At 35.3% G+C, this 144,179-nt stretch overlaps 2 protein-coding genes and 1 pseudogene across 5 annotated transcripts in view; 1 reads left to right on the forward strand and 2 right to left on the reverse strand.

Annotated features, from left to right (window-relative positions):
* The first annotated feature begins 8,344 nt into the window (after nucleotides 1-8,344).
* ZC2HC1A (zinc finger C2HC-type containing 1A) lies at nucleotides 8,345-80,784 on the forward strand. 3 transcript variants are annotated; one of them, XM_077942846.1, is made up of 11 exons: nucleotides 8,345-8,348; nucleotides 27,545-27,569; nucleotides 37,219-37,295; nucleotides 40,010-40,126; nucleotides 47,603-47,744; nucleotides 49,879-50,027; nucleotides 56,417-56,516; nucleotides 57,454-57,553; nucleotides 71,036-71,152; nucleotides 74,269-74,376; nucleotides 78,402-80,784. In XM_077942846.1, exons 2-11 carry the CDS (start codon nucleotides 27,554-27,556, stop codon nucleotides 78,565-78,567), a joined length of 1,092 nt encoding a protein of 363 aa, XP_077798972.1. In that variant the 5' UTR covers nucleotides 8,345-8,348; nucleotides 27,545-27,553; the 3' UTR covers nucleotides 78,568-80,784. The 3 variants fall into 3 exon arrangements, with proteins under 3 accessions (XP_077798972.1, XP_015001092.1, XP_015001093.1); XM_015145606.3 differs by lacking the exon at nucleotides 8,345-8,348 and having other exon boundaries at nucleotides 27,494-27,569; XM_015145607.3 differs by lacking the exons at nucleotides 8,345-8,348; nucleotides 71,036-71,152 and having other exon boundaries at nucleotides 27,494-27,569.
* Nucleotides 80,785-84,498: 3,714 nt separating this feature from the next.
* Nucleotides 84,499-84,950, reverse strand: LOC698885 (renal cancer differentiation gene 1 protein pseudogene; annotated as a pseudogene).
* Nucleotides 84,951-93,668: 8,718 nt separating this feature from the next.
* The window catches only part of IL7 (interleukin 7), a 61,525-nt gene continuing 11,014 nt past the window's right edge, over nucleotides 93,669-144,179 (reverse strand). Inside the window, exons 3-6 of one of the 2 annotated variants that reach the window (NM_001032846.1) lie at nucleotides 101,162-101,242; nucleotides 99,702-99,833; nucleotides 97,688-97,741; nucleotides 94,645-94,764 (exon numbers count right to left, since the gene is read on the reverse strand). In NM_001032846.1, the coding sequence (NP_001028018.1) occupies nucleotides 94,645-94,764; nucleotides 97,688-97,741; nucleotides 99,702-99,833; nucleotides 101,162-101,242 (387 nt within the window). Of the gene's footprint in view, nucleotides 94,765-97,687; nucleotides 97,742-99,701; nucleotides 99,834-101,161; nucleotides 101,243-144,179 lie in introns of both variants that reach the window. The other variant, XM_077942251.1, reaches the window with a different exon arrangement.

Here is a 144,179-nt window from a genome sequence, read left to right on the forward strand (position 1 = left end):
TGAAGCTCTATTGTTTCTTACATAATCTAATTGATATCACTTCTTGGTAAACTGATGCTTTTAATCATTGTGTAAGGTCACTCTTAATCTCTCACAGTTTTCCTTGCTGTAAAGTCTGCTTTATTTCTTGTTGATACAGCACTCAAAGTTTCTTAAGATTAGTGTTTTCATGGTTTATATTTCTCTACCCTTTTGCTTTTAAACTACAAATCATCATATTTAAAGTGAATTTCTGGCTGGTTGCGGTGGCTCATGCCTGTAATCCCAGCACTTTGGGAGGCTGAGTCAAGTGGATCACTTGAAGTCAAGAGTTTGAGACCAACCTGACCAACATGGTGAAACCCCATCTCTACTAAAAATACAAAATCGGCTGGGTGTGGTGGCACACGCCTGTAAGCCCAGCTACTTGGAAGGCTGGGTCAGGAGAATCGCTTGAACCCAAGAGGCAGAGGTTGCAGTGAGCTGAGACCCTACCACTGCACTCCAGCCTGGGCAACAAGAGCAAAACTCTGTCTCAAAAAAAGAAAAAAAAAAAGTCACTTTCTTGTAAACAGCATATAGTTGCTTCTTTTTGTTATAATGATTTTACAGTCTGTCTTTTAAGTGATCTATTGAAACTATTTACATTTAATGTAATTTTTTATAGATTTGGAGACAAATCAAACATTTTACTATTTGTTTTATCTTGATATCTTTTGTGTTCTTGTTTCTTTGTTTCCTATTTCCTACTTTCTTTTGGATTGCTTGAATATTTTTAGTAGTCCATTTAAATTTATTTACTGAGTTTTAGCTTTAACTAGTTGTATAGTTATTTAGTTGTTTTGTTCTTTTTCTTCGATTTATATTGTGAATATTTTAGGCATTATAGGCCATGCAATCTCTGTTGTAAATACTCAGCTTTGCCATTGCAGTGCAAAAGCAGCCATCAATAAATTAATGTGGATGACAGTGTTCCAATAACACTTTATTTATTAAAACAGACAGCTGGTCTATGGACTGTAGTTTGCCAAACTCTGCTCTAGAGACCAAAGGCCTAGCCACTATTCCCTGCTTCTCCATGCAAATCACTTTTTTTCCTCATCCAGCCCTATGAAATTGACCTTGCCTTCCATTGTTATAAGTGATGAGAATCAGTTATGATTATATTATTTTATCAAAAATGCATGTACTTATTAGAATTAAAATATTTGTTTATTTAAATTGGCAAGTAAAAATTGTATGTATTTATAGTGTACAACATGATATTTTGAAATATGTATACATTGTAGAATGAGTAAATCAAGCTATTTAACATATACCTTACCTCCTATAACTATCATTTTTTTTTGCAGTGACAGCATTTAAAATCTACTGTTTTAGCAATTTTCAAATATACAATATATTATTATCATCTGTAGTCAGTATGATATACAACGGCTCTCTTGGATTTATTCATCCTAATTTAAATGTTGTCCTTTGACCAATATCTCCCTATTTCCCCCCTGTCCTTCAGCCTTTGGTGACCACGATTTTACTATTTCACTGAGTTCAACATGTTCACACTCCAAATATGTAAAATCATTAGGTATTTGTGTTTCTGTGCCTGGCTTATTTCACTTAACATAATGTCCTCCTGATTCATCCATGCTGTCATAAATGACAGAATTTCCTATTTTTTAAGGCTTAATCATATTCCATTGTGTATATATGCAACATTTTAAAAATTCATTCATCTGTTGTTGGACATTTCGGTTGTTTCCATTTCTTGGCTATTTTGAATATTGCTGCAATGAACATGGGGATGCAAATATCTCTTTGACATATCTATTTCATATCCTCTGGATTATATTGTAGTAGTAGTTCTATTTTTAATTTTTTGAAGAGTTGCCATACTATTTTTTATATGGCTGTACTAATTTACATTCCCACCAGCATTATACAAAGACTCCCTTTTCTCTACATCTTTACTTGCTTTCTTTTGTCTTTTTAATAATGCTGTAGAATGGACTTTAAAAAAAAAAAAAGGATCTTGCTTTGTAGCCCAGGCTAGAGTGCAGTGGTGCCATCATGGCTCACTGCAGCCTCAGCCTCCTAGGCTCAAGTGATCCTCCCACCTCAGCCAACTAGCTGGGACTACAGGTGTGTGCCACCATACCCAGTTATTTCTTTTTATTTCTGTAGAGGCAGGATCTCACTATGTTGCCCAGGCTAGTCTTGAACTCCTGGACTCAAGTGATCCTCTTGCCGTGGCCTCCCAAAGTTCTGGGACTACAGGTATAAGCCACTGTGTCTGGCTGAGAATGGGCTTTTTAAATTTGAGATTTCTGTCACTGTTTTTGTTTTTGCTGTTTATTTTTATTATATCAATTTCGTTTAATTTACTGAATATCCAACTAACCACCTTTGTTGTAAAACACAGCCAACCAGATAATATTTCCAGCAGTGGTTGCTGACTTTATTACCTTCTGAAATTTCAGACAATGCTTATTAATATCAGTACAAAGTAACACTGAAGGCTGATGTTAAGCAAACAGCCAATTCAAATTTTTGCCTTGAGAAATGGAGAAACGGTAAAGAGGATGAGGGATTGAGAAAAGGTAAAGACAAGTCAGATAAGAGAAAATAAAAGTGAATTCAACATTTCTTAAAGAAAGTAACATGAAACCTTATTAGACTCAACCTTTTTTATTGTTTTTCTAAAAATCAACTCAAGATGGATTAAAGATTGTAAAACCCAAAACTATAAAAACCCTAGAAGAAAACCTAGGCAATACCATTTAGGATATAGGCACTGGCAAAGATGTGATGATGAAGATACTAAAAGCAATTGTAACCAAAGCAAAAATTGACAAATGGGATCTAATCTGACAAAGGTCTAATACCCAGCTCTGTAAGAAAGTTAAACAAATTTACAAGAGAAAAACAAACAATCTCATTAAAAAGTGGGCAACAGACATGACCAGACACTTCTCAAAAGAAAAGACACTTCTCATACTTTTGGCCAAAAATCACATTAAAAAAGCCCAAAGTCACTGATTATTAGAGAAATGCAAATCAAAACCAAAATATGATACCATCTCACACTAATCAGAGTGGCTATTTGTGGGGGGTGTAGGACAACACATTCAAGCTTATATGCAAGGCATTTGAGGTTGAGGCATGGAAAAATGCTGAGGTACTGTGGGTATGTTATTTGTGCATGAGACTGTAACTCCTTGACTCTCAAAACAGGACAAGGAACAGGATGTGTGATAAGGAGTGCTGAACACAGCACCTAAGAAGGTGGTTTGAGTGTTTTTAGATGTAATAAACAAGGCCATTTGCTCCTCATGACCCGAGCACAAATAGTCACCTGGTGGATATTTCTTGTTTGCCTAAATTGTAGTTCAACAAATCTTCTCAATAAATACTTGGCAGAGGGATCTTTTATCCATCTTTATAGATGCTTTAGCTCAGGCTCAGGTGGATGGCCATCTATTTCCTCAATGCTCGCAGAACTCCCTTGGAGGAGCTGCTTCCCATCCCATTCAGCTGTAATTGTCTGAATAGAAGATTTACAGGGAAAGTAAACACAGGAACCAGAACAACAGGGAGGGGCTCCTCCCCCGACTTCATTCCCTTCAGTGGGGCATAAAGAAGAGACTTTTTCTAGTGATGATGAGGATGGACTGGAGCCTTTTCTTCCCCCAATAGAAAAGCCATTGCCCTCTTGGCCTCCACCCTTAAGAAGACCTTCATCCATTGACCCCTTCAGGCAACAGCATCTCCCACCTCCCTTGAGGAGACTGGAGGCCACCCAAGTGATGGTTCTTAGATAAGACCTCCAGTCAGTGAACATCTATATGACCGGGTGGCCGCAACCCCTCGACAAACTTCCCTACTAGAGGAGTGCCTCCAGGAGGGACTTAGGGAGATCCTGAGGCGCTTTTTGGTGCATTCCCTGTCATTGTTCAAAATAACAGGAGACAGCATGAGAACTTGCCTGTTGCTGTCTTTAAGGATTCAAAAAAAAAAAGTATCCGTGAAAATGGCATACATTCATCCTTTACTCGGGATGGTTGAGGCCCTGGGAAATGGTTATGAGATGATTCCCCATGATTGGAAAACTCTGGTAAAAGGTTTGGTCTCAGCTGCCGAATATACTGTGTGGTGGAGTGAGTATAGTGATCTAGCTATGCAGCAATCTTTGCAAAATTTGGATAATAATATACCAGTACAGCTTGATATACTATTGGGAACAGGGCCTTTTGCTTTAGCTCAGGCTCAGGTGAATGGCTGTCTATTTCCCCAGTGCTCACAGCTGGTGATACAGGCATGGAAGAGAATACCCATGGGACAATCCCATGGTTCCTCTGTGACGGTTAGACGGGGTCCCACAAAAACATACATTGAATTTATCAACCGATTGCTGGCTGCAATTGAAAGACAGGTACCCCATCCTGAAGCCATCAAACTTCTTATGTTGCAATTGGCTTTTGAAAATGCAAATAAGGATTGTCAGGCAGCAACAACCCCAGTCCAAGCCACTGCCGCTGAAATCGGTGTGTTTATTACAGTGTGCCAGGATGTAGGCACTACAACTCATCTGGCTCAGACTGCAGTGATGACCAGGGCCTCGTGTTGTAATTGTGGTTGAACCAGGCATATGGTCAAAGAATGCCGACAAAAGGGAGTCCCAAAGAAATCAAAGGCCCCTAAAATACCCTCTAAAGAATGCCCGTGATGTGGTAAATGTAAGCACTGGGCTAACAAACCAAAATTTGATAAGGATGGAAACCCATTATCGGGAAACGAGAAAAGGGGTGAGACCTTCAGCAGCCAGAAAAGTCCATGGGGGAACACCAATCTCCAAACTTGGGAATGGCTTTCCCTTCTGAGTCAGGACTGGAAATAGCATCCATGACCTCTCTTCCACCACCTCTGGCAGTGCAGGGCTGGACCTCACAGTCATAAGGGACATGGTGCTTAAAGAGCAAGATGGGGTCCAGATGGTTTCAATTGGGATCTATGGCCCGTTACCCAGAGGGACATTTGGATTGATTATTGGAAGGTCTTCTAGTACACTTAAAGGAATTCAAATTTTCCCTGGAGTTATAGATTCAGATTATTTAGGAGAAATAAAACTTATGGCACAGGAGTCAGGGGTCCATGCCATCTCTAAAGGAACTCACCTTGCTTGGATTATTCTTATTCCTGCTCTTCAAGGTAATGCTCAACTGACACCCGCGGGACTTCAGGATTTGGCCATTCAGGCATGAAAGTTTTTTGGAGTAGTTTAGTGTCATCTTACAGTCCATACTTGGAAGTAACAATTAATGGAGTTACTTTTATGAGAATTATTGACACAGGGCCAATCAAACTATTATAGCTAAAAAACAGTGGCCTTCAGATTGGTCTTCCTCTCCTGCCTTATGTTCTATCATGGGTGTTGGAGGGTGTCAACAGCAGTTTAAAAGTAGGCATATCCTTCCACTTTTGGGTCGGGAAGGCAAGGTCGCCCATCTTCAGCCTTTTATCTTGGAAATTCCTTTATATCTGTGAGTACAAGATGCCCTAGCAAAGTGGGACTTAAACCTCTCTGTTCCACCACCCTTTTGGTAGGGGCCCCTGCTCCTTTGAAAATTATCTGAATCAAGTGGAAAACTACCAGTCCCATATGGGTGGAACAATGGCCTATTAAGAAGGAAAAACTGGAGCATATTCAATGTCTAGTACAAGAACAACTAGATGCTGGCCACATTGAGCCTACTACCAGTCCCTGGAACACTCCTATTTTTACTATTCCAAAAAGGTCAGGAAAATGGAGGTTATTGTATGATCTCCATGCTATTAATGCTGTGATGTTTCCTATGGGACCTTTGCAACCAGGATTGCCTTCTCCGGTTATGATCCCCAAAGACTGGCCTCCTATTGTCATTGATATAAAGGATTTTTTTTTCACCATACCCTTGCATCCTGAGGATTGAGAAAAATTTGCTTTTACCATTCCCACTTATAATAATCAACAGCCAGTTCAATGCTATCAGTGGACAGTTCTACCCCAATGGATGATGAATAGCCCTACTATATGTCAGCTTTACGTACATGAAACTTTACTTCTTATGCGTCAATCCTTCCCCCAGGCAAAAATCTTCCACAATATGGATGATATTTTGATAGCTGCTCAGCAACAGTCATTACTGCATCAACTTTATGCAATGGTAGTACAGCATATGTCACAGTATGGTCTCGTTATTGCACAAGAAAAGATTCAGCTGATGACTCCATGGCTCTATTTAGGAAGTCTTATTTTGTCTACTACTCTGAGGCCGCAACTTACAAAAATAATTCTCCCACAGCACTTAAGCCTTAATACATTACAGCAAGTCCTAGGACGGATTAATTGGCTATAACCTTATTTAGGCATTCCCACAAATTCTTTGATTAATCTTTTGACACCTTGAAAGGTGGCCCTGCTTTAAATTCGCTGTGAGACCTCTCTCCGCTAGCACAGGCAGAGCTTAACACTGTGGAGCAAGCTTTGGCCCAACAGTGCATCTCACATTTAGATTCTGACAGACCTATAGATCTTTCTATCTTTAATACCCCTCATAGTCCTACAGGGATGCTTGGGCAAGTTGGAACAGATGTCTCTCCTTTGGAATGGTTTTACCTGTCTCATAACCCTTATAAACATATGCAAAAGACTACAGATTTAATAGCTTCTCTTCTCATAAAGGGACACCGAAGTTGTGTCCAATTATCATGATATGACCCTGTTACTCTTTTCCTACCTTTAAGCAAGGAACAAGTTCATACTCTCTTAGCTTGTGATCTTGATTGCCAAGTCGCAATGGCTGACTTTATTTGAAATATCAGTTTCCATTTACCAGCCTCTAAGCTCCTGAACTTTTTACAAACTGCGCCTGTTAAATTGTATTTATTGTTGTCTCTGAGCCCTGCTTCATGCTACTACTGTCTTCACAGCTGCTTCAGGAAAAATGGAAAAGGCAGCCATAGTATTGCAAGATGCCATGCAAACTGGCAGAAAAAAAAATCCACAGCTGGGATTTCACAGCTACACAACAGGCAGAGTTAGGTGCCCTAATATTGGTCTTACAAACTTTTCCTCACCAAGACATAAATATAGTGATTCCGCTTATGCAGTGTACAGTGTTATTCATTTAGATCTCACACATCTGAAAGGTATTACTAATGAACCCCTATTAACCCTATTTCTCAAAGTGTAGACGCTCCTCTTTGCCCATCATCACCCTTTTTACATCACACATATTTACTCTCATTCTGGGCTACCTAGTCCCTTAGCAGAAGAGAACGCTTGAGCTGATGCTCTGGCATGACCACAGATGTGGTTTGCAGACTCTTCTGCATTTTTGTGAGCTCAAGCTGATCGTTTCTTTTTTCATCAGAATGTACACAGTCTTAAACAACAGTTTCTTTGATACTTGCTCAAGCTTGCATGATTATTAAAACTTGTCCTGATTGCCAACAGCATTCTCTCTCCTCTTTTTCATTGGGACTTGGTGCCAACCCATGAGGTCTGGTACCTAATGCTATCTGGCAAACTGATATTACTCAGCATCCACCCTTTGGACACTTCAAATTTCTCCACGTTACCATGGACACTTATATGAGCCTGACACATGCTACTCCCCGAACTGGAGAAAAAACTAAAGATGCAATTGCTCATATTTTTGAACTATTATGACCTTAGGTCCTCCACAAACTATAAAAACTGATAATGGTCCTTGCTATCTTTGCACTCGATTTGGATATACATCGCAACTTTGGCACATACAACACAAAACTGGTATTCCTTATAACTCAACTGGTCAGACCATTGTTGAACGAGTTCATTGAACTTTTAAAGTATATCTTAGTAAACAAAAAAGGGGGAATATGGGGCTCTCTCCTCGAGAACAGATAGCAATGGTCTTATTTACTCTTAATTTTTTGAATATCGGACAAGATGCCTAGACAGCTATTGATCATATGAAGCCAGTTGACGTCACAAAAAGAAAGGTGTTAATTCGAGACATTTGTACAGGGAATTGGGAGAAACCTTATGAGGCGTTGCAATGGAGTCAAGGTGCAGTTTGTGTTTCAGAAACTACAGGAGTAGAGTGAATCCTCATAAAAGGAGTGAAACCATATTATCAGTTGGAGATCACCAAACAGCCCCCTCCTGATCATGAAGGAGCTGCCATTGGAGAATCGACCAAAAATGATCATGCTGAGTTGGAAGGCACCTGACATTACCTGGGGACAGCTAAAGAAATTGGATCAGCAGGCAACTATCCAGCTTGCAGCCACGGGAGCCCCTGCAACTGCAGAGAACCAGTTTCTTATGTATCTGGCAGTAATGGGGGAAGCTTCTGAGTGAGTCAGACAGACATGGCTGGTAATTCTTGTTCTTTGCCATGTGGGCTCAGCTCAAGAACATGCTTATTAGAGTCATGTTCTGAATCCCCCTGTTTTCAATGTTATTACATGGTGGGATGCTGACCCACCTTTGTCATCTAATGATACTTCTTGGGCGGGAGATCGATGGATGCCCCTGTCTTACCCCCTCACTGAAAATTTGGGATGGATCAAACTTAATGACTCTTTGACTTTATTGTCTAGCAATCCCCCTCTCTGTTTTTCCACAATGGCTCAAGATACGTGCATTACTCTCATTCTTCAGGAGTATCTTTACTAACAGCCTAAAAGGGATGCTAAGCCCACAAACTTGACTTTTATTTCTGCTGTTACTATTAATCTTACTGAGGTTTCTAATGAAACAATCTTCCTATATGCTGTCCAAGAAGGGACTGGCAATATGTTTGAGTCTCTCCAGTGGTCCCCGTGCAGACGACCTGCACCACATCAAGGACCTCTGTTTGATAATGGTACCTTACTTGATTGGGGTCCCCATGGGTATGTCATGTCTGCAAACCAGACTATTGGATTTGGGAATCCCTCTAATAGTTCCATTACCCTCCAATAGTTCCATTAGCTTCTCCCCACCCAGTTCAGCTGTAATTGTATGAATACTTATTTCTTGGTGTTCACTTCAGAGTAAACTGCAGCTATTATTAAAAAGTCAAAAAAACAATAAATGCAAGTGAGGTTGTGGAAGAAAAGGAAGACTTTTACACTGTTGATGGGAGTGTAAATTAGTTCAACCATCGTGGAAAGATAGAGTGGTGATTCCTCAAAGACTGAAAGGCAGAAATACCATTCAACCCAGCAATCCCATTACTGGGTATATACCCAAAGGAATATAAATCATCCTATTATAAAAACACATGCACATATATGCTCACTGCAGCACTATTAACAATAGCAAAGACATTGAATCAACCCAAATGCCCATCAATGATAGACTGGATAAAGAAAATGTGGTACATATACACCATGGAGTACTATGTGGCCATAAAAAAGAATGAGATCATATCCTTTGCAGGGACATGGATGGAACTGGAGGTCAATATTCTTAGCAAACTAATGCAGAAACAGAAAACCAAGTACCACATGTTCTTACTTATAAGTGAGAGGTAACTAAATTATGAGAACACATGGACACATAGAGGGGAACAATGCACACTGGGCATGAGAGGAGGGAGAGGATCAGGAAAATAAAAAATGGATACTAGGCTTAATACCTGGGTGATGAAAAAAACTCTATGCAACAAATCCCCTTGACATACATTTACCTATGTAACAAACCTGCACATCCTGGACATGTACCCTTGAACTTAAAATAAATGTTAAAACTTTTTTTTCTAAATCCTATTAATTTCAATATGATGTTCATATCTAACCAATTTATAGATTCCTAGTTTTCCAAAATTTACAACATGTATTAAACCACATTAGTCTGCATTCTATGTTTTAGTCTATTTCATCCTATGTTTACTCTCTGAGTTAGAAAACATGTAATATTAAATGTCATTCAATTTTATATATTACATTCCTACAAATCAGGATACAATGGCCTAGATGACTCTCAGCTGTGTAAGAGTGAACTATTGGACTAAGATGTGGAAAGTTCTGTGAATCACTTGAATATTGTAAATGATCTACATGAAAATATATGTAAAAAAACAAATGAGACATACTTTTTTCATTTTTATCCATATTTTTAAAAATTCAAAGATATGATTTAATTTAAAATATAACTTTCTAATGATAACAAATGCTATTGATTTCAGAGCTGGCTTTAGTTACATATTTTTAGTTTCACTGTGTAATGAGTTTGTTAAAAAACTTGTTACTTAAAATCAAGATTTAATAGTTGCTTTGTATCAAATTATGAAGGCTTCTACTAGAGTGTTCAACTATGTCTTTAACATTTTTAAGTATCATTATCCGAACTTACATTTTTGGTGTAGTATTCTTAAGATGCAGTTTTTACAAATCTACATACAGATGCTTATGGAAATAGTATTTAGGGAATATAACAAAAGAGTCTGACTCCCGCATTGAAATTACCATGAAGCATGGGGAAGAGACCAAGCATCAGAGGTTAAGTTGATATGTCAGCAGGACTGTGTCTTTGGAGTCAGATATGACAAGTTGAATATAAAATCTGTAAACTGCAAAAATATTGGACTTTCCACAGCAGTGTTTAATTTAAATAAAAACTCTCAAAGAACAGGTTGACCTCAGAAGGGTCAATTCTGTTCTAACATTGTATAAATGTTATGATGCAAGAAAGCTGCAACTTTCAGACAGACTTCACAGAATTAGCAAAGTGTTCAACATTGAGTTGGAGCACAAAAGTAATTTCTAATTTTTTTCTGGTGTTGTTTCTAAGGAAGAACTATAAAGTAGTTGTTATGAAGAGGCCTCACTGTGTATAAAGAAATAAATGAAAATTATAACAGAATTATAAGAATGTTCCTTACTATTTTTGCATTTCTAATATCTATTTGTAAGGGATATATCATTTAAGCCTTATTTTTAATTTGAAAATAAATTTTAACTTACTTTAAATTTCTTGGCTATATTAAACCTAGTAAGTATATCTCTGGACATAAAGATGGTAAAAATAGTATTTGAAAATCCTAATATTCAGACTTCAGATGTGTATCCTACATGCTCCGAACTAGATGCAGCTGTGTTTACTTCTTTATCATGTGGATATACAAAGTATAAACCATATATTGGTTCTTTTCAACCATGAATGCAAAAATATTTTGGATACCAAATTCTGCAAGCCTTAGTTAGAAATTTACTGACAAATCTTGAAAAAATGAGGAATTCTTGCCACAGTTGTTTTTGAACAGATCCTTTAGCTCAGCATTACACTACATATTGCACTACATACATAAGGAGAATTCTATTGGATATCTAGGTATGCCAGAAAAAAAATTAGGTTACATCTATTTTAATCTGTATTTTTATCATAAAATTTAATATTTACCTGTTTATTTGCTAAGAAAGTCAAAGTACTTTCATAGAACAGTGAAAATACTGTTTACAATGCCAAAGAATATTCACTTGTAACCTTAAATAATAACTCTTACATACTTTTATTTTGGAAACCAGTGTTTGTTCACTTAAAGTTGAATCTTATGTTATAAAAGGTCATTAACTTTGCCTACCAATCTTGTGATAAGTAAATCAGTGTCATTATCTGTGGGAAAGAGAGTTTCTGAGGTGCCAGTTGAGTTGGTCTCCCCTGTGTGAGACACCCATGGGAAGCCATGAGTGGCCTCTGAGGAGAAAAGTCTCCTTATTGCCTTCACGTCTTTATGCCCCAAGAGCATAACTGCTTAGTGGCATTCCACAGGTTGCTCAGGGAGATAACACTCCCTTGAAGCAGTGGGGTATAATCAAATATCTTGGCTCCTCCTGAAACCCACTCCCACCCTTTCAGTCCTGATAAGTTAAAGATCTTAAGTAGTTTAGTCACATGCCTTTGCTCAAGAAAATTCACAGAAACCACCACTGCTATACATCTTATCAAATGACTCACGAGTTCTCCTTCACTGATTAATCCTTTTCCTACTCCTTCCTCCCCATCCCATCTGCCCTAAGAACAAAGAGCTTGCAAACCAATAAAGTGGGTGGAGCTCGAGAGCTCTGGGCCTTCAGCAAGGCTCCAATGCTCTGGTGCCCTGGACCCACCTTTTAAATGCTTATTCTGTCTCTTTCTAATTCATTTGTGTCTGCCGGACTCAGGGTACTCGCTGGGTGGTGTGGGGCTGGTTTCCCAACTTGTGGCACCCAACGTGGGGCTCCCCACAATCTCTACAAATAATCCAGTGAAGAAACGCCAGAGCATGGAAAGTGGAGGACGACTGATGAAGGATGCCGGAGTACGTTTTCACTTCAGGCTCTATGGGTAAATAGAGCACTCGGAGAATTCCAGGTTAACCTCAGGAAAATATGGGTCAGGCTGAAAGTAAGTTTACTAATTACTTAAGCCTGGTGCATTATCACGCCGTAGGGGGTTAATTGTGAGTACACAAAATCTCACATCTTTGTTCAACCTCGTAGAAAAGTATTCTCCTTGGTTCCTGGAATATGGAACCATGAATGTAAAAGATTGGGACAAGGTTGAATCAGACTTAAAATGAGCACAAGAGGGCCATGATATTTCCTTCTCTGCTTGGTCTGTGTGGTCAGCAATTGAAACAGCACTGGGGCCCTTCCACACTGAGGAGTAGGAGGAGGAGTTTCAGAATGACATAGAAAAGTTTAATAATCAGGAGTCTGATGATCAGCAAAGTGAACCATCACAGTCTAGTTTAAAAAAGGGGGAGAAATAGGAAGGAATATATGCTAACCTCTAAAAACTTATGAAAGAAACAGTTCCACCTACTGCAGAAACAGTGCCACCTACTGCGCCTTTAGGGGAAGGTCTGGAATGGCTATCCGACTTCAGCCTCATGAATTTTTGGAACAGGAGCCTGAAACGTGGCTTGCCGTTCCCACTGTTGCATGCCCTGCCATTAACTATGGCGAAGGGAAGCTTCAGCTTTGCCCAACAGCCAGTTAAAGTGAGGGAATGATCCAGGCTTGTCCACCTGTTAATTATAGTAGAGGAATGTTGCGAGCTGGTCCAAATACAAATTATGGTGCAAGGACAATCTAGGCATCCATTCATCAGGCACAAGAAATGGGGGATGTGGAACTTGGCAGTTTCTGGTAATTGTTTCTCCAGCTGAGGAGCCCAGAGAACATGCTCAAGCACACTGGGAGCCATTTCCTTTTAAAATATTAAAAGACTTGAAGCAAGCAATTGGACAATATGGGCCAAATTCTCCTTATGTTCATTCCTTGTTACAATCTGTGGCTTAAAACTGGTGTTTAATACCTATGGATTGGGAGTCATTAGCCTGACCCACCCTGTTCCCCTCTCAGTTTCTCCAATTTAAAACCTGGTGGATGGATGAAGCAACAAATCAGGCATGCAGAAATGTTCAAGCCCAACCTCCCATTAATATCACATCTGATCAATTGCTTGGAATCGGACAGGCATGGGGTACTCTAAATCAACAGATGGTAATAGGTGATGAGGCTGTTGTTCAGCTCAGAACTATACGCCTAAGAGCCTGGGAAAAAATGCATGACCCTGGTACTACTTATCCTTCTTTTAATTCAGTTTGACAGGGTCCAAGGGAGCCTTATCCAGATTTTATCGCCCATTTGCAAGACATGGCTCAAAAGGCTATTTTGGATTCTCATGCCAGGAAAGTGACCATTCAGCTGCTTGCTTACGAAAATGCGAATACAGAATGTCAGGCAGCAGTTAGACCTATTAAGAGAGATGCAGATCAAAATTACACTTATTTGGCTTACATTTCATTCCCACCACTGATTAGGTCTGTTACATGGTTAGACCCCCAGGTGGAAGTTTATGTTAATGACAGTGTCTGGATGCCTAGACCAACAGATAACCGAGGTCCTACTCATCCAGAGGAGGAATGAATGTTAATGAATATTTCCATTGGTTATCGCTTTCCTCCCATCTGCCTGCGGCTGGTAGCAGGATGTTTAAATTATGATAAACAAAGTTGGATAGTTTATGTTCCTGCACATAATGGATCAAAAGCCTCTATTCATGCAATCACTGGAAGAACATTTCAATCTTTGGACACTATTAAATACCTTGAGCACCGCTATGTTATGACACATTGCCAGATTAATAAATTTAAACTGAATAAGAAGCCCTGCTCTAGGCAGGCCACAAAATGGTCTGGAAAGCCAGAGGTGCCAACCTGAGAAGATTGTATTGTAAACAGTGCTGCTGTACTGCAGAATAATTCCTATGGCATCATCATTGATTGGGCTCCTAGGGGATGCTTTGCAGTAAATTGTACTGGACAGTGCGAAGATTGTAGAGGGACTCCTTTTGCAAACGACTACACAAATAATGCACCAAAATTTTACAGAAGAATTGAAACAAATTACCCTATTAAGTAGGAGGAGAACGGTATGGATCCTCCAAGCCCAAAAATGATTGATCCAATTATAAGTCCAGAACATCCAGAATTGTGGAAATTAATGATGGCTCAAACATCAATTTGGATTTGGAAAGGAGAATATAAAACAGAGATCCATAGTAAAAAACTTCGATTTGTTGTAGTCATGACCCCTAATCAGACAGTCCCATTGTGGAGTTGTGTTAAACCTCCTCTTATGTTGGCAGTGGGAAAAATCAATATCCTACCTGACTCTCAAACCATATCAGGCATCAGCTGTCATCTTTTTACCTGCATTAATTCTGCCTTTAATAAAGATAATAACATTTTACTGGTTAAGGCCCGAAAAGGAGTTTGGATACCTGTTTCCCTCAATAGACGTTGGGAGGCCTCTCCCTCCATACATATTATCACTGAGGTACTAAAAGGAATACTTAATAGATCAAAGAGATTCATATTTACTTTAATAGCTGTGATCATGGCCCTTATAGCTGTCACAGCTACTGCTGCTGCTGCTGATGTTGCTTTGCACTCTTCTATTCAAACTGCGGGCTTTGTGGATAGTTGGCAGAAAAGTTCTAAGCTTTGGAATTCCCAAAGTCAAATAGATACAAATTTGGCAAATCAAATTAATGATCTCCATCAAACAGTAATTTGAATGGGAGATCGGATTGTGAGCTTGGAGCATAGTATTTGAATGCAATGTGATTGGAACACTTCTGATTTTTGTATTACTCCTAGGTCTTATAATGCCACTGAACACCATTGGGAGATGATTAGACATCACCTACAAGGAAAAGAAGATAATTTAACATTAGATATTGCTAAACTGATAAAACAAGTTTTTGAGGCATCTCAGGCTCATCTCACCCTGTTGCCTGGAGCTGATATTCTTGCTGTAGCTGCTGATGGCCTTTCTAATACCAATCCTTTAAAGTGGATTAAAACCATAGGTGGATCAACAATTGCAAATTTTATTTTGGTTTGTGTCTGTTTATGCTGTTTTTAGTCTACAGATGTGGACAGTGCCTTGGGAGAGAAGCCAGAGACTGTGAACGAGTCATGATAGCAATGGTCGTTATTAATCAAAAAAATATTAATAAAGACAAAAAAGGGGGATATGTGGGAAAGAGAGTTTCTGGGGTGCCAGTTGAGTTGGTCTCCCCTGTGTGAGACACCCATGGGAAGCCATGAGTGGCCTCTGAGGAGAAAAGTCTCCTTATTGCCTGCATGTCTTTGTGCCCCAAGAGCATAACCGCTCAGTGGCATTCCACAGGTTGCTCAGGGAGATAACACTCCCCTGAAGCAGTGGGGTATAATCAAACATCTTGGCTCCTCCTGAAACCTGCTCCTACCCATTTCAGTCCTGATAAGTTAAAGATCTTAAGTAGTTTAGACACACGCCTTTGCTCAAGGAAATTCACAGAAACCACCACTGCTATACATCTTACCGAATGACGCATGAGTTCTCCTTAACTGATTAATCCTTTTCCTCATCCCTTCCTCCCTCTCCCATCTGCCCTGAGAACAAAGAGCTTGTAAACCAATAAATTGGGCAGAGCCTGAGAGCTCTGGGCCGTGAGCAAGCCTCCGACGCTCCGGTCCTCTGGACCCACCTTTTAAATGCTTATTCTGTCTCTTTCTAACTCCTCTGTCTCTGCCGGACTCAGGGTACACGCTGGGTGGTGTGGGGCTGGTTTCCCCAACAATTATCTTTATTCTATAATTTCCCATATACAAGTGGTTAATTAATTAGTCAGAAAGCACCAAAACACTTAGTTCTTCATAATCTTGCTTGTGGAAATATCTGTTACAAAAAAGGACCTTAACAATTCATTTCTAAAAAAGTAACACAAATAAGTTTTTCTTTGTCAAATACATTTCATCTATTACTGAAAATACCATAAATAGTTGGCTTTATTTTTCATTTTGTAAGGTTTCTTATTCTTACACATTAACAAACATACATTGTTGTTTCAAACAAACTTCTTTGCCAATTTTGCTATTTCTCCTAGTATAATTGCCTTGCTTTTAATCATTCAAACTGGAAAATATGAAGTCATATTGCTTTTCTAATTTGTCTTCAATCCCAAGTCTCACCATAAAATGCTTTTTTATAAATAAGTTTTAGGGGAAAATTTCCTGAAGAATCAGAACACTTCCTAATCTGTGATAAACAGATCTTATAACTCATTAGTTCTTCTCAATCGAGACAATCTGAAATGCCAGAAAGTATGTAATCGCAAGATAACAATTTGGATTTCTCACATAAGTGCTCAGTACAAACTTGTGGAATTAGTTTTCCATTCTTAAAACACATTTTTATTATTTTCTGAAAGTAACATTACTATGCCTGCTTTTTTACCTTTGTTAAGCCTATGATCAGTCCTTTGCTCAAAATGCCTGTCATCATCCTATGTAACCTTCAAGAACAAAATACAAATTCCATCTCCTACAGGAAACTATCCTAATTCTAAGCCATGTGGACTATTTTGCATATAACTCTTCTGCCTCTTTTGACCTGAATTTTCATTCTGGCATTATATGTGTTGGTTGCATGAACATGTATTTTTAAATCACTTTTATATCTTATTACCTCATTTAGATTATAAACTACTGTAGGACTTCCATCTTCAGTGCCTGGTTTTACTCATTAATCCATCCCTGGTAAAGCAGCCCATAATAACCTCTTTAATTAGTATATTTAGTACTCATTTTCTGTAGTCTTCATTTGGCCCTTAATTATATTCAATATGCTATTTATTTATTATATATTTTTACCATATTCTTCACACATTCTTGCTCAATTAACTACATTTTAAGTTCCCTGGGAGGAAAAGATTTTATTCTTACAATTCCTGAACAGAACTTTGTAATAATTTGTATATAAAAATGCACAAAAATACAGCTTGAAGGGCTAAGGGTCAGAAGGTAGAAGATTTGAGTTCCAGTCCTTGGTTTAGCAAACCAACCAGTCATTGTTGAATAGTCTTTTAATAAACCTTTCTGAGTCTTTCCAGAGTAAATTTGTTGTAGGAGAAGATTGTTAAAATTTTTAAGTATTTATTGTTTTTTGGAAACTAAGCAATGAGTTTGTCTCTACCTGCAGGGTCCAAATTTTTATTATACTAAGAGATAAAGTAGCTACTTCTGAAAATAGGATGGGAACAAAGGAGACATTCAACTAGAAACAGCCAGTAGGGTATTTGAATAAGGACACAGGTCATATTAAGGTTGCACATTCTTTCAGAGAATATTCTTGTTTGTACTTTGTGGTTTCCAGGAATTGGTTGCCTACCTACCTTGATAAGCATTGCAAGCACAGGGTAAGCATTCAGAACTCTTCAGAGAAATGGAGCCAACAGGACAGGTATATATAGAAAGAAAGAATGGGAAATTTATTTTAAGGAATTGGTTGGCTCATATGACTGTGGAGGCTTGTCAAGTCCAAAATCTATAGGGTAACACATCAGGCTAGAGAACCAGGGAAGCATTGCAGTTTGAGCCTAAAGGCAATCTGCTGATAGAACTTCTTTGTGCCCAGACGGAGGTCAGTCTTTATTTTATTAAGGCCTTGAACTGATTGGATGAAGCCCATTTATATTATGGAGAGTAATCTGCTTTATTCAAAGTCTACCAATTTAAATGTCAATCTTATCCTAAAACACCTCCGCAGAAACATCCTGAATAATGTTTGACCAAATCTCTGGTTACATGACCATGCCATGTCAACAGATAAAATTATCCATCATGTATTGATTTTGTCATTGAGGGAAACAAAGTATAACTCAAATGCCTTGCTTTTACTTCAGTTTAAGGACAATTTATCAGCTATCATTTGAAACTCAAGAGAGCTTAAATCCACGGTCTTCCCTTTTGTCATTCTCCACAGACTCAGTGTCAACTAGAAAAAGCAGTTATGCTATGACAAATGGGATCTCAAGTCAGAATATTTATTTTCATTATCCAACCCTGCCACTTACTAACTGTAGCTTTGAAAAAGTCACTTGTTCTTAAGGTAAAACCAAGTAATCAATTATATTTGTAATTAGCATATATTTATAGGGTGAATTCTCATATGGTTTTTTCTATTAAAAGGCAGCTGCAGAAACCACAGGATCTGATTGATCTGATTGTTTTAAGAGCCATAAGGTTTTTAAAACCATGAAGAAGTGCCAAGATATTCATTTAAGTGATAATGAAGAGTTTTTCTTCTTCGTCTTTAGTATAAATCCTCTGATGTCATCGTTAATCTTACATAATATTTATTTGTAAATCTTAGTTTCTGCAACATAAAAATGGAAAGAATAACACTTACTTCACAAGTAGGTTATCACATGAGTCTATATGGGAAATGGTGTGCATAATAACATATTAACCATAACCCTTAGGAGCTAAATAAAACCTCTCTGCTTTCCTAAATTAACTGTTTTGAAGACCATACCGATTCACTCATATTTATCCAGTCATTTAGCAAATATTTATTGAATATCATTGACTGAAGTCTTAAAAACTAAGCTTTTAAAAACACTAATGTTTTATGAAAATGCAGAGATTTACTGTCAAAGGTACTGAATAGATAATTGATAATCTGTTTATTTACTATCAGTTCTTTGAAATCTCCAGGGGTAAAATGCAGTCTGTTTACATATCACCATCAGTATTTTACATTTTTGGTTTCAAGAATGTAATTCAGGAGATCAGTGAAAGTCAGGGCAAATTTTTTCATCTCAGATCAAAATTATAGCTGGGCATGGGATTAAACAGCATTTAATACTAGCAGTAGGCCATTAAATTGGCATTATTATCCATTTGTAAAGGAGTCTTAGGTCAGTTTCCTTAGAAGCTGAGGGGATTCTTGTGGAAGTTATTTATTGAAAAATAGCTCCCTTTGAATGAGGAAAGCAAGTTACGGCCTGAGGGCAGGAGAAGAAAGGTAAGCAAGAATGTAGTCTTACGTGAAGACCAACTTCAGGCTAGCCTGAATCAATGGAGCCTGCCTGTTAGTAATTGGCTGTGAGTTTTCCCTCAGAGAGGAGGGTCTTAACCTCTCAGATATGGCAGTACCCTTTATGAGAAGGGCAATTCTATGGAGAAGAAGTAGTTATAGATCATCAGCCAACATTCTCAATAGTAGGGGTGAACATCCCTTCCAGAACAGGAGAGTTTGGAAAGGCAACAACAACCTTCACTTCTGAATGGCCATTAATATTCATAATAACAACAAAGGCACTGCAAAGGTTTAAGAGCTCTCTCACTTTTAAAGAAATTTCAAAGAAGTTTCCAAGAAAAACTGACTGATAACCACTATCGTCTTTTATAACATTCAAATTGTTTGAAAATTAGTGTTCCTGTAAATTATATTTAAATTCATTTTATATAAATAAATTCATATAAACAATTTGCATATAACTTAAGGAATGCTAATGTTTTTAGATAATATTTTGTACCTAGAATTTATTTTCTTATGAAAGCATAAACTTCATTTTGTTTTGAAATCAGAGTCAGAGGAGATTCTTATTTCTGTTTTGTTGATTATCTATTGGCTGCCAAGAAACGTAAGTGTACATAGGCTTAAAAAGCTCTGCCTCTTAGAAACATCAAGCAGACAATTGTTAGATTCATGTGATAAAATTAGATAGACAACATGCCAGGTGCATACTTTTGATATACAATCTAAGTAAGAAATCAATACATAAATGAATAAAATGGTATATTTTCAATATAAAAAATGTATGCAAGCAACTTTTCTAGAATGTTATGTTTGCAAACATGGCATTTGTATAAATAGCTAATAACGCATAACTTTAATTACATGTGTATCTACCATAAAAACTTGAGCTTTTTCTTAAAGTAAAACCAAGTAACCAATTATATTATAAATTAGCATATGTTTATAGGGTGAATTATCATATCACTCTTTCCATTAAAAGGCAGCTGCAGAAACCAAAGAATCTGGTTGTTTTATCAATACGGTTCTTTAAGAAGAACCATAAGGATTTTAAAATCATGAATAAGTGTCAAAATATTTAGGTGATTGATAATAGGATAATTTTTCTTTGTCTTTAGTATAAATACCCTGACATCACCATCATTATATAATATTTGTAATATTTTATAGCATTTTTAAAGCAAGTTTTCAAGGCCCTAGGAAGCTGCTATGATTAATAATGAAGTAAGCGGGAAAGGACTTTTGATAGTTTTCTCTTTTTTTGTTGTTTATTTTCCTCCAAAAGGAAAGGTGCATCTGAAAACACTTGGCTGACCTGGAGACAACAGGCAAAATTGGACAAAGCTGAAGTGCACAATTTCTCACAACAGCTCTGGGTATTGATACCTATGCAAATTTTTAGAGTTACCCAGCAACATAAAAGAAACTAGGGAAAACAGTTTTTGTTGTCTTCTTACCTCTGTATCTAAATCTCTGTTTTATGAGGGTTAAGTTTGGCTATAAATGTAGAACAATCCCCCTTACCTTTTCTTTTCCCTCAAAAAAATTGCTTAAGATAAAATTATTTCTATTTCTTGTATAAATTTAGAGATTGATGGTCCAGATGCAAGAGATCCATGCTTCTTCAGTCTTTAACTTCTTCTATGAATGGACTCTATTCCCAAAGTCACCTTATGGTCCAAGATGGCTATTCCAGCCTCAGGTGTTGTGCCCAAACGCCAGAAAACAGAGGAGAACAAAAAGAAGGAGAATGGCTCATCTTCTCTTTTTTTTAAAGACGCTTAAAAATTATGCACATGGAAGTTATGAATTCTTTGTCACCTGGACTACTTAGCTGCAAGAAAGGCTGGGAACTATAGTTTTTATTCCACAGCCATATGCTCAGCTTTATATCAATAATAATATTCTGAGAACAACAGAACAGCTAGTGGCCTCTGCAGGTCCTCCCATCTCTATTCTGGGTTCACTAACATTCAGGCCTCCAATGGACTCATGCTGTGTTCCGGTCATGTAAATCAGAACCCTTCTCCCACATCAGTCTATCTGTATCCCTTTCTCCAGGCCTAATGCCAATCTTTTCCTGCAGTGTCAGACACACCACAAAGCTAGTTATAAGGTAAATGTGTTTCAAATTAAGATACGAATGCCCAAATATGTAGAATCATCCAAGAGGGAATTTCGTCTTTAAAACTAGAAATACATTTTTATCTTTTGTCTATCCATTCCCCACCCAAACTGGTTGTTTTTTTAGAGGGAGTACAATTAATAAAATAGCATTACTACAAATTATCTAGACATCAACCACATTTCCTTGTCAATACCAACCCTCTTTTTTCCACCATCATTAATCACATATACCTATCTTTGGTGGATTCAGCAATACAAAGAATAACAAAACTTGTCACTGGAATGTATCATAAATATTTCAAATGCAGAATTCATTGCTTGTCAGTGGTTCTTATTGATTAAACAGAAAATAGAAGAAAAAAGCTAAAATTTTAGATTTTTTTTCTGATATTAAACTATACTTTCATTCTTGGTATAGACCTTATTTAATAATAATTTGGTTGAATATGGTTTGCTAACATCTCTTTTATAACTTTTGTATGTATAATGTTAGAAGAGACAATCCTATAATTTTTCATATATTGCTTTTATATTGCTTGTAGTCAAAATTATGCCAATGTTAAATTAATTATAAGCTTTCCCTCTTTTTAAATTTTATTGAAAACCTGGACACAATAGAAATTATCTTTGTCTTAAAGTTTTAAAACTCACCTGTAAATCTTTCTCCACCTGGGGCATTAAAGTGAAGAGATGTCTTTACCATTTTGATTTATTAACAATTTTCATTCTACTCAAGTTTCTTGTCACAATTTTAAATTTTATCCAGAATGATATCCATTTCCTCTGAGTTTTTACATTTATAGAAACAAAGCTGCTCATAATATCCTTGTATTTGTAATTCTGTGATGTCTATATTCACTTTTTCTGTTTAGAGATAGTTTTGGAAAAATGGACTCATGTGATTCCTAACACATATAATATACAAAGGTGATTCCTGATGGGTTGAAAACCTAATTAAGAAAGATAAAAAGGATAACATTAATACAAAAACATGTGAGCAAATACCCTCAATAATCTACAAGTGAAGAAAACTTTAATAAAACAATGCACAATTCATAAAGAAATATATTGACAGATTTTATAGAATTAATGTTATTGGCTTCTGTTCAGGAAAAGGTATCATAGGCAAAATTATCAAGTATTTGGCAAACTGGAAAAAGATTTTTTAAATAATAGAAATTAGCAGGGGTCAACATCTAGCATACACAAGGAATTTACATATCCATAAGAAAAAGATGAGAATTTCAATGTACAAATGAATAAAAACAGGCAATTCATTGAAAGTCAAATCTGAATTAGCAAGTATATGAAGAAAAGGCCAACTCTTGATTCAACAATTAGAACTAAGACAGCTATTACTGAGCCATAGAAATATGGGCCCTGTACATTGCTGCTGGGAGTGTACACTGGTATAACTATTGTAGAGAGAAATCTAGGTGTACTTAGTGGAAGTGAATATGATCCAGTAATCTATTCCAGGGATGCATCCCAGAGAAACTTGAGCCCAGGTTCATAAGGGGACAAGCACAAAGATGTTCATTGTAGCAGCAGGTTAGAACCAGCTCAGTGCCCATCACTACAGAAATGAGTAAGTAAAATGTGGTGGCATATGCATACAGTAAAATATTATTATCTGACATCCAGAAGCAATAAACTTGTATTTCATAGAATGGCATGGGTGAATCTCTGAATGAATGATAAAAAACATTAAATTTAAAAATTAAATAAAATAATTAAAATTAAAATTTTAAAATGACAAACAGAATGAAAGCCATAGAATAATGCCATTTATGTAAATTAAAAACAGATGCATATATAAAACAGCACCATATGTGTTTCAAAGAATCACCCATATCCAAAGACATATGTATATAATGGAATTGTACCTATATTGAGGAGGCTAGTAAATTGAGTGAAAATGGGGGATGAATGACAAATTAATAAAAGGAAAATAAAAGATACCTTGGCATGGATAGTTGAAGTATGTGCTGTGTGTTAGCAAGTATCATTAACTCAACACCCTGCCCCTAAGATTAAAAAGATATAAATTATATAGCCATAATGCTTGTGTTCTATAAAGAGGAACAAATGTTACACATGCACCAAAATATATACAAATATTCTCCTTGATTCTTTAGATTGTCCCAAAACATTCCAGGCTTGCATCATTTTCTTAAGGAGGATTATGCCATTGTCCCCGCATCCTCAGTGATCTCTATGATACTCTTCGACACAATTTAAGTTCTACATCTATAGAACCTTTAAACTTGTTCCATTCATGTAAATGACTTGTGAAACCCATTGCTTTTATAAGCTGTACCACAACATCTAAAACGTAATACTCTTCACCACTCTATTGCCCTGTATTATGCCTTGCTCAGGGTTTCCTTTACTAGATGTTAACTTTCTAGAGATCAGAGAGATTTCTTTGAAGCTTTCTGTTGTGCCTAGAGCAGTGTTGGACTCAAGGTTGGAAGATCTCAATTTCTTATTGGTCAGAATGTTATTTTCAGTTAAAAAGATCACATGGCAGGTAAAAAAATATGTACAGACAAATACTTAAAAACCTAAGAGAAGAAGCTGGGCTTCATTAATTTTAGTAACTGGCTAGTGATACAATAGACTTGAAGCACAGAAGGTACTCAACAAATATTTGTTGAAAGAATGCATCAGAAAAATGGACTAGTCTAGAGAGGACCTCAATAAACATTTTGGTTAATAGATTTTTAGTTAAGATTTGAAATTGTGATGCAAAGGGATGGATAGGCAAGATCATAGCTGAAAGTTGAAAAAAACTGATCTTTTTGCAGCTGAAAATTAGTTTTGAAAGTAGAGAAGCATAGAGCTAGAATTGCTATCACACTATGAATGGAATAGCCTTTCAATCAATATAGTAGGTAAAGTTTGCTTTAAGTTCCTCAATTTTTTAAAGCCCCCCTTTCTTTTCTTGATGTTTCCTGTCTAGGACATTTTTCCTTCAATAAATCTTCACCTGTGACAGCCTACCTATATGCTTTCTGATTATTCCAGGCCATGAGAAACTATCACTATTTTCCCCCTGAACACTTAGAAAATTTTATTTTTACTTCAAATAAAACTAGCAAGAGCCAACTCAAGGAGTATGCTTCCTCAATCTAGAATACTTTTAAGGGAAACATTTTCTTATGTTTTTTTGACACAAATTATAATTTTCTTATTGTTACAAAATGTATGAATTATTTTTATAAGCTAAACTGTGGTAGATCATTCCTCTGCTGGTCATGGAAGGAAGAAATGTCCTACATAGTGGAGGTGATAAACTGAGTTCTCACTGAGACTCAGAATCTCATTTAGTTGTGCTCTGCAAATGATCTGAATGAGAACCAATGGCTTTCTCTGAAAGGGGACTTGAACTTCGTGTGGGATTCAAGAGATTGGAGCTTTGAAACAAGAAGCTACATGCAGCTTGCTCAGCTTTTTGGAACATACAGAATAGATGTGGATCTGCTCAAGGGAATGGTGGTTGAAGGCAATATAATGCAAAGTGGAAAGAATCAAGGATATGATGTAATAAAACACCGATATAATATCTATTTCAATTAAGTACTAGTTTTGTGATCTTGACCAAGTCAGAAACATCTCTGAAACTTTGTTTTCCTTTTTGTATGATAAAGAGGTTGGAAGATCTCAAATTCTTATTGATCTATGAATGTTATTTTCAGTTAACAAGATCACATGGCGGGTAAAAAAAAATTATGTACAGATAAGAGCTTAAAAACATGAGAAGAAGCTGAGTTTCATTCATTTTAGTAACTGGCTAGTGATAAAGTGGACTTGAAGCATAGAAGGTACTCAACAAACATTTGTTGAATGAATGCATCCTGAAAAATGGACTAGACTGCAGAAGTAATGTCATGATACAGTGCTAAGACAAAAGAGACCCTCAGGCTAGGTATGTAGGCGGCAGAGGAAAGAACTTACTGAAGGCAGATAGGAAGAAGTCCTCTTTACTCAGGGGTCAGAATCAGGGAAAAGCTGCAGGAGCCAGGGTAGCTGTAGCATAAAAGTTCTGAAGAGACCAATACCTGTAGGGAAGACTAGCAATCATATTTTAGAGAATTAAGGTTCGCTATAGAAATGCCTACTCAAATATATGTTAAACAACATGTCTGAACACTTGGGTTTACACTTGAGGCAGCTATAATAAAAGGCAAGGCAAGAAAGGGGAGTGAGGAGCCCAATTAAATCACCATAGGCTTTAGAATTTAACAGACAAGGGTGTAACCAAGCTCCACCACTCACTAATGATACAAATATTGACAAAATATTAATTGTTCTGAGACATCTAGAAAATGAAAATTTTAATTCTGACAAATGAAGATTGTAGTATCTACTTTGTAGATTTCTTTTGAAGATTCGTGAACATATGACAAGGGCCTAAAACATGCCTCAAGTGATTTATTCTTTATTGCTATTTTTATTATTTTTATTGTTACTATAGATTTTATGCCGAATAAGGTAACAGCCAACTCAATATTCGTCTTGCCTTCAGTGAAAGAACGTGTAATTTGTAACAATGGCTTCTTTTTGTATTTTCTTCTGTGTGCTTTTTTTCTCCTTAATGCTCTTTTAAAAGGCCTTTCCTCCCCACCAAAAATTCTACCTTTGCCTTAGTAGCACTGAGGAGGAAAAGGGACCTATGCGCAGCACTCAGTCTAGAGTAGCTTATTGCCTGCAAGGCTATGGGTTGGCCAAGTAGTCCCAGGATCTCAGAGGAACAGAAGAAGCGGGGGAACCGAGGAAGGGCAGACGGAGTCATTGAGGCATGGATGAAGTGGTCTTTACATGGCTCCACCCAAGAGATGGACTCTACCACATTCAAATGCACTTGGAGCACCTTCTCAGTAAGAGATGATGCCCCCTCAACTGTTTGTTTCCTTGTTTAAACAACACCTTCATGTGAGTGGAGAGTAGGAGGAATCCTGCTTCCTGAAGGTAACTGATTTCATAGTAGGTAAAGTTAGATATGAAGTTAAACTCTTCAATTAAACAGATTAACAATAAAATTAATCCGAGGTTTGTTATGGACAACACATTAATACTGGTAACTTGCCAGTAGATACGGTATAGTCAACAAACAATACAGCTTGTTTACGATTGCTAAATCTAATTTTCAAAGAAATGTCGTTCTGGTAATTGTAAGCAAAACAATTAAAATTGTCTCAGTTTTTAAGTTACTTTAATCTTCAGGAGGTTTTTGAACTCTGTTAGAGACGGGCGAGCCTCATTCTGTCAGGTTGTAACTTAATTCCTCAACTCAAACTTCCCAGATCAAACATTATCAGGCCAGGCGACTGTTTTGGTTCAAGGATGATAAAGTACAGGGACAGGGTAGGCCAAGAGTAGAAGACGGAGGGAGAACTGGGTTTCACTTCTAATTTTTGGACCAAGCTTTCGTGGTGAGGAAATTGTTTTCAAGGGCTTAGAACAATCGCAGTTCCACAATCGCCGATAGAAAAAGTATGATTTCTCTAGAAAAAAAAAGTGTCTTAACCTATGAAGCTGTGTGTGAAGATCAAGTCTAGGGGATACGCTGAAGTCAAGTCATGCGACCAAAGAGCAGAAAACAGAGAGTGCTGCATGCAAGCGTGCTAGGCGTTTGTTTGGTTTGCTTGCCTGCTTAAAGTATCTGCTGGGAGGGATGGCGGCTAGAAGTCAGAGGCATTGACTTGATTTGAGGAACTGGTGAAGCAGAGTCCAGGAGGTGCTGAGGTACTCTAAATAGGAGGATAAGGTATGAGGGAAAACAAGGCTGGAGTCAAACAAAGGCGCCGTTGCGTCGCAGAATGCAACCTGAAGCGGCTCGCGGCTCCCTGGAGGGTAACCGGGGGAGACACAGCCGGGTGGCAGCCAGGCGGAGACCGCAGGAGCCTAGCCTCCGCCGAGGCCCCGCCCCCACGGATCCCCGCCCCCGCAGCTGCGGAACCAATGGGAGCCCGGAATGTTAGCGGGTGGGAGGTGCGGCTGGGTTGCTACAGCCAGAACTGGGCGGTGGCGGGCGCTGCGGGAGGAGTCTCGCTGAGCTCGGGGCGGTGGCGCAATGGAGGGACTGGAAGGTGAGGCGATGAAGGGATGCGGGCAGGACGGCTAGAGCGGGCCTGGAACAGCTGGGGACCCTGGGCACCAGTAGCAGGAAGGCGAGGGCAGGTTCGGAGCGGCGGACCTCACCGCGTCGCCGCCGCGTCTCCGGGGGCCGGGGCCATAGGGAGCCGGACAGTCCCCGATGCGGTGGAGCGAACGCTCCCGGGCTGCCCCGCCTTAGACGGTCTTCAACTGGGCTTGCCAGCCCGGAGCCAGATCCTGCCTCTGGCAAGATGCCTGCACGTCTCTTCCTACTATTTTCTGATCTTGCTTGACTCCTGAGTGCCCTTTTAGTGATCCCAGTCTCTGGCCAGATTTTGTTTTCCTTGCACTGGCCTCTCTCCATTATTGTCCACGGCCTTAACACCACCAGGCCAGTTTGTGCTGGAGTCCCGGGGTGTGTCTCCAGCCTCGAGCTCCTGACATTCCTTGGCTAGTTTCCCTAGGTAACCGCTTTTTTACATTTCGACAGCATCTTCTGTCGGAGGGATGTCAGAGCATCTCCTAAGGAAGTGTCACTGGCCAGCTTTAGAGCCGGTACAATCGATTATCAGGAGGATTTGATGGCTTATTCACGGCCGCTGAGTGAGGAAGAGCCTGTAATTGATTCCTTATCTTTGGGTTTATCTTTGTACTGTAACCATGACTCCAGATTTTGCTTTGTTCCCAGTTCTTTCACTTTTTCTCTATTCTGTTTTTACTCATTTTATCCTGTGTAATGAAAGCATTCACCTAAAAACAAAGGAAGGAAAAAAACACGGTAACTAGCATTGGCAACAACAATTTCAAGATTTTTTTATTTGTTTTGATGAAGAACAAACCTTCAGAATTGAAAGATCCTCTTGTCTTGATTTAGCTCCTTTCCCCCTGTCTCCTAGTTTACACGGATTCAGCTGGAATTAAGAATTAGCAGAAGCTTTGAGTCTTGTGTATTGTTGCATGCTAGGGAGTAAAATATTGTACATTGTGTGATGAAGTTAAAAGTGGTAACCGGTAACTTTTTCAGTCACCTAAGTTCACCAAAAAACAGATGTAATAACGTGAGTAGCAGTTTATTTCGTGCTTTTGCTCTGATAAATAAATAATTCCGATAATTTTTCATTTGTGGGCAGCTGCAGTGTGCTATGGCCAAATGAAGGTCTTGTTTTTTGCTTAGGTGTTTTTGGAAGATAATTCAAGTGTCCATGAAATAAGGAATTGTAATGATAGTGCAGTATATTTTTTACTTTCAAGATACTTTTGTATCTTGGTGGGATTAAAGCACAGTGGGTAGGAGTATGGGTTCTGGAATTCTCATGAGATTATCATACACAATATGATAAGGTTTTATTACATATTATCTATAAAGTGTTTTTTAACAGTTTGCAGATTTTTATTATTTTATTCAACATTTGTTATTAAGGCAAAGATCATCATCTGATTTTTCACTTACGTATCCTAGGCACCTAAAACAATGCCTGACACAAAGTGGGTACTCAATAAATATTTGTTGTTAAATAAATGTCTATTACGGGCATCTTTTTAGGTTCTAGGATGCAGCAAAGAATAAAAATGATAAAGATTTACTCTCATCGAACCTACATTTTAGTGGACCTTACATTTTAACAGTGCTAAGATATTACTATTGAAACCTTACTATGAATGTTTTTAAAATGTAATGGAAACCTATTATGATACTCAGTTGGATAGGTGGACAAATGGGATTCTGTATTTATAGGCATGTTTTATGGACCCAGCTTATAATGTTAATAGTGCTTGCTCTTTACTGTTACATTTTTTTTTTAAGAAAATAAGATTCTATCATTAACTATAATGTGTTTAATTGTGATAAATCGGGTTGAAATATGTGAAGTTGCCCTAAATTATGTAGGGCAAAACAGTTGAATTCTGGTAATTTCAAGTGGTTCAATTTAATAAAGGTTCTGAGAATTTTCTGTTGAAGTTAGGATGGTGCCTTTCTCCTCTTTCTCCTTCTCCCCCTCCCTCCCCTAAGAGATCACACTTTGCAAATATCAAACTCTGAGTCTTAAGTTTACCGTTCATTAATTCATTCATCCATTCTTTCATTCTAGAAACATTGATACAGTGATAGATAAAGTAGTTTCTTTCCTCTATTGGAAGTTAAAGTCTAGTACTTTGAAGGTGTCTAATAAATATTACATTGCAGTATCCAGTAAGAAATATTCAAAAGTTTGCTTAATGTGTCAGAGTAATTGAGTAAGTATTGTACTCTGGCATTAGACATATGTTTCTAGTTGAAACCAGTTACCAGACATTGATCTTGGCTATAAAACCAGAAAATATGGACTCTTGAAAATTTCTATTAAAGATAATCTCACTCTTTCTTACAACTTTTACGTTATTTGCATGTAATCATATACCATTTGTTTTACTTTTGGTCTTCTGGGTCTTTATGCTTCTTGAATAGTCAATAGATGAGGTATTAGGCTCAAGCCCTATACTTTGAAACCAAATACAAGTTATCTATGTTTTTGTAGAATCAATATCTGAGCACTTCTACTTTCTGTGGGTAATTATAGCAAAGCCTTTTCATTCAATAAAATTTGTGCCCTACAAAATCTATCTAAGGATAATAGAAGTAGTTCTAGACTTGGGAGAGTTCTAATCTCTTACAAGCTTTTTTTTTTTTTTTTTTTTTTTTTTTTTTTTTTTTTGGTCGTCAAATGAAGAGATGGTAAAATCTAAGCAGATTTTATCCTTGTATACAGTATTGTCATTCCCTTCATATCCCTAATAAATGGTTATAAAAGTTGTGGCAGAGATCCAGGCTGTCCGTTCCTTTTGCAGATTGTTGAAATTATTAGATCTTAGTATTGCCCTCTAAAACTTGATTAGAAGACTGACTGCTCTTCAGTGTAGCCCTTGGTTTAAAGACAGTCATGTCTCATCAAAATTTCTGTTTTGTTTTATTTTTTCGTAGTATAAATGTATACTAGTTTACTGAATAATTTATCTTTATTCATTTATCTAGCGTTTATTGCTTTTTGGTACTGAGTTGGATGCCAGATATTTTAATAGACAGTGTATTGGAGAGGACTGTGTTTGAGTCCTTGCTTTGTTTCTTTTTAGCTCTATAATTTGGTCAGTTTACTTAATCTGAACCCTTATTTTCCCTGCTATGAAAAAAATGAAGTTATTAAATATGTAACTACCTAAATTATATTAAGTATTAAATAATGTAATATATGTAAAACATTTAGCTAAGTGCCTAGTGCATAGGAGTCCCTCTCAGTGTGTGTTTGTTAGATGGAGAAAATCACAAAAAGCATGTTAGCAGGTCCAGTATAGGTAAAACATAGCATGCTTGGGAGGAGAGAAGGAAATACTGAAGCCAAGAGAGAAAGGAATTTAAAGGTGAAAGGGATTCATCAGCAGTGGCTCAGACTATCGAAAGGCCCAGTAGGATGGGGATTCAAAAGAGGGCTTCAGATTTGACCATTAGTAAATTAATAGTAATCAGTTACCTTCCTTTTTAATGTCATTATTATCTCCTTATTAAACAAACTTTCCCTGATTATCCATACTTCTCCAAGACAGCGTTGTGACCCTCTTTTCTCCCCTTACTTCGTTCTTCCTTCATTGTGGTTATCACCATGTAACATTTTATATATGAGTTTTTATTTGTTTTTTCCCTATTAGATGAGTGAAAGCTCTATAAGATCAGAGTCTTTGTTTTTTTTTTTTTAAATCATCTTTATACCCCTACCTCCTAGAACAGTTTCTGCCTCATGCTAGGTGCTCAACAAATACTTATTGAATCAAGGAATGGATGTATTTCTTTCTTTGTATCTTTCTTTCATTCTTTTTTTTTTTTTGAGATGGAGTTTTGCTCTTGTTGCCCAGGCTGGAGTGCAATGGCACGATCTTGGCTCACCACAACCTCTGCCTCCCGGATTCAAGCGATTCTTCTGCCTCAGCCTCTGGAGTAGCTGGGATTACAGGCATGTGTCACCACACCCAGTTAATTTTGTATTTTTAGTAGAGACGGGGTTTCTCCATGTTGGTCAGGCTGGTTTCGAACTCCCGACCTCAGGTGATCCGCCCGCCTTGGCCTCCCAAAGGGCTGGGATTACAGGTGTGAGCCACCGTGCCTGGCACAATGGTTGTATTTCAATACAGTGCTTGGTCTGATAATGTCTCCCTGCAATTTAGACAGCAAGTGAATGAGAGGTAGGGAAAGACTAAGCAGAAAATGTAAGTTAGTGTTTCAAAAAATGTGCTCCTCAGGACACTGGTGGAGGACATTGGTCTTGGGAGTACAAAGGATTTCTGATAAAATAAATTTGGGGAAATAACAACATATTGTCTCTTTAAGACTAAGGGAGTTCTGCTCTAAGAGAACCCATTTAACTTAGTTTAATCTACCATTTTCCAAACATTTGGCCGTGAAGCAAGGGATTTGAGGATAATTCCTAGTATAAATCATGGGTCATGTTCAGACTGGGTAGGAAGGGACACGCAGCCAGGAATGAGCTTATTAAGAAAAGCAAGTCACTTTGAGATCAAGATAGTAACTTAGAGAAAGGTAGGAAGTAGAATTCTATGGTTAAAGAGGAAACTTGAGTGTTTTAAAGTCCAGAGTTGGTTGTTTAGGCAGTAGTTTTGCCAAACTAGAGTGCAGGTGACTAAAATGCTGTGAAGGATGAAGGTTGTGTGTTGAGTTGGGTAGGCATTGACTAGGTTAAGACAAAAACTCTTCTAGGATGAGCTGAAAAGGGTAAATCTTGTGAGACACTGGAGAATATTGATTTGAAAGTAATTCGATTTTAGAAAGGATACTGGGAAGAAAGTGGTATAACATATTTTGTGCTTCAAAGGAAAGGTTTGTTGAGCATTAAAGGAATCAAATGAACGATGATAAAATATAAGACTTACCAGCAGTAAGGAGATAGACATGCCACAAGGGAGGCCAGAAATGTTCTTAATTTCCAAAATTTCTTTGAAAATGTTCTCTCACAGTTCTTAAATGTATGCATTTTAAAATGTCACAACTATTTTAAATAAAATAATTATTTCTCATCACTTACAGTGTTAGATAAAGATACCATTTCAAGTCTTATCATCATGCAGGTTTTGAAGTTGCAAAATATAAGCAACTCATAGTTGCAAAATAGAAGCAACTCATAACGGAATCAACAGTGTGTGCCAAATAAATTTTGCATGGAGAGATTGGCTTTTTAAGAGTTCAGGAATATTAAAGTACTTTTTTGACTTGGTTCTATCCATCACCTTGAGTGCTTATTTCAACAGTATTTGCTCTCTGGTACAATATTCACCCCTCTGAATATCATCTTTCTCTTGTATTTTTGTAAGCTGCAAAATTTGCTAGTTTTTGCCACTTAGGAAAGGTTAGTGGAATTTGCCTGCATGTCTTGGAAAGTAGTAGTTTTTATTTCTGTAGGTTATGAAGCATTTTATATGTAATAGTTGATCCTCTGAAATTTTAAAGTAAATTGAGCAAATATTAGCCTCATTTAACAGTTGTTAAACTGAGTCTGCCTATATGATTAGTCATACATTTTCTTCTAATTCATGTCTTAAAGACTTTTCTAATAAGGAGTTCTTTGCTGTAAGTCTTTTCAGGTTCTCAGTTCTCTGTGTAGATAAGTGGAAATTATTTCCTCAACATGGTATATACTACCTGAAGCATTCATTCTACCATCTGCAATTGGTTTAATCATTCTTATATATAAACTTTATTTAAAAAATCAGTAAGAAAGATGTCTTCTATGTAATTTTCTTGCTAACGTGGTCTTAAGGTAGATTTTGTTAAATTACAGTATGTTACAAATAAAAGGGGACCATATATCATTTAACTTAAATTCCTTATTTTATATAAGAAAATCTAAATCTTAGAAAGCTTAAATATCTTGCCTGGGGACTCATAGTTCTCAGTGACAGAGCTGGGGACTTGAAGTCAGATAATATAAGACAAATTCCAGTGCTTTTTCAACTATAGTTGTCATGTCTTTTAATGAATTTAATTAGAGCAAAATGTGGCTTTTGACTCTGAGGCCTAAGGTATTTATCATAATCTGGGTAGAAGGTTCCATTAATATGTTTTTTAAAAATTATTTTAGTAATAAAATTTATATCCAGGCACGTGATGATTATTTTAATTTTAATTGAGTGAAAGGTGCAGCCACATTATTATTTAATTAGTTGCGTGTGTGAGGTCAGAATATTTTAACCCCTTGGTCCAATTAATCTTAATATAAGTATTACATGTATAAAATAACAATTCAAATAATACATACAGTTTGCATAACTAGGTAATCTTAACCTTATAGCAGTATACTTTCTATTATCTGGTGATAAAGAAAACATGATTTTTTTTTACCCTAGACTCTTCAGATCAACTCAGTATGCCACTTAACTGATCACCAGCAGTATTTCTTCATGCCTTGGAGATTAATAAGATAAAGTTTGTTTTTAAGGTTTAGTAATTTACCATAGAGATAACCTTTAAGGTAAAAGAACATGACAAATTGATTTGTTTAAAATAATTACCAGAAAACTACATATTTTCAACTAATCAGCTTGGTTATCCTTAAATTATGACTTTTCTGTGTTAATTCTGGTCTTTTTGCCCACTGATAACTCTTAAGCCCATTTTAATTGATAATTTTGCTTACTTCAAAATACAGTAAGAAGTATTTTTTACAACAACTGACAACTTACCAATGAAACTAAAGAAAACATGACAATGTGAAGTTTCACAATTTAAATTATAGAAATTATTTTAAATTTTTAAAAAAATTTTACTTTAAGTTCTGGGATACATGTGCAGAATGTGCAGGTTTGTTACATAGGTATACATGTGCCATGGTGGTTTGTTGCACCCATCAACCTGTCATCTAGGTTTTAAGCCCCACATGCATTAGATATTTGTCCTAATGCTCTCCCTCCTCTTGCCCCCTACGCCCTGACAGGCCCTGGTGTGTGATGTTCGCCTCCCTGTGTCCATGTGTTCTCATTGTTCACCTCCCACTTATGAATGAGAACATGTGGTGTTTGATTTTCTGTTCCTGTGTTAGTTTGCTGAGAATGATGGTTTCCAGCTTCATCCATGCCCCTGCAAAGGACATGAACTCATTCTTTTTTATGACTGCATAGTATTCCATGGTGGATATGTGCCACATTTTCTTCATCCAGTCTATCATTGATGGGCATTTGGGTTGGTTCTAAGTCTTTGCTATTGTAAATAGTGCTGCAGTAAGCATACGTGTGCATGTGTCTTTGTAGTAGAATGATTTATAATTCTTTGGGTATATATCCAGTAATGGGATTGCTGGGTCAAATGGTATTTCTGGTTCTAGATCCTTGAGGAATCACCACACTGACTTCCACAATGGTTGAATTAATTTACACTCCCACCAACAATGTAAAAGTGTTCCTATTTCTCCACATCTTCTCCAGCATCTGTTGTTTCCTGACTTTTTAATGATCGCCATTCTAACTGGCATAAAATGATATTCTGTTTTAGAGAATGAAAGTGTTGTCAAAATTGGAGAATTGTTACCTTCCTACTGGGTAGAAGTTCCCTCCATAGGTCTTGACATCAACACACATGCACATGTTGTATTTTGTCAATTACAGTGCTATGCTCTATGACCAGCTAATATTAGAAGACATTATAAATTTATATATATGTAATATATATATATATCTTTATTTTGGGTGAAGTAATTGCATTCTTTTCCAAAAAAGATTTCTTTGGGGTATAATTGCTTTTAAATTATCCCCAAATAGCATTATTTTAAAATGGGATTGTATGTGTTTATGCCTTATAGTGATAATAATTTTCTTTTTTAAAAAAATGTTTAAACATGTTTGATAGCTTGTGGAAATTAATGTCAAGAACTGGATTTTATTATATGGTAATATTCTGGTTGCTGTTATGTTTTAATTTTTTTGTATAAAAAATAAGAGATGATTTGGTTCTTAGATCTATTTAATAAGTAAGTAATAGAGATTATGTTAGCTTTATGAGAACAATAATTGTGTTATTCTGTCCTTGTGTTAATATTACTTAATGCATGCTTAGTATGTAGTTTTTCTATGTGCTGAATTTATTTTTCTCAATAGTTAATTTTTATAAGATTTTGCTTTGTCATCTATTTAACAAGTAGATAAGCAAATACACTTTTAAGTATAATATGTGGTGCTTTTTAATATTTTTTATTGATGAATTTTAAAATCATTCCTTATGTAAAAGAATACATGAAAACTATAAGCAAATTTAGTAGATTAGTTAGCATGTGATGTTACTTAGACCATCATTTTGAAGACATTCTTACCTAAATGAACCTAATGGTTTCCGTTTAGTAACTCTGGATTGTAGTGGACTTAAGTGATCCAGATAAATGAGATGCTCTCCCTAAATAGCTTAGCTCCTGGTGTTGGAGAAGGACAAATCAGGCAAATGTTAGCTTTGCTTTTGTGGTGTTGACTGCTTAACTGCCACCACACAACATTGCCTCCATCTGAGATGACAAGTAGTCACTATCCACCAGTCAAATAGGGCAGTGGAGTAACAGGAAAATGAGAAAACAAAACAATTCTTCTGTTACTGTATTTGAATGCAATCTTACTAATATCTATTTTGGTTTGCCTGTTTAGTTCTCCATGAACTCACTAAATGTCTTGGACCAGGTTATATGGAGTCATAATTGTACTTTTAAAAATTAGTTTGTTACTTCCAAAGGAAAATGTTTTTCTATTTGTCTTTCATATGATAAAAGAATTTCAGCATCTCTAAAATATTCAGCAGAAACTAAGGGGAAAATGTTACATGTTTAAGTATCATTTTTAGGAAATTACAGGTATGAAAACAAGTTTATGTTTGATATTTGGAAATAAAATAAAATGACAAAATGAATTATGTAGAGTCACAAAGAATGTAGGTTCTTTTTTTTTTTCTCTTTTTAGTAATAACATTTGTTGTATTCAGGTACATGATAGTTATATTAATTTTGTTAATAACTGAGTGAAAGTTGTAGCTACCTCTTTATTTAATTTTGTTTGTAAGGTCAGAATATCTCCATTTACTAGTCCACTGACTCTTTATAAGTTGTATATGTAAAAAATAATAATTCATATAATACATGTAATTGCATAACTAGGTGATAGCATTGCACTTTCTGTTTGGTGATAAACAGAATAAGATTCCTTTTATTCTATATACTTCAAATCATTGGAGGAAGTCGCTGAACTGATCACTAATGGTATTTCTTCATGCCTTGGAAATTAATAAGATAAATTTTGTTCTTAAAATGTAGTAATTTACCATAGAGATAGCCTGTAAGTTAAGAGAATATGACAAATTGATTTGCTTAAAATAATTACAAGAAAATTAGATATTCCCAACAGTATTAGTTTGGATATCTTTAAATCATGACTCTTGCATATTTATCTTGACCTTTTTCACCACTGATAACTAAGTATTATACTCCTTTTAATAGATAATTTTGCTTATTTCAAAATGCAGTAAAACATTTTTCACAAAAACTGATAATTTACCTATAAAACTAAAAGATTAAAATGTGAAGTTTCACAATTTTAAGTTATAGAAATTATTTATTAAATTCCTTCCTGTTTTAGAGAATGGAGGTGTTGTCCAAGTTGGAGAATTGTTACCTTGCAAGATTTGTGGAAGAACATTCTTTCCAGTAGCATTAGTGAGTAGACTGATTTTGTACCTTTATGGTTTTACAGATCTGTAATTGTTCAATAATTCTGGTCAATTCTCATGGGAAGAACTTATGTGGAACAGTTTTTCAAGAGTTAATGGGTAATATTCTTTGTTCAAGGGTCTTGATTTCAGCTATGCCATTCTTCCAGAATGCTTTCTTTCCTTCAGAATTTGGTCTTCAGAACTCTTCTATTAAAGTTTAAAGTTATTCCTAGTTTTATGAGACTCTTACCAAAAACAAACAAAATCACAACAAACGAAATCAGATACCTTAGAAATAAGTAATTATTTACAGATACAAAATAATATAATGTCTGGAATTTGCTTTATAGGACTTCAGGAAAAAATCAGGGATAGGTGAAACAAAATTGTTCAAATATTGGTAACTGTTGAAGCTGGGTGGTAAGTAGTAAAAGGGAATTAATTATCCTTTTTTGTCACCTCTTATGTTTGAAATGTTTCAAAGAAAAATATTTTTTCAATGTAAAAGTACACCTGAAATTTTTTATGCGTTCTTTAGATATGTTAGCTACTTAGTAAGTACAAATAAAAACGCTTTTAACTAATCTTAATAAAAATTACCTAATTAAATAGGGAATAATAAAAATTATGCCTATGTACCTTACATATTTTAATTTCAAACACAAATACACATTTATTAATACTTTGATGTAAGACAGGATTTTTCTGTGAATATGGATCTGCTGATTAAAGTTCTGCCCTATTCCGCTGTGCATCCTCTTACTTTTTCTAGTTTGTTTGTTTAAAGCAAAGTGAGGAATTAATGATCCAAAATGTCCTTCTGACTGTAAGAACCTTTTAAATAATGATGGCTTTTTTGTAATCTTTTAAAAACATCTTGCCCACACATTCAATGATTTTTTTTCTTATCAATTTATTATTTTTCAGAGTGTTCAGCTGAATTTCACAGCAAAAAAAAAAAAAAAAAAAAAAAGCCTTTTTCTGCTTTCTTTTATGTGGTATTTAACTTAATAATGTTATAACGACTAAAACTTGAGTTATGTTGGGAAACAAACACCACATACACTTGACATATATAACTTAATAAGGAACATATATACGTGGGTCCACTAGGTAGTCATCTGCTATCCTCATTTAAAAAAAAATACTTAAGAGCTGTAATTATAGTGCTTGTTTGTTGAAATGAAAACTGAAAATAAGTATGTAAAGCAGTTGATTGCTAATTGTGTACTGAAAGCCTAAGAGACTCCAAGACACCAAATAATCCAGTTTTGAGGTTTTGTTTTTCCCAGAGAAAGTTTGACAGTTCTACCTTCTTTAGTGTTTATGAAAATACAAAAGAAAAAAGTGTATTTAGTGTACCGATGTCATCAGTCATCGTGGTTAATATATTGGAGAGAAAATGTTTATCCAGTTGGTTTACTGGAGGTCATTTAAGACAGCTTCCATTCTAATGTCCCTAAACTGAATAACTGAATAAATGAATGAATGGACAACTCCATAAAAACAAACAAACAAACAAAAAACCTGTAGGAGTTTTAAACACTAGATAGCTCAAGAAAAATCCTAGGTGAAGAAAACTGCTAAGTTTGAGTTCCAGAAGGGAGGAAAAGAATTAGTATGAGGGAAGGACACAAATCAGACCACCTGTCCTATTAGTTTGTGTTAACTTTATATTAGCATACTACTGTTATGTTAACTTTAGTAATCCAAACTACTACTCTTACGTTAACTTTTGTAATCCTAAAACTAATGTATTCTTTGTATTTTCTTTTTCTAGTGTCTATGTTCAGGTATTTAATGGAGACTTTTTTTTTTTTTTTCCCAGTGTAGTAATTTTGACTTTGTTACTTTTTCTTAGTGTTACAGGACAGAGAAATATGTTACAGGAAAAGGGTCCCAATGGAGACCCTAAAAGAGAGTTTTTGGATTTTGCACACGAGTTGAGGGCGAGTTCGCAGTGCAAAGTGAAAGCAAGTTTTTTAAGAAAGTGATGAAAGAACTGGTACTCCATAGACAGAGCAGCCCTGAGGACTGCTGGTTGCCCATTTTAATGGTTATTTCTTGATGATATGCTAAACAAGGGGTGGATTATTCATGCCTCCTCTTTTTAAAACATATAGGGTAAGTTCCTGATGTAACCATGGCATTTGTAAACTGTCATGGCACTGGTGGGAGTGTAGCAGTGAGGCTGACCAGAGGTCACTCTCGTCACCATTGTGCTTTTGGTGGGTTTTGTCTGGTTCCTTTACTGCAACCTATTTTATTAGAAAGATCTTTATGACCTGTATTTTGTGCTGATCTCCTATTTTATCCTGTGACTTAGAATGCCGTAACCATCTGGGAATGCAGCCCAGTAGGTTTCAGCCTCATTTTACCCAGCTCCTGTTTAAGATGGAATTGCTCTGGTTCACACACTTCTGACATTAGTAATGTACAAACTAGGAGAAGAATATTAAATAACTTAATGAAATGTTAGAATAGTGTTTATAATTTTTTTTTTTTTTAACGAGAAAGATAACTTAGAGCATGCATTATACATACCTTTTACAACTTAACTTTTGGTTAAGGCAAGGTGTATCTTATTTATTTATTATTTTGTATTCAGATTTTTCATTTGGCCTCAGATTTTTAAACTGGTCTCAATGTAAATAAAGTTCTCTAGTCTTACCTTCTGTAGAAAAGATAATGATAGGCTACATTTCTTTTTCTTAACAGAAAAAACATGGACCCATTTGCCAGAAAACTGCTACTAAAAAACGGAAGACTTTTGATTCAAGCAGACAGAGAGCTGAAGGAACTGATATTCCAACAGTGAAACCTCTCAAACCAAGGGTAACTATATAACCTTTTGAACAGTATGAACCTTGGTGTTATGTATGTTGAAAAATATTATATTATCTGTTACATTAAGATTAAGAATAAGCACAATTATCTGCTACATTAAGATTAAAGAATAAATACAATTGTATGTTTAGAAATTATCAGAAGCTTATAAAACAAATTTTATTTTAAACAATAAGCTTTTAAACTTCAAAGGAGAGACCAAGGTGTGGTCTCAAACTCCATCAATTACAGTGAGATTTTTATAGCATTGGAGAGCCAATTGCTGTCCCACATTCTTTTCAAGTCATTATTAAAAGCTTTCAGTATAACTTAAGTTCTTATTTATTACATCTTCTACCATTATGATAATGTCTACATCCAGAAAGTTAAGCAATTATTTACAGACATTTTAGCATAACAGATACTGCTTATTTTGACATATTGATTGCCGGGATTTGTAATCTGTATAATGTTTCTAAGGAAAAGTTTTATCAGTTGTTCAGTGTCCAGATATAGTTATTGTCAGTTTATTTTCTTTCTTGAAACCAAAGCAATGAACCTATTGTGATAATCTCTCCTTACTATCTGTCATATATTATAGTAATCCCTTGGTATTTGTGGGAGATTGGTTCCAGGACCCGCCTCTGATATCAGTATCTGTGGATACTCAAACTCCTTATGGCATAATACTTATGCACATCCTCCCATATACTTTATGTCTAGATTACCTATAATTTAATGCAATGTAAATAGTTGTTGAATTGTGTCTTTAATGTTTGTTACTTTTTATTGTTACATGGTTGTTTACTTTTTTCCTGAATGTTTCTGATTCATGGTTGGTTGAATCCATGGATGCGCAAGCCATGAATGTGGAACCCATGAGTAGTAAGGGCCAACTACGTATTGCTAAGAGTAAATTACTTATGTACTTATTCAGCATAGTTGTGAAGCATCGTTTGAGTGAAATGGTCTAAGCTAAGTACCTGATTGAATAGGTTTTTGAAACAAAATCCTACTGTTAATGATAATAACTTCTTCCAGTGGTATAAGAACATTTTTCTATGGGGAAATTAATCTTACTAATAAAAAATCATTTGATGATAGAAAAATTAGATGTTCATTTTTATTTTTACTGTGAACATTTAAAGTAAGGATGGTAAGGTTTGAATAAACTACATAAATCAATATATGACGTTTTTCTTAGGTACCTGCTACCTATATTAGCCTTAACTTGCTTTGGTAGATAAAATTGCCAAATCTTTGGAGGCAGTACAATATAGTGCGTGCTAAATTGGTTCAAGAGTCATACTGTCTGAATTTAACCTTCACTTTGCTACATACCGTATTATTCTGAGCAAGTTATTGTAATTATGCTTCTGTTCTCTGTAAAATGGTGATAGTAGTAGTATTTATCTTGTGTGGTTATTGTAGGGATTACATAAGATTATCCATGGTGATTTCAATGAATATTAGTCATCCTGTTTCTTTTATAAGGAATTGGGGTTGTAAACTTAAAAACTGAATCATAGGAAAAAGCAAAGTGAAAACCATTGATTTGAATTAAGTGTTCATTGCCCTGTTACCTAAAACTGTGGCCCACAGAGCAGTAATAGCGGCAGTATTTGGGAACTTGTTAGACATGCAGAATCTCAGCCTCCTCCCAAACATACTGAATTAGAATCATTTTAAGAACATCCTTGGGTGAGTCATATGCATATTAAAGTTTGAGAAGCAGTGTCTTAGAAGCTTTGTATGTTGTAAGTGTAGTTCTTAATATATTTACCTGTATCAAGAAAATCCTACAAAATCATAAGCAGAGTGGGCAAAGCAAATACAAATTTCGTTTTTGGAAAAACAAAAGGTAGGCATAATTCATAGATTACCAAATATACGTAAGGACTGCCCCAAAGCAGTTGAAATCCAGGAGAAATTACCCATAAGAGGAGGTATAGGAAATTGCTTGGGGGCCTGTGGCTGGATTCTGGAAAGATTTCCAGAATCTACCTTAAAGGTGAGGGGTTTCCTCATCTTAAAAGTGATTCCTTAAAGGTGAGAGATCTTATCAGATAGTATCTTTATCTATTGTTTAGTACAACCAAGGCAGAAACTGGGAGGAGCTGAAGGAATTTGGATAGCTACCAGCTGGAATGAGCAGGGCTGAAATTGTATAAAAGCCAAGAGGGAGAGAATGGTGGGAGTGGGAATAGATTGTTGAGGAGGCCTAGTATCAGAGGCCCTTAGAAAACATTAGTGAAAATGCCTTTCCTGAAGATGAACGGCCTGACCTAAAAGGCTGTGACCTTTTTTTTTTTTTTTTTTGAAGTGGTTCTCATAGGATCTGAGGGAAGCAGGGTGTAATTACACAGACACCTTATTTGCAGGAACTAGTCTGAATCTGTTGCAATAGAGAGGAGAGCTGCTGGTTTGTATAGCTACCCTGGGCCTCTCCTCCCAAAAACTTCTTGCAAATAGCTGAACCAGGAAATCTATGCTGAATAGTAGAAATGAATAATAGAAGTGATGAATAATAGAAAGTAGATTAGCTCAGCATTGAAAAAAGATGCTATGAGATAAAAGGTAGAAAAAAACAGCAAAACTTGCCAGTAGATGAGTAATAATCATAGAGCAGATGAATGTTATGATCAGATATTTTGCTATAAAATAAGAAACTTTAAAAAGTCAGTAATCTCAAACATCTTTTTGCATTTATATTAATTAGAGAAGTAGATATGTAATTCTTCTTTTTGTCAGAGTTTTGCCGCTCTCAGAACAATATCTGGAAAGTTGTTTCGTTGTTTTCTATTCTCTGAATTATATGTCTACAAAAAGTAAAAATTAAAGGCAGCTGAGCCAGGAGGTTTCTTTGTGGGAAGGAAAATATTTTCTAAGATAAATATGACTATTTTGATTTTATATTTGTTCTGGTATCTGTTTTGTTGTGTTTTCCAAGGACATTGCCCATTTTGTCATAATTATCAAATTTATTGGCATACAGTTTCTTTATAGTATCTTCTTGTCTTTCTCATATTTGTGTATTATTTTTCATTCCTTAATAATTTGAGTTCTCTTTTTTCCTTTTTGTTTCTTTTTTTTTTTTTTTTTTTTTTTGAGACAGAGATCTTACTATGTTGACCAGGCTGGTGTTGAACTCTTGGCCTCAGGTGATTTCTCCCACTTTTACCTCACAAAATGTTGGGATTACAGGCATGAGACATCATACCCAGCCATCTTTTAAAGTACCATCTTTTGACTTTGTGGATTCAACACATAATTCTTGATTTTAAAAATATAGACATAATAGGAATAGTTGGATATCTCAATAATATTACAAAATAAATCTCTGTAGCATGTGAGCCAGCATCATGTTTAGTGGAGGACACTAGAGGCAGTTCCCATTAAATCAAGGAGAAGGTTAAACTGTAACCAGTAAGTGCCAGCTGATACAGTTAGATAAGAAGAAGAAATTAGACGCCTAGATGTATTAGTCCATTTTCCTACTGCTATTAAGAAATACTGGAGACTGGGTAATTTATAAAGAAAAAGAGGTTTAATGGACTCACAGTTCTATGTGGCTGGGGAGGCCTTACATCATGGTGGAAGGTGAAGAAGGAACAGTCATATCTTCCATGGCAGCAGACAAAAGCACGTGTGCAGGGAAACTTCCCTTTTTAATAAAACCATCAGATCTTGCAAGAATTATTCACTATCACAAGCACAACACAGGAAAAACCTGCCCCCGTGATTCAGTTACTTCCTAACGGGTTCCTCCCACAACCTGTGGGGGATTATGAGAACTACAATTCAAGATGAGATTTGTATGGGGACACCACCAAACCATATAATTCCGTCCCTGGCCACTCCCAAACTTCACGTCCTCACATTTCAAAACCAATCATGCCTTCCCAACAGTCCCCAAAGTTTGGCTTAACTCATTTCAGGATTAAGTCTAAAGTCCACAATTCAAAGTCTCATCTGAGACAAGGCAAGTTTCTTCTGCCTGTAGTCTCTAAAATCAAAAACAAGTTAGTTACTTCCTAGATACAACAGGGATACAGGCATTGGGTAAATACACCCATTCTAAATCAGAGAAACTGGCCAAAACAAAGGGGTCACAGGCTCCATGCAAGTCTGAAATCCATTAGGGCGGTCGTTAAACCTTAAAGCTCTGAAACTTTGACTCCGTGTCTCACATCCAGGTCATGCTGGTTCTAAAGGTGGGCTCCCATGGCCTTGGGCAGGGACTCCAATCTCATATTTCCCTTCTGCAGTGCCCTAGCAGAGGTTCTCCATGAGAGCCCTACCCCTGCAGCAAACTTCTTCCTGGACATCCAGGTGTTTCCATACATTCTCTGAAATCTAGGCAGAGGTTCCCAAACCTCAACTCTTGATTTCTATGCACCTGCAGACTCAACACCATGTGGAAGCTGCCAAAGCTTGTGGCTTGTACCTCTGGAAGCCATGGCTCTACTTGTACCTTTGTCCCTTTTAGCCATGCTTAGAGCAGCTGGGACGCAGGGCACCGAGTCCCTAGGCTGCACACAGTAGGAGGACCCTTGACCTGGCCTAGGAAATAATTTTTCCCTTCTAGGCCTCTGAACCTGTGATGGGAGGGGCTGCCATGAAGGTCTCTGATGTGCCCTGGAGACATTTTCCCCTTTGTCTTGGTGATTAATATTCCATTCCTTATTACTTATACAAATTTCTGCAGCAGGCATGAATCTCTCCCCAGAAAATGGTTTTCTTTTCTATTACATTGTTAGACTGTAAATTTTCCAAACTTGTATGTTCTGCTTCCTCTTGAATGCTTTGCTCCCCAGAAATTTCTCCCACCAGAAACCCTAAATTATCTTTCCCAAGTTTAAAGCCACAGATCTCTATGGCAAGAGCAAAACGCTGCCAGTCTCTTTGCTAAAGCATAACAGGAGTCACCTTTGCTCCATTTCCCAACAAGTTCTTCATCTCCATCTGTGATCACCTTAGCCTGGACTTTGTTGTCCATATCACTATTAGCATTTTGGTCAGATCCATTCAACAAGTTTCTAGGAAGTTCCAGACTTTCCCACATTTTTCTCTCTTCTTCTGATCCCTCCAAACTGTTTCAGCCTCTGCTTGTTACCCAGTTCCAAAGTTGCTTACACATTTTGGGTTATCTTAATAGCAGTACCCCACTCCACCAGTACCAACTTACTGTATTCGTCCATTTTCGTACTGCTATGAAGAAATGCCTGAGACTGGGCAATTTATAAAGAAAAAGAGGTTTAACGGACTCACAGTTTCACATGTCTGGGGAGGCCTCACAATCATGGTGGAAGGTGAAGAAGGATCAAAGGCACATCTTACATGATGGCAGGCAAGAGCATGTGTGCAGGGGATCTGCCCTTTGTAAAACCATCAGATCTCATGAGACTTATTCACTGTCATGAGAACGGCACAGGGAAAACATGCCCCCGTGATTCAATTACCTCCCACCGAGTACCCCCCATAACACGTGGGGATTATGAGAGCTACAATTCAAGATGAGATTTGGGTGGGGCACAGCCAAACTATATCAATAGATGTTTGAAAAGACTAGGTAAAACCATCATTATTGGAAGATATGATATACCTGGAAAACCCAAGATAATTAAGTGAGAAATTACTACAAACAATAGGAGTAAAGGGAAGTAATGTGGTAGGTTACTATGCAAAAATTACTAAGCTTCATATACTCAGCAAACAGTCTCTTGAGACATAACAATGAGGAAAGGACCCTCTGCAAAAGAACAACACAAGGTATGAAATACTTAGGAGTAAACTTTGTAATAAAAATACAAGACTTCCACAAAGAAAAAAAATACTACTGAAAGATAAAAATGAACTGTTTTTCAAATGGAAATATATCCCATATTCTTGTATCGGTAGGTTCAACCTAAAAAAGATTTTAAGTTTCTCAACTTGTTTATAAATGTGATTCTTTATTTTTAAAAATTATACAAGTTGATTCAAAAGTTTACCTGGAAAAATTTATATACATGAATAACTAGGAAAATATTTAAAAAGCTTAATAAAATATTACCCTATCAGATATTAAAATACATTGTCTCAATATTGAAGAAAATACTGGTGCTAACACAGGATAATCAGAACCGTGGAACAGAAGAGAAAGTTCAGAAATACACCCAAATTCAGAAAGGAATTTAGTGTATTATACAGGTGTTATTTCAATTCTGTTGGTAGAGGGAAGCAGGGAGGGGAGAGCCACTAAAGGACAGGAAAAGTTCATAGCCATGTTAAAAAAAAAAAAAAGCAAAATGTGATTCAATTTGTCACTCCACACACAGCAGGATAAATTCCACATGAATAAAAGATTTAAGAAATTTTATTTGATACTGGAAGTTGTAGACTTCCAGTAAAGATGGGAAAATTTTATTTTTTCTTGGTGTGAGGTTGCACCTGGCTAATGCAGATCCAGAGGCCATAAAAGATTAGTAAATTAAACTGTAATTAAAAAATAAGTATACATAGTAAAAAATGATCCATAGACAAGGTCAAAAGACCTTTTTAAATTGTTGATGGGAAGGAGGGAATAGTTTCCTATAAAAAATTACTTGAAATTATTACATTAAAGGCCAGTAACTCAATGAGTAAGTTGATGAGGAATATAAATAGTCCACAGTAAAGGCAATACATTAAATGATTCTTAACAATTTAAAAAGGTACCCAGTCTCAATCATTATAAGAGAAAATCCAATTAAATACAGAAAGTAAGGATTATTTTTCATATTTCTAATTGATTCAAAAGACAAATGATAGATAATATACTCTGTTAGAGGATCTATGGGAAAACAGGGAAATACACTGTCTTAGTCTCGTTTCTGTTGCTGTAATAGAATACCACAAACAGGGTAATTTGTAAAGAAAATAAGTGTATCTCTCACAGTTCTGGAGGTTAGGAAGTCCAGGAGCATAGTGCTGGCATCTGGCAAGGGCCTTCTTGCTGCATAATCCCATGATGGAAGGGCAGGTGTGCCTGTGAAACAGAGAAAATGGGGGCCAAACTCAATCTTTTATCAGGAACCCACACCCTCAATAACTAATCTGCTACTGGGGTAATGTCATTAATCCATCATGAGGGCAGAATCATAATGACTTAATCACCTTTCAGATGTCCCCACTTTGTAATACTGTTATAATATTAATTACATTTTAACATGAGTTTTGGAGGGAACATTCAACCACAGCAACAGTCTTAGTGGCAGGATAAATGGATGTAACACCTACAGAAGGCATTTTAGCAGTGTCTTTTGCAATGAGAACTGCATGAAGAAATTGAATATAAAATTGCAATGTAGTTGCATAAAGTTTCTCTTTAAAATTATAAATTTGAGAAGGATATCATTTAAGGACTCCTGATAAGAGAACATTTAAAATGATATGGCATTATCTGATATTTTATTTCAATATACTAAAAAGATACTGTTTGTTTATGTATTTATTTATTTATAGCCAGAACCACCAAAGAAACCATCTAATTGGAGAAGAAAACATGAAGAATTCATTGCTACCATAAGAGCAGCTAAAGGCCTTGATCAGGCCCTCAAAGAGGGTGGCAAACTTCCTCCTCCTCCTCCACCTTCTTATGATCCTGGTATATGGAATATTGTTGACAGAAATGTTCATGTGGGAAGAAAATAATGATAGAGTTTTTATGAATTTTAACTTGTTAAGCTTAACTTATAATCATGGAGTTTTATGAAGCATAATCTTTAAATGATTTGGTGTAAAACAGTGGTGGTAATCTAGTCATGTAGGCTTATAAAGACATTAATTTGGAACACGGAAGTGTATTATGTTTTTATTTTAATACTTTTATTTAAGCATAAGGCATTATAATATCATTTAAAAATTATTATGGTAACTATTACATGTGAGCATTACAGCAAATATTTTAACCGTGCTCACTGCGAATTGAAATGTAGTCATTCAGTAGGAGTCATATAATTTTGTTGCCTGGTTCCTTGGTATCTTCTCATCTGGGATTGATTAAAAAAAAATCGTAACTTTCCTAAAATGTGTAATTCATGTGGCTCGACTACATTTATGCCTTAAATTTGTATATTGTTAATTTTTTTCATTGAGCACGTAAAAGTTGCTTGATTCGTTGTTACTAAAAGCAAAGCAAGATTTTTGCAACCCTGTATGAGATACTGAGATACCAGAGCCCCCAGTGGCCTAATGGATAAGGCATTGGCCTCCTTAACGCTTGGGCTTTGAGATGCTGAGATACCGAAAGACTTAAAGTGACAAAGGTGACACTTTGACATTTGTTATTAGAGCAGCCTAAAGAGATTGTTAATGTGACAGGGTAGCCACATTAATATTATGTTAGTACTCTAGATTGGGATTTATTTTCTAACAAAGAGAAAGTTCTTTAGCAAATCTAGATATGATCGTTTTTGACATTTTACTATAGAGGAGAGATATAGTATATTTACAGATATAATAAATATCTTAGATTTTATATGCCATAGGTTTCTGTTGCAACAAATAAACTATAGACAAATATATAAATGAATGAGCATGGCTGTGTTTCTGTAAAACTTCATTTACAAAGACAGGCTCCAGGCAGGCAGGATTTGGCCTGTGGGCCATACTTTGTGAAACCCTGTTCTAGAGTATTAATAATTAACATATATGAATGAATGTTTCTGGTATGCTTCAACTGATCCTGGGTCTCTTTTAATACTACCTTTATTTTCTTCATGAACTTGAGTTTTCTCTGTGCTTTGAAGATATTTAGATATTGTGTCTTACTCTACATAGCTACATTTCTCATGTCTAATATAAGAGAGTGAGAGGGTACAAGTTCTTCAGGATCATTTGGGCTTTAGAAGTTTTTTTAATCTTTTGGGCCTGACAAAAACAACTTATTTCTTTGTTATGAGAGGTTTAAGACCTACTCCAGTAGTAAGCAGGACAAATTTTTGAGCTGCAGATGAATATAAATTGTAAAGGGCAAACTCTCTATCAAAAAGTAAACCTGTTAAAATAAATTATAAACCTGTTAAGATTCTTTTTTGATACTACTAAATTTTTACATTTATTCCCAGTGTCTCATTTAGTTATTTTACAATGCTACAAAATATGGTTCTGGAATAATTTCAAAAGAAGTCTGATTTACAGTATGTTTTGCATTTTGGGAAGATATTTTATCTTGGAAACATTTGCTGTTTCTTAAATTTGAATTATGTCAGTGAGATATATTTTAATCACTTCTTCCATCTGTTGAGACTTTTAAGAGAAAATAGCACTTTAAAGATAAGTAAACTATTTCTTAACAGTTTTCCATTAGATGAAATAAAAAATTTTAATAGATGAGCCTATATTTTAAAATGTATTTTAATGTCACACATTATTACTTCCTAACTAGTCTGCTGTATAAAATATATATCCATTATAAATGAAAACATAAAGGCAAAAAAGAAAGAATGTTTTTCCTCTGCTTACTCTTTTGTACTAAGGATTTATCTTTTGTTCTTTTTCCTTCACACATTTGATTCAAAGCTAGGAGAAAATTGGAATTCATGTACCAGCAGACTTTTTTTTTAAGTCTTTACTGAGTTTAGACAAGTCAAACTGGGTAGTTATAAGGATATGGGAGTTTTTCTTATCAGACATTATTACTTATATTTTTTGAATGACTCTGCATAGAAACTTAAGATTTTTTAATGTCCTTTTCAAGTACTATGCTATTAATCTGTTTCTGTTTTTATCTGTTATAGATTATATTCAGTGTCCATATTGTCAGAGGAGATTCAATGAAAATGCAGCTGATAGACATATAAATTTCTGTAAAGAACAGGCAGCACGTATTAGTAATAAAGGCAAATTTTCTACAGATACCAAAGGAAAACCAACTTCTCGGACACAGGTGATAAGTTCAGTTTTAATAATTGCTATAAATGAGAAAATAGCTCATTGACTTTCATAGATTATTGTTTATGCTTTTCATGACATTAGACTATATTTTTCTCACCTGCTTTTATATATATATAGTTATATATATAGTTTTATATATCTATAACAGTTGTATGCTTTTAGCTCTTATATCTGTAAATCATTTCAAGCTAATTGTGTATAGTGTGAAGTAAGGGGCAATTGTTCCTTTTTTTCTGTGTGGATATTCTATTGTCTTAGCACGTTTTATATATATATATATATAAAATATATAAAAAGCTATATATGTATACATGTTTTTAGATTGAGTGAAAGAGCTTATTATATATTCTTGGTCTTTTCTCAGATGTGTATTAAGAATATTTTCTCCCATCCTGTGACATGGCTTTTCATTTTCTTAAGGATGTCTTTTGAAGAGCAAAAATTTTAAAATGTGATTAAGTCCAATTTATTAATTCTTTACGATTTATGCTGCTTATGTTGTATCAAAGAAATCTTTGCCTATACTAGGGTTGCAAAGATTTTTCTCCCATGTCTTCTATAAGTTTTATGTTTTTAGCTCTTACATCTATAAATCATTTCAGGCTAGTATTTGTGTATAGTGTGAAGTAAGGGGCAGGTTTTCCTTTTGTTTTCTATGTGGATATTCTATTGTTTTAGCACAGTTTGTTTAAAGGACTTTCTTTTCCCTGATGAATTACCGAGACACCTTGGTTGGAAATCAGTTGAATATAAACGTATGGGTGTATTTCAGGACATGCTGTTCTGTTCCATTGATTTATATCCCTGTCCTTTAGTCAATACCACATTCTCACTATACCGAATAGTGAACCTTAATAAGTCTTAAAATCAAGTCATCTAAATTTTCCTACTTAAATTCCTTTTAAAGTTTTCTTTGGCAAGCCGGGTGCAGTGGCTCACGCCTGTAATCCCAGCACTTTGGGAGGCCGAGGTGGGCAGACCACGATATCAGGAGATCAAGACCATCCTGGCTAACATGGTGAAACCCCATCTCTAATGAAAATACAAAAAATTAGCCGGTCATGGTGGCGGGCACCTGTAGTCCCAGCTGAGGGAGGCTGAGGTGGGAGAATGGCGTGAACCCAGGAGGATGAGCTTGCAGTGAGCCTAGATTGCACCACTGCACTCCAGCCTGGACGACAGAGCAAGATTCTGTCTCAAAAAAAAAAAAAACATTATCTTTGGCTATTCTTGATTTATTCTTATATATACATTTATAATTGACTAGTCAACATCTACAAAAAATGACTTCTAGCATTTGACTGAGATTATATTAAATTCATAAATCAATTTGTGGAGAATTGGCATTTTAACAATATTGAATTGTTCAGTTCATGAACCTGTTATATTTTCTGATCATTTAGGTTTCATTTTAGCAGTGTATGTTATATAGGTCATACACATATTTTGTTAGATTTTTCCAAGTATATCATGTATATGGATGATCTTGTAAATAGAATTTTATTTTATTTCATTTTTAGTTGTTTTTTGCTTGTTTAGAAAAACTGGATTTTTGTATATTAATCTTATACCCTGCTATTTTGCTAAATTCATTTACTAATAATAGTCTTCTTGTAGATTTCTTAGGACTTTTCTGTATATACAGTCATGTCACCTGTAAATAAGGACAGTTTTATTTTCTTCCCTCCAACCTTTTGGCTTTTATTTCTTTTTTGTGATTTACTACATGGGCTAGACTAATGTTGAATAGAGGTGATGAGAGTGGACCTCCTTGCCTTGTTTTTCTATTCTTAGGTGAAAAGCATTGTTTTTCATCATTGTGTATGATGTTCCATCAATTACTGAGGGAAATATGTTAAAATTATGACGTTTTTTACATTTCTCTTTAGGTTTGCCTGCTTTTGATTCAAAATTTTGAATTTCTCTTATTGTTTGCATATGCACTTATAAATTGTGATGTCTTCCCCATTTATTGACCCTCTTATCATTATGAAGTGTTCCTTTTTGTCTGTGGCAATATTCATTGTGTTGCAGTATGTTTCATGTGATAAGAATATAGCCATTTTAGCATAATTATGCTCACTTCTTTTCTCTCTGTTCCTTAACTTATGTGTGTGTTTTTGCCTTGCTATAAATGGTTTTTATATTTCTTTTTTAAAAATCAAATCTAGTAACTTCATCTTTTTGGTCAAATTGCCTGTCATTTACATTTGATGCAATTATTGATTTGGTTATATTTAGGTCTGCCATCTGTTTTCTCTTTTTGTAATTTTTTTAAAAATTCATCATTTATTTTCCCTTTTGTATTCATAAGATTTCATTTTCTTTATTGGCTTTCTAGCTATAACTCTTTGCAGTGTTTAAAAGTGATTGCTCTAGGAATAAAAAATGCATCTTTGACTTACCCATATCTATGGATATTTTTATTTACCTCTGACCGGTTAGTGCTATTGTTTCACATATGTAACTCTAGACATTATAAGCCTATCAGTACTCTTGATTTGTATTGTTATACTTACTGCTTTATTATATATATTTATTGAAATTATAAATTTGCAGATTATAGTTGTATATATTATGGGGTACAAAGTGATATTATGATTCATGAATTCAATGTGGAATGATGAAATCAAGCTAATTAACATACTGTCACCTCAAGTACTTACCATTTTTTGTGGTAAGAACATTTGAAAATGTTTTCTCTTTGCAATTTTGAAAGGTATGATATATTATCATTTAGTGTATTCACCATGCTGTGCAGTATATCTCAAAATAAAGACCACAACAAAAACTTATGCCTTTGACCATCATCTTCTCCTTATTCTTTCCCCCTTTTCCCCCTCATTCTAGCCTCTGGTAACTACCATCAGTTCTTTGCTGCTTAGAGTTCCATTGTTTTAGATTCTACATGTAAGTGAGGACATGTGGTATTCATATGCCTGTGCCTGGCTTAATTTCTCCAATTCCAATCCCTGTAGTTCAGTCTTATTTATTATTATTATTATTTAATCCTTAACTACTAAGTCTGCCACCTGTGTTCATTTGCAGTTAGTTTCTGTTGACTTGACATTTTTGCTAATATGGATCATGTTTTCTGTTTCTTTGCTAGTAATGTTTGGTTGAAAACTAGACATGACATGATAGGTAATATATATCAATTTCTGTTTTGTTTTTTTGCAGTGTTTTTACTTTCTTTCCTTTTTTAGGCGGGGAGCAGTAAGGAGGTCTAAGTGTAGGTGGTTAAATCCAGGGTGTGCAGTGTAGGTTTTCCAGTGGTTTCCAGTCATCTGTTTTGTTGTAATTGCTATCTGTAGGATGGTTATATAGGCACTTCACTCCTCCAACATGGAGCTTGTAATTTGTTATTGTGTTTTTAATTTCTTGCAGTTGGCTGACTATTTTTCTAATTTCCTATTTTTTTATACTTTGTAATTTTCTATTAATATATTCATAGTTGTCTCCTATTTCTTTATATGTAGTACTCATAATTGTTGTAATGTATGTCTGATAATTATAGTAGTATCCGGTGACCTGTATGGATATGGTCCTTGTTTTTTTTTCTCATTCAGATTCCTTATATCCTTATTTCCCTGATTATTATTGACCTTTGCTGCTTGTTACAAGTAAAAAATTACTCGTGATTATTGTTCATGCCTTCCTCCAGAGAAGATGTGTGCTTATTCCTTTTAGGTATCTATGAGTATTATCAGTCTGGAAACATTTGAAAACAAATTATTGACTTAGTTTGCTTGACCAGCCTAATAAGGCAAATTTATACAGCAAATCCATGTGATGTTCAGGTAGTTATTACAATCCCACATGGTTTGGCCTGGAAATTTCTTCTTTTCCTCTCATTTGACATTCAGTGCTTTTACAATGATTTCTTATTCTTTCCTGAACATTTTTAGTTGTTAGTTGAAAGGTTGGTCTAAATAGTAAATTCTACCATTTTGTCAGAAATGGATGTCCTGCAGGTTCTTTAGACTATTTCCAATTTCATTAGTCATTAGTCTTTGTATAAATATTTTTGTAAGGAAATGTATGAGATTTGTGAGCAGCATAAAAACACAAATAATAATTACCAAATAATAATGAATGAAAGAAATATGTTTAATATAATTATATAAAATGATTTCATTCTCCTCATCATTAAAATAGATTTATATAAAATTATTGGTTGATAGAGTCATTTTGAAAGTCTTCATAATAACACACAAAACCGTTGATTGATAGAGTCATTCTGAAAGTCTTTATATACCAGTAGACTTTCAGCTTGATGTTGTAGAATAGACAGAATATAGCTCAGAAAGGAAGGAGTCAGATTATCTAGGTCAGGGAAACAGCAAGATACCGAGGGAGAGGTGAATAATGTTTTATACAAGTGGTATTCGGAAAGGAAACTAACCTGACTAGTTCTTGTTGAAAGTAATGGGAAATATTATAGGATATAGATAAGGTTGTTCTAGCTTCTGAGTATCTCAGAAAAGTCAACAATAAAATTTAGTAAAATAGTGGGAAGTCTTATATAGAGAGGAGAAAAGCAAAACATTTTTTGGAGACATGTTCTGCCTAAGTATTTGTAAGCCATTAAGTTGTTAATAATTTCTATTATAAACATAAACATCTTCAGTCTCCATTATGTAATGCTACCAGAAACCTTTCTGCCTGTGTCCTGCCTAAAGACTTGACCCGTCAATATGTAATAGGCCACATCAGCGCACTTTGTTTATGCTAATCATTTTGCTCTTTGTTGATTGTTTGCACAATTTGAGTGGGTCAACAGTACTGTTTCCTAATCTGATTTTATAAACTCTGTTTTTATAGACATACCTCTCATAGTTTGACAAATCTTTGTTAGATCTTTTTTTTTTCCCCTATTGCTATAATTTTAAGTTTTTTTCTAATGTGTCTTTCTCTCTCCCTATTTATATAGTGGCCCAGAAGCCCTTTTAAACTAGAAGCACCTTTAAGATTTTAAAAAATCAGTTATCATTATATGGTTCATCTCCCAAAGTCTCATAGACATTTGTTAATTTGAAAGACATTTACTGAAGGTTTCGGTTTTCTAGTTTTCAGATGCTAGCCTAGTAGTGCAAAATGTGCATGCTACTTTTTTTGTGTGATCCTTTATCAAGATGTAACTTTTTAAAAATTCACATGCAGAGTTAGAAGGATATAATGTTTGACTTCAAAATTGATTTTAGCTAGCTATTTTTGGTAGTAGTGCATCTTAAATTTTATATTGATTATTGGTTATAAAATATGATTTGATTTTTGAAAATGATGTTTGAAACCAATTTTTCACATGAAATCTTGAACCGTATTGGGCTAAATTCCAAGCACATATGCAAGTATGATTTTCACCTTATGGTTGAAGCATTGGGCTAGAACCAGCATGAGTGTAAATTCCTGCTCTGTTGTGAAGTTGGGGCATAACCCTGGGCAAGTTCATTTCTTGCTATTGAAGCAGGTGACCAGTAAAATACATTTATAGTCAGGTAACTGAGCAAAATTTGGCTCAAAAAGAGAAAGTAAAATAAAATTAATAAAGATATCTCTTTAGACAAGTAGAGAAATATAAAAATCCAAGATAAGCTGAAATATCGTATGTCAATCCATAGTCCATTAATTTAAGGTGGTCTGGTGAGGATAGTGACGCCAGAATTAGCTCTTTCTCTTCATATCGGGGAAATCCATAAGACAGCTGTTGTAAAACTTGTTCAGGTAATAGGTCATCTTATGATTTTTATCAGTAGGAAATATGGCTGAATTATATGTATGGAATATAAAACCACATCCAGGAACACGTAAAAATCTTAACGTTTAGAGCTGCACCACCAGGTGAGCATCACCAGCTGTTTCTAAGTTTTTCTACTGATGTTTGTTTGGTGATTACAATCTTAACTTTGAGGAAGTATTTTCCATTCGACCTTTTTTTCTTTTTCCTGTGAACTGGAAAAGTTGCTGTTAGTTTGTTTTAGCAGTGGAACATCTGAGAGGGAGTCTATTTTAGAAAACTTTCGAGGTGACATATTTTAATCTACACTTCCTCAGTTTGTATAATTCAGTAGCTAATAAAAAGACTGTTCATTTAAGGGAATGTGAGCTATTTCTTTCCAATTTTTTTTTTTTACTGTAGTATAATACATGTAGCAGAAACTTTAGCATCTTAATCATTTTTGAGAGTACAATTCAGTGTATACTTACAAGTGTATTAATACATTAATGATGTGCAACCATCATCACCATTCATCTCCATAACTCTTTCCATCTTATAAGACCGAAATCCTAAACCCAAAGAATGTTAAGTTTTGAACCACTAGTTTACAATCCATAATCAAAAAGTGATGTTGATTAAAAAATTTTTTTTCATTATTTTAGTATAAGCCACCCACACTTAAAAAGTCAAATTCTCCTGGAACTGCATCATCAGGATCTTCACGATTACCGCAGCCAAGTGGCACTGGCAAAACTGTTGTAGGTAATGATAGCCGTAAAGCAACTTGATTTGTTTTTAAAACCATGTTGGCAGAGCAGGAAATAAAGATAGTGGTCTATTCTGGAGTATTAAGATAGATTTATAATTAAGAAGAGATGTGGAGGATAAGTAATTATTTCTGAAAATAAAATAACTTTGAGTAGTTTCTACTTTTAACCTTTTTATTTATTTATTTATTTTTATTTTATTTTTTTTTTTTGAGACGGGGTCTTGCTCTGTCGCCCAGGCTGGAGTGCAGTGGTGCAATGTCGGCTCACTGCAACCTCCGCCACCCAGGTTCGAGTGATTCTCCTGCCTTAGCCTCCTGAGTAGCTAGGACTATAGGTGGATTCCACCATGCCCACCTAATTTTTTCTATTTTTAATAGAGATGGGGTTTCACCAAGTTAGCCAGGATAGTCTCAATCTCCTGAACTTGTGATCCCCCAACCTCAGCTTCCCAAAGTGCTGAGATTAGTGGCGTGAGCCACCGCGGTGCCTGGCCATTTATTTTGTTGTTTTTTCAGCTTAAATGTTTGCCCCAGATGTTGTTATTGATGTATCATCTGTTTAGAATAGTCAGCCTAGTACTTTCTTGATTCTTTGATCCAGAATTTTCCTCTCATTTTACACTAGCTCTTCATAGCTTTCTGAACTTGGCAATTGTTCTTAGTAGACAAATACTTAATAGTTAGAAGAAGATATGGACCACTGATATGTACCTTTATTTATATATAAATTATAAGAAAGAAATTTAGAAATTAGAATTGAAGGATGCTATATATTGTCCCCTGGAAATGCCATTTAAAAAATGTCTTGAATGAAAATTTGATTTATAGTTACAAAGATTATTACGAAATCATTGTTTTCTTTGTTAGATGCTCTGTTTTATGTACCTTTTTTTTAGAGTATTGTTAAAAATAATGCTTTTTTATTATAAGGTGTGCCTTCAGGCAAAGTGTCTTCAAGTAGCAGCTCTTTGGGAAACAAACTTCAGACCTTATCTCCCTCTCATAAAGGGATAGCAGCCCCTCATGCAGGGTAAGTCTACATTGGATATAATTATTAGTGGTATATAATTAAATGATACTAAAGTTTTATTATGTTTTGATAATTGCTTTTTCATTAATCTTCATTTTCTAAGTTCATTTGTCTTTTAACATTTTTCTGGTCAGGAGCACACTCACTGCTGTTGAGTATCTAAATTTGTATAACCATTTTAGAAAATAATCTGGTATTAAAAGCCTTAGAAATCATAACTTAAATTGAATAATTTTACTTCTGGGAATTTAGTCTAAGGAAATAAATTGAAATGTTGAAGATTTTTATACTAACTATAATTTACTAAGCACTATGTATCAGGCACTGTGCTAGACATTTTGCATATATTTTTGTTAAAACCACTTCATAATCAAGAGATAAGATCAGAGAAGCTCAGTTTGCTCAAAGCCACATAGCTGTTAAAGTTAGAAGCAATATATAAATTGGGATCTCTTTGACTGTAAACATTAGACTCTTTTCACATTTTTATTATAATGTTAAGAATAAATCACCAAAATGTCTAGCTTTGTTTGAATAGTAAATTATGAAAATCTATAAAGGGATATTTTGCAACTATAGTATGTATATACATTTTAATAAGGTGATTCTGTTAAGAGAAAAGTGTTAGCTACTAAACTCTATGTAGAGTGTGATAGAAACAGTGGGGTGATTCTCTTAATTTAATGCTTTTTTATATTTTTCTACAGTTATATTTACATGGCTTTTAATGAAGTATATAAACTTTCAATAGTTATGGGAAAAATTGTAACAGTGGAGATATTAATATAAGGCCATATATTTTTAGAAATTTACCTATTTTGTATTTTGATATATCAGAAAATTAAGGGATTGCTACTGGACCATTAGAATGAAGGTGTATGTCTATATCTTTACATATACTGGTACAGTTGATTAATGAAATACAGCGCACATTATTTTCTTTTTTTAATTTTAACTTTTAAGTTCAGGGATACAAGTGCAGGTTTGTTACATAGGTAAACTTGTGTCATAGGGGGTTTGTTGTATGGATTATTTCATCATCCAGGTATTAAGCCTAGTACCCATCAGTTATTTTTCCTGATCCTCTCTCTCCTCTTACCCTCCACCCTCCAAAAGGCTCCAGTATTTGTTGTTCCCCTCTATGTGTCCATGTAGTCTCATAATTTAGCTTCCCCTTATAAGTGAGAACATGCAGTATTTGGTTTTCTGTTCCTGTGTTAGTTTCCTAAGGAAAATGGCCTCCAGCTCCATTCATGTCCCTTCAAAGGACATGATCTAATTCCTTTTTGTGGCTTCATAGTATTCCATGGTGTTTATATACCACATTTTCTTTATCCAGTATATCATTGATGGACATTTAGGTTAATTCCCTGTCTTCAGTGTTATGAATAGTGCTGCAGTGAACATATGTGTGTGTCTTTATAATAGAATTATATATGTTCCTTTGGGCATATACTCAGTAATGGGATTGCTGGGGCAAATGGTAGTTCTGTCTTTAGGTCTTTGAGGAATTGCCACACTGTCTTTCACAGTGGCTGAAGTAATTTACATTCCCATCAACAATGTATAAGCATTCCTTTTTCTCCACAACCTCACCAGCATCTGTTATTTTTTGTCTTTTTAACAGCAGCCATTCTGACTAGTGTGAGATAATACCTCATTGTGGTTTTGATTTGCATTTCTCTAGTGATCAGTGATGTTGAGCTTTTTTCATATGACTGTTGACTGCATGTATGTCTTCTTTTGAAAAGTGTCTGTTCATGTCCGTTGTCCACTTTTTAATGGGATTGTTTTTTTTTTTCTTGTAAGTTTGCTTTTTTTCTTGTAAGTTTGTTTAACTTTGTAAGCTTGTTTGTTAAATTATAGATGCTGGATATTAGACCTTTGTTGGATGCATAATTTGCAAAAATTTTCTCCCATTCTGTAGGTTTTCTGTTTACTCTGTTGATAGTTTCTTTTGCTGTGCAAAAACTCTTTAATTAGAGCCCATTTGTCCATTTGTGTTTTATTGCAATTGCTTTTGGCATCTTCATTATAAAATCTTTGCTGCTGCCTATGCCCTGAATGGTATTGACTAGGTTGTCTTGCAGGGTTTTTATAGTTTTGGGTTTTACATTAGTCTTTAATCCATCTTGTGTTAATTTTTGTATATGGTGGAAGGAAGGGATCCAGTTTCAGTCTTCTGCATATTGCTAGCCAATTATCTCAGCACCTTTTATTAAATAGGGAATTCTTTTTCCATTGCTTATTTTTGTCAGATTTGTCAAATATCAGATAGTAGTAGGTGTGTGGTCTTACTTCTGGACTCACTATTCTGTTCCACTGGTCTGTGTTCCAGTACCATGCTGTTTTGGTTACTGTAGCCCTGTAGTATAGCTTGAAGTCAGGCAGCATGATGCCTCCAGCATTGTTCTTTTTGCTTAGAATTGCCTTGGTTAGTTTGACTCATTTTTTATTCTATATTAATGTTGAAATAGTTTTCTCTGGTTCTGTGAAGAATGTCACTGATAGTTTAATGGGAATAGCATTGAATCTAGAAATTGCTTTAGGCAGTATCGCCATTTTAATGATATTGATTCTCCCTGTCCATGAGCATGGAATATTTTTTCATTTCTTTGTGTCATCTTTAATTTCTTTGAGCATTGGCTTGTAGTCCTCCTTGTATAGATCTTTCACCTCCCCAGTTACCTGTATTCTTAGGTATTTTATTCTTTTTGTGGCAGTTGTGAATGGGAGATTGTTGCTGATTTGGCTTGCTGCTTAACTGTTGTTAGTGTATAGGAATGCTAGTGATTGTTGCACATTGATTTTGAATCCTGAGACTTTGCTAAAGTTGCTTATCAGGTTAAGAAGCTTTTGGGCTGATACAATGGGGTTTTCTAGATATAGGATCATGTCATCTGCCAGCAGGGATAGTTTGACTTCCTCTCTTCCTATTTAGAAGCCCCTTTATTTCTTTCTCTTGCCTGATTGCACTGGCCAGAATTTCCAATACTATGTTGAATAGGAGTGATGAGAGAGGGCATCTTTGTCTTGTGCAAGTTTTCGAGGGGGAATGCTTCCAGCTTTTGCCCATTCAGTATGATGTCGGCTGTGGGTTCATCATAAATGGCTCTTATTATTTTGAGGTATGTTCCTGTAATACCTAGTTTATTGAGAGTTTTTAACATGAAGGGATGTTGAATTTTATTGAAAACCTTTTCTTTATCTATTAAGATAATCATTTGGTTTTTGTCTTTAGTTCTGTGGTGATGAATAGCATTTATTGATTTGCATATGCAGAATCAGCTTTGCATCCCAGGGGTGAAGACTGCTTGATCCTGGTGGATAAGCTTTTTGATGTGCTGCTGGATTTGATTTGCTAGTATTTTGTTGAGGATTTTTGCATTGATGTTTATCAAGGTTATTGGCCTGAAGTTTCCTTTTTTTGTTGTATCTCTGCCAGTTTTGGTATCAGGGTGATGCTGGCCTCGTAGAATGAGCTAGAGTCGAGTCCCTCCTCAATTTTTTGGAATAGTATCAGTAGGAATTGTACCAGTTCTTTGTACATCTAGTAGAATTCAGCTGTGAATCCATCTGGTCCTGGGCGTTTTTTGGTTGGTAGGCTATTTATTACTGCCTCAATTTCAGAACTCATTATTTGTCTGTTCAGGGATTCAGTTTCTTCCTGGTTCAGTCTTGGGAGGGTATATGTGTCCAGGAATTTATCCATTTCTTCTAGATTTTCTAGTTTATGTATATTGAGCTGTTAATAATATTCTCTGATGACTTGTATTTCTATGGGGTCAAGTGGTAATATCCCTCTTGTCATTTCTGATTGTGTTTATTTGAATACTCTCTATTTTCTTCTTTTTAGTGTAACTAGCAGCCTATATTTTATGAATTTTTTAAAAAACAGCTCCTAGATTTGTTGATTTTTTGAATGGTTTTTCATGTATCTTCTTCAATTTAGCTCTGATTTTAACTGTTCCTTGTCTTCTGCTAGCTTTGGGATTTGTTTGTTTTTGGTTTTCTAGTACTTTTAGTTGTGATCTTAGGTTGTTAACTTGAGATCTTTCTAACTTTTGATGTGGACATTTAGTCCTATAAATTTCCCTCTTCACAGTGCCTTAGCTGTGTTCTAGAGATTCTGGTATGTTGTTTCTTTGTACTCTCTAGTTTCAAAGAACTTCCCGATTTCTGCCTTAATTTCATTATTTATCCAAAAATCATTCAGGAGGTTATTCAGTTTCTATGTAGTTGTATGGTTTTGAGTTAATTTCTTAATCTTGATTTCTAATTTAATTGTTCTGTGGTTTGAGAGAATATTTGTTATAATTTCAGCTCTTTTGCTTTTACTGAGGATGTTTTACATCCAATTATTTGATCACTTTTATTTTATTTTATTTTTGAGATGGAGTTTCACTATGTCACCCAGGCTATAGTGCCATGGCATGGTCTTGGCTCACTGCAACCTCTGTCTCCTGGGTTCAAGCTATTCTTCTGCCTCAGCCTCTTGACCAGCTGGGATTACAGGGATGTGCCATCACACCTGGCTAATTTTTGTATTTTTAGTAGAGATGAGGTTTCCCCATGTTGGCCAGGCCAGTCTTGAAGCCCTAACCTCAGGTTATCTGCCTGTATCGGCCTCCCAAAGTGTTAGGATTACTGGCGTGAGCCACTGCACCAGGCCCATGTGATCAATTTTAGAGTATGTGCCAGATGGTGATGAGAACACTGTATTCTGTTATTTTGGGGTATAGAGTTCTGTAAATATCTATCAGGTCCGTTTGATCCAGTGCTGAGTTCCCATCCTAAATATATATTTGTTAATTTTCTGTCTTGATAATCTATCTAATATTGTCAGTGAGGTGTTAAAGTCTCTCACTATCATTGTGTAAGAGTCTTAAGTCTCATTGAAGGTCTCTAAGAACTTGGTTTATGAATCTGAGTACTCCTGTGTTGGGTGTATTTGTATTTAGGATAGTTAACTTTGGTTGACAAATTGAACCCTTTACCATATGTACAATACCCTTCTTTTTGTTGGTGTAAAGTCTGTTGTGTCAGAAATTAGGATTACAACCCCTGCTTTTTTCTGTTTTCCATTTGCTTGGTAAATTTTTCTCCATCCCTTTATTTTGATCCCATGTGTGTCACTGCATGTGAGATGGGTCTCTTGAAGACAGCATACCAATGGGTCAGACTTGCCACTCTGTGTCTTTTAATTGTGTCATTTAGCCCATTTACATTTAAGATTAGTATTGATGTGCGTGGGATTTGATCCTGTCATAATGATGCTAGCTGGTTATTTTGCAGACTTGTTTATGTAATTAAGTTTTATAGTATTACTGGTCTGTGTACTTCGTTGTGTTTTTGTAGTGGCTTGTAATTGTCTTTTATTTCCATATTTAGTGCTTCTTTAAGGAGCTCTTGTAAGGCAGGTCTGATGGTAACAAATTCCCACAGCATTTGCTGGTCTGAAAAAGATTTTATTTCTCCTTCACTTATGAAGCTTAGAGTGGCCTGATATGAAATTTTGAGTTGGAACTTCTTTTCTTTAAGAATGTTAGCCGGGTGTGGTGGCTCATCCCTGTAATCCCAGCACTTTGGGAGACCGAGGTGAGCGGATCACCTGAGGTAAGGAGTTCGAGACCAGCCAGACCAATGTGGTGAAACCCTGTCTTTATTTAAAAAAAAAAAAAAAACAAAACTTAGCCAGGTGTGGTTTTGCATGCCTGTAGTCCCAGCTACTTGGGAGGCTGAGGCAAGAGAATTGCTCAAACCCAGGGGACAGAGGTTGTAGTGAGCTGAGATCGTGCCATTGCACTCCAGTCTGGGCGACAGAGTGAGACTCCATCACAAAAAAAAAAAAAAAAAAAAGGAATGTTAAATATTGGTTCCCAATATCTTCTGGCTTGTAGGGTTTCCACTGAGAGGTCTGCTGTTAGTCTGATGGGCTTTCCTGTGTAGGTGACCTGGCCTTTCTCTCTAGCTGCCTTTAACACTTCTTCTTTCATTTCAGTCTTGGAGAATCTGATGATTATGTGTCTTGTGGATGATCATCTCATGAGTATCTTACTGGGGTTCTCTACATTTCCTGAATTTGAATGTTGGCCTGTCTAGCTAGGTTAGGAAAGTTCTCATGGATGACATCCTGAAATATGTTTTTCAAATTGGTACCATTCTCCTCATCTCTTTCGGATGTATCAGTCAGTCATAGATTTGGTCTCTTTATATAATGTCATACTTCTTGGAGCTTTTGTTCATTCCTTTTCATTCTTTTTTTCTCTATTCTTGTCAGCGTGTCTTATTTCAGAAAGCCAGTCTTCAAGCTCTGAGATTCCTTCTTTGCTTGGTCTCTTCTGCTATTAATACTTGTGATTCCATTATGAAATTCTTGTAGTGTGTTTTTCATCTCTATCGGGTTTGTTATGTTCTTCTCTATATTGGCTGTTTCATCTGTCTACCCCTGCATTGTTTTATCATGATTTTTAGCTTCCTTTCATTGGATTACAATGTATTGCTTTAGCTCAATGAACTTCGTTCCTGTCCATATCCTGAATTCTGCTTGTTTCATTTCAGCTGTCTCAGCCTCAGCCTGATTCTGAACCCCTGTTGGAGATGTGGTCACTTGCAGGAAAAGAGGGCACTCTGGCTCTTTGAGTTTTCAGCATTCTTGTGCTGATTCTTTCTCATCTTTGTGAGCTTACCTAACTTGAGTCTTTGAGGTCGCTTACCTTCGGATGGGTTTGTTTTTTTTGAACAAGTCTGGCCACTTTTCCATAGGGCTGCTTGTATATACTAGATGTCCACTCCAGTCACTAGTCACCCTGGATTTTTCAGTAGCTGGAGGTATCACCAGTGAAAGCTGTAAATCAGCCAAGGTAGTGCCCTGCCCCTCCTCCTGGGAGCTTCGTTTTAGGGAGGCCTCAAACCTCTGTCAGCCATAGAACACCTGTGGGTGTGGTTGGAGACTCCAGTTGGGAGGCTCCACCTGGTGATGAGGAATGGGATTGGGAGCCTGCTTAAAAAAGCAGTCTGACCACATTTTCATGGGACCACTGTGGTGTGCTGGGGTACCACTTCCACCCATGGGTCAGCATGGGCTCTCCAAACTCCAAAGACTGGAACTGCTGAGTTGCCCAAACAGCAAAGATGGTGGCCTGCACACCCTATGGGAGTTCTATCCCAGGGACTCTGCAAATCTCTGTAGGCCAGAGAATACCAGCAGGGCTGCCGGAGGTCCCAGTTGGGAGGTTCTTTCCAGTGAGGAGGGGCAGTATTGGGGACCTACTTAAAGAAGCAGTGTGGCCACAATTTGCTAGAGCAGCTGTGCTGTGCAGGGGTACCACTTTCATCCTGGTTGACTTTGGCTCTCCAAAGCCTGCTGGTTGGAATGGCTAAGTCACCCAAACAGCAGTAGATGGCAGCCTACCCCTCCCTCTGGGAGCTCTGTCCCATGGAATTTTCAAATGTCTGTGGGCTGGAAAGTACCAGCAGGGATGGCTGGAGGTTGTGAGGTCCTGCCCAGTGAGGAGGAACGGATTGGGAGCTGGCTTAACCAGCAGTCTGACCACATTTTGGTAAAGCAGTTGTGCTGTGCTGGGGGATCCTCTGTTCCCCTAGTTGGTTTGTACTCTGCAAAGCCTGCAGAACAGCTGAGTTACCCAAACAGCAAAGATGGCAGCCCGTTCCGTCCCCTGGGAGTTCCATTCCAGGTAGACTCAAAACTGCTACTAGTGGCTGGCTGGAATTCCAAGCCAGTGGGTCTTATCCTGTGAGGTGTTATGAAAGTGAGACCTGCAGACCATCCCTACTTGGTCCCCTTGATTCAGCCTTTTTCTTAAGGATATGTACGGAGGTCTAACATCCTGCTTTGCTGGAGTTGCAGTTACTTTTGCTGGGAAGTTTGGAGTTCCTGGGTCTTCGCATGTGCCTGAGCAGCTGCTTTGCCAAGATTCCCCATATCTGTATGTCAGATTGAAGGCCCTAATGGAGTGACTTCACGGAAGTGTGGTTTCCCAGGATCACACATTCACTCACCGCTTCCTGGGCCAGGGAGGTTCCCCTTGCTCTGTGTCACTCCAAGGTGGGCTGTCATCCTGCCTGTCTTTTCTTTGTTCTCCATGGGTCAAGTTGTTTCCTTGATTAGTCCCAGTGCAAGTACATGGATGTTACAGATGAAGGTACTGTATTTACTCACCTCTTTTCATGTTATTTTCAAGTATAAGTTATATGTGGCTCACATTCATTTTGTTTTTTATGTGGGAAATATATACAAAGATATCTGTCAAATGACAGTAACTACCTTTTGCTTCTCAACTCAGACTACATAGAAAATGGAAGACCTAAAGGAATATAATGTAATTATCATTATAGAAAAGGAAAAATAAATAAATCAACAATGTCTTATGAGTTAAGTGATTTTTCTTACTGTTGTGCTTCCAAAAAGAAGAGACAGGCTATCCATAAGAAAGAGACAGATTATCAGTAAATCAGGTAGTTGAAAAGTAAAATATTTTTACCTTTTAATGGTAAGAAACTGATGTGATTTATTTTCTTCTCCAATGAGTTGACTCATTGGATGGTTAAGTGAAGTATAGACATAGCAGTATGTGCTTTAATTTTACAAAGTCATTTTACCGTATCACAGAGAATTGGCCTCCATGTTAGGTAATAATGTTTGTTCATAGTGTTGTTTATAGTTTCACTTACAGTTGATCATAGATTAAAAGCTGATATTTTTCAGTATTTCTATAGTACTGGCAATTTTGTCAATTGGCAATATTAAATTGTACTGACACAGTATTCCTAGATAGGGCGTGTAAAGCTGGCTGGTATAATGAAGAGAGGTGCTGACCTTGGAGTTAGAAGACTAGGTTTCTACATCATACTCTGCCACTAAATAGCTTTGGGCATGTATCTCTTTGTCATGCTGTGACATGTTGTCTGACTGTGACAACATCTGTGACTCTGCTTAGACCTTGACAATTGATCCAAGAAAATCTGACCAACATACCTGGTTACTAATGGAAAACACGCTTTTGCCAGCAAGCAGAGATTTTGAGTACAATAATTTTGTCAGTTATGCATTGCTAATAATGCCATGAAGAGTACATATTTTTTGGCTGTCCCACATCATATTTAACTGTCAATCATCTGTTCAAATTCTGATTGTCCATTCTGTATAAGATTCTTACAGATTAAAAGAAGATTTCCAACTACTGGAAAGAGAGTGGTGGAGCTGATTTCTACCAATATATTACTATATTAACTGGAACATTATAATGTTACTATATTAAATTAGAACCGTTCATAGCTGTCTATTTAGTGACAGAGTTCCTTTTTTTTTTTTTTTTTTTTAAGAATTAGTGAAGTAATGATTTGTTTCTCTTGCTAGATTGTAAGCTCCATGATGGCAAAGACTATGTCTGCCTTGCTTCCATTTGTAACTAAAATCTAGCAGAATGCCTAGGCTAACAAAAAAATTTTGGTTAATAAGTGAAAAAAGATAAATTAATTCCCTCATCTGTTAATCTATAGGCACGTCATAGAATTATCATCTGGTACAAGTGAAAGAATTACTTGAAGTTTGTATGACAACTGTTATTTTGATTTATACAGATGATTCAGATTGGATAAAGGTTGAATTAAGACATTTGGTCAGGTGTAATGCTCAATAAATTGAGCATTCACTGAGATTAGTAAATGCTGTTATTTCAGTGGATTGCAATTGTTTAAAGTCTGGTGTATGTAATCTTTATTGTGGTCCACTTTAATCAGGCATACCAGTGATCTGTAATAGAATCATGCCACAAAGAAATTTGTTTTTGTACTCGGAAAAATTCTCATATGTTTGGTTGTTTGCTTCTAGACAGTTTGTGGATTAGGCCAGGTGCATTGGCTCACACCTGTAATCCCAACACTTTGGGAGAGTGAGGTGGGAGAGTTGCTTGAGCCCAGGAGTTTGAGACTTGCCTGGGCAACATAGCAAGACCTCATATCCATTAAAAAAACAAAAACAAAAAACCTTTTTTTAATATAAAAAAGCAATCAAATCAATTTCTAGGTCAATTTTAACAGATTTGTTTAAAAAACAACAAAACACACCCAAGTGGAAAGTTTTTCCCTTCTTCTGAAAGATGATTATCTTTTTTTTTTGTTTGTTTGAGATGGAGTTTTGCTGTTGTTCCCAGGATGTAGTGCAATGAGTGATCTTGACTCACTGTAACCCCCGCCTCCTGGGTTCAAGTGAGTCTCCTGCCTCAGCCTCCCCATTAGCGGGGACAGGTGTGTGCCACCATGTCTGGCTAATTTTGTATTTTTAATACAGCTGGGTTTTCACCATGTTATACTGGTCTCAAACTCCCAACCTCAAGTGATCCACCCAACTCGGTTTTCCAAAGTGCTGAGATTATAGGTGTGAGCCACTGCACCCGGCCAAAAGATGATTATCTTTAATTCCAGGAAGTTTTAGAAGTATAATGAATCACAGATCTTTTAAATAAATATTTCCCCATTTGAATTGTTTCCTAGAGTTTACACAGTTGTACCTTATTACCAGTTTAAATGGATAGCTCAGCTAATAATTTTCAGTAGCCGAAACTATCAAATATCAAAGATTAGTTACTATGAAAAACACGTTTACTTTGGAGATCAACTGTAATACACATAAAATTAGAGCAACCAAAGGCATGTATGGAGCATTTTTTAATTTAAAAAATTGTATTTTGTTTCTCATACCTTATTAAAAACATTAAGAAGTAAATGTCTTTAGTTTTTGAATACATTTTTATATGAGTAGGAAACATGCTGTTTTCATAATCCAGTCTTTTGATGTGTGTGAATTGAATTTGTGTGGAATGTTATGTAAATTTTTTTGAGCTTGTTTTTTATTGTTGATCTAGAAATGCTTGTGATAACCTAGAATTCCAGAGCTTGACTTCTTATGTGAATAACAATGATTGAAGATTTTGGATAGGGAGCTAACTTTGCCATGGAATTGAGGTACTAATTATTTGTGTAGGATTGATGAATTTAGGATCAAAAGTAGAGGTATGGCACATTTCAAAACTGCCTTAGAGCAGGGGGGTGTTCAATCTTTTGGCTTCCCTGAGCCACACTGAAAGAAGAATTGTCTTGGACCACATATAAAATACACGAGCACTAATAGCTGATGAACTAAAAAAACAAACAAACAAAAAAACCCAAAAATCTCATAATGTTTTAAGAAAGTTTATGAATTTGTATAGGCCCCCATTCAAAGCCATCTTGGGTGGCATGTGGCCTGCGAGCTGCAGGTTGGACAAGATTGCCTTATAGCATCATAACTACAGTAGTGTACAAAGATACAAAATACCATCTGGTAAATTATTTTCCCAATATTATTTCAGAAATCATCTTTTTGTTATATCTCAATCTACAGTACTTACTACACTCCTACAAGGTACCTAGTAAGCCACACTAACATTACTTATTTCCTAAGTGAATTCACTTTCCTGGTATCAACAGTAAACGACGTTTCCTATGTTAAAGTTTATTTCAAATCAGGGATAGGTTGATGTCATCACCATACTCATTCAGCTGTGAGTATTTTGAAGGCCTGCAAAAGTATTATATATATAAAATCTTGATTGTTATTGAGATTTATAGGTTTTGTTTTTGATAGCCTAATGGCAACTTAGAATACGTTATTAAGTCATTTTAGCCTAAAAATAGCATTCATTAACTTTCAGCCTAAGTATCATTTGAGTTGTGAATGTACATGTGTGTATATATATGCACACGTATAAATCAAATTGAATGTTACAGGTATGGTTCAAATCATTATTGGAACCCGTCCTTCAATTAGGTTTTCAAAATCTGAAAATATTGGCAATCTTTTTATATATGTAATATTTCCATTAGATAATTAGCTTTCAATTAGATAATTACCTTTAGATTTTTATTATATTTTACACATCTTTCTTGAACTGAACTTTATTGTATCACATGTAGAATTTGACCATTTCTTATCATATAAGAGGAATATAATAAAAGATTTTCTAAATTTTACTTTCAGTAATTTTTTTCTGAGAAAGAAAAATTTTGCTCATTATTTCCAGAATCACAGATGCCTTTTCTTAGATAACCACTGTTTGGAACAAAAATGTTTTGATAATTAAGGATTTAGAATAAAATCTGAATGTTTAATTAAAATTCCAATAGATGGCTTTCTTAGTACTATAACAAATTAAAAACAAATTTTAACTTAAAATATTTTAGAAATTTTACTTAATACATCTATTTAATGAAGGCTGCTTTTAAGAACTTTAAATCCTCACATAAACACCACCACCTGCAAAGTATTAATATAAACTTTTTCAACAAAATGCCTGCTATGTATAAGCTACTGAAAGAAGACAAAAATTAATAAAATGTATCCCTCCTCTTAGATATCTGTAATCTAGGAAAATGAACACATTCTTTTCAGACACTAAACTCCATAAGAAAAAGCATCAGATCTATCTTACTTACCACCACATCCTCAGAATGTAGCACAGTGCCTGACACATAATAGATGCTCAGGGGTTTATAGTCAGTGAATAAGTGAAGAAATGAGTGAGCAAATATCTCTTAAAAAGAATGGACTTTTAAAGTTAACAAGCAGTGATGTGTTATTCAGTAGGCAAATACGTTTCTTTCCTAATTTCGTAATTCAATTTTCCCTGCTTCCTACTATGACTAGATGTTGGTTGGTGATAGTTTATATGATTCAGTTATTTGGTTGGTTGATTTAAAACAGTGAAATATCCTACAAACCTGCAGTTTGTCCTGCTATCCTCTAGATGGAGATCCTTTATAATTTTGGTCAAAATGTGTGTGTGTGTATATATATATATTTAGATGGAATGGCCCCTTACCATTATTACATGTGGTTTTTAGAATTGTCATCCAAGGTTTTTTTTCCATGCCGAGTCCTGTTTTACTTTGGATACATTTCAGAAATAAAGTCACTTTTTTTGTTAGAAGTTAGTGGAGTTAGAAAGTCAGATGGGGTAAATGTTATTTATTCAATTCCTTATTTTTGGAATTTTAAAAAGCACAGAAATAAATAATATGAAGAATAGAGAAAGTTTCTCTGAATTCAGGGAGGAAGAAAAATTATTTGTGAATAACAGCATTCAGTTCACTTCTAGCTTCATGATTTTTTTTTTTGAAATAGTTGTCCTTCCTAAGTTTCTTCATTGATTCCATTGCCCTGCTGTGTATAATTTAACATTTGTTTGGATGTGTAGGGTAGCCTGTGTAGTCAGAATTTTCAGACCTAATAATGGACATTGTATGAACTCTCTCTGAGGATTCTTCTGGACATTAGTTCTTACCTTGACAGTCAGATAAAATTAAGGACTCGGGGAGTAGATTTCTGTTAAACCAGAATAATGTCTTAAAAAAAAAAAAAAAACGTTATATAAAGAAACAGTAGCAATCGCCTTATGGGTACACCTTTATATATTTTAATAGTAATATGGACAAGTTAGGCCCTCCACTTCGAACGGGAAGACTTGTGCAAAGGTTGTATGACAGTGATACAAAATCAGACAGTGCCATCAAAAGACATGAGTTATTACCTATTTACAAGTAAGTATTTGTAACTCAGTTTGGTTAATATTTTTCAGATATTTCCTTAAAAGCTTTATGTAATGGAATAATGTAAGTTTTACTGTCCTATACTTAAAAAAATATCTGTTTAATAATTTCTAAGCCAAAATGTGTTGAATAATCTAGGATTTAAAACATTTTGATTTTTAGTAAGCATTTCTGTTGTACTAAATAAAACTGTTTTTAGATTATACATTTATTCCATTAAATATTAATTTTTGGAGATTTTAAATTGCAGTCTCATTTAATTGTTTTTTATGAAGTCTTTTTAGTAGTAATTAGGATTTTTTTTATAATAGTAGTTTTAAAAAGTAGAGTTTGGGAAAAATAATGTCTCATGCAGTTTATAATATTGTTAGATTATCTTTTAGATAAGCATATTGTGAACTATTATAAAAAGCCTGGAAAAAGAAAAGATTTTAGGAAACTTTCAATCCAAGGGTCCTTAGTCTTTTTGTTAGATGGTTGTAAATTCCACCTACAACCGGGAGAGTATGACACTGCCAAAGAGTCAAACTTGGGAAAGAGTATGACACAGCCAGTTTTGACTTGGCTGGCTGAAAAGAGTGTGTGGCAATGGCAGTTACTTTGAAACTCTAGAGCATGAGCTTTCAAGGTTTACTAATTTGGGTCTCAATTGTAGCCCACATTTTAAATATGATTTTAGGACCTAAAAATTAATTTACCTATTAATGGTGGAAAATATTAGCCAGAGTAACTTAGTTAACTTTTCAGCCAACACCTACTACAGCAGTCTGCTCAGTATATATGTATGAAAAGTAATAACAAATTTAACTAGGTAAATAAAAATAAGAGAAGTCTTTAAGATACTAGCAGCAGCCATTTGCTATTTTTAAGTAGTTAGTGATAAATCTTAGCAGGTAGAGTTTGTGCCGTGAGCCATTTTTCATTTTGCTGATTCTACTGTCAGAACCCTCTGATGCAGATCTCACAGTAACAGTGACTAGCAGTAAGATGGATTAAGTACAATTTCAAAATTAAACCTTCTTAATTATTAATATGATTTGTAGCAGGTAGATTCTAGATACAGAGTTAAGAGTAATGCTTTGCAGATTCTGAACAGAAAAAAAAATTTGTGGACTGTGTAAGAATGGGGCAAGATGTTTCAAGTGATCAAGGCCGTTCTATATGTTACTAAAAATAAATGACAGGTATTTAATATTGGTAGCTATTAATGATGATAATCTCTTATATTTTCCTCTAAATATAAATATTTTGAACAACCTCAAGTTACCGATATGGTGACATGTGTATATATTTATGGGTGTGTTTGTATTGTTTGTATATTTCATTCACTTAAGATGATTCTATAGCCGCCCTCCCCCCAAAAAGAGTGTTCTTCCTATTTAAATGCCATTCTTTGACAATGATTCCCTAGAGATTGAATTTCTAGAAAGAGACTCTAGTAGTTCTACAACATCCCAAAAGAGGCTATACACAAGAGTAGAGTAAACCTCATGAATGAACTTGGAGTGTGCATTTGAAGAGGTCCAGGGCATTCCATTCATGCACCAAAGTGATTCTTTGCTTGTTGAAGTTTAGAAGTAATTTAAAGAAGTAACCATGCAAAGCAACCACTTTGAATGACAGCATTGTGTATTGAATATAAGTTCTGTAATACAGCCCACTGAAGTTCAAGTACTGCTGTAGCCACATAGTAGCCTCACAATTTATATAATCTCTTTGAACATGCTTCCACTTTAAAATGGGAATAATATCTTCTGAGATTTGGGGGACATTAAGTAAGGCATGTGTAGTACCTGGCTTCATATTTGTCTTGTAATGGCTGTTTGAAAAATAGTGGATGTTATTACCTGCATGTACTTTGGAAGCAGCTATTTACAATTTTAGGGTACTCTCTCCTACTTTGCCATGCAAGTAGAGTAAGAAGAATTTCCACTAAAGTTTAAGAACCTCTAATCTGGAGGCATTTTTTTAAAGTATTCTACTGTTCATATAACACAACACTGCTCACTTGTGAAATTTAAAGATTTGGTTAAAGCTTTATAGAGAGGGAGGGAACTATGCTTTAATGAACATCTAAATCCTAGCTTTGGAACATACTAGCAGTGTCACCTTGGGTAAGTTACTTAGGGGTTCTTCGCCTCATTTGTCTTATCTGTAAATGGAGTTATTAATGCTATCTATTTCATAGGATTATTAGGATAAATAAATTTCTATGGACAAAATAGAATTGTACTTGACATGGAGTAAACACTATTATTATAAATGTTAACTTGCAGTGGCAATAACAGTAGTAATAGTATTAGCATCAACTATCTAAATGTTTATATGAATTGTACTTTTTATCTCATAACCTTTCTATAAGTGATCATTTTATAAACAGTGAGATTCAGACTTACTGTCACGACACTGTAAGTAGCATTGGCATTTGAATCTAAATTCATTTGCATTCCCAAGCCTCTACTTTTAGTGTTATATCATCATCATTTAGCTTTCTAAACCTTCTTTGATTCTTAAAGTTTCAAAATGGAGACTCATGGATGATCCAACCAGAAGTCCCTCTGATTTCGGATAGCCCAGGCTGTGCAGTTGGTAAATTAAATCTTTAAAGGGAATATTATATTAACTCATTTATTTTAGTTGCTGCTTTTTAGAACTTTCATAAATTGAGTATTATTCTTTAATGTGACTAGCAAAAAATTCTTTTTTTAACTACATCGTGTATGCTTAGAATAATAATGAAACTTGTGTGTTTATTTAACAGTTATCCATAACCATTTATCAGAACATATGTTTTGAGAGAAATATAAATTTAAACTGTTTTTAAAAATGTGTCTTTCAGAATAATTACCTTATAAATTTCATGTAAAGCATATATACATATTTTAGTTGATTTTATTTACTATCAGAATAGTGTAAGTGCAAAATTCTTTGGTTTATCTTTAATATTAACTGCTATTTGCTTTCAGATTTAAAATAATTATTGGGACTTTAATCTTTTGAACTTCTCTGAAGCTTCTAAGTATTCTTTCTAATCATGTGAGTAGGTAATTTGAGAAATGCATGCTCACTGTTCAATACTTTTCCATTATTTTTTCTTTTTTTCATAGAGCTAATGTCAAACCTCGAAATTCCACACCACCTAGTTTGGCAAGAAATCCTGCCCCAGGTGTGCTTACAAACAAAAGAAAAACGTATAATGAGAGCTACATAGCCAGGTATGTTTAGCTCTGCTATTCTAATAACTAAAATAAAAATGAGTATATGATAGTTTTCCAAGGACAATATACAAAAGTAAGTAACAAGCTATTTGTAGAAAAGCTGATTTTTTTTCTTTTAATATGGCTTTTAAGATGTACAGCTCTGATGGATTTGGGCAAAGTAAACTGAAAACCTTCCGTAAAGGATTAACCATTCTACATGCCACTAAGAACATATGTGATTTATGGGAGGAGGTCAGAATATACACATTAATAGTTTGGAAGAAGTTCCAAACTTCATGGATGACTTTGAGGGGCTTAAGACTTCAGTGGAAGAGGTAACTGCAGATGTGCTGGCAAAATAGCAAAAGAACTAGAATCAGAAGGGAAGCCTGCAGATATCATTGAACTGCTGCAATCTCATGATAAAACTGGAATGGATGAGGAGTTGTGATGGCTCACGCCTGTAATCCCAGCACTTTGAGAGGCTGAGGCAGGTGGATCGTCTGAGGTGAGACTAGCCTGGCCAACATGGTGAAACCCTGTTTCTACTAAAAGTACAAAAATTAGTCGGGCGTGGTACATGCCTGTAATCCCAGCTACTTGGGAGGCCAAAGTGGGAGAATTGCTTGAACCTGGGAGGCGGAGGTTGGAATGAGCTGAGATGGGGCCACTGCACTACAGCCTCGGTGACAGAGCGTGATTCCATCTCAAAAAAAAAAAAAAAAAAAAAAAACGGTTTCTTGATATGGAATCTACTCCTGGCGAAGATGCTGTGAACATCGTTGAAATAACAAAGGATTTAGAATATTTCATAAACTTAGTAGATAAGGCAACAGCAAGGTTTGAGACAGTTGACTCCAATTTCAAAAGAAATTCTACTGTGGGTAAAATGTTATCAAATAGCAGCATCACATGCTACAGAGAAATGATTCATGAAAGGAAGTCAATCGATGTGACACACTTCATTGTTTTATTTTAAGAAATTACCACAGTCACCCCAACCTTCAGCAGGCACCATCCTTGATCAGTCAGCAGGAATCAACATTGAGGCAAGACCCTCTACTTGCAAAAAGTTTACAACTCCCTGAAAACTCAGATGATTGTTAGAATCTTTTAGCAGTAAAGTATTTTTAAATTGTGTACATGTATACATTGTTGTTTTAGACATAATACTGTTGCACACTTTAAAGACTACAGTATAATACAAAATTGTATATGTACTGAGAAATCAAACAAATTCATGTAATTTGCTTTATTGCAATATTTGCATTTTAGCAATGGTCTGGAACCAAACCTGCAGTGTCTCCAAGGTATGCCTCTACATACCTTCTTTATAACATAAAAACTTTAATATCATGCAGCTGTCTTGTACAGCTATCTGTTCTCCTCAAAATTAATGCATAAATTTAGTGAAATTTTCAAATGAAATTCATGCATCTTGACAAGTTGTTTTCAAAATGTATACGAAGCACAAAAGCCTAATATTAGCCAGGACAAGTTAAACAGAAAAATGTGTGAATGATGTATGAAGCCACAGTAATTAAGATGTGATACTGATTCAAGAATAGACAAACAGAACTCTATCAGAGTGGGGTGGTAAGCAAGAGACCCCAACCTCATAAGTAACTGGAAATTTGCCACATTTCAGAACTAGCAGTACAGATTTGGGAAGTGGGAGTGCTGGGGCTATTGGACATCCATCCATATGTAGAGAAAAACTTTCTTCCTCATATCAAGTATAAAAAATATCAGTTACATGTGAACTAAATTAGGCCTAAATGCAGAAAGGAAGGCTATCCAGATTTTAGAATAAAACAGAAGAAAGTCTCATTTTCATCTGAGTTAGGAAAGGATTTCTTGAATAATTTAGTGAATGCAAATTGTATGGCAAAAGATTGATATATTTAATCCTATTTAAAGGAAAACTAGTGCTGTAGAAAGCTCCATGGATAGAATGAAATAGCATGATAGCTTGAGAGAGAATACCTACTATATACATAAACCAACAAATTATTGTCTAGGAATTGTGGGGAGTTTCTACCAATAAAGTTTTAAAAAACCCATACAGTAGAAAATGGCTTTGGGTTTTGCTGGAAGTAGGGGATAGGGAATAGTCAGTTCACAGTTCACAGTAGGAGAAATCCGAATGGCAAAAATAACACAAACATATGAAAAGATATTCAGCCTTATAAGCAATCAGGAAATGTACATTATATCAGTGGTAGGCTACCATCCATTTCACTCTCATCAGGTTAGCAAAACCAAAAAACTCTTCACAGTACGAATTGTGTTAGAAAATGTAAGACACCAAGAAACCTCATATACTACCATTGAGACTATAGATTTGCCAGCCATTATGTAAAGAAATTAGGCAATATCTAGTTAGGTTGAAGTTTTGATATTTATTAATGTTGGTATGTGTGTTGAGTTCCTTGAGTGTGTATACGCTAACACTGAATTTATGACCTTTTATTTTTTTAAATAGTTCTTACATATATTGTTGGCAATAAAGCTGACTTATTTCCCCTTGGTACTCTTTCTTGATTGGGGTTATGTCTTCTAATTCATTAGCGGGTCTTCTTTGTGGTTTAAATAAATTATGCTTATGCTATAAATTTGCTCTCAATATCTAAGAGTATATTTCTTGATGCAGGACATTTAGCTTTATTTTTGTCTCTTTTAGATCCCTAGTGCCTTTTATTAGAAAATTCAGTGTTCATTTGTTTGTTTGTTTTTGTCACTCCTAAATTGCTTGTATGAAAGATGCACTCAAACTAGGGAGCACCTAGAATTCTTCAATAACTACCTCTGTGGATATAAAAAGAAATTTATTTTTTCCAGTAGTGTCATGCTTATAATTGTCCTAGCAATGAAGAGTTCCTTTTCTGGGGACTTTAAATTAAGTATCATGTTCTCAGAAGAACACATGCCAGGAGGGAATGTAAACATATTTCTATAGGAATCAAATAGCTGTTCTTCCAATTAATTATTTCATCAGTAGAATCTGGATTTCTTTAATGACTGACATTTGTGATAAAACCTTTATAATCTCAAGCTTTTTGCTATAAAATGTTGTTACGGTGTATAGTTCATCTAGCATCTATTTTACCTTTATTACTGTTTTGTTAGTAGATAATAGAGACCTCCCTGTGAGGGCAATGCGCATAAGAGTTTGTTATTTATTGCATTACAATAATTTAATATCATTAAGTAATAAAATTAAAATAAATACTAGAGGTATCACCTCACAGTCCTTGTGACCAAGGAGAGAGACTTGAAACCTAAGGATCTCTTATCTTTCTTCAGGGTTGTGTTCTAGTTTTCTCTTTAGAGATGGGTTTGCAGAAAGGACATCATAAATGTTCATTCTACTCCCAGTGTAGTAAATTCCTAGCAGAAAGAACAGATGGAAAGTGATGTGATTTGGATTTGTGTCCCTGCTCAAATCTCATGTCATATTGTAACCCTCAACGTTGGAGGAGGGGCCTGGTGGTAGGTGATTGGATCATGGGGTTGGACTTCCCCGTTGCTGTTCTTGTGGTAGTGAGTTCTCACCATATCTGATTGTTTAAAACTGTGTAGTACCTGCCCCTTCTCTTTTCTTCTTCTGCTCTCACCATATAAGACATGCTTGCTTCCCCTTTACCTTCTGCTGTTGCGACTTTAATTTTCCTGAGACCTCCCCAACTAAGCTTTCTGTACAGCCTGCAGAACTGTGAGTCAGTTAAACCTCTTTTCTTTATAAATTAACCAGTCTCAGGTAGTTCTTTATAGCAATGTGAGAACACACTAATACAGAAAGCATGGCTGCATTTAGTTATGATAAATTCTCATAACACAGATAAATATAATGTTAAAGAAAAAAATGTTAGAATTATAGTATTTACTAACAAGGATTTTTTTAAAAATTTGGACTAGAGGAATATTAAAAATGAGATTAAGCAGGATAATTGTTATATTTATGCCGTGTTTATCCAGGGTTATGGGTTGAAAACTACTGATATGATCTTTATCTTTTCATTTTTTCATTACTTTTTTAGGCCAGATGGAGACTGTGCATCTTCCGTTAATGGTGGAAATATTAAAGGCATTGAAGGAAATTCACCTGGAAACTTACCAAAATTCTGCCATGAGTGTGGGACTAAATACCCTGTAGAATGGGCGAAGTTTTGCTGTGAATGTGGCATTCGAAGAATGATTCTATGAATAGAATCTCAAAAAAAAAAAAAAAGCCAAGTTCAGAGTTTATGATGATTGCTGCTTGGACAGCTAGAGCACATCCTTTAGTTACTTTGTGCTAAAAATACTCAAAATACCATTTCCAGTAATTTTGGAGCATCATCTTTTGGCTATATAATGTGTGTGTGTTTATATGTGTATATATACTGTATATAATAAATATCTGATACCCCAGACTGTGTCATTCAAGGAAATACTTATCTGTCAGAAAATAATTTCAAATGGAACAATTAATTTAGGTGTTACTTTTCTGTTGTTAAAGCACATTAAGTACATTTCCACAAACTCTCATACTCTAGTGCTTAGCCCTTCAGGCTTTAGGATAATTATAACTTTCAGCAAAAAATTTGAGTAAACATTTGTATTATTGGTGCCTATCTTCAGATAGTATCATAGTAGGATAGATGCTGGGAATTTTGTAATTGAAGAGAACGGTTTTAGTTAACCATTAGGTGTGTAAGGTCACTCCTGTAGAGCATGTCAACAAATTATTTTATAAATCTTAAAAACTAAGAGAAAAAAAATCCTCTATTATGTAATTTAAACATCCTACTTGTTTTGTAAAAATGTAATTATGCAATTTCCTTTTCAAAAACACAGGACTAAAAATACAAATCTATCTTATTCTATTTATAACAGTTTTTTTTACTTCTGTATGTATGCGTTGAACATATTTTTTTACTTCCGATTGTTTCTAGATTTCACTTTTTTCTTCCTTTTCCATAACCCATGAAGATAGTTTTAATTTGCCAGTTCATTTTTTGCTGTATTTGAAAATGAATTATTTAATATAGAAGGCACTGAATTCCCTGCAAAATCTCACATGTTTAAAAACATGTAATTGTATCTGAATTTAGAATAAATTATGCTAATGCATCTTAAAACAAATAACCTCACCTAATCATAATAGTTATGGTAACCTAATCATTAGTGCAGAGCATGCAGATAAAAAATATATGAAATTTTTTTTTCTTGAAAGTAAATGTAGTTATGAGTAGGTTAAGAGAATATCTAATTTTCCTACTCATATTTTCATCTTTAGCGTTTAATGTTGAAACACCATTCACTTCACAATAAGGACCCACTGAAAATGTATTGTTTTAATGCATAACTGACATCTAATTAAACATACACACAAATTTAATTATTTTTTCTCTTTAACCTGATCACGACACAGCTCTTAACCATTGTCACTTTCAGTATAGCATAGTAGTTAGTAGTAAATTTCCTTGATGGCAGTAATTCTGTAGTAATTTCTATTCAATCAAACCTAAGAGAGCTTTGATCTTACTGCAAAGGTACAAGCAATTTTTTTATATAATTCCTAGCTTTTTGTTTATGATTCTGATCAACTATAAGACACAATGTAAAGATTTCTGGCTTATAATTTCTCTAAAACTTATTAGCTTTGTTTAGTTTGGGCAGGAGTTATAAACTTAATAGGAATTGTCATTTTACTTACAGTTTCTTTCCTGATTAGTTATTTTTTTTTCCCCTCAGTTATCTTTATTCAGTCATATTGGTCAAAACAAACAAATAGTCCATCAACTAAAATAAGCTGTAATGAATTTAGAAGACGAATGCACATATTAGATTTCCATTTAAATCACTTGTGTTACAAATCGTACGAAGAACTTACAACTTTTTTTTAAAGTATTTTTTTAAAACCACAATTTTTTGTCTGTTCAAAGAAAGGTTAGATACTTGGCACACATTTGTTTCTCACTGAATTTTACAGTAGTAAATAAATGTTATAATGTACCATATGGAGATGAGTTAGTAAGAAATCATCTAGTTCCAGAGCCCAGAGATTATAAACAGTAGGTGAAATAGATTTATGACTTACGAAATATGTTGTGACAATATATTTAAATGCATTTTTACATTACTTGCATATTCTCACATTGATTTGTGCAATAGTTCAGTTTAAAAAAAAAACTTCCTGTGCATCATGTATTTTATTTTTATTTATTTTTACAAGTATTTGACACTATGGTAGAATAAAAGATGATTGTAAGATTAAAAGTGTAAAAATTGCTTGTGTATTCTGAAATGTGTTAGGTTGAAAAAGTAAGATGATCGTGGTGACTTATTTCTTGTCCACTATATGTTTGTTTTTTTTGTTTTCTCACCAATAATGTCTTCATATTTAAACCTATTCAATAAAGACATGAAGTGTAAAAATGCTAGTTCGTATTCACTGATGTCTTTTAGTCATACATAGAAAGATAGGAACCCAATGAAATATAAATATTTGAAATCAAAAATACAGATTTTTACAAATAAAAAGTAGCTCTTCATTGGCTGTATTCTTATGCCATCAGCTTTTTAAAATGTGTTACCATTTTATTGAAGTGTTTTCTGACATCAAAGTATTAGAAATGTTTTTGTTACAAGTATTTTAAGGAATTATTTTCATAGACAATATATTTAACAGTCACAAACGTTTGTGATGTCAAGGTTAATAGGAAACATCGACGTTTCTAGGTAAGAACTATACAGTTTAATGGCAAAAGTTATCTGTGATTAATATTTAGTATTTTAGATCATCATATTGAAAATTAAAAAGGAATTTAGTGAAAATTTCAGATTAGATATGTTTAATTTTTTCTTAGGTTAAAGGTGAGCACTTAACCATGAGTAGAAACTCTGGAGATGAAAAAATATTAGAACAGACAGATAACAAAGAATCATCACAATGCTTGGGTATTTATTTTAATTGAATGTGTATGTATTTTACATGGTAAGTATTTTTTAGTATTGAGATAGGTTGATTTTTTTCAAATGACTGTTTTATTAAATAGAACTGTGGAGAAATTAAAGCCACAATAATTTTTATTTTCATTTAGAAAAATTTCAGTTAAATGTTACTCAATGCTCCTTATTTTAAACAGTTTTACTTAGCCTGTATGTGAATTGCTTTTTAGCCACTAGAGGGTGCATTTGGATAATTATTTCATAATATTACTGGCCTATTATTTTTAAAGGCTTCTCGGCAATATACATACGATTTTTTGACAACACGAAATTACAGAGATTTATAAGGGTAGTTTTATTTGTTTTGTTGTGATTTTAATAATGTGTTTATATCTTAGAAATTTTGCCCAGCTCTACTGGGGCACGAGGATTGCAGTAATTGTTAGAGATATTTAATAATTACAATTCACGATATTTTGTTAGCAAAATTATGCGTCTCAAGCATATCACTTATGGACATTACATGGGTTAGTAAATACTCCTTGAAATATTACTTTAATATTTCATCTTAGTTCTACCACAGTTTAGTAGGTTATAGTCTCATTTAAGATAAGGATCTTTTTTTCCCCAATCCTCTGGTCTAATTTAACATTATCTAACACATGAGGGTATGATCTATTTAAGTAGGAAGCTAATAAGTGGTTAGACCAACTACTGTAAGGCGCACAAAGCTAACGCTTTGTACTTACCATTGAATAACGCTTTTATGTGCTCTTTCTGGTTATGCAATGATGCGGATCGAGAGAATAAGATGTGATTAAGTGTCTGCCCTCAAGTTGATACAATTCATTTGGAGAAACCGATACCTAAACAGACAATTACAACGTGGGACAAAAATAAGTGATTTATTTTAACGGAACTTTTGTTTATCATGAAGGTACCAACAAAGCGCGGCAGAAATATTAAAGAGGGAGCTTCTTAGAACCATAAATTATACAGCTGACCATGTCCCATTTTTCTTTTCTTCCTTGTGCCAATGCTTGGGAGGAAACCAGAGTATGAACAAGAACTATTTTACCTTCTAGTGGAGAAAGGACAGTTTGCAGTGGAAAGAACGTGTACGTGGTCCGTTTGATCTGTAAAATGTGAACTGCTTCTGTAGTCCTGAGGACTGAGGAAAAGAGATGTTGAGTAAAAGTTACTGATAATTCCAGCTGTTCAGTCTTACCTCACTTTTTCCTCTCTTTCCTTCTCTGCCCAAATACCTCTACTTCTGTGCCTACTTTAAATTTGCAACAGTGAGGCTGGGGATAGGAGACAGCCAGTAGTGCTGAGTACTGTCAAGTACAGTTAACAGTGAAATGCTGGTTTTTACTCATCAAATAAGCAATCTTAAATTATCATAAAACTGAAAACCTGAGGCGTTAAGATGAATGCCCTTATGTGATGGTGGAAACATAAATTGATGATAATTTTTGAAAAGGTCAACTAAATTTACGTTAAAAGCCTTTAAAACATTTGTGCTTCATAACCTAGTAATTTTATTTCTAAGACACACTTAGGGAAATAATCTGAATATAGGAAAATATTTATGCAAAATATGATAAATAGTACTGTATAGTGGTAAAGTTGAAGAAATTGGCCATTATAGCAATTTTAAATAACTTTAATGGCATAACAAATTTGTTTTATTGCTAATTTTTAAAAAGCAAATAGGTTACTGTTTTTCAAAGTTAATCATGTTCATCTGCCAATATTTAATCTGAAACTGCCACCTTTTACATTGTTTTCTAATGTTCACAAATGTCTTGTGATCTAGTTAAGCTAGTTTGTTTTTATAATAACTATTGCTGAAAATGGTGTATCAATTATAGGTATAATTTTAATGAAATTATTGTTCCTAATGTCATTCAAGAGGACATTCTATTTTTTTAATTTTTAAACTTTTATTTTTTGCTTTCAGTAAGCATTTTGCACATTTTAAAAATTGCAATTTTCAGGATGTGTAAGAAAAATATTTTTCTAATATTGAAATAAGCATGTCTCTGGTATAGAAATCACACCCTATGTGTGATCTTTAACTAAAAAAACTAATCAAGAACTATGATCTAATATGATAAACAAAACTATTCTTTGCCCATCCATCTGTCCCCTTTCATAGCCCCATTGTGGGACTTTAGAATATGGTTCTGTACATATCTCCATATCTACAAAGAATTAAGATTCCATATATGTTCAGAAGTTATATATGGTAGAGAATTAATTAGCTTATCCTTGACACATAATACAAAACACCAAAAGCAATATAAGTACAGGACAAGCAAAATAGAGCATTGTCATTAAGGTCAAATAATAGAAAAACAATCACATCATTTACATTTGATGCATTGGAAACAAAGTAACTTTATAAGTATTATGTGAACAGTTTGCAAAGCTCAAAAGGTAACAGCACAGAGCCATAAATTTGATAAGGTACTTTAAAGATAGCAATCAAACATATAAAAATACCAACTCCAAAAAAACTGTAAAAGTAGTAACCATAAAAATAGGGAGGAATGTATGCATTCTTTCTCGATAGTCTTTCATTTTCCAAAGGAAAGCCTTCTATAAAAATATAGAATTCCAAATATATATATATATGAAAGCTGTCAACAAAGTTCAAATCTCTATAAAGAGAATGTTTCTCCTCAAGTTAGTAAAGTTTGGATTCATACATTTTCTAGAGAAGCAATTACAATCTTCATGCTATATATAGGAAGAAAAATAGCTTTTAATTATGTTTGTCCACTCCTTTATTCAATAAACATTTAGTGACTATTGTGCGACACTGTTTTAGGTGCTAGAGATATAGAAATAAATCAGAAACAATCATTAGCTCTGGAGAACTAAACCTAATGGAACTGGATCTTTCACTGGCAACCTTAAAATTACCTCCCTTTGTATTTAAGTTAAAGCTCAACTTCAAACTCTGACATGCTTGGCATCTTGTTGAAAACAAATAACAATCTACCTAGTTTGCCACTGGTAGCACTTTGGCACTATTAACTATCTACTGATGAAATTAACTTTCATAAAGGATTATAAAAAAGTTTAGAGGGCAGAAAATACTAATGGGTAAACAAGTACTGGTCAGCAATAAAAATAGCATCAGCCTTCTGCTTTCACAAAAGCCAAGAAAACCAAGAAAAAATTATTATTGAGTATATACAGAACTGCTGGAAAGAGATCATTCTATACACGTAGTACATATGCAAATATCATATATGAGGAAGTATGAGTTATGACACAATCATTAATAACTAAGCATGCCAAATCAGTCATCAGGTTTCAAAGAATCATAGCCTTCTTTTAAGAGGTCCCACCAGGTTTTAAGGAAACATGCATTTTCTGTACATTTGAAGACAAGTTCTTCCACTTGAGCTGATACTGTAGATGTGACCTCAAGAAATTGGTTAATGAAAATACTGCATCTCTGATCTGCATCTCCACTTTCTCCAGCAGGTCTACCATTCGGCCGTTGCTTGTGCTTAGACCTGGCCAGCCCAAACTCACTGGACATGTGGGGAAGATGCTGAAAGGCGTCTGAAGATGAGGGAGAAAAGGGAGGTTCTGGGGGCTGGTGAAGAAACCCATAACTCCTCAAGGTCGGCCATGGGGAAGAGCTAGGAGAGCTCAGAATCTGACCAGCAAGAGAACATTTTAAAACAGGTTTTTTTTTTCTTTCTCTTTTTATCACCTATGATTTTAAGAGTCCAGGTAATACAAGTAAAGTTTTACTATATAGAGCATAGAATAAAAACAGTTGATCTAAATATTTAAGAGGTATTTTGCCATGCTATTGTTGAGCTGGGGTGAATATATATTTACATTTCTGTATATCTACATATGTATGAAATATTTAGATTTGTTTTCATATATTTGCCTATTTAAAGCTTAATTTTAACAAAAGTTTTATTATTTTTCTTCTAATTATTGTCAAGGGGAACATTTTAAGAACTAGAAAGTTTTAAAAATATATATATTTTACTTATCTTCTCAAATGTATAATTCTTAGAGGGAAAACTCATATAAACTCTTCAAGAAACATCAGGAACTTTAAATTTTATTTTAAACATTAATTCCTTAACTGTGATTCACTTTGGAAACATACTATTCAATTAACTATTAATTTGAAAATTCAAAAATAGGTTTTTCCATACGTCTTACTATCAGTGAAATCAAAATGCATTTGAATAAGCAACTGGTATGCTAGAGCAGCTTTATACCCTCTCTGAGGCAGTCTATTCTCACGCCCTTCCCTTTTAGTAAACACTGTCATGTTTCTCCCTCTCATATCAGGAGAAAGACTGTCAGAAAGCTATTTTCGAGGAGGAGGAGGTCTTACCACTTATTGGCTCAGGTACCACAATTTAAGTAGAAAACACTGGACAATATAAAACACTGCCCAACTCATGTCTACTAGTGAAAAATTATTTTGATTTGTGATTATTTCAAATCTAAATTATGTTTTTAACTGTAATGGGCATTTGTCATCATTATGGCTAGCACCTTTTGAAAATCCTATGTTTGGCAAATTTTCCATGGTGAAAATCTCACTGCATCAAAATTGTATCTAGAATTTATAGTTTTCTATACTTTCTTACAGTGAGGGAGTATTCATGTGACTTGGGAACTACTGAACAGGCTTGGATTCTGAAATAAGTAATATGAAATGGTCACTGCAGCCTCCATTTCCTAGTGAAGATGGTGGAGTTTAATGGAGAGACACTGAGCTTCTAAGGTAACTGTGGCAGAGCATCAAGAAGTGACACCCTTATTGCAACATGTGGCCTGTTCCCCATGGTAGCGTTATAACTGACTGCCCTCCCCTCCAAGTTTGGAGGCTGTTCAGCCAGAAAGAGTGCCAAGTTTGTGATTATAACTTGGGCATTGTTTCTGCCTGAACAGCCTCCAAACTTGACTATCTGGCTCTCCCAGAGATTCTGTGCATTTCCCAATAGCTTTTAGTTATTATTATTATTTTTTTGCTTAAACTGACTAGACTGGGATCTGCTGTTTGCACTCAAAAACTCTTCAACAACCAAATTTGGTATAACTTGTACTTTCCTTTTACAGTGGCTGTAGTAATGGAGGATATGTCAAAACCATATTTTACTGGAAAGAATATTCAATATACTGAAACAAGACAGCTTCCTTAACCCAATCATAGTGTTAGATAACCACAAACTGAATTTAAGAAGTGTGCTTTGAGTATAATTATATGCATCTTGCAGGATGAATTTGAGGATTATCAGTAACATGTATAAAATCTTTGCCACAATCTGTGACATTTAATAGGCCTCAGTAAATGTTATGAATTATTTATTACATAATGTTAGATATATGTGCATGTTAGATGTTGATCAAATATTTATTTTATTTAATTCCCACTTGGCACTATTTTAGGTGCAGTGAACAATGCAGTCAAAAATCTCTGTTTTTTGAATTCACATTCTAATACATGAAGATTGAAAATAAATATGTCAAGCAAGTGAATATGCTTCATATTAAATTCTGACAATACCATGGAGAAAAAGCATGGGACGGGGGGTTAGAAGGGAAATATGAGAGAGGGTGGAAGAGGGTTACAATTTTAGATAGGGTATTCAGGGATGATTTCATTGAAAAAGTGATATTTGAGCACAGACCTGAAAGAGGGGTGAGCCATTATTGTGTATCTTTTTTTGTTTACTATACTTGTTTCTTGAATTATTTTCCTTTAACATTTAGTGCTTTCTGTTAGGGTATTCAATATGATTGATATGTGCAAATGTACAAGAGAGGAAAGAGTATTTCATGAAAAGGGTTAAATAAGAGCACAGGCTCTGTGGTGGGAGCCCAGTGCCTCTGGAATGATGTGTGCATGCAAAAGAGGAGAAAATTAGTCATGTAACTAGCCAGCCGGATTATGTATGCTTTAGAGGCCATTCGTATGACTTTGGCTTACTCAGAGTAAGATGGGAATAGGAGAGTGACCTGATCTGGCTTAAACATATAACCTGAATATACTTTTTAGCCCCTAAATTAGTGAGATATAAAAGCAAGAAAAAATAATTGTCTCCCATTCCTCCCTAAAGTGGTATTGATCAAATTAAGTATTCTTAGCACTCAGTTTTAAGAAAAGTATTACATGGTATATTGTAGAGTTGAAGCAAACTGAGACTTTCCTCCCTCACCTGAGTGTAAAACAAAATGATCAATTTCCGTAATAGTGCCCTCCTGTCCTCTAATCTCTCATCCTTAGTCCCACTCATTAGAAATAAAGCCCTATTTGTTATTGACTTCACTACTTTGTCTTGCTTAGGATGCAAAGATTAGTCATCAATTCTGGTTTCTTATTATAGTATCTAATGTTCATAAATTTACTTTTCATTGTCACTTCCTCATTCATCAATGTAAAATAATCTCAATAGAAATTTCATATACAAGGGACAGAGATCCTTTTAGTTACCTTGAGAAAAAGAGTTTGACAGAAGGTGCATATGGATAAGAACTGGTCCTGAGAAAGGTCCTGAGACCATTAGGTCCTGAGAAAGCTCCAAGGACTGGTATATCTGTGGACCTCTATGCCTCTCTTAGTTCATCTGTCCATTCTCTGTTGCCTTCTTCACTGTGGTGTATCTTTTTTGCTTTCCTTTTCTTTCAGCTTGCCAGTGCCCAACTTAATTAAACCTTGCAACTTCTTCTCCTTTTCATTGTGATTTGGAGCAAATTCATGTGAATGTGGTTGTAATTCCTGGCATAGAGCATGTAAATCACCACATCTTTTCAAGCTGCATGACATATGTAATAGGTTATTAGCCAGCGTGTTAATGAGTTGCACTTAGGGGAGTTGCCTTATTCTCTCTTCCCTTTAGTTGGGACAGAGGAATGAGTTCACATGATTAAAGAACATGGCCACTTAGAATGCATGTGCAGAATATTAATAAAATTAAAAGAAAAATAATAGTGCAGAATCCTTTTCAGGTCATGTCGACATTCCAAGGAATGATTAACATATTTCAATAAAAAGTATTTGTTTACATTTTAAGAGTCAAACTAGAAAATTTGAAATTTGCTTGAAGTGGAAATGTAGAAATGTATCATAACTCTTTATGACTATTAATTTAGTGCTGAACTTCTTAATAGCAGTAGAGTGACAAACCCCTGAGAAACATGTATCCAAACCTTCTGATGAGGGGGCAATGGGTAATTTTAAAAGGCAAATTCAATATATCTATTATTTTTATAATACAAACATCAGAAAGTAAGTTGACACGATCTTGGCTGGGGGGCTATGCAGAAGATAAATTAAGAATTTTAAAAGTGAGATTTCATAAAGTTCTGTTTTCACAGAGGCAAGATTTCTATTTTGCAGATGTCATTACTGTCTTTGTAGAAAATATCACTCCATAAACAACTAGAACTAATAAGTGAGTTTAATAATCCTGTATCCATAGGATATAAGAACAATATACAAAAGTGAGTCACTATTATATATCAGCTATGAATTCTGAATTTGAATATTACAATACAATTTGTAAAAGCAGACATGTGCATACAAACCCAAATAAATAGTCATGCGTATATCTAACAAAATAGGTGTAGAATATGTATGCTGAAAACTATAAAACACTAAGGAAAGAATTCAAAGAAAAACTAAATAGAGAAATATATCATGTTCCTTAATCCCAAGGAATAACAGAGTACAAATGCCATTTCTCCCCCAATTTAATCTATAGTCTCCATGCAATCTCTGCTGATATTCCTACAAGCTTTTTTTTTTTTACTGATTTAATAGACTGATTCTAAAATGTATATAGAAAGGCAAAGCAACTAGAATAGCCAAAACAACTTTGAAAAATAAAAACTGGAGGACTCAAATGACCTAATTTCTAGAAATGTTATAAAGCCATAGTAATCAAAACTATGGTATTGGAGAAAGGATACATAGATCATCAGAACAGAGCAGAGCATCCATAAATATGCACACATAAATATAGTCTACCAAAATTTACAATAGTGCGAAGACAATTCATTTGAGAAAGTAGTCTTTTCAACAAATGGTGATGATACAATTGGATGTCCATATGCATAAAATGAAACTTGATACACATTTTAAGTCTCGTACAAAAATAAGTCATGAACCTAAATGTAAAACATAAAACTACAACTTCTAGAGCAATGCTTTCAAGTGGGAGTAACTTTTGTCTCCCAGAGAAAATGTATAGAGACATTTTTGACTGTCAGTACTTGGGGGAGGAGTTCACTGGCATCTAGTGGGTGCAGACCAGGGATGCCACAAAATATCCCACAATGCACAGCACAGTCACTGTCACACACACACAAATGCCACTTTCTAGTCTGGATAAATATACCATGGTTATGTAAGTATCCCTTTTTAGAGGAGCAGAAACTTGGTAAAGGGTATATGGGAATGCTTTGTACTCCCTTTGCAACTCTTCAGGGCAATAGACTATACTTCAAAGTCTAACATTTAATAATTTCCTAATTTATTTCTGTGAAGGCATCATGTACTGTAACAGATGTATTCTGCTTTGATGTCTTGCAAAATCACTTTGATTCTTCAATTAAATTTATTAAATGTGTAAATATTGCCAGTCATGTATTATATGTTAAAAATTTGAGACCAATAAAATATTTTCAAATGTCTCCTCTTTGAAGAAGCTTTCCTGTTTCATCTAACCTAAAATACTACCTTTCTCCACCAATCTTTCTGATGTTCTCCCCATGGAACTTTTTTCTGACTGTTTTTCCTTTTCTAAGGTGTATGCTCCATGAAGGCAGGGACTTTGTTGTACCTCCAGGGCCAGAACTGGCACACCAGAGATGGATGCTATTTGTTGAGTGAATGAATTATATGTTTTTTGTTGCATCTTCCCAGTAAGTGGTCTTTATTCAAACGTTGCAGCTTCAGTAAACCCCTATTTGGCTGTGAACAGATTAGTCTCAATCCTAGTATTTAATTTACCCCGAGTGAAAGTAACACCTTTCTCTTAAGCAGCAAGATGCATTAGTCTTTACAGTAAGATTTTTCATGGCAAAACAAAAACAAAAACAAAAACAAAAACAAATCCATTCTTTTTCTTCCCTTTCTTTAGCTCTGGGGATGCCAGGCAAGAAGGAGATGATGGGGTAGATAATGGTTACTTTGTAATTTTCTGGAAGATCATGCTGGTTCTACTAGAAGACTTTTACCTACTTGATTGGATGCTCTTCAAGCTGAACTCCTTCCATTTGTGATAGTATTTGGACCGTTTCCAGAATATGTTATAAGGTTTTCTTTCCAATTAAATTTTTAGGTTAAAGTTCTCATTTGAATCAGAAATATAAGAAAATTTGTTATAAGCCTTGAAGATAGAAATTGGCAAACATATGTCCCCCTCCCAGAGGTAACAGGTGGTAGGTTATTAAGAGTTACTTGTTGAGCTGAGCAGTGGAGGCACACATGAAGGAATGATCAGTTTTGCCTGGGATGGCTTCAGAAAGAATGAGACACTTAGATTGAAGAAAAAGAATAAATCAGTAATCAACAATAAACAACTAAATTTTAATGTTGCCACTTACCTTAATTTTCTTCATGTAAAATATGAATATGAAATTAGCTCACTTTTAGAACAGTAGCTGAAGTAACAATGACCTCTCCCCCACTTAGAAAATTGCTGCCTTATATAGAAAAATGCACTTCATTCTTACCACTTTTTATGTGAAGGATGCAAAGCAAACCCCAGATTATTCCCAAGACAAAATGATGATTTAGCACCTTTCTTAAATATTAAATTTATGGGTCTATGACTGCAAGTATTTTTATATTTAGACATAAAAAACTTTTAGAATTTGTAATTATCAATACACTTACTTATTTCATTGTCTTGTCCTATGATATTTCCATAGATTCTATTATTTGGTCAGAATGAAAGCTAAAAGATGTTTCACAACAAATGAAATTTAGAAATCAAGGAAAATTCTGCCATATAATCCTGAATGCACCCAGAATGCATGGTGCTTTTGAGTACATAAAGTTGTTGGGCCATATTGTCCTAAATTAGTTATGTTTTGTGGTCCTATCATACCCATCTTTAAGTAAATTATATTTTATTGTAGAAACGTGTTTTCTTGATGATTTAAATGGGTATTAATAACAGAATGGCACAATGCAGTTCCCGTAGACTTGCTAACTATCATATGTCTAGCTTTTCCCCTTAGGAACTGAAGGGAAGACAAAGATCATAATTATTTTAGGGTAGATAAAACATTTCAAATGAACAGATTATTTAAATTGTATTTAAGATAAAGTACTAAGATGAATCTGGTCAAACAATAATGAATGATGCAGGCTTAAATGCTATCAACAACTAAGGGAACATATATTAATATTATCTAGAATTATCATGGAAGTCATAGCAATTGAGGAAAAGGAATTGAGATGCCCCTTGGACCTTAAGCAAGACTGGCGTAGAATTCGCAACATCATTCTAAGCAGTAAGAACATGATGAATGAAGATTGCACATACAGAACACCATAAAGATTATCTGACCTACAATACAAGATACGTGTTTCTAGAGAAATATTTATATGGCATGGTAGGGTTGACAAAATGTCCTTCTTAAGTTGACTGTCAGTGAAAGTATGGCCTAAAGCAAATAAACTTTTCTAGTTCAGGTTTCCCATGGATCAATTTTAAGAAAATTATCTTAATCCTGAAAAGAGTATTTCCTTCAGCATATTACATGAAACCCTGTTTTAAAATACTTTTAACCAAAACCCTTTGTATAAAGCAGGATTCTCCTTGCTGTTATATTAGCTTTAATTCTATGAATTATATTAACCTTGTCTTAGATTAGGGTTTTTTAATGTAAAAATATGTTATATAATCAAATAAGTTTTAGAAATGCTATATCACTATTAATTTTTTTTTCACAGCTACATGAATGAGTTTTCAGAGCCTTTAATATACTTACATGAATTGTGAACCTCCAAGAGAAAATTTAACTCACATAAAAAATAAGTATCTTCCCTCCTCTTTTTTTTTCCTTTTTGTAGCAATGACAAGGATTAGCATTTCTTGGGACAAACTTTAGAAAATTCTGACTTAAAACATCTACATATATATTTAAAAGAAAATATTTATTGAGATAAGTCTCTAATTTTGGAGTAGATATACTTATACTCTCCCAAATCATTATTAGCCAACCTATCTTGCTAGTGGATAGGAAACAAAGAAAGGAAATGCAACAATAAATGTATGGGTAATTTTTCCAAACGTTTGGCACACAGTACAAGCTGAATACACTGTTTGAGTCCAATTTTCTCAAAAATTCAAATCTATAACAAGTGACAGAAACCAAGGAAGAAAATTTTAATAATGTTTTTAAACAAGCATTTAAAAAATATTGACCCTTATTTTGCCACAATCTCAGGGAGAATATATTTTTTTAACACTGTTAGGGAACATTATAGATAGCCTTGAAGGAAACATTTTCAAGGATAGTTTGAAGAGTTTACCTTTAGAAATGTAAATTTCCTCATTTATCTAACTAATGGTTTACCAATAGCTCCAGTAATCAGGGTAGAGATACACCACATGGTTGACCATGTTTTATGATGGAGGGAGCATAGCCTACTTAGAAAAGTCCATCTGAAGAAAGAAAGCTTGGTGAAGAGTCATTTGCTTCTAAAAAGAGTTAGTCAACTCATCTTTCTGGAGTTAACAGTGATAACCAAACAGAAAAAAATACTTGACTCAAAGTCCTGTTAATGAGGCAGTTCAGTAAATTGTACGGAAGTGTATACAATTCTATACAGCTTTCGCACCAGTGAAGGTGAAATGTCATATGGGTCAAGGAAAGTGAGAGAAGGCAGGAAGGTGTTACCAACACACACTGAGGGTGTCACCAGAGCATCCTCTGTAGATCAAATAAGGCCCATCAGCACGTAACTAGATGGTGATGAGGCTGAGAAAGAGCGTGAAGGATGTGAGTTCAGTGCAATGCAAACTGACAGCTATTTGTGGAGTTTGGCCTGCTTAGAATAGTATTTCCATTTCCCTTTATCAGTGAATGAAGACTGCAGACATTTCCAAACAGGTTTCTTTTAAAAGACTAAAATTTAACATAGAAGGTACTGTCTCATGTTGATTGTTGATAATAGGCTATTAAAGGTCATACATTCAATGAAAGCAGAAAATCAAAGAGCAGTGTAGTATTAAAAATCGCAGCACACCAACATGGCACAAGTATACATATGTAACAAACCTGCACATTATGCACATGTACCCTAGAACTTAAAGTATAATAATAATAAAAAATAAATTAAAAAAAATCTCATCTTAAAAATTCTGTTGAGATTTATTAACTGAATCTGGCAGTGTTAATACATAGCTCATTTATTTTATCAAAGGAGAAATGTTATCCAAAGTAAGCAATTTGTAATACTGTATGAAAATATTTTATATACAGATATAGTGTCAAAATTAAATACACATATTTCATTAATTAAAAGGTAAACATATATTATTATCTTAAAAATATACCTCCCAAATTACAAAGTTACTTAGATAAGTTATAATCTATATAAATGACAAAGTAACTCATTACTAAGGTTTAACATCCTTAGACTAGGTGAATTTATTTTTTTTTATTTTATTTTTTCAAATTATCCTTTTTTCATGTCAAAACATTTGCTATACCATTTATTGAAGGTACTGTGTTACACATTCATGATTAATTCAATCTCTTGAAATCTCTTTCAGGTATCTTGGACCTTATTATGCTGTTGCTTACTTAGGTATATGACTCTCTTATTCTCATGGGCATTATCCATATATCATTGTTAACCCTAAAACATCTCCAGCACAGAAGATGACAATTTTCACTCTAAATACAGTATAATAGATTCATAGTGAACCATAAAATTATTTTGACAGCAAAGCAATGTCAATTTTGAATCTTTGAAACCATTATATACTTCATAGATTTAATGTCTGGAAATATTTAAACAGGCTTAAAAAGTATTATTGCAACTGATACCTTACATGGATTGTCTTACAAAAATCAGTACAGAATTATACTGATTGATATATGTTCACATATGTAAGAAATAGTTTGTTGACTGGAGCATTCAGTTTCCATTGTTTGTATCCATCTTCTAGTAATACAGTATGCATTTCTCAATTGCTCTAATCCGTTTTGACCATGGTGCATTCAGTAACTTCTAGGAAGCATTCCACTCTGAAAAACTGCATAAGCAGATAGATTCTTGGAGGCTGCAACTAAAGTTCATGTTTCTATATTGCCACTCCGTATTTTTCAGTGTTCTTTAGTGCCCATCAAAATTTTATTCCAACAAGTTTTTATCTTTTGTAGTAGTCTCTTTAGGAAACATGAGTCATTCAGTTTTTTCTGTTCCTTTAAAGATTTATTTTCTTCCTAGAGAATAGAGTTTTAAAAGTTTAAACTTCACATTTTTACAAAAATATATATTTTTAAATAATTTTTCATCATATTACTTTATGCTGAAAAACTGGTGTAATGAAAAGGTAGAATTTTGTGTGACTTTTTTTTTTTTTTTTTTTTTTTTTTTGAGACGGAGTCTCACGCTATCGCCCAGGCTGGAGTGCAGTGGCGCGATCTCGGCTCACTGCAAGCTCCGCCTCCCGGGTTCCCGCCATTCTCCTGCCTCAGCCTCCTGAGTAGCTGGGACTACAGGCGCCCGCCACCGCGCCCGGCTAATTTTTTGTATTTTTAGTAGAGACGGGGTTTCACTGTGGTCTCGATCTCCTGACCTTGTGATCCGCCCGCCTCGGCCTCCCAAAGTGCTGGGATTACAGGCTTGAGCCACCGCGCCCTGCCTTGTGTGACATTTTAAAGATGATGGTTTCTAACTACCCTTGTGATAAATGACACGTAGAAAATTCAAAGTTGGTGTGATTAAAGATGTAGGATTCTCCAAAGAGCTATATCAGCTGACCGCCAGTTTCACAGTTTAACAGTGGACATAATATACTGTTTAGAATTTCATGAGAAAGGTAATTGTAGATTACTCAGTTGAGTTTCTTTAATGTAGAAAAATGTATTTTTAATGGGAAGAATAACCAACATCGAAAATACTCAGATTATTTTGCCAAAGATAATTAATAAGGATATAGCTGATGGAGCTTGTACCCTAAGGTCTACTCCAACAATTAACTTCACTGGAATATGTCAGATGCCTGCCTCATAAGCTAGGTTTTAGCACCTGACAAGAATCTTAAAAAGGGCTACGTGTACAACCTATAGGAAGAAAGAGATACTTGGCATGAACAGACATATAAAGGAGTAACTCCGTATAGACTCAGTTATATTTCTCTGAGTTCTCTGACCTGTGAGAATGGGAATACTGCAGGGTAGAGTAATTCTTCACTTAGACAACTACTAGTTAATCACAAATATAAAGCATACTAGTGACTTTTACTCCTTCCTAGACCAGGAGGTAATATCAGTTGTTTGTTTTACACTCTTTACAGTTGAGCCCAGACTTGAGGGTTAAAATCAACATAGTGTTTTCAACAATCACTGCTAAGTAAATGGATGTGCAAACAATATAAAAACTATTATAACTAGTTATTACAACTAGTTATTCGGTAACTAGATAATTTAGATAACAGGTTATTGGGTATTCTCTTAGTCATGTATTGTGCTCAGTGTTTTACATAATTTACTTCATTTTATTTGCTTAATCATCTTATGAACTTGATGATTTGAACTCATTTTACAGATGCAAAAACTGATCTGCAGGAAGATAAATAAGCTACTACCGTATATGTCAAGTAAATATAATAACTGAATCTTGAGCTCCTCTGTCCTATATTTAATTTGGCCACAAATTCAGATCTCTTTTTGTCATGTATTAGTAACACTAGCACATACTTTTTAAAGAATACATTTCAAAGATTAAACAACAGATCTCAAAGGGAAATATAAAGGCAAACTTTTCATATTATTTTCAATAAGGGGTCCTGGACAATTTTTTTAAGTACAAGTTGAAGTTGACTTGTCTAAGCAGATTTGAAATATATAGATGTGAAAATTTCATACTTTTCCTCGGACACGGAGAATAAGCATTCACTAAAAAGTAAAAAACAGGGAATCTTGGTTTTACCACTGCATCCTGGGAAAATAGTTGTTTTCTTTTCTTGTCTTTTTTTTTTGTTTTTTGTTTTGTTTTGTTTTTTGGTTTTTGTTTTGAGATGGAGTCCCACTCAATTGCCCAGGCTAGAGTGCAGTGGCACGATCTTGGCTCACTACAAACTCCGCCTCCTGGGTTCAAGCATTTCTCCTGCCTCAGCCTCCTGAGTAGCTGGGACTACATGCGTGCACCATGCCCAGCTAACTTTTGTATTTTTAGTAGAGACGGGGTTTCACCATGTTGGCCAGGATGGTCTTGATCTTTCCACCTCGTGACTCGCCCACCTCGGACTCCCAAAGTGCTGGGATTACAGGTGTGAGCCACCGCACCCAACCTTTCTTTTCTAAATTTCCTTTCCAAATTATCTTAGTCGAAAGCCTTCAGGGTGTTTATATTGTTTTTAGCTCCTGTATTAATTTCAGATGTTCCACTTTGCATGGAATCCGTAGAGTTTCCTAAATCTAAGTATACAGGCTCACTTTGCTTTTCTGAAAAGAATAAGGAATTTCCATGTTGCCACATAGCTATTGGTCAAATAATGGAAATGTAAAAGAAGAATCCATCACTTTTATGAACCAGGTGTGCTCATTTTTCCATGCCTCAACCTAATTAATATCTATATCATTTTAAAGTTTAGTCAAATCCAGTTAAGTATTCTGCCTTATTAAGTCATTCATAAATATTTTCCGTATTATTGTATAATTTATCTAATAATATCTAGTAGTATATGTATAAATATATGTTTATATACTATTACATATTATACTGTACAATCTACAATAATAAAAGAGGTATAAGATAAGTCCTTATTGTTTAATTTTTATTTCTTTACAAACTAACAGGGATGGCTTTTTTTCTTCATGTATTTTTCATCTAGTTTATTTTCTCCTATATAAATTATTTATTTCTTTTACCTACTAGCTACAATATTTTAATGTTGCTGCTTCTAAAAAAAATCATGCTTTGGCATTTGCCCTAACAGCTTCTCTTTTAAAATAGTGGGTTTAAAAATGCAATATAAAGGACTCGAATTTTTGAGGGGCACCTCACTTCTCCTTTTATCAATGTTATGATAAATTATTTCAAAACCAGCTATAAGAAGGAAACAATTCAAGATGAAAAATTAGGAATTAAGTTGAGTGAAAAGTTGATGAACCATAAGGAAAATTATACAATTATTCTCACCAAACTCTTTGTTGGTTGGGGTTCACCCAGGGCAGCTGGTTTTCTTCCTTTAACCTTAAAAACAAAGTCACATTTATGATATTGAATATTTCTTCATTGCTCCTCCAATTGTTTGTAATTGCTAATTTTCATATTGCCTTCAGCTCTTCTAATCTATTTGAGACTCTACTTTAAATTTCTTATTGTTAAGAAAGTAAAACACTAATATGACTTAGAAATGGAATGTCAGGGTAAAGGAAGAAGCAAGAGAGTTCAATCTTCTGAACACCCAGAATCCATAATTTTGTAGGTATGCCTAGCACTGTGAAAAATTAACATAGTAGGGTATACTAGCAGAGATAAAACTTGAATTTTAATCAATATAAAAATAAAGTTAACAATAAATTGTTAAATCCTGGCCATACATTTTATTAAGCTTCACTTATCAGAAACAAAATGAAATAAAACAATAGTAAAAAGCGTGTGGCATGCCTGGCTCATGAAGAAAATTCAGTGTAGCTGATTGCTTTAACATCTTGCCTTGTTATTTTCAAGAAAAGGGTAACTGGTATCAAGTTAATCAATGTTGTAAAATAATTTAATTTTAAATTATTTGCATATTTTCTTTCTCTACGGTTAGTTAATTTTGGAACATGATGATCCATACAAAGCTCAACACATAAGAGAAAGAATCACAAATATATAACATACCTAAGACCTTTACCCCTTCCTAGACCAAGAGGTGATATCAGTTGTCTGTTTTACACTTTTTTCAGTTGAACCAAGAGTGGAGGCTTATAATCAACATAGTATTTTCAACAGTCACAACTAATTAATTGGATGAACAAGCAACATACAACCTATTTGCATTAGACAGTACTTTGAAATAACTATAAGTAGGAATGAAGAAATGGTAGACTAGAGTAGGAAGTCTTCATGAATCTTGAGCTTAACCTTGAAGGCATAGAACAAAATAGATCCAATTTATAGAAAAAGAAAAGTAGAAATGCTCTCTAGGGGACAAACGTAAGGACCCAGGTTTGGAAATAAGCTTGGCAAATCCAGCACACTAAGAGGAGACTGGCTTCCATCGAGTACATAAAGCAATGATAAATGAGGCTGTCCAAGTTATATAATAGACAATCTACATTTTTATCACATCAATAGGGTTCAAAGATAATCTTACCATTTTACCTTCCATGGGAAACTACTAGTGCTCAAACAAAACAAAATTATTTTTTAAGTCATAAAAATGTTATTTAAGAAAACATTTAAAACCATAAAATAACCTTTTGATTTTGTGTGGCAGCTGGTAAAAATCCATAAAGAGGTAAATAATACAAATAAAATAAAACATTGTATTAAATATTGAAAACTTTTTAGTACTAAGCACTTTACATGTGTTATGCCATTTAATCCTTTCAAATCCTACAATATAGATATTATGTTTTTCTGCATTTCGTAGATAAGGAAACTGCTGTCCAGTCTCTAGATGATGTCTTTCATATTTGGTTTTGTTGTTTTAGTTCATAACCACTAGTAGAAATGTAGGAAAATATTAGCCCTATTTGTATCAAAATTATTTAAAGAAGGGGAAATTGTTGGACATATATATGTCTAGTTTAAGCATAAAAAGATATTTGTTAAATACATTTGATTTCCTTTTTTATTCACTAGGAGTTCTTATAAATGTGTACATATATGGATTAAAGCTATTAATGAGTTTTAGATATAGAAATTTACCATTCTCCACCCAATATATCACCCTAGTATCCTTGGAAGTTATTATGGCAATGAAGCATTTATTTATTTATTTTTTACTCCCCTTTCACAAACAATTCACTCTAGCCAAGATATAAACAAGTATTTCCAAACCGAGCCTTTCCTCTTCTAGGATTGAGTAAATATACTTCAACTTTAGATGATAATAAACACTTAGGATTCTATGATAATGGATATAATCACCAGAGAATAGTGGTATCTTGGCACAGGAGTAGTTAATATTTTCATTCAAAGTAAATAGTCCTTAGCTTACCTTGCCGGTGCAGTTCAACAGTATTGTTGTGCCTTCTGAAACTTTTAATAAGTGGAGATCAAAATCACCAGTGCTATTCATTTTAAGAAATTGCCTCAACTTGCGAGCAGCACGGAATAAAAACATACCTTCCTATTATAAGAAAAAGTCAGAAGGGCCATGGTTCAAATAAAGTATTAATAAATGATAAGCTTTCTTAAGGAGCCTAGAGCTTGAGCTGTATTGGTAGATAATGCCCCACCTCCACCCCAGCTTTCTATTCCAGTTAATCATGTGACTGACAAGTAACAGAACTAAAACTGTTTGACTCCTAGGTGACAGCAAGAAGTTCTTGGAACTTGGTTTAATGATTATCTTGACTTTTAAAGTTTGTTTTCTCTATTATGCTTATGTGATCTTATCGCTTATATGTGAATATATTACAAGATTATTCAATTTTAAACATGATAGCTGAAGGAGAAGGCTTCTGGAAGCAACAATATATTATAAGAGGTATGTGTGGTTTTTTCTTATTATTTCTTGCATCTTTTGAGCTATGGATGTATAGCTGATAATAAGAAAATAAAGGACTGTAGTCACCTAAAACGTAAGTTTTGCAGTTATTTAAATTAAGATATTTTTTAAAAAGAATTTATGGTTTTGAGATGCCATGAGGCTAACTTAGCTACTGTGAGTTTTTAAAAGACTATGAAATAGCACACCCGTTTCTGTAAGGAGAAATGACATAAACTCTTTAGGTTTTGTCAAGTGTAATATTATACCAACTAGATGTCGTAATCATTTAGAGATAAGCAAATACTGACAGAAAAAATTTCAAGATGCTTCCGACTAAATTATACCAATGACTTATATTTGTATGTGTGCAAGCAATCACATTAACAAGTATTTTTCTGTATAAGAACTTTTAGAGGCCGGGCACGGTGGCTCACGCCTATAATCCCAGCGCTTTGGGAGGCCGACGCAGGCTAATCACTAGGTCAGGAGATCAAGAAACCCTGTCTCCACTAAAAATACAAAATTAGCTGGATGTGGTGGTGCATGCCTGTAGACCCAGTTACTCGAGAGAATCGCTTGAACCCAGGAGGCGGAGGGTACAGTGAGCCGAGATTGCCCACTACACTCCAGTCTGGCAACAGAGCGAGACTCCGCCTCCAAAAAAAAAAAAAAAAAAAAAAAGAAACAAAGAAATTTAGAAATAAGACATAGGTGTGTCTTTGAATTTGACAACTCTAGTATTTTCAAGGTAAAAAAATAGAATGATTAAACAGAAAGAAAACTTGTTATCTAATAAACACAGGGCTATTTGTAAAATTGGACCATAGTATGATCTAATCAATGGGAATTATGTGGTCAGACTGCAAATATTAATAGTATTCATATAATTCTCTAACAGAGGCACAAAAAATATAAGCTTCTATAAAATCAAGCTTGAATGACAAACTCCAAATAATTATCATTACCTTATTATCATCACATAGATGTCTTTTAAAAAAGTTAAATTCATTATTCAGGCAATTGCTACCAATTTCTTTCATGCTGTCCTGTAATAAATAACATAAAATAATGAGGTTAAAACTGAGTACTTTTCTAATATCTTATAATTATAAAAATAATAATCTTATAATATCTGGTATTTACATGTGCATTTTAAGGAAAATAACTTGCCTGGCTCAGCTGACTAAGCATGAGGAATAGTTTCCTATAGTTGAAGGATAAATAAGTGTATACAAAAATTCTTCCATATTTAGAGCCCCTCCCAGATCCCATAATTGAATTCCAGAATTCACTAAGAGAATCTGGCTCATCTAGGGAAATAAAAGTATCTATTTTAAAAGTTATGCTATATAGACAAAGTATTATAAAATGTGAAGTCATTAAGTTGAGATGAATTTAAGAGGTTATTCAGTCAAATTTCCTCCCATCAACAAACAACAAGAAAAGGAATTTATATTAGAATTAAGGGATCCATATAAAGCTCAACACATAAGAGAAAGAATCACAAATATATGACATACCTAAGACCTTTACTCCTTCCTAGCCAAGAAGATTTCAGTTGTATGTTTTACACTCTTTTCAGTTGAGCTGAGACTGCAGGCTTATAATCAACATAGTATTTTCAACAGTCAACTAATTAATTGGATGTGCAAGGAATATAAAACCTATCTGCATTAGACAGTACTTTGAAATTGACAGTGAGAATTAAGGTTGAAATTTATTCACAACATTTTTAGCAATGCAATTTTCTGGGATGGTTAAGGTAGAATTTTCCTGAGACACGGTGTAATTGCATGTGTGTGTATTATAAACATAGGAGTGGGAAAGCAGACTGGTATGTGCTCTTTTTTTTTTTTTTTTTCATTTATAAGGAATGTAGTAGAAGAAGGTAGAGATTACCTAAATCAATAATTTAGTTGATATTAAGAAAAACTTCCTAAGGTTTCAGATTTTCGTATGCACCGGATTGGACTAACTCTGTCCAGCAAACTAGCAATTCCATGCTATCAGAGCTTCTAGGACTAAAAGCAATCTTAGCCTACATAATGTCTCCAGAGAAACAGGATAAGAAGTGGAGCAATGGCAGGATTTAGTCATGGGCTTTGAATCCTCATCTGCCTCTCAGAAAAGTGTTCATTACTCTTATCTCCTGTGAAAAGCATGATGATGTCTGGGTTTACCCTTATTTAAAAATGTATATACTATCAGTTTTATCTAGAAGAAGTGTCTGAATACATACATCTCAAGTGTAAAAGATACATTTTCAATAACTATCTTCACATTGCCATTGTACATATTCCTGAAAATGTAGTGGATAATTAATATTTGCCTATTAAGTTATTTTCATGTTGACTTCCCCTTACCCAAAGGACAATAACTCATACATATTTTTTTCTTTGATAAAACATAGAGTTTTTAATTTTTACCATGTCATCCTTCAAAAAAGAAGTTGAAATATGTGCAGCTACTCTATATGATATCTTCCAATTCACCAAAAATATCATGAGAGACAATATGTCACATAATGAATGCCAATTTCTTGAAACATTTTAGCAAATTGCATGACACACGAATATTTAAAAAGCCATATTGGTTAGGTGGCTGTTCTAGGTTATTAATAAAACTTATTTTTGGCAGATCCACAGAAAGATAATGTTATACCAGTTGATTTTTTTTTTACCTAATGCTTGATACAGAATGTAAATGTGTTACTATAGCCTTAAAAAGTTGACTCCTATAGAGGTCACAGTTATTCATCGACCTTAGTACATTTTATTAATGCATCCGGTATAGATCTATATGACTGCCAATTACTGTTGCTTTCTAAAATACTCTTCATTCATGCCCAGTCAGAAGAATGGCTCAGAGTAAGAATTACAGATACATGGTGTTGGAAAGAAACTTAAATGGCCATCTTTTGATTTAACAAAGAATAGAATTACTTGACCAAAGTCACAATAATTGTTTATTATTCACATGTCACATATGTCCAGATGCAAATAAGAAATCACAGCTGGGCACGGTGGCTCACGCTTGTAATCCTAGCACTTCGGGAGGCCAAGGCGGGTAGTTCGCGAGGTCTGTAGTCCGAGACCAGCCTGGCCAACATTGTGAAACCCCATCCCTACTAAAAATAAAAAAAAATAAATAAAAAAAAAATTAGCTGGGTTTGTTGGCACATGCCTGTAATCTCAGCTACTTGGGAGGCTGAAGCAGGAGAATCGCTTGAACCCAGGAGGCGGAACTTGCAGTGAGCCAAGATCACACCACTGCACTCCAGCCTGGGCAACAGAGCAAGACTCTGTCTCAGAACAAAAAAAAGAAACAAATCATATATCACATATGTCAAGATGCACATAAACAAATTTCTTCAAATATTTTATGACTGTGGAAAATCAAAAGAGAAAAGCCAGGATTATAAGACTGAACTGCAGTATTTTCTAGTACAAAACATGACGTTGCCTAAGTTCTTTTTTTTAGGTGAAGTTATTTATTTATTTATTTATTTGAGACGGAGTCTCGCTCTGCTGCCCAGGCTAGAGCGCAGTGGCCGGATCTCAGCTCACTGCAAGCTCCGCCTCCCGGGTTTACGCCATTCTCCTGCCTCAGCCTCTCGAGTAGCTGGAACTACAGGCGCCGGCCACCTCGCCCGGCTAGTTTTTTGTATTTTTTAGTAGAGACGGGGTTTCATCGTGTTAGCCAGGATGGTCTCGATCTCCTGACCTCGTGATCCGCCCGTCTCGGCCTCCCAAAGCGCTGGGATTACAGGCTTGAGCCACCGCGCCCGGCCGAAACCTAGTATCCATTAGTTGTTTTTTGATCCTCTCCCTCTTCCTACCATCCATCCTCTAAAAGGTCCCTGTGTGTATTGTTCCCCTGTGTGTGTCCATGTGTTCTCATCATTTAGCTGCCACTTATAAGTGAGAACATGTGGTATTTGGTTTTCTGTTCCTGTATTAGTTTGCTAAGGATAATGGCCTCCAGCTCCATCCATGTCCCTGCAAAGGACATGATCTCATTGATCTCATTCTTTTATATGGTTGCATAGTGTTCCATGGTGTATATGTACCACATTTTCTTTATCCAGTCTGTTATTGATGGTCATTTAGGTTGATTCCATGTCTTTGCCATTGTGAATAGTGCTGCAATGAACATACACGTGCATGTGTCTTTAAAACGGAATGATTTATATTCCTTTGGGTATATGCCCAGTAATGGGACTGCTGAGTCGAATGGTATATCTGTCTTTAGGTCTTTGAGAAATTGCCGTACCATCTTCCACAATGGCTGAACTGATTTACATTCCCACCAACAGTGTATAAGCATTCCCTTTTCTTCCCGACCTTGCCAGCATGTTATTTTTTGACTTTTTAATTATAGCCATTCTGACTGGTGTGATATGGTATTCCATATTTCTTGGAGGTTGTGTTCATTCCTTCTCATTCCTTTTTCTCTACTCCTGTCTGCCCGCCATATTTCATAAAGTCAGTCTTCAAGCTCTGAAATTCTTTCCTCTGTTTGGTCTATTCTACTATTAATACTTGTGATTTTATTATGAAATTCTTGTAGTGTGTTTTTCAGCCCTATCAGGAGGATTAAGTTCTTCTCTATACTGGCTATTCTGAACCCTTACTGGAGAGGTAATGAGGTCAGTTGGAGGAAAGAGGGCACTCAGGCTTTTTGAGGTTTCAGCATTCTTGCTCTGATTCTTTCTCATTTCTGTGAGCTTATCTAATCTACCTTCAATGTTCGATGTTGCTTACCTTTGGATTTTTTTTTTTTTCTTTTTTTTCCTGGCACAATTCAGCCACTTTACCATAGGGATGCTGTGGTTTGCGGGGGGGTGTACTCCAGTCCCTAGTTGCCTTGGATTTTTCAGTAGCTGAAGGTATCACCAATGAAGGCTGCAGAACAGTAAAGATGGCAGCCTGCCACTTCTTCTAGGAGCTCTGGCCCAGGGAGGTACGAACCTGTTGCCCGGTGGAATGCACCTGCAGGAGGTGGCTGGAGATCCTGGTTGGGAGGTCTTGCCCAGTCAGGAGGAAGAGGATCAGGACCCACTTATAGAAGAAGTCTGGCCATGCTTTTGTAGAGGAGCTGTGCAGTGCTGGGGTAACGCTTCACTCCTGTTGGCTTGGGCTCTCTAAAGCCTGCAGGCTGGACAGGCTCAGTACCCAAATAGCAGAGATGGCAGCCCACCCCTCCCTCTGGGACCTCTGTCCCAGGCAGTTTTCAGATCTCTGTAGGCCAGAGAACACCGGCGGGGATGGCTGGAGGCCCTGCTTGGGAGGTCTTGCCCAATAAGGAGAGATGACTCAGGGACCTGAGTCTGACCACGTGTTGGTCAGAGCAGTTGTGCTGTGTTGGGGGATCCCTTCTGCCCCTGATCGGTTTGGACTCTTCAAAGCCTGCAGGCTGAAAAAGATCACTCACCCAAACAGTGAAGATGGTGGCCTGCCCCCTCCCTGGGAACTCTGTCCCAGGTAGGCACAACACTGCTGCTGGTGGCTGGCTGGAATTCCAAGCCAATGTGTCTTATCCTTTGAGGCACCATGGAAGTGGGGCTCACAGACCATTGCTCCTTGGACCCTGGATTCCGCCTCTTTCCTAAGGGTATGCACACAGATCTAATATCCTGCTTTTCTGGAGATGCAGTTACTTTTGCCGGGAAGCCTGGAGCTGGAATATCTACAGTTCCTGTTCTCCAACATGTGCCTGAGCAGCTGCTCTGCCAAGACTCCCATATCTCTGTGCGTTAGACTGAAAGCCCTGGTGGAGTGGGTTCAAGAGGGGATCTCCCAACTCGAGGTTGCAAAGATCCGTGGGAAGAGTGTAGTTTCCGGGTCACATATTCACTCACCACTTCTCTGGGCAGGGGAGGTTCACCTGGCTGGGTGTTGTGCCCAGGTGGGCTGTCGTCCTGACTTTCTTTTCTACGTTCACCATGGGTCAAGTTGTTTCCTTGATTAATCCCAATGCGAGAACTTGTACGTTTCAACTGAAGGTGCTGTATTTACTTGCCCTTTTGTTCCTCTTTGTGAGAACCACTCACACTAGCTACTTCTAGTTGGCCATCTTGGCCACTTCCCAACTCTTTTTCTTTCAAGTTCTTCAAATACATAATATTCTTTACATTTATAGAATTAGATCTTCAATTTCAGCATAGTTTTCTTCTATCTTTGAATTTTTAAATTACATTTTAAGTCTGTTCTTTAGAAACACTAATTACATAAAAAATGAATCTTCTATTGAACTTTTTCTTTTCGTGTGTGTATGTACTCACATATATACACACACACACACAATTTCATTTTGCATGGTTTTACTCATCCTGTCTTTCATACGCCTGTTTTAATGGAGTATTCATTTCCGGTTTTTATTTTAGTCTCTATATTTCCCCTAATTCCAAAGAACATTAGTTTCTTTCTGGTTTCTTTCATACTATATTGTTTTTAGCTGTTTTTACTTTGGTTTCTTAGAGACTTCACACTTTCCATTGCTTTCATGGATAATTAAACTGTGGTCTTAATACTTCATTTTCCTTTTGCCTATTTTTGTGTTAATTCATTTGTTCATTTATTTTGCTAGTATCAGTGCATAATGTTCCTTTTAAATTTTCTGATTATTTTTGAAGGGATGCTAAAGTAGAGTAGATTATTGTTCAGCCAATATTTAACATCTAACCTCACCAAATAAGAGGATGTATTCATTCCATATGGCTGACATAACAAATTACCAAAACCTTGGAGACTTAGAACAATAAAAACTTATTATCTCACATTTCTAGAGGTTCTGGTAGAGCACACATTGTTTGCCTCTTCCGTCTTCTGTTGTCTGCCAGCATTCCTTAGTGTTTCTTGGCTTGTCACCTCATGGCTCCAGTCTCTGCCTCCATCTTCACATCACCTTCTTTGTGTGGGTGTCAAGTCTCCTCCTGCTTTTCTCTTAGAAGGAACTCGTGATAGCATTTAGGGTCCACCAAGATAATCCAAAATAAACTTACCACACCAATATTCTTAATTCAGTCACATCTGTAGACTTCTTTACCTTATACATTTCCAGAGATTAGAGTTTTTTTTATCTGAGTGGCCATTATTTAATCTGCTATAGAGAAGTATGTTCCTCTGTCCATTAATGTTGCATTTGTCCAAAAGACATGTGGTAAGAAATTGATGCTTTCTGTATAGTTTCTGTGAGACAAGAATTTGGAAGCTGCTTAACTGGGAGCTTCTGGTTCTGCATCTTCCATGAGGAGGTAGTCAAGATGTTGGTCATGTCTGTAGTAACCTGGACTTCATCAGAACTAGAGGATCTATTCCCAAGATGACCCATTCATGTAGTTATTGGCAGAATGCCTCAATTTCTCACCACATGAGCTTCTCCACAGGCTTTCTTCAATATCCTTCCAAGATAGTTGCTGACTTTCCCCCAAGTATCAATGTAAGAGAAAGCAAGGAGGAAGCCATGTCTTTTATTACATGGAAGTCACACACTGCCATTTCCACATTATTCAATTGCCTTGCAGTGAGTCACTAATTCCAATCCACACTCAAGAGGAGGGAATTTAAGCTGTACCTCTTGTAAGGTGGAGTATCAGATAATTTGTGGGCATATGTTAAAACTCCCACACAGCTGCTCCTTTCATCTTATGACTTAGAATGAAACATGTGGAGGTAATCAAACTCAGATAAACTGTATACCTGTGAACCTAAGGTAAATGCATATTACTGTATGCCTTTCTCTCTTTCTGTGTGTGTATGTGTTTGTAGCAAAAACTGACTGATAGAGAACTATTGCTTTTTAGATCAACTAATTTTCCAAAAATAAAGGTGGAAAAGGGCAAAAGTAATGAAATGAAACAGCTGTTCATTCTTATCCTATTTCTGTATTCTCTGTCACAGGACAGTTTTCTTCTTAATTTTTTCATATTTATCTTTTCAGGAGAGAAAGTCAATATGGTTCACAGTTACTCTTCATGGTCACATGTGTTAGAGCTAGCAAACTAATGTCTAATTATTGCTCATAGCTGATTGCTGCTTCCTTTATGTTCTTTTTTCCTTCTTTTTGTAGGGCTGGTTCTAAGGATTGGAAAGTTTTGGCATAGACTATATTCAGTCTCATGTCTCTTGTTATAAATGAACTTGGTCCCTATAGAAATATACCTCATTGCCTTTTTTTTTTTTTTTTTTTTTTTTGAGATGGGGTCTGTCGCTCAGGCTGGAATGCAGTGGCACAGTCTCAGCTCGCTGCAACCTCTGCCTCCTGGGTTCAAGCGATTCTCCTGCCTCAGCTTCCTGAGTAACTGGATTCCAGGCATGCACCACCACAGCCCATAATTTTTGTATTTTTAATAGAGACTGGGTTTCGCCATGTTGGCCAGGCTGGTCTCAAACTCCTGACCTCAAGTATAGTAGAAATAATTTTCATTTCTGATCATCACTATGACAACCTATCCATGGCCTTGTGCCATCTGAAGCCTTGTTTAGGGGGACTTTTAAAATGTGCTGCTTATTTTTTAGAAAATCTACTCTGTATGAAATTTGAAAAAGGCATATGTTGTTCCTGGAATTCTATTTCATTTGCTACAATTTTTGCCATTTGTCAAGTAGCTTAGCAGATTATAGTATGACTTAATAGTTAATTCTTAGTTTAAATTAAAGTCATTTATTCTTTGATCAAATACTTTAGCACTTACCATGTGCCATTTAGTATTAGGAATACAACAGGGATCAAAATCATACATGGCTCCTTCCCTCAAGAAGTTTACTATTTGGTGGCAAAAACATTAATCCAATAACAGCAATCAATTCTCAACTTGATAACTGTTATAAATACAAGATATATGCTGCCATGAAGCCTATACAAGAAGATTTTACTTAAAAACCTCAATGAATACTTCCCAGAGGAGGATACTTCACAGGAGATCTCAATCATAAGTACCCTATGGAAAAGGGGGATTCAATAGCAAACAATATAGGTGACTACTTTGAAGAGGGCGGGAACATGGCCTGTATGTGGCTAGAAAGAAGAGAGCAAGGGAAAGTAGGAATATAGCTGAGAGAGGAAGAGACAGAACTGGTTCAACATAAAGCAAGGGCTAGAAGAGATCAAATTATGTGTGGCCTTAAGGATATTTTAAGAAGTTTTGTGTCAATCCTAAAAGCAATAATTAATGTATTTCTTCTTACAAATGTGGGAATAGCTTTCCTGGTTTACTTTTTTCAACGATCATATTAACAACCACATGCCAGATGGTTTGGAGAGAGGTTCAAGAAAGTATATGGGTGAATCTTTATGAGGCTATTACATAGTCAGTGCTTAAGATAATGGTTTATTGCACTTGATAGTAACAGAGAATCTTGAAATATGTGAACATATTTGAGAAATAGGGAGCAAATTTAATGTGATTTGAAAATAAAAATTAAGCAGGATGGACATATCAAGGATCATTCCTGACTTGTCTGGTGTTTACAACAAAAGAGTCAGATGCTCCTTGACTTAAATGGGTTTACATTCCAATAAGCCCATTGGAAATTCAAAGATTATAAGTCTAACTATGGTAAGCTGGTTATCATTAGTATTGTGTTGCCATTGAGACAGGAAATAGAAGAAGAGGTGGAGTGTATAGATCACGTGTTAGGTTTTAAACAGATGATGTTTGAGCTGACTTTCAAAGATTCAGGAACAGGTAATAGACAAATAGTGAAGCCAGAGAGTTAGACAGAAAGCCAAGAGAATAGATCGTTTTGAGGAAGTGGTGGTCCACAGTAAATGCCAATTAAACGGTCAGGTAACTTGAGTCTTGTTCAAAATTTATCTACATAAAGAAAACAAGCTAAAGTAGAAAAGAAAGCTAATAATGGAATGGTAAAATAGATGATGGAAAATAAAATAAAATATTAAGCAGATATATTTGTTTTCAAGTAATGTTTATAAACAAGTGATGAATCTATAATAAAACATTAAGAGGAAAAGGTACTATGTAGAAGCCTATATTTAAATGTGAATGCATATGTAGACACTTGAACACACTTATCTAGCAGAAGCTTTTTAACTTTCATTTAACTGACTTTCTGGATGATCAATAGTTTCTATTCCTTCTGTCAAAACATATTGACTAATGCTCGGAGAACAATGAAGACTCCAGACTAGTAGTTTAGTTTCTTATGTGCTCGTGTATATTTTTTTCCATCATTTCAGCTGCTTTTTACTAACTCAATTCCTTAACACTAAGTTATACTTAGCATTTAATTATAATACTTAATACTATATAAATCAATAAAATATTAGTATAAAAATAGTTCTTTTGAGAACTTCTACTTTTCAGTTTGGTATGTAGGAAGCTTAGAAATTGCCAATCCATACTTACAAGTAAAAAAGCTAAACCCATTAAAAAAAAAAACAACTCTTCTTAGATCAGAGAAGTGAAGTCACAGGGCAAACCACTGCCCTGAAGTTGGAGAGACAGAGAGGACCCCCAAATTAGAGAAACAGAACCACAACTTACTGAAGCAGAGATCCATGAGCAGAAATCTGCATAGCAACCATTGTGGGGGTAGAAAAAATTAAACTGTAGTTGGCAAATTGCTGAAGGCTCAGTGTGAAACAACTTTGAGAATTAAAAACTCCAAAGGTACCCAGTCATAGTGGGGGGCTACATACTTTTATGAGTTTGACCTTTAGGAGCTCTACTAGGTCCTCATGGTAAATATCAGATGAGAAAGTCCTCTTGTGCTTTTGGTAGGAGGAGTGGAAAAAACTACTATAAAATCAGCCAGAGGTGGGAGGATCACTTGAGCCCAGGAGTTTGAGACCAGCCTGGAGAACACAGTGAGATCCTATCTTTACAAATAATTACAAAAAATCAGACAGGCATGGTGGCACATGCCGATGGTCCCAGCTACTCAGGTTGAGGTAGGAGCATCACTTGAACCCAGGAGGTAATGCTGCAGTGAGCCATGATTTATATCACTGCATTCCAGCCTGGGTGACAGTAAGACCCTGTCTCAAAAAAATAATAATAATTTCTAAAAAGCTGAATAGTCTGTTCTCCTTTAAAGGGCCTAACCTCAAGGGAGACTATTTTACCAGCACCTAACCTTCTGAGGTTTTATCAGAGTCTGATCTGCCTGGGGGAAAAAAATACCCAACTCCAGGGTCCTCTAGTTTTTCACATGTTGGAAGGCTGCCCTGTACCCCCTAAGGAGGGGGAAAAAAAGAGCAGCACTGGTAAAGTTCACAGTCCAGGGCACAGGCTCACCAAAAGACTAAGACCTAATCACAGGCTTATAGAACACCCCTTTTTCCACACCATATCATGACATCACTAAAGGCCTATTTATCGCAGTTTCTTTTACTCAGAACATTATAATCAGCTATGAAAAAAAATTACAAGGCATACTAGAAGGCAAAAAACACAGTTTGAAGAGGCAGAGCAAGCATAAGGACCAGACTTATATATGGCCATGAGGTTGGAATTATCAGAACAGAAATCTTTTTAAAAGTCTATGATTGAGGCCAGGCGCGGTGGTTCACGCCTGTAATCCCAGCACTTTGGGAGGTCGAGGCAGGCAGATGACAAAGTCAGGAGATCAAGACCATCCTGGCTAACACAGTGAAACCCCTTCTCTACTAAAAATACAAAAAAATTAGCCGGGCATGGTGGCGGGCACCTGTAGTCCCAGCTACCCAGGAGGCTGAGGCAGGAGAATGGCGTGAACCTGAAAGGTGGAGGTTGCAGTGAGCCAAGATTGCGCCACTGCACTCCAGCCTGGGCAACAGAGCGAGACTCCATCTCAAAAAAAAAAAAAAGTCTATGATTAATATGCTCAGAGCTGTCAGACCCATAATGAAAAAAATAGACAACAGACAAGAACAGATAGAAAATGTAAGCAGACAGATTAAAATTCTAGGAAATATTTTTTAAATGATAAAGATCAAAAACAGAAATAAAATATGCCTTTGATGGGCTCATTAGTAGACTTCACATAGCTGAGGAAAGAATCTTGGAGTCTAATGATAGGACAACAGAAACTTCCAAAACTGAGAAGCAAAAATAATAATAATACAAAACTGATAAAAAAGAACAGAATATCTAAGAACTTTGGGACAACTACAAAAGGAGTAGCATACATGTAATGGGAATATTAAAAAGGAGAAGAGAGAGAAAAAGAAAAATCAAGGGATGAAGAAAATATCTAGAAAAGAATGAAATTGGAGAAAAGAAACAACTTACCTATAGAAGAGCAAAGATAAGAATTATATCCAACTTCACCACAGAAATCATGCAAGCAAAAAGAGAGTGGAATGAAATATTCAAAATGTTGAGAGCAAAAAAACACTGTTTAAATTCTGTACTCTGTGAATTTATCCTTCAAAAACGAAGGAGGAATAAAGACTTTCTCAGACAAACAAAAATTGAGAGAATTTGTTACAAGTAAATCTGCCTTTTTTATGGCTGCATAGTATTCCATGGTGTATATGTGCCACATTTTCTTAATCCAGTCTGTCACTGATGGACATTTGGGTTTATTCCACGTCTTTGCTATTGTGAATAGTGCCTCAATAAACATACGTGTGCATAAAAAAGGATGAGTTTGTGTCCTTTGTAGGGACATGGATGCAGCTGGAAACCATCATTCTTAGCAAACTATCACAAGAACAAAAAACCAAACACCGCATGTTCTCACTCATAGGTGGGAACTGAACAATGAGATCACTTGGACTCGGGAAGGGGAACATCACACACCGGGGCCTATCATGGGGAGGGGGGAGGGGGGAGGGATTGCATTGGGAGTTATACCTGATGTAAATGACGAGTTGATGGGTGCTGACGAGTTGATGGGTGCAGCACAGCAACATGGCACAAGTATACATATGTAACAAACCTGCACGTTATGCACATGTACCCTAGAACTTAAAGTATAATAATAATAATAAATAATAATAAAAAAAAGAAAAAATAATAATAAAGAAGACAAAATCCTCTGGTTCTTCAAGCAAAAAAGTCCTAATTACTAATAAAGGAAAAAAAAAATAAAAACAAAAACAAAAACAAAACAAACAAAAAAAAAACAAGTAAATCTGCCTTGCAAGAAATCTTAGCAGAAGCTATTCAGGAAGAAGGAAAATGACATAAGTCAGAAATGTGGATCTAAATAAAGGAAGGAACAGCATCAGAGAATAAGTGAAGGTAAAATAAATACTTTCCCTTATTTTTACTTTTATTTTCTTTCATTTTTAGTTGACGCAATAATTGTACATATTTATGTATGACACAGTGATATTTCCATATGTGATATACAATGTGTAATGATCAAATCAGGGTAATTAGCATATCCATCCCTTCAAACATTCATCATTTCTTTGTGTTATGAACATTCAAAATCCTCTATTCTAGCATTCTGAGAATATACAATAAATTATGATAAACCATGTTCACCCCATAGTGCTACAGAATGCCAGGGCTTATTCCTCCTATCTAGTTATAATTTGGTATCTGTTAACCAGCCTCTCCCTATTGTCCCCTCCCTCTTACCCTTTTCTGCCTTTCATACCCACAATTCTATTCTCTACTTCCATGAACTCAATTATGTTTTAGCTCCCACATATGAATGACAGCATGTGGTATTTATCTTTCTGTGACTGACTGATTTGGCTTAATATAATGTCCTCCAGGCTCATCTATGTTGCCGTGAGTGACAGGATTTCATACATATTTATACCTGAAGGTTATTTCATTGAGTATATACACTAATTTTCTTCATCCATTTGTTTATTGATGGACACTTAAATTAATTCCATGTCTTAGCCATTGTGAATACTGCTGCAATAAACATTAAGGTACAGGTATCTGTTTGATAGACTGATTTATTTTCCTTTGAATAAATGCTTGGTAGTGAGACTGCAGGAGCCCATGCTAGTTCCATTTTTAATTTTTTGAGGAAACTTCATACTGTTTTCAATAATGGCAGTACTAATTCACATTCCCACCAACAGTTCCAATGGTTTCCTTTTCTCCACGTCCTCATCAACACTTATCTTCTGTCTTTTTGATAGTAGCCATTCTGACAGGTGTGAGGTGATATCTCATTGTGGTATTGATTTGCATTTTTTCCGGTGATTAGTGATCTTGAGCATTTTTTCACGTACTTATTCGCCATTTGTATGTTTTATTTTCATAAATGTCTATTCAGATCCTTTGCTCATTGTTTATTATTATTATTATTATTATTATTATTATTATTATACTTGACATTCCGGGATACAGAACGTGCAGGTTTGTTACATAGGTATACATGTGCCATGGTGTTTTGCTGCACCCGTCAACCCGTCGTCTACATTAGGTATCTCTCTTAATGCTATCTCTCCCATTGTCCCCCACTCCCCGACAGGCCGCGATGTGTGATGTTCCCCTCCCTGTGCTCATATATTCTCTTTGTTCAACTCCCATTTAGCAGTGAGAACTTGCGGTCTTTGGTTTTCTGTTCCTGTGTTAGTTTGCTGAGAATGATGGTTTCCAGCTTCATCCATGTCCCTGCAAAGGACATGAACTCATTCTTTTTTATGGCTCCATAGTATTCCATGGTATATATGTGCCACATTTTCTTTATCCAGTCTAACATTGATGGGCATTTGGGTTGGTTCTAAGTCTTTGCTACTGTGAAAAGTGCTGCAATAAACATATATGTGCATGTGTCTTTATAGTAGAATGATTTAAAATCCTCTGGGTATATACCAAGTAATGGGATTGGTGGGTCACATGGTATTTATAGTTCTAGATCCTTGAGGAATCACCACGCTGCCTTCCACAATGGTTGAACTAATTTACACTCCTACAAACAGTGCAAAAACGTTCCTATTTCTCCACATCCTCTCCAGCATCTGTTGTTTCCTGACTTTTTAATGATCACCATTCTAACAGGTGTGAAGATGGTACTCTTTGTGGTTTTCATTTGCATTTCTCTAATCACCAGTGATGATGAACTTTTTTTCATATGTTTGTTGGCTGCATAAATGTCTTCTTTTGAAAAGTGTCTGTTCATATTCTTTGCCTACTTTTTGATGGGGTTATTTGTTTTTTTCTTGTAAATTTGTTTAAGTTCCTTGTAGATTCTGGATATTAGGTCTTTGTCAGGTGGATAAATTGCAAACATTTTCTCCCATTCTGTAGGTAGCCTGTTCACTCTGATTATAGTTTCTTTTGCTGTGCAGAAGCTCTTTAGTTTAGATATATACCATTTGTCAGTTTTGGCTTTTGTTGCCATTGCTTTTGGTGTTTTAGTCATGAAGTCTTTGCCCATGCCTATGTCCTGAATGGTATTGCCTAAGTTTTCTTCTAAGGTTTTATGGTTTTAAGTCTTACATGTAAGTCTTTAATCCATCTTGAGTTAATTCTTGTATAAGGTGTAAGGAAGGGGTCCAGTTTCAGTTTTCTGCATATGGCTAGTCAGTTTTCCTAGCACCATTTATTAAATAGGGAAACTTTTCCCCATTTCTTGGTTTTGTCAGGTTTGTCAAAGATGGTTGTAGATGTGTGGTGTTATTTTGAGGCCTCAGTTCTGTTCAATTGGTCTATATATCTGTTTTGGTACCATTGCCATGCTGTTCAGTTACATTCCCTTTGAAAACTAGCACAAAACAACGATGCCGTCTCTCACCACTCCTATTCAACATAGTACTGGAAGTTCTGGCCAGGGCAATCAGGCAAGAGAAAGAAATAAAGGGTATTCAAATAGGAAGAGAGGAAGTGAAATTATCTCTGTTTGCAGATGGCATGATTGTATATTTAGAAAACCTCATCATCTCAGCCCAAAAACTCCTTAAGCTGATAAGCAACTTCAGCAAAGTCTCAGGGTACAAAATCAATGTGCAAAAATCACAAGCATCCCTATAAACCAATAATAGACAGAGAGCCAAATCATGAGAAAACGCCAAATCATGAGAGAACTCCAATTCACAATTGCTACAAAGAGAATAAAATAAGTAGGAATACAACTTAGAAGGGATGTGAAGGACCTCTTCAAGGAGAACTACAAACCACTGCTCAAGGAAATAAGAGAGGACACAAGCAAATGGAAAAACATTCGATGCTCATGGATAAGGAGAATCAATGTGAAAATGGCCATACTGCCCAAAGTAATTTATAGATTCACTGCTATTCCCATCAAGCTATCATTTGACATTTCTTCACAGTGTTACAAAAAGCTACTTTAAATTTCACATGGAACCAAAAAAGAGCCCGTATAGCCAAGACAATCCTAAGCAAAAAGAACAAAGTGGAGGTGTCACACTACCTGACTTCAAACTATACTACAAGGCTTTGCTCACTTTTTAATCAGATTTTTGTTGTTGTTTTGTTTTGCTGTTGAGCTGTATGAATTCCTTATATATTCTGAAAATTAATCCCTTGTTGTATTAATAACTTGCACATATTTTGTCCCATTCTACAGGTTGTCTCTCCACTCTGTTAATTATTTCCATTGCTGTGTGGAAGTTTTTAGTTTAATACAGTCACATTTGTTTCTTTTTGTTTTTGTTACTTGTGCTTTGGAAATCTTGGTCACAATATCCCTCCCTAAAAATGTTCTGAAGCATTTCTCCTATATTCTCTTCTAGTGGTTTTATATTTCTGGGTTTTATGTTTAAGTCTTTTATCCATTTTGAGTTGACTCATATATATGGTGAGAAATAGGGGTTTAGTTTCATTCTTCTGCCTGTGAACATCCAGATTTCCTAACACTATTTATTAAAGAGACCATCATTTTCCCAGGTATGTTCTTGCATGTTTGCCAAAAATAAGTTGGCTGTAAATACATTGATTTATTTCTAGCTTCTCTATTCTGTTCCCTTGGTCTATGTGTCTGTTTTTATACCAGTGCTATGTTGTTTTGGTTAGAGCTTTGTAGTATATTTTGAAATCGTATAGTGTGAGACCTTCAGCTTTGTTCTTTTTGCTCAGTATTGCTTTTGCTATTCAAGTCTTTTGTATTTCCATACAAATTTTAGGATTTTTTTTCTCTTTCTGTGAAAAATGTCATTGGTATTATGATAGGGATTGCATTAAATTTGTAGATTGCTTTGTGTAGTATGGTCATTTTAACAATTTTTCCAATCTATAGGCGTATTATGTCTTTATAGTTGTTTGTATTCTCTTCAGTCTTTCATTAGTGTTCTGTAGTTATCATTGTAGAGGTCTTCACCTCCTTGGTTAGATTTATTTCTAGGTTTTTATTTTTATTTTATTTTCCTCGTAAAAATTGTAAATCAGATTGCTTTCTTGATTTCTCTTTCAGAAATGTTACTGATTCTTATATGTTAATTTTGTATCTGGCAACTTTACTGAATTCATTTATCAGTTCCAAGAGTTTTCTGGAGTAGATTTTTCTATGTATAATCATGTCATCAGCAAAGAGGGACAATTGACTTCTTCTTTTCCAATTTGGATGCCCTTTCTTTCTTTCTCTTGCCTAATTTCTCTGGCTAGGGCTTCCAGTGAGATGTTGAATAGGTGTGGTAAAAGTGGGCATCCTTGTCTTATTCCAGTTCTTATAAGAAAGACTTTCCGTTTTTCCTCATTCTGTAAGATGATAGCTGTGTGTTAATCAGATATGGCCTTTATTGAGTTGAAATACTTTGTTTCTATGCCAATTTGTTAAGAGTTTTCCTCTTAAAGAGTTCTTGAATTGTATCAAATGCTTTTTTTCTGTGCCAATTGAGATAATCATATGGTTTTTGTTCTTCACTCTTTTGAAGCAATGTATCACATTTACTGATTTGTGTATGTTGAACCTTCTTTGCATCCTTGGGATAAATCCCTCTTTGTTATGTTCTACTATTTTTTAGATGTGTTATTAGATTCAGTTTGTTAGTATTTTATTGAGAAACTTTGCATATTGGCTTGTAATTTTCCTTTTTGTTGTCTCTTTGTCTGGTTTTGCTATCAGGGTAATGTTGGCTTTGTAGAATGAATTAAGAAGAATTCTCTCTTTTTCATTTTTTTTTTTTTTTAAATAGCTTGAGAAGAACTGGCATTTGTTCTGCTTTAAAATTTTGGTAGAACTCAGATATAAAGCTATCTGGTCCTGGGCTTTTCTTTTTTGGGAGACTTTTTATTATTGATTCAATCTTGTTACTCGTTATTGGTCTGTTCCTGTTTCCTATTTATTCCTGGTTCTGTCTTGACAAGGGTAGATGTATTTAGGAATTGATTCATTTCCTCTGGGTTTTCCAATTTGTTAGTGTACAGTTGCCCAAAATAATCTCTGATAATCCTTTATATTTCCGTGGTATCAGCTGTAATGTGTGCTTTATTTATTTCTGATTTACTTATTTGGGACTTCTCTCTTTTTTTATTAGTTAGTCCAGCTAGTGGTTTATTTATTTTGTTCATGTTTATCTTTTCAAGAAATAAAATTCTGTTTTGTTAATCATTTTATTAATTAGTTTAATTTAGCTTTTAGTTTCTATTTCCTTTATTTCTGCGCTTTATTTTTTCCTTCTTTGTATTAACTTTGGGCTTGGATCCCTCTTGCTTTTCTAGTTCCTCGTGGTGCACTGTTAGGATGTTTATTTGAAATCTTTCCACTTTTTTGATGTAGATGGCTATTGCTATAAAATTCCCTCTTAGCACTACTTTTACTCTATTCCATAGGTTTGGGTATGTTGTGTTCATGTTTTCATTTTTTTCAGAAATTTTTTCATTTTGATCTTAATTTTTTCATTAATCTAATGGTCACTTTGAAGCCTGTTGCTTTATTTTAATGTATTTGTATAGTTTCCAAAATTTCTCTTATTATTGATCTATAATTTTATTCCATTGTACTTTGGGAAGGTACTAAATATAATTTTGATATTTAAAAATTTTTTGAGACTTGTTTTGTGGACTAGCATATGGTTTATCCTGAAGAATATTCCATGTGCTGGTGAAAAGAATATGTATTCTGTAGCTGTTGGATAAAATATTACGTAAATACCTGCTAGGTCCATTTGGTCTATAGCACAGATTAAGTCCAATATTTCTTTGTTGATTTTCTCTATAGATGATCTACCCAATGCTGAAAGTGGGGTGTTGAAATTTCCATCTTACTGTATTGGAGTCTCTCTCTTTAGCTCTAATAATATTTGCTTTATATATCTTAGTGCTCCAGTGTTGAGTCCATATATATTTACAATTGTTATATCCTGTCAATGAATTGATCCCTTCGTCATTACATACTGGCCCTCTTTATCTCTTGTTATGTTCTTTGACTTAAAATCTACTTTGTCTGATGTAAGTATAGCTACTCCTGCAAGGTTTTGGCATTCATATGCATGGGATATTGTTTTCTGTCATTTCACTTTCAGTCTATTTGTGTCTGATATGGTTTGGCTGTGTCCTCACCCGAATCTCATCTTGAATTGTAGCTCCCATAATTCCCATGTGTTGTGGGAGGGACCCAGTGGGAGGTAAGTGACTCATGATTGTGAGTCTTTCCCATGCTGTTCTTGTGATAGTGAATAACTCTCACGAGATCTCATGGTTTTATAAATTAGAATTTCCTTATGCAAGCTCTATTGCCAGCCGTCAAGTAAGATATCCCTTTGTTCTTCCTTCATTTTCCACCATGATTGTGAGGCCTTCCCAGACATGTGGAACTGTGAGTCCATTAAACCTCTTTCCTTTGTGAACTACCCAGTCTCAGGTATGTCTTTATTAGCAGCATGAGGACAGACTTAATACAGTGTCTTTACACATGATGTGAATTTCTTATTGGCAGCATATAATTGAGTCTTTTGTGTTTTATTTTCTACCCATTCAGCTAGTCTATGTCTTATAATTGTAGAATTTAAACCATTTACATTCAATGTTGTTAAAAATAGGTGAGAACTTACTACTGTCATTTTGATAGCTGTTCTCTGAATGTTCTGTATATCCTTTGTTCCTCTTTCCTCTTTTAAAATTTATCTTTACAATTTGGTCATTTTCTATAGTGACAAGCTTTGATTTCTTTCTTGTTTTCATTAATGTATCTGCTCTACCTGTGAGTTTAATTCTTTCTTTTACTTTCTAAATAGTAGACATCATCCTTTTACTTATAGATGTTGTACTCCCTGAAGTATTCCTCATATGATTGATCTAGTAGTGGTGAATTTCCTTCAGTTTTTACTTGTCTGAAAAAGATGTTATTTCTCCATCCTTTTTAAAGGATAGCTTTCCTGGGAGTAGTATTCTTCATTGGCATTTTTCTCTCAGCACTTTGAATATAGGATCTCATGCTCTCCTGGCCTACAAGAGTTTTACTGAGTAATAGGCTGCTAGTCTGATGGGATTTACCCCCACATGTGACTTAATGTTTTTCTCTTGCTATTTTTAAAATGCTCTCTCTGTCTTCAACCTTTGACAGTGTAAATTTAATGTGCCTTGGAGAACATTTATATTTTTATTCAATCTACTAGTAGATATTTTAGCTTTCTATATCTAGATGTCTGTATCTTTCACAAGAAGGAAGAAGTTTTCAGATATTATTTCAGTAAATAGGTTGTCTATGACATTTCCCTGTTCTTATTCTTATGGAACTTATAAAATTCAAATATTTGTTTGCTTTATGGTGTCCTATATGTCAGTAGGCTTTCTTCATTCTCTTTTATTCTTTTATTCCCCCTCACCTTTTAAAAAAATCTGGCTCTGTTATTTTAAAAAACCAAGTTCAAAAATTCTTCTGCTTGATTTAGTCTATTGTTAAACTCTTGATTGTATATATAATTTTTAATTTCATCCATTGAATTATTTATTTCCAGGATTTCTGTTGGGTTCCTTTTTTACATCTGTCTCTCTTTCATGAAATTCTCATGGAAGACATGAATTGCCTTCCCAACAGCTTTTTTTTTTTTTTTTAATTGTGTCTCTTGTATTTGTATCTGTGTCCTCTTGTATCTCACTGCATTTTCTTAAGAACATTATTTTGAATTCTTTTTCAGGCTTTTAAACATATTTACATTTCTTTGGGATATTTTACTGGAGAATTATTGCATTCCTTCAGAGGTGTCATTTTTTTCTTGAATTTTCATATTTCTCATGTCCTTACCTTATCTGTGTATCTATTTTAACGGATTCTCTTTTAATTTCATGGATTGGCTTCTTTCATAGAGAAAGACTTTTCTTGTAGCTGTATTTAGGGTATTGTTTGGGGATGATGTTTTGGCTTTAATCCTGGCCTGGCACAGTAGTATCGTCTCTGTATGTTCTATTTGGATGCAATCAATGTCAGCATTGTCTGAGAGTTCTTCATTGGCTTAGGCTCTGGTTGTTAGTGAAAATTATGGTGAGGTGGGCCTGTCCTCATGCCACTAGATAGTGTACACGAGTACTGTCAGTGGTGAGTAGAACTGGCCAATATGCAGCCCCCTGGACAGCATTTGTTGGTGGCAATTATGGCACATGGGGTGGGCTAATCCTCATGCCCCCAGCCTATTTTTCTTATTCTTAATTGATGTAAAAGTGAATACTTTCAAATAATAATAGCAACCATGTATTCAATTATGCTTATATGTTTATTTATAAGTGAAATGAATGATAGCAATGATAAAAGGTTAGGAGGGAGAAATTAGTAATATTTTGTTACCATAAATTACTTGTACCTCCTATGAAGTGGTATAATGTTATTTGGAAGTAGATTTAGGTTGATATTAAATGCAAATTGTTCATATAAAAATGATGCAGAGATATCACTCTAGATCCAATAGACATTAAACAGATAATAAACAAATATTATGAGCAACTCTAAGTCCACAAATTTGATAACCTATATGAAATGCATCAATTACTCAAAAGACACAATCTGCCAAAACTCACACAAAAAGAAATAGAAAATCTGCATAGGACTATATCTATTAAAGAAATTAAATAAAAAGTGATGTTAAAAAACAAAAAATACTAATCCCAGATGAGTTTATTGGTGAATTCTATCAAATATTTAAGGACAATATTATATCAATGCTCCATGGTATCTTACAGAAGACAGAAGCAGGAGGAATACTCCCCAACTCATTCTATAAGGTCAGCATTACCTTAATATAAAAATTCAAAGACATTACAAGAAAATAAAACTATAGACGAGTACCTCTCATGAACATAGATAAAAAAATCCTCAACATAAAAGTGTATACTTTTATACATTATTGGATTCAATTTGCTATTGGAGATAGCACTTATCATCTACACCACAATCAAGTGGATTTTATTTCAGGTATGGAAAGCTGTTTTAACATTGGAATATCATTTAATCCGTCACATCAATAGGCCAATGAAGAAAAATCACACAATCATATCAATAGATTCAGAAAAAGCATTTGACAGCATTCAACACTCATTCATGATAAAAAATTTTAACACACTAGGAATAGAAAGGGACTTCCTCAACTTGATAGAGGACATCTACAAAAGTCCTATAGCTAATATTATACTTAATAATAAGAAATTTGAAGGCTTCAAATTTCAGACAAAGCAAATATCATACTTAATAATAAGAAATTTGAAGGCAAATTTCAAACAAAGCAAAGCTATCCCCCTTCACTTCTGCTTTCAACATCTTACTGCAACACTTAGCTACTGCAATAAGACAAAAAAAGGAAATAAAATGTATACAGATTGGTAAGAACAAAATAATACAGTCTTTGTTTGCAGATGATATAGTTGTTTATGTAGAAAAATTTTTTAAATCTGTGAAACAATCTGATAACTAATAAGTTATTTTATAAAAGTTGCAAGATACAAGAGAAATAAGTCAATCACTTTTCTATGTACCATCAATGAACAAGTGAAATTTGAAATTTAAAACTCATTGCCACTTACATTAGCACCCTAAAAATAAAATACTTAAGTGTAAATCTAAAAAAAAAGTCCAAGATACATATGAGGAAAACTACAAAACTCTGATAAATAATATCAAAAAAGAAAAAAATAAATGGAGAGATATTCCAGGTCATGGGTAGAAAAACTCAATATTGTCATGATGTCAGTTCTTTCCAAATGAATGTACAGACTCAATGCAACTCCAATCAGAATCCCAGGAAGTTATTTTGTAGAAATTGACAAATTGGTTCTAAAGTTTATGTGTAGAGGAAAAAGACCCAGGAGAGTAAATTCAATATTGAAAGAAAAGAGCAAAGTTAGAGGACTGACAGCACTCAATTTCAAAACCTACTATAAACATACAGTAATCAAGACATTATAGTATTAGTGAAAAAACAGACAAATAAATCAATGGACCAGAATATTAGCTCAGAAATAAACTCACCTAAGTATAATCCATTGATGTTTGACAAAGGGGCAAAGGCTATTAATAAAATGGAGCAGTCTCTTTTCAACAAATGGTGTTGAGACAACTGGACGTTCACATCCTCACCCCTAACATTAATCTAGACACAGACCTTGAACCTTTCACAAAAATTAGTTCAAAATGGATCACAGACTTCAATGTAAAATGCAAGATTACAAAAATCCTGGAGAATGACATACGAGAAATTCTTGGTGAACCTGGGCATTGAGATGGCATTTTAAATAAAATACCAAAGGCGTGATCCATGAAAGAGGTGATTGATAAGCTGAACTCCATTAAAATTCAGAACTTCTGCTTTGCAAAAAGCAGCATCAGGAGAATGAGAAGACAAGCGACAGACTGGAAAAAAATATTTACAAAGGACATATCTGATAAAAGAATATTACCCAAATTTTATACAGAACTCTTAAAAATCTAAAATAAGAAAATTTACAACCCAATAAAAATGGGCAAAAACCCTGAATAAGTACCTCAGCAAAGAAGATACACAGATATCTAATAAGCATATGAAATATTATTCAACAGCATATGCCATCAGAGAAATGCAAATTAAAGAACAATGAGATACTATGACACCCTATTAGAATGGCCAAAACCCAAAACACTGACCACACTAAATGCTAACAAAGATGTAGAACAAAAAGAATTTTCATTCATTGCTAATGGGAAGGTAAAATGTTACAGCCACTTTGAAAGACAATTTGGTGGTCTTCTACAAAAATAAACAATCTCTTATCATTTAATGCAGCAATCCTTGCTATTTACCCAAAGAATTTGAAAATTTGTGGCCACACAAAACCCCCATGTGAATAATTATAGCGACTTTGTTAGTAATGACCAAAACTTGGAAGGAATGGATATGACCTTCAGTAGGTGAATGAGTAAGTAAACTGTAGTGCTTCCAGACAACGGAATATTTTTTTCAGTTCTAAAATGAAATGAGCTATCAAACAATGAGAAAACATGGAACGACCTTAAACGCATAATACTAAGTGAAAGAAGCCATCTGAAAAAGGCTATATACAGTTTGAGTGCAACTATGTAACATTCTGGAAAAGGTAAAACTAGAGACAGTAAAAAGATTTGTGGTTTGTCAAGATTTAAGAGGGAGCAAGTGGATGAATAGGAGAGGCACAAAGAATGAACAGTGAAGTTGTTAGGGCAGTGAAACTATTCTGTAATATAATTTGGATTGAAGACATTTGGCAAAACCCATAGAATGTACAACACCAAGAATGAATCTTAATTGAAACTATGGACTTTGGGAGACAATGATGTGTACAGTCATTGATCATAATAAATGTACCACTGTGAGAGCGACTGTTGATAGTGGGGAAATGTGTCTGTGGGGACAAGGAGTATATGGGACCTCTGTACTTTCAGCTCAGCATCCTATGCCTATGCGTGTTAGGTGTGCAGGCATAGAAAATATACACATATAGATGCATATATAGGGTTTTATGAGGGTATTTTCCTTTTTCATTTTGTTAAAAAATAGGATCACGGTGTATACATCACACTTCGATTTTTGTATCATTCTCACTTTATATCATGACCATCATTCTAGGTCAAACATACTAAAACAATTTTTTTGTAACTGCATAATGTTCCACATTAAGTGTATTCCACAAATTATTCAATACTTCTCTTATTGATTAATAGTCAAATATTTGCTCCTACCAACAATTCTATAACAGACATCTTTGTATGTATATCTGCATGTGTTTGTTATCTTATTTTATATTAATGCTTGCATTTCTGTAGACTTAGTTCCCAAAAGTGAGATTTGCTGAATAAAATAGTATATGTATTTTTAAAATAATTTGTGCTTCTACCAGCATATAAAGGAGGCCATTCTGTAACATTCTTACTTGGATCAGATGTCATCAGTCTTTACCATTTTTACCAATCCTGAGAAGTGAAAAATTATGCCTCATTATAGCTTAGATTTGCATTTTTGTAACTACTTGAAGATGAACATCATTTCATGTTAATTAACAATTTGCATCTTCTTTTCTATGAATAGTGTGTTCTTACCCACTTTCTTATATGTTTTTTGTCTTTTAATGATCAGTTGATAATTTTATATAAGCAATTAAAAAACTTTCACTATTTTACTTTAGGTTTATCTCTTATATACTGCATACAGTGTGAGTGAGTGAGTGAGTGTGTGTATGTGTGTGTGTGTGAATAATCAGGTTAATTTTGGGGCTTAACATAGTTTATATTTATTGTCAGTCATTCTATTTCTTTTTGTTCCTTTTCCTTTATTTTATAATTTTAGTATAATTTTAATATTTAAGTGACTACATTGTATTTTCCTTTTCCTTTGTAATTTGAAAGACTCTAATTCTTTTAAGAGTGTTTTCCAATAATTATTAAAATTATATTCTCTACCAACCTAATTAGTATACATAACCACTAATCATTCTAATATAAGGGAGGGATTTATCATCTTTTTAACTTTCTCAGTCCTTCTATAACCACATACTTTTTATATTCTTAGATCTTAGGCGAAACATGTTATGTTTGTGTTTCAATATTTACAACAGTTATATAGAAATCACCAAATACTGCAGCATTTAATAGTGATTGTTTTATATCACTTTTTCTCTATTATTGATATTTATTAATATCTTGTTCAAATGGGGTAATCTTAAAGTCAGGTTTTTATGAATAAAGAAGCAGTACCCTTGCTGGCTTATGTGTGTCTTTATTATTCTTGGTACATTCAATAAAATTTGCCTGGATCTAAGACTGTGAACCCACAGTCACAAAACTTAGTAGTTATCACAAAATTCAGTAGAGCTTGGTCAATTGGAGCTAAACATTGGTAAAAAAAAAAAAAAAAAAAAAAAAAAAAAATAGAGGTTAACCTAATTGTATCCTTTTGTCAACATGTTTCCCCTCTCTTGCAGGAAGGATGCTTCCTTGAAAAAATTCACCTTGATATATCCTAGTGTTTGTCTCTTACTGTTGAGTCATAATCAACAAGTTTAAGATTTTAATACAGAAATAGATCTCCTATTCTGAACTTTTGCTTCTAGTTTGCTGGGCTATTTTCTCTTCAGAAACACTTATTATTTATAGATTAGCTCTCTGCTCTGTCTATGGTATCAATCATCTTCTCTTAATTATATATACATATGCATACACAGACCAATATGCAAAGACACACACACACACACACACACACACACACACACACAAGTGAGACAGGTCAGAAGATTGTATGTAGACAGATACACAAATTATTTCCTTTTGCTTTATAGGAGATCTTTACACTTTTGTCTATCAAGTGATTATATCATAAAATCACTCTTCTTTTTTTATACACACATTATTATAATTTAAGCCTTTAACTTCCTATCTGATGGAGATAAACTCCTCTGAAAGCACCACGTAATTTCTGAAAATTCCCATAGTGTTGTCTAATGTGTGTTCTTTAATAAACTCTTCAGGTTCTTCTCCTTGGTCTCCACAACTTGCTGTCATAGAAATGATGAACTTCATGAAGCCACCACTTTCCTAGGTAAAGCTACTTCCCTAGTGGGAATCACTAATGTTCCCACTCCAGTTGTGGAGAGGGGACAGATCTTATTGTGTCAGAAAGTGTTTTCCTAGCTGTTTCCTGGCTGTTGGAGCTCCAAAACCTCCCAGTGCAATAGACATTCTGGTTTTCATTCAATATCTTTCCTGTTTCTCTCTCTCCATTATTTAGTAGTCATTTTTTAATGAAAGTTAATACTACTTCCATCTCTGACCTGAGCTTTGATTGGTCTAAGACTTAGATACTAAGCTAATAAAGGTTATCCCAGCTCTCTGTCCAAAGCAACTTGCTCAATTAAACAAGGTCTAAGGCAGTTGAGCCCTCAGACTTCCACTGACATAGGGATTTTTTCATAGATAATCCAATCAGAGTACATCTAAGACCTTAGTTAACTATAAACAAGGGAATTATCATTCTCCTGGATATGAAAGAAGAAAAACCCTGGTGGCTACCGGTAAGCCACAACATGAAGATTAATGCCACATGGAGAAATGCAGAGTCAAAAACTTGCAAAGAAATAGAGTTGAAATTCTAAGCCACAATTGAAAGCGTTCAACTGGGGTCTTTTCAGTTACACAGGCCATTAAATAACTCTTTAATGTTTAAGTTCATTTATGTTCAGTTTTCTACTAATTATACATGAAAGCATACTGACACAAATATACATGCTGAGGAAGCACACTTTCTTGAGCCTGGAGGGTTCAAAAACGAATACCTTGTGTCCGGCTGCTCTAAAACCTGCCCCCCTTTCTGTTGCAGCCACTGCTACAAATGAAAGGCTTGCTCCTGCTGTACCTTCACATGGTTAGGGGAATACAATCATAGCACTGGAACAGCTCTAGTCCTCTCTTAACTGAGATTTTTAAAGTAAGTCATTTCTAGTCCCAAAGAGAGGAGGAAGTGCCTTCTTCTCCTGTGGGAAAACAATCAGTCGTATTTCCTATCCCAGGAACCCTTCTTCCTAGAATAACGGACAGTGCAAGCAATATCTAACAACTATCACTACCATTACACTCCATGCTATTTTGGTTGCTGTAGCCTTGTAGTATATAGTTTGAAGTTGGATAGCATGGTGCCTCCAGCTTTGTTCTTTTTGCTTAGGATTGTCTTGGCAATACTGGCTCTTTTTTGGGTCCATATGAATTTTATGGTAGTTTCTTCTAATTCTGTGAAGAATATTAATAGTAATTTAATGGGAGTAGCATTGGATCTATAAATTACTTTGGGCAGTATGGCCATTTTCACAATGTTGATTCTTCCTACCCATGAGCACAAAATGTTTTTTCATTTGTTTGTGTCCTCTCTGGTATACTTGAGCAGTGGTTTGTAGTTCTCCTTGAAGAGATCTTCATTCCCCTTGTTAGCTGTATTCCTAAGTATTTTATCCTCTTTGTAGCAATTGTGAATGGGAGTTCATTCATGATTTGGTTTTCTCCTTGTGTATTGTTGGTGTATAGGAACACTTATGATTTTTGCACATTGATTTTGTGTTCTGAGACTTTGCTGAAGTTGCTTATCAGCTTAAGAAGCTTTTGGGCTGAGACAATGGGGTTTTCTAGATATAAAATCATGTCATTGGCAAGCAGTCTGACTTCCTCTCTTCCTATTTGAATACCCTTTATTTCTTTCTCTTGCCTGATTGCACTGGCCAGAACTTCCAATACTATGTTGAATAGTAGTGGTGAGAGTGGCATCCTTGTCTTGTGCTAGTTTTCAAGGGGAATGCTTCCAGCTTTTATCCATTCAGTATGATATTGGCTGTGGGTTTGTCATAAATGGCTCTTGTTATTTTGAGGTATGTTCCATCAGTATCTAGTTTATTCAGAGTTTTTAACATGGGGGGTGGGATGTTGAATTTTATGAAAGGCCTTTTCTACATCTATTGAGATAATCATGTGGTTTTTGTCTTTAGTTCAGTTTACGTGATGAATTACATTTAATGATTTTTGTAAGTTGCACCAGCCTTACATCCCAGAGATGAAGTCAACTTGATCATGGTGGATAAGCTTTTTGACGTGTTCCTGGATTTGGTTTGGCAGTATTTTACCGAGGATTTTTGTATTGACGTTTGTCAGAGATAGTGACCTGAAGTTTTCTTTTTTTTGTAGTATCTCTGCCGGGTTTTGGTAAAAGGATGATACTGCCTTCATAAAATGAGTTAGGAAGGAGTCCCTCCTTTTCAGTTGTTTGGAATAGTTTCAGAATAAATGATACCAGCTCCTCTTTGTACCTCTGGTAGAATTCAGCTCTAAATCTGTCTGGTCCCAGTGTTTTTTTTGTTTGGTAGGCTATTTATTACTGCCTCAATTTCTGAACTTGTTATTGGCCTATTCAAGGATTCAACTTATTCCTGGTTCAGTCTTGGGAGGATATATGTGTCCAGGAATTTATCCATTTCTTCTAGATTTTCTGGTTTATTTGCATAGAGGTGTTTATGGTATTCTCTGATGGTTGTTTGTATTTCTGTGGGGTCAGTGATGATATTTATCTTATCATTTTATTGTGTATATTTGATTCTTCTCCCTTTTCTTCTTTATTAGTCTAACTAGCAGTCTATTTTATTAATTTTTTCAAAAACCAGCTCCTGGATTCATTAATATTTTGAAGGGTTTTTTATGTCTATATCTACTTCGATTCTTCTCTGATCTTGGTTATTTCTTGTCTTCTGCTAGCTTTGGGGTTTGCTTGCACTTGGTTCTCTAGTTCTTTTAGTTGTGATGTTAGGATGTCAATTAGAGATCTTTCTGACTTTTTAATGTGGACATTTAGTTTTATAAATTTCCCTCGTAACACTGCTGTCACTGCATTCCAGAGATTCTGGTACATTGCCTCTTTATTTTCATTGATTTCAAAGAACTTCTTGATTTCTGCCTTAAGTTCATTATTTACCCAGGAGTCATTCAGGAGCAGGTTGTTCAATTTCCATGTAATTGTATGGTTTTGAGTGAGTTTCTTAAAATTGAGTTCTAATTTGATTGCGCTGTGGTCTAAGAGACTGTTTCTTGTGATTTCAGTTCTTTGGCATTTGCTGAGGAGTGTTTTACTCCCAATTATGTGATTGATTTTACAGTAAGTGCCATGTAGTGCCAAGAAGAATGTACATTCTGTTATTTTGGGGTGGAGAGTTCTGTAGATATCTATCAGGTCCACTTGATCCAGAACTGAGTTCAAGTCCTGAATGTCCTTGTACATTTTCTGCCTCAATGATCTGTCTAATATTGACAGTGCAGTGTTAAATTCTCTCACCATTATTCTGTGGGAGTCCAGGTCTCTTTGTATGTCTCTAAGAATGTGTTTTATGAATCTGGGTGCTCCTGTATTGGATGCATATATATGTAGGACAGTTAGCTCTTCTTGTTGAATTGGACCCTTTACAATTATGTAATGCCTTTCTTTATCTTTTCTTTTTTTTATCTTTATTGGTTTAAAATCTGTTTGGTCAGAAACTAGGATTGCAACCCCTGATTTTTTTCTGTTTTCCATTTGCTTGGTAGATTTTCCTATTTTGAGCCTATGTATGTCTTTGTACATGAGATGGACTCTTAAATACAGCACACCAGTGGGCCTTGACTCTTTATCCAGCTTGCCACTGTGTGCTTTTTAATTGGGGCATTTAGCCCATTTACATTTAAGGTTAATATTCGTATGTGTGAAGTTGATCCTGTCATCATGATGCTAGCTGGTTATTTTACAGACTTGTTGATGTAGTTGCTTCATACTATCATTGGTCTATGTACTTCAGTGTGTTTTTGTAGTGGCTGGTAATGATTTTTCCTTTCCATATTTAGTGCTTCCTTCAGGAACTCTTGCATAGCAGGCCTGGTGGTGACAAATTTCCTCAGCATTTGCCTGTCTGGAAAGGATTTTATTTCTCCTTTGCTTATAAAGCTTAGTTTCACTGGATATGAAATTTTGGTTAGAAACTTTTTTTTTTTTTTTTTTAAGAGTGTTGAATATTGGCCCCCAATCTCTTCTGGCTTGCAGGGTTTCTGCTGAGAGGTCTGCTGTTATTCTGATGGGCTTCCCTTTGTAGGTGACCTGGCCTTTCTCTCTGGCTGCCCTTAATATTTTTTTCCTTCATTTCAACCTTGGAGAATCTGACGATCATGTGTCTTGGAGTGGTTCTTCTCATGGCTTATCTTACTGGGGCTCTCTGTACTTCCTGATTTTGACTGTTGGCCTGTCTTGCTAGGTTGAGGAAGTTCTCCTGGATGACATCCTAAAGCATGTTTTCCAACTTAGTTCAATTCTCACCATATCTTTCAGGTACCCCAATCAGGCATAGGTTCTGTGTGTGTACATAATCCCATAGTTCTCACAGGTCCTGTTCATTTCTTTCCATGCCCTTTTTTCTCTAATTTTGTGTTTTATTTCAGCAAGATAGTCCTCAAGTTATGAAATGCTTTCCTCCACTTGATCTTTTCAGCTATTGATACCTGTGGTTGCATTGGAAAGTTCTTGTGTTGTATTTTTCAGCTCCATCAGGTCATTTATGTATCTCACCAAACATTATTCTGGTTAACAGCTCCTATAATGTTTTATCATAGTTCTTAACTTCTTCGCACTGGGTTAGAACATGCTCCTTTGGCTCAGTGAAGTTCATTATTACCCACCTTCTGAAGCCTACTTCTGCCAGTTTATCCATCTCAACCTCAGCTCAGTTCCGTGCCCTTGTTGGAAAGGTGTTGCAATCATTTCAAGAAGAGGTACTCTGGCTTTTTGAGTTTTCAGTGTTTTTTCATTGATTATTTCTCATCTTGCTGAGGTTATCTACCTTTGATGGAGTTTTTGTGGGTACTTTTTTGTTGATCCTGTTGTTGTTGCTTTCTGTTTTCTTTTCTTTCAACAGTCAGGCCCCTCTTCCATAAGGCTGCTGTCGTTTGCTGGGGGTCCACTCCAGACCCTATTTGCCTGGGTCTCTCCCACCCCTGGGAGTGTCACTAGTGGAGGCTGCAGAACAGCAAAGATGGCTGACTGCTCCTTCCTCTGGGAGCTCCATCCCAGAGGGTTACTGACCTCATGTTAGTGGGAATGTTTTTATATAAGGTATCTGGTGACCCCTGTTGGGGTTGGTCTCACCCAGTCAGGAGAACAGGATCAAGGACCCACTTAATGAAGCACTCTGGCTGGAATCCCACTCGTCTGAACTGCCTGGATTCCTCAGAGCCAGCAGGGGAAAAGACTAAGTCTGCTGATCCATGGAGACAATAGCCGCTCCTCCCCACAGAAGCTTCATCCCAGGTGTATCAGAGCTTTGTCTGTAAACCCCTGGCTGGAGATGATGAAATTCCCAGAGGGAGGCCACATGCAGTAAAGAGGGATGGGATCAGGTGCAGCCTAAAGAGGCAGTCTGGTGATATCTGCCACAGCTGCTGTGTTGTACTGTGGAGAATTTCTCCTGAATCTGAACTACCCAATATCTCTGGCACCAAGAGGGGAAAAGGCAGACTGGAGGCTGCAGTGATGGTTGCTGACCCTGTTCTAAGTTCAGTCATCTTAGGCAGCAGGTAGCCATAGTGATGGTGGCTGCCCTTCCCTCTAGGAACTGTGTAGTCTTAGGCAGCCCCCAGTCCAGTGGCCACTGAGAGAATATGCACCGCTCTGTGTTTGGAACCCAAGGCCCTTTTGCATGGGAATCTCCTTTATGGGAATCTCCCTTATGATGGGAATCTCCTGATTTGCAGGTTGCACCCATCCATGGAAAAAGTGTGGTTTCCTGGGCAGGGTAGCACAATCACTCACTGCCTCCCTTGGCTGGGGATGGGAGTCCCACTTACCCCTGCAGCCCCCAGGTGGGCCATTATTCCACTCTGATTTCTTTGCTTTCTGTCAGTTGCGCCAACCACCTAGTCAGTCCAAATAAGAGAACCTGGATACCTTAGTTGCCAGTGCAGGATTCTCTTGCTATTTTTGTTATTTCGGTGGGTGCCTCCAACTGCAGCTGTTTCTAGTCAGCCATCATGGCCCAGCTCTCACTCATTAGTCTTAAGGTTAATATACAGTAATGGTTATATACTATCTTACAAGCAGCAATCTAATTCCCATTAACATTCTTCACAGAATTAGAAGAAACTACCATAAAATTCATATGGACCCAAAAAAGAGCCAGGATTGCCAAGAAAATCCTAAGCAAAAAGAACAAAGCTAGAGGCACCATGCTACCCGACTTCAAACTATATACTACAAGGCTACAGCAACCATTGGTCTACGTGTTCCATTGGTCTGCGTGTCTGTTTTTGTACTAGTACCATGCTATTTTGGTTGCAACTGTAAATTTATAATCACAAGTGCTTATATGCTGTACTTTATAACTGTCTTACTATTTACTTGAACTTTAAATATCAATTTCAACTATAGAACCTATAATTAATGAGACAATTTGAGAGACGAAGTATAAGATGGATATATTTGAACATTCTGGTGAGCTGAAGTGGGGTGGTAATAGGCAGATCAAAGATAAAGATTTACTAAAGAAATATGGAAAGCAAAGCAGCCAAATATGATAAACCAAACTGTCAGAAGAGAGTGTTTTGTTTCGAGAGCATAACTTTAAACACCACCTGGTTAAGCAAAAATAAGGAAGCCATTAGGTAAACTGCAAGTAAATATATGAGTAGCACATAAACCAATAGTGAGAAGTCACTGATAGAGCCAACATGGTGAAGACTGTAAGTCATATAATGATTTTACAATATCACTGTTATGAACTGAATATTTGTGTCTCCTCGAAATTCATGTGTTGAAACCCTAACCCCCAATGTGTTGGCATTAGAAAATGAGGCCTTTGGGAGGTAATTAAGTCATGAAGGTGAACCTCTAATGAATGGTAGTAGTGCCTTATAAAGAAACACCAGAGAGTTCTCTAGCCATTTGAAAATTTCACATTCTGCCACAAGAAGATATGAGAAGCTGGCAGTCCATAACCTGGAAGAGGTCCTTCACCAGAACCCAACCGTACTGCCACCCCAATCTTGGACTTCCAGCCTCCAGAACTGTGAGGAATAAATTTCTGTTGTTTATAAGCCACCAAAGTACCAAAGTCCATGGTTCTTTGATATGGCAGCCAGAAGTGTCTAACACAGTCACTTATGTATATCAACATCTTTACAACATAATTTTGAATTATACAATATACATGACATAACATATAATTTTATGCTACACTGTAATTTTATAACTTTAAAATAACATTTAAGTTTTTAAAATGTAAACTATGTTCATTCACTCAGTCAGTCAATAAATATTTATGAAGGGTCTTGTCTGTAACAGGTAACATTCTAGATGCTGGGGATACAAGGGTTATCAAGACAGAGAGTCTCTGTCCTAAAAATATGATAATTTCAGACAATAGCAAGAACCATGAGGAAAATTTAAAAATACAATATATTTTGAAGAGGCCACTCTAATTTTACAAGGAAGTGAGTTCTGTGCCATCAATTGACCTTTTACTACAGTGTCTGCATTTTTCTCTTGGTTGGTTGGATTTTATATTCAGTAGCTCCCCCCACCCCCTACCTTCTCCTTGAAAAGGCTCATGAGTGCTCTATTGCCTAAATTCTGACATATATAAGTTTCTGCCTGTGCACTTTATATTTGAACAATAACTTGTCTATGTATCAAAATCTGAGTCACATTTTTAATCTCTCAGAATTTTGTAGACATTATTCCATTATCTTTTGCATTTAGATGTGAAAAATCTGAAGCTACTCTGATTCTCCTCCAAATGACTTGCCATTTCCACCTTTAGAATTATTCTTCCTTGCTCTTGAAATTCAGTCACTTTTCCAAGATGTAACTTAGTAACAATCATGTTGAATCAATTTTTATAGTACATGATATACTACTTAGCACGCACGGTTCATTCCATTTTTGCTTTAATTTGTGTAAAAATTTTCCTCCATCATAGGTTGTTTCACTCTTCCATTTCGATGAATTTCCTTTGGTAGGAACAATTATTCATAAAATGGCTCACTATCATCTCTTCTTATCTCTTATTGTTTCAGCAACTGTTTGTAATTTGTATTTTTACTTTGCATTCATGGTTATTATAACAAATCTATTTCATATTTTTTGTTTATTCTTCTTGTTATTGCTAACATTTTTGTCAGGTCCAAAATGGAGGGAGTGCATAATTTTGTATTTCAATGTATTTCCTTGGTTGTATAATATACTTTTTCATCTCATTGCATTCTTTTATCAACTATTCTTTGATATTCTTTTGTAAAATTCATGTATACTTTAAAACTATGGTGTGAAGTACAAATGAAGGTTTTTATTCTATTTCTTGGTGGCTGTCCTCTTCCAGAATGGACTCTCATATTCTAGGTTTCTTTTAGTCTTTTTATTTTGCTGTGGAATTTCTGTGTGGTTATCACAGAAATTCATCTTAAATTTATTTTCATCTTAAATTTATTTACATCTTAAATTTAAAGTGGACCACTCTGTGCTGATATTTATTTGACTCTACATCTCATGATCCTCTTCTCACTTATTATAGTCTCTTCTCTGTTGAATTTTAAGTTAAGCCACGGTATTATCTGCTCTATGTGCTCTTAGAAAGCCTGGGAACACAGCTATATGGGAAGGGGTATGTGGCAATGGTAGCGCACTGAGAAATGGGAAAATCTGTGGTCAATTTTATTGGTGAACAGGGACTGTCCACTTTCTTTTTATTAAAGACTATTTTACAGAGTGGTTTTAGGTTCACAAAAAAATGAGAAGAAGGTATAGAGATTCCTCATATACTTGATGACACTGTGAAATACAGTTATGTGTCACTTAATGATGGGGGATATGTTCTGAGAAATGTGTCATTAAGTAATGGTGCCATTAGATGATTTCATCGTTGCACAAACATCATAGAACCCAAACCTAAATGGTATAGCCTACTACATACCTAGGTTATAAGGTATAGCCTATTGCTCTCAGGCTACAAACCTGTATAGCATGCACTAAATACTATAGACAATAATAACACAATGGTAAGTATTTGTGTGTCTAAATGTATCTAAATATAGAAGAGGTACAGTAAAAATATGGCATAAAATATTAAAAATAGTACATTTGTATAGGGGACCTTCCATGGATGGAGCTTGCAGAACTGCAAGTTGCTCTGGATGAGTCAGTGAGTGAGTGATGAGTGAATGTGAAGGCCTAGGACACTACTGTGTACACTACTGTGCTATACCTTTATATGGCTGGCAGTGCAATGGGTTTGTTTACATCAGTATCATCACAAACATGTGAGTAATGCATTCTAAGACATTACCACAGCTATCATGTCACTAGGCAATATGAATGTTGCAACTCCATTATAATCTTTGGGGCCACCATGGTATATGCAGTCCCTCATTGACTGAAACATTATGTCATATGACTGTGCATGTTTGGTCTTTTCCCAGATTCCTGACACACAACCGATAAAATCCTTGAAACCTCCAAAGGGATGTCTTTTTCAGTGTTAATGAGATGACTGGTGACTGGCAGCCCGTAGGTAGCCCCCAGCTCCAGCCCCAGTCCCAGCCCCTAGGATAACAAAGCGTAAATAGAGGGTTGGGACTTTCAGCCCCACCCCCATCCCCCAACTTCTGGGGAGGGGAGAGGGGATGAAGCTTATGTTGATCACCAATGGCCAATGATTTAATCAGTCATGCCTAACTCTCCAGAGAGCTTACAAATAGCTGAACATGTGGAGGTATTTGGAGGGTGGCACACCCGGAGAGGGCATGAAAGCTCCAGACCTGCTCTCCCATACCTTGCCCATGAATCTCTTCATCTATACCTTTGTAATATTCTTTATAATAAATGATAAATATTAGTATTTCCTCGTATTCTGAGAGCTGCTCTAGCAAATTAGTTAAACCCAAGGAGCAGGTTGTAGGATCCCCATTGTACAGCCAGTTGGTCAGAAGCACAGGTTAGACAACCTAGGGTTTGTGATTGGCATCTGAAATGTGGGTGGAGGGGGAAAGAGGAGTCATGAAGACAGCCTCAACCTGTGTTATATGATGTTGTCTCCAGGTAGATAGTGTCATAATTGAATTGACAACCAGCTTGTGTCCTTTGCAGAATTGATTCCTTACTTAGAATATGGGGGAAAAAATCTCCCACACATTTGGTCACAGAAGTCTTCTGTGTTGATTGTTGTTGAAGGAGAGAATAAGAAAACTTTTTTTTCTACAGATACTCTCTGTCCCCACACATGCATAGCTTTCCCTGTTATCAGCACTGTGCTCTTTTTAACAATTTACCTTTTGTTAAAGTGCATCATGGTGTATGGTGAGCTGGCCTGCATGAAGAAAGTGTTCTCATTTGGTCTTCAAGTTTCCTCCCAATTGAGAAAGAGGTGTTTTGCTTTTCATAGAGACTACCATATTTAGGGGTCATTTTCCCAATTCACTTGCTTTTCTCCAGTAGACATTTCCACAACCTCTCTTCAAAGTGTAGTGTTAGTGAATTTTTTTTCAGGATGTTGTCCACTTTTGTCACCACTTATTTGAGTTTCCTAGGGCTTCTATAACAAATGTCCAAGAACAGAGTGGCTTAAAACAACAGAAATTTACTCTCTCACAGTTCTGGAAGCCATAAGTCTGACATCAAAGTGTTGGGAGGGTTGTCCTTTTGGAGGCTCTGTGGCAAAATCATTTCATGACTTTCTCGTAGATTTTGGTGGCTGCTGGCAATCCTTGGTGTTCTTTGGCCAAGCTAAGTTGATGCATAAAATTAACCATCAAAATACTATTACCTCATTGTCTTTCTAACACCCATGGAATCAGTAGTGATGACTCTCTTTTCACTTCTGATAGTAGTAATTTGTGTCTTTTTCTTATTTTCAGGGTCAGCCTGGCTGGAGGCTTATTAATTTTATTGATCTTTTCAAAGAACCAGTTTTGCTTTCATTGATTTTCCTCTATTAATTTCTTGTTCTCAATTTCATCTCTAATTTCATCATTTGTTTACTTCTGATTAATTTAGTTTTAATTTTCTCTCTCATTTCTGTTTTCCTAAGGTAGAAAATTAGACTATTGATTTTATATCTTTTTCTTTTCTTTCTATGCATTTAATACCCTAAGCACTGTTCTCACTGTATCACACAAATATCTATTTTCTTTTCATGTAATTCAAAATATTTTAAAATTTCTTTTGAGACATTTTGTTTGACCCATATGTTATCAAAAATTATGTTTTTAATTTCCAAATATTTGGGAATTTTCCATCTATTTTTCTTATTTTATTGATTTCTATTTCAATTACATTTTGGTTGAGAGAATGCTGTGCATGACTTGTACTTATAAAAATTTGTTAAGGTGTGTTTTATGGCTCAGTACATGTTCAATCTTGGGGAATGTTCCATGTGAGCTTGAGAAAAATGTGCATTATGCTGTTGTTTGATGAAGCATTTTATAACTGTCAATTAGATCCAGTTGATTTATGGTGATTTCAAGTTCATCTGTAACCTTATTGATTTCCTCCCTGCACAATCTGTCAGTTACTGACAGAAGGCTGTGAAGTTTCCAACTATCATAATAGATATATGTATTTCTTGCAGTTTATCAGTTTTTGCTTCACAGAGTTTGATGCTGTTGTTAGGTACATACAGAGCAAAGATTCTTATGTCTTCTTGGATAATTAGCCCTTTATTATTATATAATGCACCCTCTGTATATCCATGACAGTCTGCCTTGCTCTGAAGTTGACTTTGACTGAAATGAATATAGCTACTACCATTTTGATTAGTGTTAACATCGTGTATCATTCCCCATCATAATACTTTCAATCTATGTGTATCTTTATATTTAAAGTAGGTTTCTTTTAGACAACATAGGTTTTTAAAATCTACTATTTTTATTTAATTTTTATAACTAGAAAAAAGTGATTCATAAAACAAAATGCCTTGCCTCTTAAAAAGCAATGTCTCTTGTTAAATTGCAACTGATTAGTCATGCTACTGAGTCATATAAACAGGAAATTTATATTTTAGCATAACGTGATGTTAAAAAACTAATTTTTATTGTAATCAATTTACATTTGCTTTTATTTGTTAACTACAATTATTTAAACATTGTCCATTTATTTACACATATTTTTGAAGTAATATTTGAAAAGAATTTGATCCTTCTTTAGCTACTTCTGTTAGCAAACCAATAAAATGCAAGACCAAATCCTGATAGGTGCTGGGGGAGAGATACTTTATTAAAGAGTTTAAAAAGAAGAAAAATGGTACCAGATTTGAAATGGGACAAATAACTCAAGTGTCATTAAAAAGTTCAGACACATAGGGGAGGCAGGAAGGTTAGTCAGGGCCCACTGACGGCTGCAGAAGTGGTCCCAGTGAGATCTGGCAACTACTTGAACTAAGACTAGTAGTAGAAGTCTATAGAATAAATGGAGAATACAGGTGTTGAGATGATATACTAAACTATAGAATTTGGTGATGGATGAGATGAAGGCTTTCAGAATTCAAAGACTGGGAAAATGCTAAGATTACCTAAGATAGAGAATACAGAAGCAGGAACAGGCTAAATGTGATGATAAATTAGTTCACTATTAGGCATGAGGTGCCATAGTACATCTGGGTAGAAATATCTACTTGATATTCGAATTAAATGGTCCTAGAGTTCATGGAGAAATGTAGACTTCAGGCTATATGAGAGCTGTCAGTGCAAAGACAAAAGTTGAATCTGTGAAAGCCTCTAGAATAGAGTCACAGTTAAAAATATTGGAAGTTGTGAAAGCATATTATAACTGATTAATCATTAGATTTATAGGTTTATAATTTAAAATAAAGGGATAGCCCTGTATTTGCCTACAATTAGACTGAGTTATTTCTAGAAAGCGTTTGGTCATTTCCAGCAGCCTTTATATTTTGAAACAGCCTTTGCTCTGGTGACTAAGAGTTATGTAGTTCAACCACATGAGTTATATTTAGGTAAAATAATTTTTTATGGACAAAAATATTGTACAACATCCAAAACTAGTTCATATTGATATCAAAAAGTACCTGACATTTGACTCATAACAAATTTCCAAAGAAACATATGTTCAAAAAAACAGGCTTCCTAGATTATTCAAAATTAGCTCTGGGTTCTCATTAATTTATGGTGTTAACAATCCGTAAACTATTTATTAAACATTTGAAAAACCACTACATTTAAGATGCTGGGCTAATAGTCTGTGAGATACAAAGATGACTCAAACATAAAATCTGTCCTTACTATATATATATAGACTAGTATGGGGAAATAAGATGCATACTTAGGTAAGTATACAAGGAGTGGAGAGTTAGAAATCATAGATAATTTTAAAATAAAATAAAGAAAAAATTCCATTTGCAATAGCATTAAAGAGACACAAGATACTTAAGAATAACTTTAACAAAAGAAAGGTAAAACCTATATTCTGAAAACTATAAAATATTGTTAAATTTTAAAAGATACAAATAAATGGATAAAGGATTCCATGTTCATGGGCCACAAGCATTTTTGAGCATTATTAAGAAGATGATATTCCTAAATTAATTAATGCATGAAACAAAATCCCTATCAGAATCCCAGTTGACTTCTTTGTAGAAATTTGACAAGCTGATTCTAAAATCTTCACGTGGAATTCCAGGGGACCTGAAATAACCAAAACAATCTCAAGAAAAAAAAAAAAACACACACACACACAAGTAGAAGGATTCATATTTCCTGATTTTAAAGCTTATCCAAAGAAAGAGTAACAAAGACAGTCTGGTACTGACCCAGGACAGATATATAGATAAACAAAATGGAATTGCAGAGTCCAGAAATAAACCCATACATCTCTGGTGAAGTGATGTTTGATGAGGATGCCAATATTATTCAAGGGGAAAAAGAGGTTCTTTCTTCTCCAAGTGTCACTTATTTGTGGCTTTATAGGAAAACTATTTCTGTATAAATTTCACACCAGCCCCTGATCTCTCCCACCTTGGTGCCCAAATTGAACCCTCTGAAATTTTATTATATAGATGTCACTACATAAAAATAAAATTATCTATCAAAAGTAAGAAACTAAGGGAATTATGAATGGAAAGATGTTTTAAACAGATAGGACAATTATAGAGTTACACTTAGGCCAAGCACAGTGACTCATGCCTGTAATACCAGCACTTTGAGAGGCTGAAGCAGGCAGATCACTTGAGATCAGGAGTTTGGGAACAACCTGATCAACATGGCAAAAACCTATCTCTACTAAAACTACAAAAATTAGCTGGGTGTGGTGGCGCATGCCTGTAATCCTAACTACTTGGTAGGCAGAAGCACAATAATTGCTTGAAGCTGGAAGGTGGAGATTGCAATGAGCTGAGAACACACCACTGCACTCCAGCCTGGGTGATGGAGTGAAACTCTGTCTCTAAATTAATAAATTAAGTTATACTTAATATATTATAATGTACTCTTACCAAATGATGAGAATATCATCAAAATCTAATGGGAGAATGAAAATGGATCTTGAAGCTCCCCACCACTTCTCTACAGTCTGTCATTGCTTCTGTCCATACCACTCACTTGACCATACTTACTAGTATATAGAGTCACATGGTTTAGTAATTGCTCAGAGATACGACATCACCAGAGAGATTTAGATTGCATTTAAATTATAAAGCTATTTAATTTACTAATCTCTAAAAAAAAGGTAGTCAATCCATAAAAAAAAAAATCAGTAATTTCATCAGTATAAAAGATTTTAAGGAAATAAAAACACAAGTGAAAGACAAAACTGATTTCAAAACTAAATACCAAGCTACAGTAATTGAGACTGTCTGGTCCTGGCATAGGGATTATATATCAATGGATTACCATTGAGAGGTCAGAAATAAACCCATACATTTGAGTTCAGTTTATTTTCAACAAGGGTATCAAGACATTCAATGAGGGAAAATATAATTTTCAATATCAGATGCAGGATCTATTGGATAACCACATGAAAAAGAATGAAGTTGGACCCCTACCTCACACCATATACATAAATTAACTCAATATGAATCAAAGACCAACATGTGAGACTGAAACTATAAAGCTCTTAGAATAAAACATACCTGTAAATCTTTGTTGTCTTGGATTAAGCAATCGTTTCTTTGATATGAAAACAAAAACATGAGCACAAAGAGTAAATGAATTGAACTTCATAAAAATTAAAAATGTCCTTCAAAGGACACTATCAAGAAAATAAAACATAATACAAATGATGGGAGGAAAAATTATAAGATCTGATAAAGGTCTAGGATACAGAGCATATAAAGAACTCTTACAAATATAAAACTGAAAAAACAAATAACCCAATTTAAAAGTGGGTGAAAATTTTGAATAAACAATTCTCCAAAAGAAGATATGCAAAATGGCTGATAATAACAGCCAATAATGAAAAGATGCTTGACATCATTAGTCATCAAGGAAATGAAAATCACTATGAGATACTATTTCACACCCACAGAGATAGCTAGAATAAAAAAGTTAGATGACAACAAGTTTTGGTGAGAATGTAGAGAAATCAGAGCCTTAACAAACTGCTGGTAGAAATGCAAATGGTGCAGCCTCTTTAGAAACAGTTTGCAGTTCCTCAAAAAGTTTAACAGAGTTACCATATAATCCAACAACTTGACTACTAGGAACATTCCAAGAGAATTGCATAAAAACTTGCATAGTCAAAGAATGGGAAACCCAAATGTCCAAAACTTGATGAATGAATAAACAAAATGGGGCATATCCATACAACAGAATTGTATTGATCCGTGAAGAGAAATGAAATACCAACTCCTGTTATCATATGGATTAATCTTAAAAACATTATGCGAAGGCAAACAAGATCAATACAAAAAGTTGCATATCATCCATATGAATTATATACAAGACTTATATGAAATGTCCAGAATAGGTAAATTCCTAGAGACAGAAAGCAGAATGCAGAATAGTGGCTGCCAGAGGCTGGTGATGGGGAATAAAGAGTTACTGCTAACAGGTAGAATATTTCTTTTGGCAATGATGAAAATATTCTAGAATTAGATAGTGATAATGATTGCATAATTTATTGCAGGCATACCTCAGAGATACTGTGGGTTTGGTTCCACTGCAGTAAAGCAAATATCACAATAAAGTGAGTCACACAATGTTGTTTGGTTTCCCAGCATATAAAAGTTATGTTTACACTATACTATAGCCTATTATGTGTACAATAGCCTTATGTTTAAAATAACAATGTATATATCTTAATTTAAAACGACTTTTTTTGCTGAAAAATGCTGACAATCATCTGAGACTTCAGGATACTGTAAACTTTTTTGCTGGTGGAGGGTCTTGCTTCAACATTAGTGGATGCTGACTGATGAGAGTGGTGGTTGCTGAAGGTTGGGTGGCTGGAGTAATATTTAAAATAAGGCCACAATGCAGTTTGCCACATAGATTAACTCTTTCTTTCACAAAAGATTCCTCTGTAGCATGTGATACTGTTAGAAAGCATTTTATCCACAGTAGAACTTCTTTTAAAATTAGAGACAATCCTCTCAAATCCTCCCATTGCTTTAACTAATTTTGTGTAATATTCTAAATGTTTTCTTGTCATTTCAGCAATGTTCACAGCATCTTTACTCAAAGTAAAATTATTTCAAGAAACCACTTTCTTTGCTCATACTTGAGAAGCAGCTCCTCATCCATTCCAGTTTTATCCTGAGATTTCAGCATTTCAGTCACATCTTCAGGCTCCACTTCTAATTCTAATTCTCTTGCTATTTCCACCATATCTGCATTTGCTCTCTCTATTGAAGTCTTGAACCCCTCAAAGTCATCTATGAGAGTTGGAATCAACTTCTTCCAAACTCCTGTTAATGTGGATATTTTGACCTCCTCCCATGAATCACAAATGTTTTTAAGGGCATCTATTACAGAACAATGAATCCTGTTCACAAGGTTTCAATTCTTTGCCCAGATCCATTAGATGAATCATTATCTCTGGCAGCCATAGCCTTACAAAATATATATCTTAAATAATAAGACTTGAAAGTTGAAATTACTCTTTGATTTACAGGCTGAAAACAGATGTTATATTAGCAGTTATGAAAACATTAATATCCATCAGTACTCTTGGGTGACCAATTTTGCA

The sequence above is a fragment of the Macaca mulatta genome, chromosome 8 (assembly GCF_049350105.2).
Source record: "Macaca mulatta isolate MMU2019108-1 chromosome 8, T2T-MMU8v2.0, whole genome shotgun sequence".
In the NCBI taxonomy this organism is placed as follows: domain Eukaryota; kingdom Metazoa; phylum Chordata; class Mammalia; order Primates; family Cercopithecidae; genus Macaca; species Macaca mulatta.

What these genes read in the sequence shown, in the direction of transcription:
- ZC2HC1A (XM_077942846.1), top strand. An exon ending in GAGTTATTACCTATTTACAA is followed by an intron (nt 71,153 to 74,268) that starts GTAAGTATTTGT and finishes TTTTTTTCATAG; the next exon opens with AGCTAATGTCAAACCTCGAA. An exon ending in AATGAGAGCTACATAGCCAG is followed by an intron (nt 74,377 to 78,401) that starts GTATGTTTAGCT and finishes TTACTTTTTTAG; the next exon opens with GCCAGATGGAGACTGTGCAT.